General features: G+C 35.9%; 1 pseudogene; it reads left to right on the forward strand.

Annotated features, from left to right (window-relative positions):
* Nucleotides 1–56652: 56652 nt before the first annotated feature.
* LOC101678606 lies at nt 56653–121249 on the forward strand (annotated as a pseudogene).
* Nucleotides 121250–126401: the final 5152 nt, after the last annotated feature.

Genomic DNA, 126401 nt, shown 5'->3' on the forward strand with positions numbered 1-126401 from the left:
CAACATAGCTTCCTAACTAGTCTCCCCAATTCTATCCTTGCTTCCTTTAGGCCACACATATTCTCAAAATATAAATTACATCATTATCTTCCCTTGCTTAAAATTCTCCAGGGGCTTCCCATCTCACTCACAGGAAAAGCCTAATTCTATAAAAGCTCTATGTGATCTAATGCCCTTTACCACCATGAATTCATTGCCTACCTCTCTCTTTCTCAGCATTCTCTAGTCTCTGGTTCAGGTTATCATCATTCTTCCAACATCCTTGGACATGTTACCATGTCTGGGATTTTACACCCATTTTTTACTCCCATAATGCCTTTCCCAGGATAACTATGTCTTGGCCCTAATTTCCTGCAAATATCAATAAAGTTCCAACTGTCAGATACTTTTCCTGACCACTCTATAAAGATACTCCTTTAACATCTGTTTTTTCTTTGTCCTTCTTAAGGCTAGCAGGCTAGCTAGATATCACTATCTATCTATCTTATCTGTATATCTGTATCTATATTTATATCTATATCTATATCTATCTATATCTATGTGGTGACCAGAGAGCAAGCTAACAGGATCTTTGTGGTCTGAGGGCCAGGTCAGAGACCAACCCTACCCACCACAGTTCAGCCCTAAAGTGCTGCCATAACTGCAGCTGGCAGAGGCAAGTAAACCATACAGCATGAAGTAGGCATAGAAAAACAGATTTGCCCTTAAGCTAGTTGATCTGACACGATGTAGTATAACAGCACTAAATGAGAAAGCTGTTATTCACCAGTAGTTGTCCTGTTGATTGTTCTGTTGAATTATCTGTGCAATGATCAAGGTGACTCCCACGTGATTGTATTGTGCTTGAATCATATAAAGCTGCTGTAAACCAATAAACGTTCTCTGGACATTAGCTGCAACCCTCCGAACCCTTTTTCTTTGTGGTTTTTTTTTTCTTTCTCATTCCCACCCCAGAACTCGGGTTTCTCCTTTCAGTCAAGGCTGGTCCTTGGCAGGTGGCGCCCAAACAAGGACGTGCGTACTCGGGATCGGCATATGGCACAGCACGTGAGGAACTCCTTGGGGGTAGAGACGTCTCAGCATTCGGAATCCATAAATGGAGGAGCAATTGTGCGTCAGGAGTAATAAATTATGAAACAGCTACAGGCCAAGGATAGGTCGCTTTTCATACGAGGTCTTAAATCTATGTTAAAGTCTCAGGGAACAAAAGTTAGTGATGCTCAAATAGAGAGATTTCTAAAATTTGTCCAAGAAGTTTACCCCTGGTTTTCTAAGGAGGGCGCAGTTAATCTTCCTACCTGGGAAAAGATAGGAGAATGGCTTAAAGATTATTATTCTGTACATGGTCCCACCAAGGTTCCTGTTGATACTTTCTCTTTGTAGAACCTGGAACGATTGCCTTGATCTGGTCGATGAATTGGAAAAGGTTTTGGGCTCTTTACAACCACTTTCTGGAACTGCTATAGGGATAGAGGCTTAAAATAACTTAAAGAAGTTCCCCTAGGAGTTCAACTTATCATTGGCACAATGCATTCCTGTGGTCCACAGTGCACCCCCCCCATTATTCCACCTTTGCATTCTCTAATACTCTTCCTCATGAGTGTGATGAACTCTCTCCCTTGGACAAGGGGGAGTTTGAGGAGGCTGCTGCTGTATGTCATCGGGAGGAGGACGTTTTTCTTGATCAAAAACAGAAAGACCCTATACCCAGCTCCTCCCAAACCCAGCAGCCAGTAGTCAGCCCCCTTCTGACATGCTGGATGGTAGCTATGTAAATAAGCAAAGAAGCCTCCTCCTAGTAAACTCGGGCTGCTGGAGGATACACAGGCCACCCTTAGCAAAGGGGACTCAGACTTTCTCTCTCTGTGTTCCTCCTAATATGTGGGCCTTCTCCCTTACTCATTTCCCAGGTTGATGGCTGTAACTGGAGCCAGCTGTGGTTGGTCTTCCTTGGCATGGAGACCTTAAGGAATATATCCAAGCAGCTGCCCAAACTCCCTTTGTTTCAGGGAAATTGCCTGTCTTCTCTGGCCCAACATGGACTGAAGCCCTCTCCTCTTGTCGGTGGTAAAACATGACATCTGCTCCTCTATTAGAGTTGAAGAGCTTTAAAACTGGGAACCCTTTCTCTGCCTTCTGGCAGCATTTCGTCTCTTCTGTCCCCTCCTTTTCTTGTTTCTACACCAGCTTGGGTGTGGCCTGCATAACTGACCTCTATACCATTCTCAGTGCCTCCGGCACCATGGTTCCTCCTCTCTTCACTGTCAAGGAGCAAGAAGAGCAGCTCCTGGACCTAACAACTCCAACTCCACATTCCCCCACCCGGGTCTCAGGTAAAAATTGAAAGTGGGGTGGGCCCAGGTGCAACATAATTCAGTATTTAAACTAAGTTAAGTTTGTTGGTATAATTAAAATAGGCATGCCTTTAAAGTTATCAGCACTAAACATGAAACTTATTCTATCAAGATTAACTGAAGTTCAAATAAATTTGTTCATGTTATCTGTTGAAATTTGTTAGCAAAAAGGTAACTAAACTGATGGTTAATTGTCTCAAAGTTTTCATAGGTAATTGTTAAGATAGCTTTCAAAGTCTTCGGTAACCCAAAACTTTGACGTGCTTATTGGATGATAAATGGAATTAAATTTGTTGGACATCTAGGTCTTTTCCAAATGGGATAAAATGCTAAATCACTGTAAACTTGGACATAGGTTTGTGCTTTTGACTTCTTAAACCACTGAGCCACCCAGGCGCCCCTTAAACATTATTATTTTTTTTAAAGATTTTATTTATTTATTTCACAGAGAGAAATCACAAGTAGATGGAGAGACAGGCAGAGAGAGAGAGAGAGGGAAGCAGGCTCTCTGCCGAGCAGAGAGCCCGATGCGGGACCCAATCCCAGGACCCTGAGATCATGACCTGAGCCAAAGGCCGCGGCTGTGCTTTTGACTTCTTACTGCAAAGAAACTAAGGATATTTAAATCTGTTGGTAAACCTGCTTTTTGTGCTTAACTGACTTCCCAAATTTGCATTCTAAAACTTCTGGTGTAACAGTTCCCAACTGGTTATCCTTGGTCTTCTCTGGAGACTAAGGTTTCTAAGAGTGTAAAATTCTGCTAACTATAAGACTGGAAATAAAGGAAATAACTCTGTATGTGGAAAAGTAGGAGATATATAAGAAAGATACAAGGAATGGGAATGCATTTTTGAAGGTAAAAGAAGGTAATTTTGTCCTACATAAGGTGGTAGTTTGGAAAGAGAGCATGAGACAAAATCTGAATGCAAAGGAAAGTTGTAGAAGGTTTGCGAAGGGAAATCTTTGGAAAGGAACTTTAGGTGTGGTCAGGACTAAGATTGAAATGAATGAATTTTAAAGGTAAACTGGTATTAGACTGAAATTCTCTGTTCTAAAGACAAGTTTTCTTGAATTGTTAATCTGCTCTGGATAACAAAATGGTAAGCAAAATGGTAAAACATTTTTCTTTTTTTCCCTTTTTTCTGCCAAAAAAACCAGTTTCTATGTTTTGTCTTTTATCCCGTCTTTTCCGTTACTTGGTTAAAACTTCACAGTAAAGGCGCTACATTTTGCTAACAACTATAGAACCCTACATATTTGCCTTTCAAATCTCATATTGTCACTTTGGTTAAATAAAAATAATTTTTGTAATGATCTGTAATACTATACTATGCAGGCTTGTGCTTATAACTTCCTAAGGTTTTAACAAACTTCCCAGGATTTAAATTGTAAATGAATTCTCTTTAACTCTTCAGACTTTTTCTTTGGTATGCTAAGTTACTCTGCAGGTATATTTTGGCTGTTGAAGTGTTTTATGTCACAGAAATAATCTGATTTCCTTGCCACCTCTGTTATAAACTCTCATCACTGGAACCATGTCCATTCTGAGGTTTTGTCATTTCTAATTGTTCTAATTCTCCTGTAAAAAGAGATTCATCTTTAATGAAGTTCAGAAAAAGGACTTTTAGGACAACACGGGTATTCAATATCTTTAAGATCAGAACTGAAATGAGTAAGAATTTCCAGAACTAACTAAAGCTGCGTTCAAACTGAATAATAACTAGTAACATGAGACTAAATGAACTAAAAGATTATAGTGTTGTGACTCTTGTTTGAAACATTGCTGGTTCTCTAATGTTTGCTCTTCCAGACTAAGGAAACTTTTTCTTAATATATCAGTGACTTTACAGAAATATAAAAATATTCATTTGTAAACAAATCAAAGCATTCAACTTTCCTCTCTACCTGAACCCTCAAATTCAAATTGTCTCCACCCAGAAAACATCATGCCTAAGTGCAGTGGAAGGATCCTTTAACAAATCAATGGTCTGGCCCTGATCCTGTTTTAATTTGGGGACAAGGGCATGTGTGTATTTTTCCTAGAAACACTGATGGACCCATCTGGCTCTCTGAGCACCTCCTAGGTACTTGGAACAGATCACACTCCAGAACTTCTGGCTCCATCCCCATGCCTCATCCTGCCATTCCGGAGGCTGAGAATTACACCCCTGATGCCTGCTTCTCCACAGCAGCCACCTCATGCAAGAGCAACCCGTCAAGCAACGATCCCAACTTGGGGCAACTGAAGACCCTTACAGTGCAGGTGCAGGAATTGTTGGAAGGTCAGAAAGTTAAGAGTGAACCCGAAATACTTTTTCTAGCCCTGATAGTGCTTGTTGCCTGCTAGGTATCCATTGCATCTGCTGATACAACTTATTGGGCCATTGTTCAAGCCATCTGAATTTGCCAAATAAGTATTTGATAATACACAAAATTTATTGCACTCCAAGGGTCTTACTTCCTTTCTTTATTCGACTGCTGTCATGCCAACTTTTGTCTTCTTGTTTGCGTGTCTTTTGCCAGTCTGCATCCAAGCGGAGTTCTGATCCCTCCCGAAGCTCCAATCTGGCCTCCATGAGCTTCGTCTGAAAAATAAAAGGGAGCAACGCTGGTGACCAGATAGCAAGCGGACAGGGTCCTTGTGGTCTTAGGGCCAGGTTAGAGACCCTACCCACCACGGTTCAGCCCTAAAGTGCTGCCATAACCGCAGTGGGCGGAGGCATGTAAGCCACACAGCATGAAGTAAGCACAGAAAAATAGATTTGGGCTTAAGCTAGTTGATCTGACACAACACAGTATAACAGCACTGAATGAGAAATCTATTATTCACCAGTAGATTGTCCCTTGATTGCTCCATTGAATATTCTATGCAATGATCAAGGTGACTCCCATGTGATTGTATTGTGCTTGAATCATACATATCTGCTGTAAACCAATTAAAGTTGTCTCAGTATTAGCTGAGATCCCATTCTTTGTGTTTTTGTTTTTGTTTTTTTTTCTTTCTCATTCCAATCCCAGATCTCAGGTTTCTCCATTCTCCAGTCAAGGCTGGTCCTTGGCATCTATATATCACTGCCGCTTCCCTGATGTTTTTAAACAAATGGAGTTTATCATTTACAGAACATCTTACACAGCTGTGTACCCAAATATACTCTGTTCCACAACATTCTTGACACTCGGGTGCATGAGACTCGTTTTGCTGCTTCTGTACTTTTCTGGGAATTCCTTGAAGGCATCTAAAATCATGTCTCCCTAAGAATATCACAAAGTCATATATTCTTGGGGACTCTACTCTTAGTTCTTCCAGAAATCCTACATGATTTGCAAAGTTTTTTTTTTTTTAAAGATTTTATTTATTTATTTGACAGAGAGAAAGATCACAAGTAGGCAGAGTGGCAGGCAGAGAGAGAGGGGGAAGCAGGTTCCCTGCGGAGCAGAGAGCCTGATGCAGGGCTGGATCCCAGGATCCTGAGATCATGACCTGAGCCAAAGGCAGAGGCTTAACCCACTGAGCCACCCAGGCACCCCGACTTGCAGTTCTTATTTCCTCTCCAACTCTTTCCTGACTCCCAGACCAAAAACCTTTATAGATCTCAGAGACAAGAAATTTTGCTCTGAAATCAGTATTTTTACCATGTTTTTCCCAAAATACGCTGTCTTTGCTGAGAATTCAGTTTCCCACTCTTTCCATCCCACCCTTTTTCCAAAAAATCCATGCTTTCCTTCCTTGAGACAGTAAATCCTATCCTGAAATGGTCAGAGCGTGGACTGGGAAGATGGCAAAGGGTAAAAGAAAATACGAGAAACAAAAAGAAGGAATAGAAATGGTATTTTTAAAACAGGTTAGTCAGAATTACAGACAGAAAGTAGAATGGTGGTTGCTAGGAGCTGAGGGGGGAAGGGAGAACAAGGAGCTGTTAAATGGGTACAGAGTTTCAGTTTTACAAGAATGAAGAGTTACAGAGATGGATGGTGGTGAAGGTTGCACAAAATGATGAATGCATCTAGGATCAGTGAAACATGCACTTAAAAATAGTTAATGTTAATGTTTTTAAAAAGTCAGCAAAATATAGATCTGGGAAAGGCAAGGATGTTGAAAACTAATTAGCAAGAGCAAATTGACCTTTCAACAGTGTAATACACAATATTTTACTGTGATCCATCCCCTGCTTAACACTTTTTGCCTCTTCAAAGGTAACCCTGGAGCATTATTTTCTTACCCCCCCCAGGGTCCCTTCCCTCCATAAAGCCCTTTCTCTGAATTTTGTTGCACCTAGAGTATCAATGGTATAGAAACTTGAGTTATCCTTCCTTGAAGGTTGGCATAACTAGGGACAGGACAGTGTCCTAAGGTGAAGGCAGGAAGTTGTAACCACAGGCATACCCATGGATGAGAGAAGCTTGAGAACCGGAGGTGCCATCTTTCCCTATGTGTCAATTACTTTGCAGCTCTTAAGCCTGTTTATTAAATTAGACATGGGGAGACACTAAGATAGAAGTGCAAAAAAGAATAAAAGATAGTTAAAATGGTATGTTTAATGTGAGGTGTATCTTAACACAATAAAATGTTGGGAAGAAACATTATGTTGTCACATAGAGGAGTAAAGAACATATACTAGTGACCCCTGGCGTCCTGATACTCTAATATCTCCTCAAATCAGTGCTTTTCCTGCCATTTCATTCCTGGGGTGCGCACGTGGGTGCACACACACACACACGCACGCACGCACAGGAATCTCTATGGTAACTCAATGAATTCCTTTAAAAGTGCTACATTAATGTGAAAGCGGATATCAATAGCCTACATCTCCTCAAAAGAGATATAAACCATTTATATAGTAAGAGGATCATATGGCAAGGATTTAAAGATGGGATATTACAGAAAAGTGGTAGGTAGGCCAGTTGAGATATTTTGGCAAAGACAGGCTGTCCACTGCTGGAGATTACAGTATGCAGGCTTAAAAGATCAACTGAATTTAAGCATCAAATAGAAATCAGTTAAAAAATGAAAAATTCTTAAAAGTAGCCTAGTTTTAGATTGATTCTAAACATTTAAACTTGACCATATCTTCAATTACTAGTTCAATCTATTTTCATATGAGAGAGTCTCCCCTCTTTTATGAACAGTCCCAATTTGCCATATACCAGCCCCCACCACAACACCAGGTACCTAGAAACACACACACACACACACACGCATGCATACGTACACACACGCATGATGCATGCCAGCACAAAAAGACAATGAAAGAAAGAAGTTGAGTTTTGTGGGGAACAGAAAAAGCAGATGAAATTTTGGAAAGAAAGCAGAGGAAATAGGAGATCTGAGTGATCTCTAATATTAGTAAATGTCACAAAAATATTTAAGCAAAAGCAAATAGATACATGTGATTTTTCAAGAAATTCTTTGACATACAAATTGCTGTCTGACACATGAAAAAAATATTCATCATCATTAGCCTTCAGGGAAATTCATTGAGATAACATTGAGATTGAGATAACACTTTACACCAGTTAGAATGGCAAAGATTAACAAGACAATAAAACAACAAGTGTTGGAGAGGATGTGGAGAAAGGGGAACCCTCTTACACTATTGGTGGGAATGCAAGTTGGTGGAGCCACTTTGGAAAACAGTGTAGACATTCCTCAAAAAATTAAAAATAGAGCTACCCTATGATCCTACAATTGCACTTCTGGGTATTTACCCCAAAGATCCAAATGTAGTGAAAAGAAGGGTCATATGTACCCCAATGTTCATAGCAGCAAAGGCCACAATCACCAAACTGTGGAAAGAGCCAAGATGCCCTTCAAAAGATAAGTGGATAAAGAAGATGTGGTCCATCTATATAACGGAATATTACTTAGCCATCAGAAAGGATGAATACCCAACTTTTGTATCAACATGGATGGGAGTAGAGGAGAGTATGTTGAGTGAAATAAGTCAAGTCATAATTGAAAGAGTCAAGTATCATATGGTTTCACTTACTTGTGGAGCATAAGGAATAATATGGAGGACATTAGAAGAAAAGGAAAAGTGAATTGGGGAAAATCAGAGGGGAAAATAAACCATGAGAGATTGTGGACTTTGAGAAACAAACTGAAGGTTTTAGAGGGGAAGAGAGGGTGAAAGGATAGGTGAGCCTGGTGGTGGGTATTACGGAGGGCACATATTGCATGGAGCACTGGGTGTGGCACATAAACAATGAATCTTGGATCACTGAAAAAAAAAAAAAAAACCTCTTTGAAATGGAAAGAAAAACAGGAGTTAAAAAAAAAAAACCCAAATGGTGATTGTTCTGATTTTCATGCTAGGATTTAAATTTAGCTTGTAAAATTTTCCTGCTCTAACAGTTCTGACATTTAAAAAAATAAAGAACTTATACAAAGTTAGATATTTGCTGTTGCATTTAAGGCACTCTGTGTGTTCAGCAAATGTCATAATGCCATTAAGTTCCTTTCACAGACATGCAATTTGATCATCTTACTGCGGGCTCTTAATGCAGTGAGTGCTTTGGGGAGTACAAGGTAGAGCCTGAGGGCCTGGTAAGGAGTTTTCAAATCCTTATGGTTGGGCATGAATTTTAATATCGTGTCATTAAGAAAATGACTCTCAATTAGTGTGGCATTTACCCTCTCTTATTTTGTTTTTACAAGACCCATTTCTCAAAAGTTTCCACTGATAAAATATATTCTCTAAGTTAGAAAAGTGTTTAAAAATTAATACCTGAAAAATAGCATTTTATCATACTGCTTTCATTATATGACATAACCAACTGTGTTGCTAGGCAACTAGCTATGGCTTTTGGAAAACTGCATACTTTATAATAGATTACTTTAGAGGCACTTTTTCAAAACAAATAGAATTATCTAAAAACATCTTGTGAAAATTCTTATAAAATGTATTCTTAAAAAGTCAACATCTCCAAAAGTGAGGAGGAGATGCTCCTATCTGATAGGTACTATAGTTTTCATTTATCAAGAAGAGAAATTAAGAGAGAAAAAAAGAAAGAGAGAGAGAGAAGGAGGAAAAGAAAGAGTAAGAGAGAAAGAGATCTCAAATTTCTTTACAAGTATCCAAAGTGCTAATGAAAATGTTAAATGTAAATTATTCATTATATTCAATTTTCACTCAAATATTTCTTTGGTGAGAAAAAACATAACTTTTTTGTAAAGAATGAACCATATATATACACATACACATATACATAGAATAGACTTGAAATAAATAAAAAAAGTAAATTGCTAGAGCCATCGTTTTGTCTACTGGTTTCCTAACAGCTCTCTTATATACAGAAATTATCATCAGACTTAAAAGAAACCACTTTTGGTGACTAACACTAGTCAACAATGACTTAATTTAGTATGGAGAGGATTACTGCATTAGTAGAAGTTCAGAATATATAACACCTAAAGTCTATTTCAAACTCGTTTCTGTGACTCCATAAGATATTATATTTTATTCTTTAACAGGGTATTTTAAATAATAAAGTGATATATGTTAGCTGTAGAGATTCTGGGTAATATGGAAATGCATAAAAGAAAAGATTTATCACTCATAATATTAAAACCTAAAAAATAAAAGCTGTTATTAATATTTTAACATGTATCTTACTAGAAATTTTGCTTCTACATATATCATTTTAATTTAGAGTATTAATTTTTGCTTTTACTTTTCTATGAACCAAATTAATATGTCATATATATAATCTTATATTTTCTCTTTTTCAGTTAATGTTATACTGTGAACATTTTTCCATATATAACTTCTTGGAAATATATTATTAAATAAGTGAGTGACAGGCTACCATATGGTTGTAACATGATTCATTTAGTTATTCTACTGTAGCTGGAATTTTCCACCAAGATTTCATTATTATAAATAATGTTGCAATGAATGTCCTTATTTATAAATCATGGTTCACATCTCTGTTGAGTACCTTAGAGTAGGTGACTAGAAGTGAATTTACAGAGTCAAAGGGTATACATAATTCCATGACTGCAAGTAGGTATTTTTAGTTATTTCTCAGTAAGCAAAAAAAAAAAAAAAAAATCCACCAACAATGGATGAGAATGGATAATACAGCCTAATTGACATTGGATAATACTACATTGAATATTATGTCAGTCTGGGAAAGAAAATTCAATTGCATTTTGTGCTTTTAGTGAAATTGAATATATTCTTTTTTGTTTATTTCCATTTTTATTTCTTCTTTTGTAAATATGTGTCCTTTATTTTTCAGTTAGCATTCCGTCTTTCCTTTTTTCTTGCTTTCATAAATGTTTAGTCTACATGTATTGGAGTGACACCTTTCAGAGATCTAGGATCATTTTGGATTCTTTTTGGTGTAATAAGATAGTTACAGGATGTTGAAAAAGAGTATAGTCTAAGCTTTTTATATCCTACAGCAGAGACAGCTATCTATTGAAGGCTATCTAGCCAAGAATTATGTTTCAGGAAGTCTGTTTTAAGGAATTCTGCTTTCTTAGTTCTAACTGCTGCTTTAGTTTTCCCAGTGGAGAACTTCTCATTCCTCCATTGTGTGCCAGTTGTATGTTCAGGACAAGTGGCTCTGAGGGATGTCAGAGTTGTAGGATAGAATAAATTCTGGTGTTTGCACCTCCTAGAAGAGTTGCCCACTGATGAATAGAACCTTCCGTGAATTGTCATTTGTGTGAGAAATAAGCTTCTGGATCTTTGAGTCTTTACAGACTTTTGGCTCTACTTACAATAACAACTGTCTAGTTCAACAATGCACTGAGACTCTGTTCCCTGAGCAAGATTTATTTCCTGTCGTCAACACTCCACAAATGTGAACCCCAGTGTTCACCTGATCATAGGGCAAACCTAGAAATTTTTTTTTACCCAATACTCATAACTAATCCCTGAGGTCACAACTAGATAAGAGTTTCAAAAGGAGTTGTCCTTACCCTTTTATTCTTTCCCCTGGGACAGAAAAGATTGACTGTTGTAACCACAAATCACAAACATATTACTTCATTTTATTTGCTGACCTCCTTTAAGGCCTTAAAAAGCAGGCTTTTCTCTCAGTAAAATTTTAAACAGGAAACAGAAAACAACTGGAGAATTTTCATAGCATTTTCTGAAGACATTATATGTTCTCAACCCTATTTTAATGTGGTATCTTCTAGGAAATTTTTAATTATTATTTATTTATTTATTTTTATTTTAGACATATCGAGAGCATGAGCTAGAGGGGCAGAGAGAATCTCAAGCAGGCTCCACAGTTATTGTGGAGCCTGACGTGGGGCTCGATCCTAGGACCCTGAGATCACGACTTGAGCAAACCAAGAGAGGGACACTTAAGGGACTGAATCACCCAGGAGCCCCTTTTCTGGGGACTTTTAAATCCAATAGATAAACACAGTCTGGGTTATTTTCCCCTCACCCTTATCAACTCCCCAAAGAAAAGATAAAGATAAACATTGGTTACAGAGTAGGGATAAGATCTTTATTCCTCTGAAGGGAGATTTGATTATATCCCAGAACAACTGGAAGCTGTGCTAAACTGTATATATAAATTTTTACATTCCAGGTGCACAAAAAATTATTGTGGCAATCTTTTTAAATAGTTTTGATTACCAGGCACACCTAAATTCTGTTTCTGAAGTTCTGAGATTAATACTGAAGATACATATGCTCAACAATGTTCCCAGATGAGGCTAATTGCATTTAGTCTTGGAAACAAAGGATTTGTTATTTTGAAAAATAAGTATCAAGTAATTAATTTTAAATTACTGACTTTTATTATCAAATGAAATTTGCCGCCCTTTTATTGCTTCTTTCCTATTTTTATTGAAATGACTTTATTGTGTTACAAATAAATAATATTTTTCCTCTAAATTTATTCTTTTAGAGATCTCTTTATAAAATTCTCATTTTTTAAGTATTAACAATTATTATTTACATGTTACTATTTTCTGGTTTAATTGTTCATCACAATTTTTATACCTGTACTTCCCTTCTTGAGAAATTTAATTTGATGTATATTTCCATTAGCTGACTATATCTTAAGTAATTTTTTTCAGGATGACTACTTAGGTGGTATAATTTTTATGCCCTTGCATGTCAGAGAGTATCTTTCTCCTGCCCTTGCAAATAAATGATGGATTCTCTGGGTATAGAATTCATAGGCCTTAATCTTTTTTTCCTTCAAAGCTGCTGATGTTGCTTTATTGATTTCTGACCCCTAGTGATCAGAAGGAAAAAATTTAACATGAACCTCATTATATCCTTTGAAAGCAACTCATCTTTTCTGCTGGATATGCAGCATGTCTATTTTCACTAAACTTGCCTCGTACTCTCTGACCTCTTCTGATTTGAAGCTTTAAGTCTTTCCTCAGATTAGGAAACGTTTTAAAGTGTTTATTTGATGATTATCTCTCCATCACCTCTTACTGTTCTCTTTCATTCGAATTCCAAATAGCAGTATATTGGTTCTTCTGAATCCTTACAAATCTTATTCTCCAAATGGATAGTTTTTTTCCTGCAAAATCCAATCAAATGATAATTATCTCTGTTTTAAAGTTTTGTCATAATGCTTTTTATATGAATGAATTATTTTTTTTAACTTTTTTTTTTTAAGACTTTTAAAATATATTTGACAGAGAGAGAGCATAGGCAGGGTGAGGGGTAGAGGTTAGAAGCAAGCTCCCTGCTGAGTAAGAAGCCTGGTGCAGGACTCAGTCCCAGAACCTTGGGATCATGACCTGAGCTAAAGGCAGACATCTAACCGACTGAGACACCCAGATGCCCCTGAATGCACTCTTTTCTCATCTTAGATTTCCTCTTTTTAAATTTCAATATATAAGATATCGCTGTGATTAAAAATTAGATATTTTATTGGTTCCTCTTATTTCTTTTTTTAGTAAATCCATTCCATAGCTCCTTAGTTTCAATAGATCTGAATGCACTTTTTGTGCTACTCAATTTTTCTAAGACCATGTTATGTGTATATATTGTGTTCAAGTCTAACTTCTTTTTAAAAAATTTTTATTTATTTATTCAACAGAGACAGACATAGTGAGAGAGGGAATACAAGCAGGGGGAGTGAAAGAGGGAAAAACAGTCTTCCCGCGGAGCAAGGAGCCCAGTGTGGGGCTCGATCCCAGGACCCTGGGTCATGACCTAAGCAAAAGGCAAACTCAATGACTGAGCCACTCAGGTGCCTCTCAAGTTTAATTTTTATCCCTCATTTGTTTTCTAACAATATATTTAACAGATAGATGTGCTGCTGCTTTTATAATTTACAAAATTTTCCTTAATGAAAGCTAGATGCATACATGCCCTGCTTGTTGTCCATGTCAAATTTAAGAAAGAAATTCTGGAAACCACGACTCCATTTTTATTTTTAAAAAGCATGTTAAGTGCCCTATGATATGCTTATGGGGCAAATAAAGCCTGAAGGCCTGAAGGTAATCTGCTGAAAAACTGCCCCTTGTTCAGGGAAGTCAGTGTTTTCATGCTAGTTAGGCCTTCCTTCAACTGATTAGATAAGGCCCACCCCTCTCATGGAGAGCAATCTGCTTTACTCAAAGTTCACTGATGTCAATGTCAATCTCATCAAAAACACACTCACCTTAATACATAAAGCTAACCATCACAGTGTCATAATGGGAAAATCATTATAAATATCCCAAGGAACTTAATCAATTTATTTAACCAGTTTGAGCCTCTATATATTTCTCTGTAAAAGGAGAATAATAGCACACAATAAGTGGTTATGGGAATGAAATAACATGACACAACAAAGCACAGAAGGAGAGCCCAATCCAGCAAATAATGAGTCAGGAATTTATCCTGAAATTTAAAAAAAAAAAAAAAAAGAAGGAGAGAGAAAGAGAGAATATAACAGGTGGATCTCCAGAGGATATGGGGGAAGAGTTAGGAAGGGAAATATTAGCTGATGTTCTATAGGTTTCCAATATAATCTCTCATTTAATTAATTTTACATTACTGAACTAGGCAGTTTCTAAATGAGGCAGTTAGCATCCTGGTTAAGAACAGTGGCATTTACACAGACAGACATGGCTTCACATTCAAGCTCTGGAACTTACTGGTAGCCAACCTGTTTAAGCCACCTAACCCCTCTAAGCCCCAGTGATCTCATATATAAAATTAGAAATAATAAATGCTTGTCTTCTAGAGGGTTGTTGTGAGGATTCATAAGATAATGCATGTAAGCATTTGATAAATGCCTAGTATACAGAAAAAGTTTGATAAATGGAATTTTTTTCTTATTATAACAAATATTAATCACTAGACCCACCTTATTATGCTATCTTAAGAAATAACATAAACAATTGTTAATGAAAATATATTGAGGGTGTATATCTATTAAAATACTAAACATTGAAAAATTCTAAGCCAGTTTCTCTGGTATTTTTACTTTTTAAAAATTTATTTTCCAAAAGAGTTATTTTGTATCAACTCTAGAATTTGATAAAAACAAATATGGGATGACCACTCTTATTAGGTTTCAGTACCTCATGGGAAATTTCATTTAAATGTGCACAACCTCTCGACGATTAACCTCTATTGAATTTAAAGAAAACTTTTCACCTTTGTTTTTGAGGTTTACAAATAACTAGAGAAATAGAACCTAAATAAAAAAATAAGACATTTGCAGGAGCAAGATCCCAAAAAGTCATAAAATTAGGTTAACACTATATTTTGTTTCATTTCCCATCAACAATGAAATTTTATATTTAACTTATTTAAAATTATCAATATGTGGTATTAATACACATGTGTTTGTAGGAGAGAAAGATTAATTTTACATTAGGTTAATAAGTTCTTGGAAGTCAAATCTGATCATATTAAATTACCAAAGTAACAAAACAGACTGAGACTGAGATTTCAGCATGCAAAATTGAGTCTAAATCCACAATTAAAAGGGGAAAATGATTAACATATGTATCATAAGTAATGTTCATAAACCTTTTCAAAAAGTTTGGCTATGCAGAGAACAAACATAGTGAAAATAGGCCTCTTATCTCTAGAAAACACATTTGTTAGGCTTAGAAACAAGATATAAATTATGTATACCATTGCTGCAACGAAAAAATACAATTGTTGCTTGAAAAATTCATTAAATTGTAAATAAATTATAGTTAACCCGTGAGTTGATTATTTATTTCAGGAATTTTGGGTGGATTTGGATGCCTACAAGGTGAATAGAATGAAAGTAGACAGCATTTCGACATTTTATCCAATTTGAAGGTGGAAATCACATACCCAAAGAAGGAGAGAAAAATAAGAGAGAGAGAAGTTGAGGGAGAGACAGGGAGAGGCAGAGACAAAGAGGAAGAAAACAGAGTCTATTAAAAGGAGACCTCTCAGCCAGAACTGCACAAAAAGAATCAAGTAGAAATTAGAGTACTGATTTCCATGAGTTTTAATCTGATCAATCAAGCCACAAAGTGCCAAATAATCTGGTGTGTGGGCTTTAGAGAGTAAACCTAAAAAAATGGTCCATTTGAAAATTGATTTCAAGAAACCGAAAATTGCATCAAAAGATGAAAAGAAGAGGTTGCAGTTATCTGGAATCTTGGGTGTTGATTCTATTCATAGTAGGCTTCATTTGTGAGAAATAATTAAAAGAGATTATGTGTTTTTTTCTGGCTTCTCTTATTCTTTGTCGTGTAACAACTTGATTATCTTTTTTTCAATAACTAGAATCAATATACTGCATTGATGGTCTCCTTATACTCGAAAAAATAACCTTATGACACTCTATTAATGCCCTTCTACCTCTAAAATAGAAGGAGATCTGATGGCTTAAAGTGCCAGACTTCTTTGTGATGAAAGCACTACAAAGAAACTTGTATCTGCATCAGAGAGTCTAGACATTCCAAGGACAGATACAAATTAAGAATAAGAGGCTTAATTAATTTTCCCTTTTGAAAATAAGGGAAGAGATCTCCTTCCCTTTCCTTTCCTATATTCTTTGCCTTAGAAAACTGGTATGTAATTCTTCCTCTCTTTAAAATGTACATAAATCTTTCCAAAAACATCTAGATAGGCATTTTGTCAGCTTTCTGAACCTAGGTCTTTCTCAAGGGCCCTGAAGCTATCTCTTCAAAATCTAAAAGTTAAGGGAGATCTATCCCCTATATTCCACTGACTATGAAGAGAAGGATCCTAACTTCTCTGGGTCCTTGCTAAAAGTTGTAAAATTACCTCCTGCCATAAACATATGAGCTATTTCTTTTCTTTTTTTTTTTTTTTTTCCACTAGGTAAGGGTAATTTTAGCCAATACAGATGATTATCTTACTTACTAGGTAATGTTAAGATGCATCATGTGTGACAAATGGTGATGCGAAGTACTCTGACATGAGGACCAGTTACTGTTTATTTTGAAAACATGTATGGAATAGACTGTATCTGCTTGACTGTATAGAGAATAAGACTTCTCTCTGTCTCTTCAACCGCTTAGTGGATTACCTATTATATGCATTATATTCTGGTGGAGTGCTTGTCAATTATAAAGTTACTTTCTTTCTCTACCATGTTTGTAGAAGTTTTCTGAGTTGGGAGATTTTTTGTTTTTAATTTATTTCCACAACAAAACCACCTCATGATTTTTATTAAAAGATGGGGCAAGTATCTCACTGGCCTACACAGATATTTTTGGAAAAATAAACTATGTTTACCAATATACATTAATAGATATAAAAGACACTGCTGCTGACATGAATATCTAATCCAGGATAGAGTGTTGTCTATTTTTTTTCATCAAGATAAAATATCTACCATATCTTTTGATATTTCATTAAAATATTTTCTTATTGGTCACCTGCTTTAATTTGGAACAATTATTCTTAAGGAAAATTGAATTCCTGCTTCTTATATTCATTAAAAAATTTTTATTTACATAAAATATAAACATAGGATTTTGACCAGCTTCATGACGGTATCCATGATTTTAACAATAAATATTGCTGTAACAACAGTCACAAACCAACAATTTGTTATTAAACTGGAGTGAGGTGCTGATCCCTGGGAAGGATAGTGGCCAGAGTAAGGTAAGGAACCAGAAAACAAGACTCCTAGGACAGGGAGCAAGAGATAAAACTTAAAGAGAAGCAATAGTTATCTTCCCATAGTACTGAATTTTGAAACTTGGAGAATAATTAATATCACTCCCTTACTAATTTCCCAATGACTAAAGTTTAGAATTGAGATCATTAATCAGGATGTGACTATAGAGATCTACAAACCTTATTTTTTTTCCTGTAACTTTTTTATTATTATTTAAATTTCAGTTAGTGAACAGAGAGTGCAAGATTTGTTTCTGTAGCAGAATTTAGTTATTTTTCACTTATATACAATACCCAGTGGTCATCACAAGTGCCCTTTCTAATACAGATCACCTATCTAGCCCATCCCCCACACACCTTCCTCCATCAACTTTCAGTTTGTTCTCTATTATTAAGAGTCTCTTACGGTTTGTTTCCTTCTCTCCTTTTTTTTCTCTTTCCCCTTCCCATATGTTGATCTGTTTCCATTCTTATATTCCACATATAATTGAGGTCATATGGTATTTGTCTTTCTGACTGACATTTCACTCAGCATAATAACCTCTAGCTCCATCCACATTGTTGCAAATGGCAATATTTAATGTTTTGATGGCTGAGAAATATTCCATTGTATATGTATATACCACTTTTTTTCTTTATCCATTCATCAGTCAATGTGCATTTGGGCTCTCTCCATAGTTTGACTATTATTGATAATGCCATTATAAACATGAGGGTTAGTGTATCCCTCTGAATCTATATTTTTGTATCCTTTGGGTAACTTTAAGATCCACAAACTTTAGAGTAAGGAACAGAAGGGAAGAAAAAAGAATTATATTAATATTCTATTAAGAAATACTGTCTTTGAGAAATTATTTCTGTCAGGAAATACTAACTTAATTTTATCTTTAAACTGGTGTCATTTGGAAGTTGGCATTCAGAGTTTCTTGATAAAGGTGAACTGTGTTTCATTTTGACAGTTGTAGCATTAATTTTTCAAGGAATGTTTTTCAACTATTGATCAGACCTCGGCAGAAGTGAAGTCTGGCTTCCTGTATGTATGTATGTATGTGTATGTATATATATATTTTTCACATTTTCATAGGTATTATACTTTCTATTTTGTATTTGCAGTTGTTTGTAGCAATTTATTTTGAAATCTTTGAAGACCTAACAGATTTGGTCCCTTTAAAGTTTTTCTAGTTCTTATCTTGTCACATCAAACATGCTAGAGAATTTTAATAAAAGATGAGTATTTCATCTTAAGTCTTCTGTTTCACTCTAAAATGATAAAGCATACTTTAGAGCAAAGTATGCGGGGGGCGGGGTGTCCTGAAAAAAATATCAAGATTAAGGAATTCACTGTGGGGGGAAAAATCTGCAATAATCCAGCATCAGGAAATTATGGTTCTTCACCTGATGTATGATATTGGACAAGATCCTTGAGTTATTTTTTTACATTTATTCCCTCTTTTTTTAAAAAAGATTTTATTTAGTTATTTAACAGAGAGAGAGAGAGAGAACAAGTAAGGGGAGCTGCAGAGAGAGAAGCAGCTTCCCCACTAACCAGGGAGCCCAATGAGTGGGACCAGAGACAAAGGCAGACACTTAACTGACGGAGCCATCCAGACACCCCTATTTCCTCTTGGACGGAGACAAACATACCAATCCTGGTTGGCCTAATTACAGAGTTGTGATAAAATGCATAATGAGATAATATTAATAAATGTATTTTTTTTAAAAAACTAGCACGAAGTTATTGTGCACTCACCCTAACATTGAGTAATCCAAGAGAAGCTTCAGAGAAACCTAGATCTTAGCAAAATATATAGTTAGATTTATATTTCTTATTGACTCTAAAGGACCCATGGTCATGCTCCAATGTACCACCAAAGCCTCAGTACTGGAGCTGTGGTCTTTGCCTCTTTTCTACATATCTGAGTTTCCCTTGGAGTCTTCTTTACCTATGGAGAAAGACTGTCAATAAGAGCAAATTCCTCCTTTCGCACTCATGGAAGACATCAATAATTGACCCTAGAACTAATTCTTTCTGAGCTTAGTGTCATATTTCCTCAAATCAAAGCAGAGCATACAGCCACTACCAATTAACAGGAATTTATTCTTAAGATAAAGACAATTTACCTCATTTGAGTTAGCACTTCTGTTATTTCTGTCCTCCCTGTCATGATGTATGCTTTTTTTTCCTTTTTTCAAGATTTTATTTATTTATTTATTTATTTGTCAGAGAGAGAGAGAGAGGGAGAACACAAGCAGGCAGAGCAGCAGGCAGAGGTGGTGAAAGAAGCAGGCTTCCTGCCAAGCAAGGAACCCAATGCAGGACTCGACCCCAGGACCCCAGGAGCAGGACCTGAGCTGAAGGCAGTGGCTCAACCAACTGAGCCACCCAGGTGTCCCATGATGCATGCATTTTAAGAGTGGCTTTATGGAGTCAGTGCCTTGGCTCCGAAGGTCACTCTCTTAAATGAAAACTGGGATTTCAACTGGTTACATAGCTTGTTTATAGCTAGTTGTGGAGAATAATGAAAAAAGTAAGATTAAGAACAGTGAGTACCTGCAAATCCCATGGTCTCTTCTTCTGTTCATTTGTAGAGGGACCTTATGGGCATAATTTGTCAGTAAAAGAGAGCCACAGAATTGAACAATAAAAGTTAGGTTAAAAGAGAGCCACAGAATTGAACAATAAAAGTTAGGTTAGGTTTACAGATTCTGCTGTCTTTTACATTGAGAGCAGATGAGAGAGGGAGTAGGGAGAGATGCCCAGGGTACATAGGCTGATAAATGGCAGAGGAACCCATTTTATAGAAGTGAGATTTAAAGCTCCAAATCAATGACTGAATGAAGAAGGAAGATTACAATGTAGCATGAGAAATACTTGCCCATATTATGTTCATCTTTTGGGGAGAATTTTTTTCCCTTTTTAGATTTCATGAATACCCTATATAGAAATACCTGAGGGGCACCTGGGTGGTGTGGTCAGTTGAGGTTCTGACTCTGGGTTTCAGCTTGGGTCTTGATCTCAGGGTCGTGGAATTGAGGCCCCTGTCGGGATCCATGCTCAGCACAGAGTCTGCTTGAGATTAAGCTGTCAATAGAAAGAATTCCTAACTTAAAATCAACTTTAGGGATGCCTGGGTAGCTCAGATGGTTAAACATCTGCCTTCAGCTCAAGGCATGATCCCAGCATCCTGGAATTGAGTCCTGCATCACACTCCATGCTCAGCGGGGAGTTGCTTCTCCGTCTGCCTCTGTCTCTCTCTCTGTGTCTCTCATGAATAAATAATTTTTTTAATCTTTAAAAAATAAATAAAATCAACTTTAAATTGACAACTCTTCCCCTATTTCAATCTCTCTGCCCTTCCATATTATTATCCTGTAACTTCTCAAACCAAAGTGTTCTGTTCAGTGACCCAGGCTGTTTTTTGTTTTTGTTTTTTCAATAAAGATCCATTTTATAAGAAATGAGTTTTAAAAGAGTTCCCTGGACTAACAGCAGTAAAATATAGTTTCTAAGTTTAGCTATATTATAAGTTAGAATCAATCTTTTAACCTCTCTGATTTTTGTTTGGATAATAAGCCCTCTCTTATCTAAAACTTAGAATTGTGGCTAATTAAGAAGGTAATGTATATTAAAGTCTTTGACTTTTATGTATGAAGCAGTATCATGATTGGACTCATTAAAATTCCAATTTCAAACATTGTAAATTAACATATGCAACTTCAAAAGATATGTTAAAATGTCCAAGTAGAAAAATACATGAAAAAAAATGTTAACTATGATGTACTCTTGATGATTTTGTCTTATTGTTTCCAGTTCAGAAATATTTTTTATTCATGATGTTCCTTTAGATTATCTTATTCTTCTGGTTTCCCAGAATCTCACCTTTTCCAAGGTTATTTCAAGAGACGATTTTATTTTACTTATTCTCTTTCATATATACATATATAGCAATTTCATTTTTAGTTTAATAATTAAATCTTAATTATTTTCTTACATTGGAGATCACAATTAGTGATCTTTCAGTTCTCTTTATGTACATGAAAGAATTTTATTTAACAAGAACATTTTCTTTAATTAAATGTGACTGAGATGGAAAAGTCAGAAACTGATGGTCTGAGGCATCAATTGAATTGGTTTCAATTCACTGTAGACAGATCCAGTAAAAATTATCTGGAAAGTTTTCAAAAATATTCCTTAAATGTTAGAGAAGTAATTTTATATAATACAATTATTTTTCTTTTTAGATAGATTAGGATTTCTTTATGTTCTAAGTCAAGAATACAAAACTCAACACAGCCAAAATTCCTCAACTTAGTGCTTCAGGTCTCCAAAAGATTACAGATATATCTAATGTGATGCCTCATGGATACCTAAACCCAAGGTTAGAGAAGCATTATCATTATTGTTTAATTGGACATCATTGCTGGTTGGATATGTGGCAATGGAATATATCTAAAACACTCTGACCCAGATATCAAGATGGTTGTCCCCTTTACTCACTTTAAGTTTGACTCAACTGTCACTTAGTAAGACTACTCTTACCACTGTTTTCAAAATTGCAACTCACCATACAAATTCACACATTTCTGATCCCTTTTATTCTGTCCTATTTTTTTTCTCTTTTTCCACAGTACCTAGCAATTTATAATAGTCTAAATATTTTATTTGTTCAGTAGAATTTATTGTGTGTTGCCTGGCCTTTCTAAAATGAAGTGCCATGACCACAAAGATCTTATTTTGTTCCTTGCTATACCTTCAGGCACCTAGAAGAGTGCCTGGCACAGAGTAGATGCTCAATAAATATTACTGAATTATTGAAGAAATACTAACTATGCTTAACACTCATCCTAGATTATGGTTTGTAAATACATATATCTTCAGATTAATAAGAAAATGTCACAAAGACTGATATGAATCTGTCAAATAAATATTTGTTACATGGAACACAAGGTGCCAGCTGGTGAGCCACACTCAACAACACACCACAAAAGAAATTCAAGTAGAGAAGTTTATTACTCACCAGTCCTACAGGAAGAACATGGCACACCTTGAGGGACCACACCAGGAAGTTCAGGCAGAGTACAGAAAGAGAAATTCAGGACCTTGTGCAAAATACCTTTATTAGTGCATGGGTGGAAAGTCTTAGGTCTCCTGGGTTAAGGCCAGCTTGTTTTATTCAAATCAAGAGTGAGGCTTTCAGAAGCCCCACACGGGTCTTATCTTAGGAACACATAAAGCATACAGGTTCTGGGAGGCAAAGGAAACTGCTGATCGCAAGAGCTGTTGGAAAATCATACTAAGAGCTTACATATGTTTATGACACTGTGGGCTGCTAGCTAGAGCATGCACTTGTATGAGGGTCTACTATCCGTTTAAGGTCCCTGTAGGTCACTTGGCCAAAAGATACAGATACCAAGGTAGCAATACCACAGAGTATAGCTTAACTTTCAACAAAGATATCTTATTTTTTATCTGTTTGTTTTGCTTTTTAACAATTCTTTTTAGGGTTCCTTGAAAAACTTGCTCATTCTAAGTTTGACAAGGATAATGTACAAGATGAGCTTAGGATATCTTTTACCAGAAAGCATGGAATCGATAAAATAAAAATTAGATCATATCTAAATGATATACAATCCAATTTGTTGGCTCTCCATGATTCTAGAATGGAATAATTTGAGGGTTCAACAAGAATATTGAATTTGACTTCCAATTTCAGCTTTGACATTTAAAAAACTTGAAAGTCATCCCTTCCATTCTTATAAGAAGAAGTTATACAAGGTGAAAATTAATCACTTTTCTTAAACCTATCAGACAACTGAGGTTTTAAAGCAAACTATAGCCCTGAAATCTGTAAAAATAGGTGAATCCAGATCACAGCTAAGATCTTCTTACCTGTACAGAACTGGTAGGAAGACTTAAATGGTAATTTTGACAAATTGTTGGAAGCTGAGTGTGGACTAATATGAGAATGAAAAGTTCTTGAGTGCCACAGTCTTAGGAAGGATACTTTGTGGGCATGACTTTGGGAAACCCACAAGGTTCTTAAGATAAAGATCTGAGAAAAGTCCCCTCCTGGTTCTGGAAGGACAGGGGAAAAGTAAACATGTGAAAATGCAAGAGCCCTCTCCATAATAAAGATCTACTTTCTATGGAAAAAAGGTTGCACCAGGGCTTCATCCTTGCTGGGAAGGGCATTCCTCCCACTTAGTCCTTCCTGTCTCATATAAACAGGAATAAAACATAATAAATAGGGATCAAGTCTCCAAGAAAATTGGGAATGAGAGGTGAGCCAGAGAAGAGTGGGAAGAACAGGAGGGAAAGTAAGTTACCAGAGAAATATTTACTTAAGATCACAGCACAAAGACACATACCCAGGGAAAGACATGTGTCTATAATATTACAGAATACTTCCTCTATCTCATCAACACACACACACAGGGCTCCAGTATAATAACAACAGATTACATCTGGAAGACCTGAGGCTCTTCCAGGCACACAAACTCTCTCTCAGGAGGAATATATAGGGAAGTTCAAGGTTATGAGGAACAGCATATACTAAGACAGTAGAGGAATTTGAAATCTGATACCTTAGGAACAGGAAACATTAAACATAGCTCAGTTCCTAACTAGATTAACATTCATTCTCACACTAAAGACCTATATAGCTCAGTTCCTATTACCTGATACAAACATGTCCAAATTTTAACAAAAATTATAAAGCACAACAAAAGGCACATAAAAATACAATATGAATAGATAAAGTAAGCATCAGAACCAGACTCTAATATGACATAGATAATGGAATTATCAGATGGGGAATTTAATATAACTATGATCCATATATTACAGATTAATGGAAAAAGTAGACAATATGCAAGAATAGACAGGTAATCTAAATACAGAGACAATAAATCTAAAAAAAGAATTATAAAGAAATGTTATGAATTAAAATTCTTCCAACAAAAATGAAGAATGATTTTGATAGGTTCATCAGCATACTGTTCATGTCCAAAAAAGAATACTCCCAAACAGAAATGCCAAAAAAAAAAAAAAAAAGAAAGAAAGAAAAAGAAAAAATAAACCAAAAAACCTCAGAACATCCAAGAACTGTGGGCAATTTTATAGGGTAGAAAATACTCATAATTGGAGTCTTAGAGGAAAATAAATAAAGAAAAGAATATAAAAATATATTTGAAGTAATAATAATTAAGAATTTTCTAAAATTAATGACAGACACCAAATCACAGACCCAGGAAGGTCAGAAAACACTAAGCAGAATAAATACCAACTAAACTACACCTAAATATATAAGATTCAATCTGCAATAAAGAGATAGAGAATATCTTGCAATATTGTGTAGGGAAACATCTTATCTATAGAGGAAATTACACAAGCAAGAAGAAACCAGAGCAAAATACTTAAATTGTTAAACACATATACACACACATCCATTCCACCTAGAATTCTATAACCAACAAAATTATCTGTAAAAACTAAAGGAGAAATAAAGTTGTATGGGTTTGGGGGGGTTTTGTTTTGTTTTGTTTTGTTAGACAAAAACTAAGAGAATTCATTACTAGCACAACTTCCCTGCAGGAAATGTTGAGATAGCACTGAATTTTTTAAAAACAAAATGCATCAAACACAATATTTATGAATTCAAAATACTACTCTCCCCCAAATGCACAGAAACACACCACACATGGGTCTCCATTGAAAGTTACCAGGGCATGAGCTCATTATTTTGAAAATTCAATAATAAAGTGAACAAATCAATCATCTATGTCTATTCTGCATAAATCATATTTCAAGATTTAAAAAACAAAGAAACAAACAAACAACAACAACAAAAAAACTTGTGTGAAAAATTACTTTTAGGGCGCCTGGGTGGCTCAGTGGGTTAAGCTGCTGCCTTCGGCTCAGGTCATGATCTCAGGGTCCTGGGATCGAGTCCCACATCGGGCTCTCTGCTCAGCAGGGAGCCTGCTTCCCTCTCTCTCTCTCTGCCTGCCTCTCCATCTACTTGTGATTTCTGTCAAATAAATAAATAAAATCTTTAAAAAAAAATTACTTTTTAAAAAAACATTCTAGGGATACCTGGGTGGCTCAGTCAGGGAAGCATCCAACTCTTGATCTCAGGGTCATGCAGACCCCTGCAGGTCTGCAGGGTCATGAGTTCAAGCTCCATCTTGGGCTTCACACTGGGCAAAGAGCCTACTTAAAAATCAATCAATTAATCAATCAGCATTCTAGCTAATAAATGCAAAGGGGGTGATAGAATTATAAAATTATTATCTTACACCACCCGATAAAATAATAGAACTTGACAATGATCTGCTACAAACATTGAATAAACCTTGACAAGAAATTTTATGAAAAAAGGATCACACTGGCATTATCTCAACCTCCTCACAGCTTAAGCATCACCAAAAGTGAGACAACCACAGATCGTGTGGGTTTTGATCGGATGACCTAGTAAACATTCTTAACCTTTCCACCAATCGAATCTAAATCTCATTAAACTTCTAGATGTAATTACCAGTGTGCAGGATATGTGGGTGATAGTAAGGTAAGATAAATGACACCACTGGAAGTAATAATCCAAATTTAGAACACGCTACAGGGACAAACAACTTGATTTCCCTGACAAATCTATGACATAAAAAATAATTTAAAAAGCGATATCTGGACTTTTTTGGATCCTGATATTAACAAATGAACCCTAATAAAAGGTTATCTTTGAGACAATTAGGCCCATGTAAACATGGTTATTAAAAAATTTCCCCATGACTTAGTCATTCCATAACTGGAAACCTTTATCTCCTCCCCTTCACCCATTTTGTGGATCCTCCTAACTCCCTTCCCTCTGGCAACCATCAGTTTGTTCTAATTATAGTAAAAAATACTTACGGAAATTGAGGGGTCTGAACAGCTATACCCCCTCACCCATCAATACAAGTTTTGTTGAAACGTATATGTGAAACCAAAAGAAAAAAAACTTCATACTTCATTAGCATGTTTCTTGAAGAAAAGCTCTAACTTGAAGAGAGATTACTAATTGAAAGACAGGATACCTCCTGTGACCTTCACTCAAGGTATAAGGACCACCTAATTTATAATTGAGGAAAAATATCTTAGGCATCTCTAACACCCAGGGATGGACAAGAAAAGGTATACATTAGTTGATTCAAAGAGATAACTGTAATCATAAATTATAAAAGAAGATTCTTTTTTATTAAAAATTTCATTTTTAAAGTAACATATCACTTTCTATAGTATTTATCCCGAGAAACACATTTTAATGAGTCGGAGTTAAAAATAAAAAAAAAAATTTAAAAAGTTGTTTCTGAAGGCCACTACAGGCTTCTCCCCACCCCCAGACCCCCACCCCACCAGAAAATGAAGAAACCAAGACACACCCAGTGACTGGAATTCCAGGCCATCCCAAAGGCTCAGAAAATTCAGCTGGAAATTCCTGTGATGACTTCCAGCACATGGCCATGAAGACGTAGCCTGTAGGAAAGAGAAAGGAGGGAAGTTATGACAATGCCTTCTCTAATAAAATTCCTGGAACCCAATATTGTACCAGGCCAGGTGAAAGTGAAAGAAGTTGCCTTTTTATGTTTTCTTACTTATAGTGACTAAGGCAGAGACTCTAATAAAACTAGAATCTAAGATTATGAAGTAAAATGCTAGCTGCAGTTGTGGACATAGATATATAGATTGATGAATAGATGTAGCTAATGCTTTACATAAAAGAAAAAAATATGGCTTTCTAAAATGAATAACATAATTCCTGAAATATTAAATCCCAATTTAATATTTTATGTCGCTTTTTCCTATGGTATTAACTGTTAGATAACACAGCGCCAAATACAGACATTCCTCTTAGATTATTGTTGTGAAAAGTCTCAACTTGTTTATAGGTTTAAGAGCAGGTAGAAAAATCAATCCATTTCTCATTGTCTACTTACAGAGCTTAAAGTGCTCATTCAGCAAAAGTAAAAACAACTATTCTAATAAAATTTAAGTAACATTTTAATTGGGCCCATAAAGGAGAGGCAAAAACAAATAAACAAACAAAAAATAGGAAGAAATTATTAATGTTTCCTGTGGTGTTTCTCATACATTCACCTGATCCTCCCTTATTATGAGCTGATAATCATAAAGTTTTCATCCTCATGAAATCTCCTTGCATTGTTAGGGTCAGGAGGAGAATGAAATCACAGAAGAGAAAATTTCATCTCCAGGATTAGAAACAGAACAAAAAGCTTTTTTTCTTATACCTATAATATTTTTATTCTGGGCTATAAACATTAGATGTTATTTAGTTAATAATTCATATTTTGCTTCATTCCCAAAACTATTTGAGGCTGTGCATTAGATAGGTCCTCTTTGAAAAACTGCTGGGAAAAAAACAAAAAACAAAAAAACAACATTCTATTTTGAAAAGCAAAGAACTAAAAGACAGAAGGAACTTTCACAAGGTCAAAAACAAAATCAGAGTTGAGCAAAGTAATCGAGATTTTCAGTGTTTTTATTCCTTATTTCTAATTCTAAATTTTTCATTGGAATGGCCAAAAGTGATTCATTGTTTCTTTCATCCTCTTTGAAAATATTTTGTGAGCTAGAATTTGAGCCCTAAGTGATTTCTTATAAAGGTTGAGTATTTCATATTTTGAAGTGCCTGAAGCAATTAAATATATATTAATTGAATAAGTTATAAATCATGTTCTTCAAATGTCATTTTTAGATTAAAAAAAACTGAATGATAGTTGGAGAATTTATTAAATGAAAACTAAATCCCCAGCTGAAAAAAAAAGTCATTTACAGAGCGAAGTACTCAAAATGTACTTTATTTTTTTTTTTTTTTTTTTTTTTTTTTTTTTTTTTTTTTTTTTTTTTTTTTAAAGATTTTATTTATTAATCTGACAGAGAGAAATCACAAGTAGACAGAGAGGCAGCCAGAGAGAGAGAGAGGGAGAGGGAAGCAGGCTCTCTGCCGAGCAGAGAGCCCGATGCGGGACTCGATCCCAGGACCCTGAGATCATGACCTGAGCCGAAGGCAGCGGCTTAACCCACTGAGCCACCCAGGCGCCCCTCAAAATGTACTTTAAACATTACATTTTTCTTATATAGATAGATATATACAAATGTACCTTCATTTATTTCTCCCTTCATTTATTCTTTCTTTCATTTTCTTCCATCAGACATTTATCTTGGTCAACTTATATTTTAAAAGTATGTTACAGCATTGAACAGAAATAAAACTAATAAAAAAGAGCTGTATAGGCAAAATCAATACAAACAGGTCCAAATCAACCCCTGACTGGAGTCCCATTTGCTGTTCCCACCAGCCACCCAAACGCAAATCCCCTGCTACTAGCCTCCTCAAACTCTCACAAGGCAGCCCAAACTTTCATTCTTGTCTCTACTTTAAATTTCATTTTCTTCATTTTGGGGCTGTTTCTCCTCTGTTTCTTAGTAGCTCTGCTTCCCCTTTTGAATGGTTTTGTAACATTTTAACTAATATTTTGTGTTTGTTACATCTTGCATACCATGTCAATGAACTTTATAATTTGAAGTATGTATTTCTTGTTTCCTAGGTGGGCACTGTTTGTGGAAATCCTTAATGACACCCTGAAGAAAAGTTTAAATGTCTTTGTTACCCACATGAATGTCTTAACTACTGCATTGGCCTATAGACCAGAGACCTATAGTCTTGAAATGATAGTCTCTATACAGTTAAGTCTATCTAAAAATTCGAAGACTGACCTGAAAGACAGGTTGATTTTAATAGTCATCTGCAGAAATTGCTATTCATGCTGGCAAATTAAAAAGGGAGAACAAGCTTTAGGTAACTGTCTAAATGTTAGGCATTTTCTTTAGATTTGTGTCTCTTTCCTACCCTCTTGTAATACAGCTACAATGGCGGTCCTCTCTGCTACAGAGGCAATGGACAAGAGCAAGAAGTCAAGAGACACAGGCACCATCACTCTTTCTTAGAGTTCCATGGGCAAAAAGATGGGTCCAGTTATTTTGAGAGTGCAAACCTCTTTCTGGTAAATTTAATAGGTTTCTAATAATTTCAAGATTCCTTTTCTTCATATTATCTTGTGATATTTTAGTTAAACTTGTTTAGAAACACCAGCCTCTCTTGGCTTTGCTGGAAGTAATATAAATAAATAAATAAATAAATAAATAAATAAATGCTTTATTTATTTAGGTAGAACAATTCTGGAAATCTCCAAAAACAGGCTGATGTCCCCTGGTCCACTCTCCAGACCCATCTGGAATCCTTGTAAGTAGTTGCCAATGAGACTCTGAATTTAACATCACAAAGAGAAGAGGCATTTTCTTTCATCTCCCGATTCTACCTCCCACAGTTTAGTCCAACGTTTTCCTCATTCTTTAAAGGTTTTCCTCCCTCATTTAATCATCAACCCTACTGAAAAGAAGTTGGGAGTATTTGCTAAACACAACTACTTTTTTTTCTTTTTTTTAAAGATAGAACGTCTAAATTTCTCTGCATCCCTGTTCTCATTTCCTTTGTCCCAGATACTGAGGAAGAGAGCTAGCCACTCCTAGTTCTTTCTGCCACGCTCCCTACCACTGTTGTAGCAATTATGTCATGCTGCTTTCAAAGTTAAAATGAATAGTTTCTATCTCATTGAAGCAGGTACTCTCTATGACAGGTATTGGGTAGTGTGGAGATTAATAGGCAAGGCCTCATTCTCGTTAGCCCATTGATAATTATAAGGTTCTACTACTCATAGACTGGGAATATGAAAGCAGCATGGGACAGTCACATGGGATTAAACAGGCACAAAGAGGACTCCCATCCCATGACACTAGAACTTGAAATAAGCTAAAAAGTTTTTGAATTGGCAGCAGGTTGCATGTAACACATGAAACCCACGATAACCACAAACACCATCTTAAAACAAAACAAAACAACAACAACAACAAAAACCCCTACAAAACAAAAAACAGAATGTCTCTAAGACCCAATACAGGAAGCCAGGTTCTAGAAATCTAGTGAAGACCTCATGACACATCAAGTCAAACTTTAACATGACCTGGGGTATCCGATAAATAAATTATTAAGTTTAGAAAGGTGGTCTGTCCATCCAAAGTCCGAAGAAAAGAAAAGTTCAAAAAGGAGCCATAAAAAGATGATTTCCAGTGTATTTCCAATCTGCTCACGGGAGAGGTGCTCTCTTAATCATACTCATATTGTTGGTAAGAGTACCCCCAATGGAGCACATACATCATCCACCTCCAATCTGCTCCCATGCTCCAACTCAGGCTCACTTACCAGTCTCCAGAGATTTCTGGTGTAGACTTTCCAATAGGTGACTTTGGATTATATCCCAAAGAACTTGCATAAATACTAGGATTTCTTGCCAACTATTTATCGTAAAATACATGGTTTATACATCTGTCTTTTGTAAGTTTTGTTTTTTTGAGTCATCTTTAGTTTCTGACTTAGTCTGAGGGTAAGTGACTCTAAACCTCCATGCCAAAAATTGAGACATGGTAACTGCCAAGATACAGCTACATAAAAATGCCTGCTTGGAGGTGCCTGGGTGGCTCAGTCTGTCTTCAGCTCAGGTCATGATCTCAGGGTCCTGGAATTGAGTCCCAAATAGGGCTCTCTGCTTGGCAGGGAGCCTGCTTCCTCCTCTCTCTCTCTGCCTGCCTCTCTGCCTACTTGTGATGTCTCTCTGTCCAATAAATAAATAAAATCTTTAAAAAAAAAAAATGCTTGCCTGGGGGGCTCACCATCTTTGGTATCCTATTTCCCTTTAACTTTCACAAAGTCATAGTCACACTTACATACATGAATATTCATATTGTAACTATGATTCTTCATAATTAAGTATAGAGAAAATAATAAGTGGCATAAATTACTACCTACTACAAAAAAAAAGTCACAATTGCAACTCAAAGAATTGAATATACAACAGAAGTAGGAGGGAGAGGCAGAAAAAATCTTCAATGGAATGACATTTCTGAAGGAATAAGTGGAGGCATAGCCTGAACATGTGTCAACAATTTCAAATATAAAAAATATATATATGAGAAGTCAAATGTATTAGTGCTACTTGACAGTTCTATGCTGAAATGAAGTTTCTTGCTACATGGAAATATTATCACTTCTATTATGCTCACTCTTTCACAGAGCTCAGATAGGTGATTCAAGGGATAGGCAGTATTCATCAGCAGTGTTTTGACAGTAGGAGATAACAGATATTAGGTGAATATTTCCCTGAAATGAAATATAAGAATGTGTCTAGACATTATTTTCTCAGAGTAGCTCCTAATTTCATGTGCAATCAAGTTGCCCTTGGCAACTCAGGGAAAGTTAGCTTATCTCCCTGAGTTCAGCATAAAGAATCTAGTGGAATCTTCGAGTGAAATGTGTACTGTCTTGCTGAGGAGCAGATATCCACATCCTGTTCTAATGCATCAGATTCAGTTGCCAAAGCTAATACACAATGGTGACAGAAAAGGTATCTGAATATTCTTTTTAAAGTTCTAAGTGTTTTAAAGATGAGAATTCTTATGAGACTAATTCTATCTTTTGACATAACCATTTTACATTTCTTTCAAAGTAGGTGTGACAATGAATGGTGACAATAGAACAGGGCACCCCAGGAGTGGATGAGTATTATAATCAGCAAAGTGAATTTCATTCACAGTAATTTCACTGCCATTATGATTTTCACTGCCTGTAAAGCTGAAGACTCCTGATGTCAATGGTCCCACTAAGCTGTGAGGAAACCACTGTGCTCTGTGTCCTACTGTAAGATGAAAATTTGTGTTGGGCTCAAAAATCACATAGAGAATTTCCAGAAAAAGATAAATTATAAACTACTGAAACTCTAAAGAAGATAATCAACATTAACAAGAATTGACTTTTTTACAAGGGAAGTGGAAGAAATAAATGAGAAGTTTTATAAAGTCAACCACAAAATAGCCAGAATGTGAAGAAAATAATGGGTTGGGAGAATATGTCTAACAATATCTGGTCCATATTATAATTGTCTTCAAATAATATTTAAATCGATTTAAGCTGACAAAAGAAAAGCTTTCCTTGAGATTTGAAATTGGACTCAGAAACGTAAAATGTGATTCCCAAATAAGACCTTTGCATTGTCTTTGAACTTTTGTTTAAAGTTTAGCATTATTATTTGTAAATAAATGTATGCTACAAGAAGTATATATTTTTAAAGTATGCAAATTTTATGTAAATGAGGCTACCTTGAGTTCCAGTTCTATAAATGAGGTAATAAATTCTTAATCAAAGAATGTTGTTTCAAAGACAGAGTGTACATCACAATCCCTTGGATAAACTTTTAATAATACAGTTTCTTGGGTCTCATCCCTGACTTACTGCATAACAATAACCTACAGCGAGCAGTCTGGAATTTGTATTTTTCAAATATTCAAAGGCCAAGTTAATGTACTTAGTCTTTAGACTTGTGTTTAAGACCTAGTCTTTAAACCATACTGTGAAGAAAGAAGAGTAACTATTATTTCCCGAACATTTACTACTATGTGTAAACTAGTTGCTTCCAAATGTTATCATAATGAATCTTCTTAATGTAGGGACACTGTGTGGGGATTTAATAGTGTCTTCTCAATATTCATGTTCACCCAGAAACTCACAATGTACCATTTTTGGAGATAAAGTCTTTGCAGTTGCAGTTAAATCAAGATGAAGTCATACTGAATTGGGGTGTGCCCTGAATCTGATCACTGGGTTTGTAGAAGAGGTGAGGACATACGGATGAACAGAGAACACCACGTGAAAATGGAAGCAGAGATTGGAGTGAAGTAGTTACCAGCCCAAGAATATCAAGGATTTCCCAAAGCTACCAGGAGCTGGAAGATAAAAGGAAGGACTTTTCCAGGGAGTCCTCTGAGGAAACATGGCCCTGCTGACACTCTGATTTCACACTTGTAGCCTCAAGAATTATGAAAGAGTAACTTTCTGTTGCTCTAAATCATCTAATTTGCAATAATCTGTTATAGTGACCTGAGGAAGCTAATAGAGACACAGAGGCTCAAAGAAGTTCAGAGACTGTGTCTCTTAGTTAGAAAAGGACCAAGCAAGGTTCTAAATTCGACCCGCTGAGTCCAGACCTCATGGACCTTTGGAATAACACTAGCAGATTTCCATAGACCAAAACTTCAGCAATATGTGGTCAAAGGGAGGTTCTGGATGACATACATTAGAATCACCTGTGGGTATTCTTAAAAATACATTTTCCTTGACTCTGTCTGGATACTAAATTAAAAATCTTTGCAGGTTGTATTTAAGAACCTGTTTTTAACAAAGACCTCAGAAAATTGTTGTTCATCTTAAAGTTCAATATCACTGACCTAGAGTATTAGGGATCTGTAATGTGATATCCATTTGCATTTTTATTCAAATATTTTCTGAATGCATGAAACAAATGATGTGACTATGATAACATTGTAGAAAATAACTCGATGAAGTCAATATTTACCTTGTATTAAGCCTTTTTATCTATAAAGCTGAGATACTAAAGATGATGCATGTAACTAACATTCATCCTATTCTTCCTTGTGTGAAGCACTTTCACATTCATTATATCCATCCATTCTCACCAAAGTCTTGAGGAATAATAAGTAAGTATCACCATTTTTCAACTCTATAGGGAATGAGGTCGATATCAGAGACTTAGTGAAGTTCACAAGTCACTCTCTTGTGGTTCACTGGTAAAACATGAAATTTTCTTCTGTCAGGACATTGCCAAAAAATTAGTAGAGATTTATGGTAAAAAGAACATAGGTGGGTGAATTGGGACTTCTCTCTGCTTTCCTTTAAGAGCATGAAATCAAACAATAAAAGGATATATTATTTTTAAGAACCATGGCAAGAGCAATAGAAACCAACCATGAGAAAAAGCAAAGAAAAGATCTCCATGTTGAAGACAGCCTAGAAAATCCTGGACAGCACAGATACTCCACTCTTAGATATGAAAATGTTTCATTAGTGTATTGTCCAGGAGACTCATCAGTTTCTAAACCCTCACATTATTTTTGGACCTTGATTATCTTGGAGTTTCTAAATATCTATTCATAACATTACCTGGATTTTGAAGGATAATTGAATTAGAAAACACATATTCCCCAAATATGTGTTCTAGAAAAGGTGGGAGGGAGTACTTCTTTTCTCTGAAGTACCTGCCTATATTTAAAACTTTTCTCTTACAAAAGTACCACTTCATTTACTGACCATGCAGATTCAGTTCAAAATATTTCCAATTTGTTCAGAATGCTTCTTCAGTAGTGTGTATGTATGTGCTTGCTTTGGTTTGGTTTCCCCAATGCTTTCAGAAAGTGGAAACTAGAAAACATTCAATGAAAAAAATGTTACCAGAGAACACCTTTAAAAAAAAAAAAAAAAGGAAAAATGGAGGAGAGAGGAAATGCAGAGAAAGAAAAAAAAATGGCAGACGATGAAAGGTACTAAAGGATAAATAGCTTGGCAAGGATGTTTCAATTTAAATTGAAAATATATTTATGTTATTCTTTATGATCCAGTAACACTACATTTTATCTTTTATCTTTATTAAAGGGTTTTTTAAAAAAAGATTATATTTATTTATTTGACAAAGAGAGACACAGCAAGAGAGGGAACATAGGCAGGAGGAGTGGGAGAGGGAGAAGCAGACTTCCAGCTGAGCCAGGAGCCTGAAGCAGGGCTTGATCCCAGGACCTGGGATCATGATCTGAGCCAAAGGCAGATACTTAATGACTGAGCCATCCAAGCCTCCCATTAAGATTTTATTTGTTTATTTGACAGAGAGAGAGAGAGTGCGCACAAGCAGGAGGAGCAGCCAGCAGAGGAAAAGGGAAAAGCAGGCTTTCTGCCTAGCAGGGAACCTGATGTAGGGCTGGATCCCAGGACCCTGGGATCATGACCTGAGCTGAAGGCAGACGCTTAACCAACTAAGCCACCCAGGTACCCCATAACAGTACATTCTAAATCAAAGACAAATTAGAGATGAGGAATGACAAATGTGAGATCTTGTTCTTCACAAAATGGAAAATTGGAAAAGTTGTTGATTACAAAATACTTAGAAATCAGTACAGAAGGTAAGTTAAAACAAAAAACAATTACATATTATGGAACTCAATGTACTTGCTAATGTATTTCATTCAAAATTAAGATACTGAGTCACAAAGAACTTTATGTCATACATCAGGGTATCATATATTGGGTCTTAGATCAGGTTCTGTGGTTAATTCTTGTCCTCATTGTACATAAACCCTGAGCAGCATTTGGTTGGCTTGAGCATTCAGCTAGGCTTCTGGTATTAACCTTAGTTAATGGCCACATCCTCCATTGCTGGCTCTATCTTCTTGTCTTTCACTGGTTCTTCTTCTTGAATAATTCTAATACCAGTACTATGAGACTTGATCACATACTCTTTTCTTCTTCTCTAGTCATACTCTCTTCCTGGGGAAGTTCGTAAGTTTCAACTATTTCCAATATCATCAATATCCTATCAGCCCTGAAATGTATGTCCTCTGACCAGATGTCTCTTCTGAGCTCTCTACTGGTATATCCAGTGGTCAATATAACATTCCTACTTGGCTCTGTTCAAGATGGCTCTGTATTTCCCCCTTTGAAACCATCGCCAGAAGATTTCTCTGAAAAAACGGTACTGCATTCTTTGCAATTAGGCAGAACAAAAACCTATAGCTTTCTTGAGTCTTCCCTTTTTATTTCATCTCTTACCTTCCCATGTACATGGCTGATCAGCTTTTCCTCCATCATATAACCCTAATCTCCTCACTGTTCCCATTCCTAAAACCCCAGTCATCTTTTCCATTCACTTCCCAAACTCCATCCTTCCCGTAGAAATCAGAGTGAACCAAACCACATTACACCCAAATTTAAAAAACAAAACAAACAACACTTTACTTTAAAACATTTAAACTATTCTTCATTTGGTCTCCAAAGGGTCTAAATAATCTTTCTCCCCAACATCATCTGCCTCTGCTCTACCCTTATTTATAATCACTCAATTCATATTTAAAAGTTTTGTTTCCTTAAACACTGTATTATTTCTATTCCCTAGTATTTGTATCTGCTGTTCCTTTTTCTTAGAACACTCTTTTCTCTGAATTCCATAATTTTTCTCCCTTTTTATCATGTTTTAACTCAAATATCTCTTCCTTATAAAGACCTTCAGCTGCTGTAAATAAAGCAAATCTCCTTCAATTATTCTTTTCCATATTAAACTGTTTTATAATCCACATAGTATTGATCAATATCTGATATTAACTAATTTATTGCTTACTTGTTAGCTTTTGTCTTCCTCTACTAAACGTGAGTTCCTTGAGGAAGGATCCTGTTTTGTTTTTGTTTTTTAAGATTTATTTATTTATTTATTTGGCAGAGAGGGAGGCAGAGAGAGAGGGCAAAGCAGGCTCCCTGCCTAGCAGAGAGCCTGATGTGGGGCTCAATCCCAGGACCCTGAGATCATGACCTGAGCTGAAGGCAGAGGCTTAACCTACTGAGCCACCCAGGTGCCCAGGACCCTGCCTTCTTTGTAGCCACTTCCCGGTATCTAGTACAGTGCTTGGCAATAATAGGTTCTCAATATCTGTTGATAGAATGATTCCAGACAAAGTCACTGTACTTAACAATGTAGAACTAACACAAATATAGAAACAGAAGTACCATTGATTTATCTATTGGCATTGCACTAAATGTGTAAATTTGTGTAGGGCAAAAAATGCCATTTCGAGCATTTACTTCTATTCTTTCCATGCAACAATTAGAATTGTTTCAATATTTATTCAAATGTTCTTAGTTTTATTTTCTCTTTGTTGGGCTTCTATGTGTGAAAGGCTGGCACATTCCATTGTCTACCATTGTCTAGTGACTTTACCATTGTAAATGGATATTGGTTTATACTGTACTATTTATCTATCTGGCTAATAGGAATATCATTGTTTCTTAAGTAATTTCATTGAACTCTATTATTTCTCATAAAGGAGGAGAATAGAGCTTACCTTATAAAGGGTATTGATTAGTTCTTTCGCTTTGTTTGTTTTGAGAATCAAATGAGATATGTCGGTAAAGCTGTTTTATAAACTGTGAAGTGTTACACAAATGATAGTTTTCCATCTGTGAGCAGCAATATTTTTGGCTTTTCTTTTATTATGTCTTGACAATATGCATTCCCTATATTATGTTAATTAATAATGGCAGTAGAGAAGAAAAAGAGTTTCCTAACTCATATACATTTCCTATATTATGTTAACTAATAATAGCAGTAGAGAAGAGAAAGAGTTTCCGAACTCTCGAGCTGTGCTCAGTCAGGTCGCTGGGAATCTTTTTCCCTTCTATCAGCACTTCCAAAATGGTAGGTCTTCTGTGAAGCCTTACCCAGCTGGGTCTACTTGTTTTGGACAAGTACATACTATTTTTCACATTGTTTCTCCTACATGTAGACATCCATTTGATACCGTTTGCTTCCATGGCAACTTAGAATTATGTAATCAACACATACACAACCCCACCCTATGTCATGCACAAGTTTGCACATTTTACATGGTTTATACCAATGCCTTTAATCTTCACAAAACCTTATGAGGTAGACGTCCTCTATTTGCCATTTTCCAGATGAGGCAATTAAAGCAGGTGAACAATAATAACGTACCTAATGTCACACATCTAGTAAGTAGCTGAGACACGATGTGAGGTTTTTTTTTGTTTTGTTTTGTTTTTTTACCTTCCCATCCCCTTGATAGAACTTAAGAGAGTAATGATGTTCATAAAATACAAATGTCGGGCCACAAAACTAGAAACCAGAATGGTAGCAGTTATGATCGTCGATCTACACAGGTCATTTATTCATTAATTGCTTATGAGAACACATCGAGTGTTAAGTATTATGCTTGGCACCCATGATTCAAAGACGAATTAGAATGAGTCATCTACTTACGTAGTTTGGTCAGGAGGGGAAAAGAACAAGGAGAGATGCTTGGGGTGAAGAAGAGTCAGTTCTCACCTAGAATGTGTATTTTTGTCACTTTTGAGGACTTTATTTAAAAGAAAAATTGAAACAGAGGAAAAAATATAAAAATGGAGAATAACCACAATAAGAAGAGAATTCAGAACCAACACATGCCAGAAATAGTCAAAATAACAGGAACCAAATAGCCTGGACAAGAGAGACGATTATGTTCTCACACAGAAAATAACCACAAATATCTGAATTCACTTTCAAAGACAGAACTAGTTCTTTTGGGAGAAAGGCATCAGTAAAAGAATTAGACTCAGCAAAAGGAGTGGCTTTTTAACAGAGCTATTCCAAGTTGGAATAAGCTACTTCATGCAGACTGAATCTTTGCCATTGAAGGGTTAAACCTGCGAACAGCCAATTTACTACTCAGAGAAGTTGCAGAAAGTCTTCATATATTAGATTAGAAAGCTGGACTCCACCAGATGACTTGTTAGTCATATGTATCAGATTTAATTCCAATCTGAATCAGATTTGATTCTGAAGCAAAATCTATTGTGCTCTAAGGAGGATGGAGAACAAAGGATATACTGTCAGAAACGTGTAGGATCTGGGATTTACTGTTTCATGGGTGCTGGCAGGAAAAGAAACAACAAAAACAAACCAACAAAAAAAGAGAGAGAGAGACGGACCCCTGGATCAGGGACAAAAGATTTTAATACTCCTGGCAAGGTGCCAGCATACATAAATTCCGTATGTTCTCCAGACCCCCTAGGGGCAATGCCAAAAAGCTACTGTGGATACTTGCATTACAGAGGAGGAACACTGAGCTTGGGGGAATCATTACTTTTACAGTAAATGAAAGCAAACCTACTGTTTTCTAGAGGGAGACATTACCACATCCCCCAAGGTTGTTCCCTGCAAACACAACCCTGAGAGATGGCCCAGGTAAGTCAAGGCCTTGAGTTCTTGGACTACCCAGAAAAAAAAAAAAAAAAAAAAACGCACGGAGACATTCTGGGTCCATGGTAAATCGCCTCTCTCCAACATGGATTACAGAGCCATTGAATATCTGGATTGGGCATGCCAAAGTCTTTGGGCATACCAAAGAAAGCAGATGATAAGGAGAAAGATATTTCAATGACAAAAGTCCTATTTAAAACAATCCCTGAACAGTGAGAGATAGATGAGATAAAAACAGTTTGCTTCTAAACCTATTGAATCCAGATGGAAGTTACATATGTCATCAACCTTCTTGTTTGTATGCCAAAAGAACTAACTTATTTGGTAGAGGCTTATTTATAAGGTTTCTAATGGCAAGAAGCACCCATTTTTCAAGTACAGAATTGCCCAAATCAGCTCTTTCCTATGCAGGAATTTTCATTAGATTAAAAAAAGGGGGGAGGAAAATCTCACCTACTCTTACAGCTTTCAGGAAGATGAAAATGTGTTTTATACACAAGTAGATAAATCAACAGTGCCACCTAGTGGAATCATTTATTTATAAACTATAAAAATTTTCTACAACTCTATCCACTTTTTTCCTTGCGTTTTTCAAGCAAAGATGAGCTCATTGAAAGATTAGTTTGATCAATACATCTTGAATAATTACACTATTCTTTTCAACATCTTACCAATTTATTTTTATGCATAAATTGTGTAGTATACAATAAGAACAGTTTCTAAAATAGATCAATTATAAGCACTGCTGGTTATATAAGGATAAAATTAAGTGCACAGAACTTCTAGAAAATTTTGTGAGGGAAGCAAAAATGAGAGTAGAATCTAGAATTGAAATTATTTAAGTAATTTTTAAAAAAATCTAGATCATCTTTAAACTGACAAATCATAGTGCCTCTGCAAATTCTGTAATTATGAATCATAAATAAATTTTCAGGATCTTTCTGACTCCTAAAGTTATGCAAATTATAGTGTGCAAGAACAGAAGTTGGTCATAAGGAACACATTACAAAAATAACGCTTTCACAATCATTTACCCAAAAAAAAGAAAGAAAGAAAGGGAGGAAGAAATTGTTGATAATTTCAGCATTTTCCCATTAAAAAAAGGGGGGGATATTCTTTTCATATTCCAGTCAATAAGCATCTTGTGGAAAACCACTGCAGAGATCACAAGAATAGAGACCAATTTTAGGATCAGATTTTCCAGGAGTTTCTGACATCTTGTCAGCATCTAAGTCAAATTTCTCAAGAGAAAATGGGAGAGGAGACACACAGAAGAATCAGAAAAATTAAAATGAATTTGATGCTTTTTCTGGTGATTCTGAAATCCCATTCTCTTTTCCTTCAAATGAGGCCATTTAACACAGTGATTAATATCAGGAAATTTAAAGTCATATTTGTAAGGTGGAACTATATGAAACTTTTTTTTTCATTAAATCAAAGGAGGTCAAATATTGACAATTTCATATGGCTCAAACCCATCGATTAATATCCTAACCACATGTGTACCTAAGTGACTTTCACTGGACAAGTTGCTTCATCTCAATAAGCCTCAGTGTCTCCTCTCTTCAATGGGGATAATACATATCACAATGGGTCACTGTGACAAATCAAGGAGAAAGTATCAGATAATGTTCACAACTACCAACCCAGAGTCATCATATGAAGAATGATTTATGTAATTATAGACTATCTTGTGAATAATATAAATGGGATAATATAATATAAATGGGAAGAACTTAGTTAACTGTCAACTCTTAAAATATTTGAATGACTAATAAGAAAACCCCTCTCTGCTTGCCTCATTGTCACAGTTGCTTCTTTTTTTAGACTTTCCTCCTAACACCTCTTCATACACAAATCTTCCTCACTGAAATGCTACTCTTTTAAAATATATTTTTCCAGTCAATTAGATGAAACACAATCCATTTCTTTCACAAGAGCATCCAAAGGATGGGCTGCCATTTTGTGGTAGCTTCTGTTGATCTAGTTTCCTTTGACTTATACCTGGACAAGATAACGTTATGTTAAAACTCATTTCTTCTTCAACCCTTGGCATCATGATGCGCTTTTCCCCTGTCCCAGGACCTTAGGATTCATTGTGTGTTTGTGAGTCCCAGCTGAAGTGACAGGAATACGATTGCTACTGAATCCTACTGTGCTTGTATACCTGCCTCTGATACTACTTATTTTCATAGGATCTCACTAAAGACATTGGTACAGTTTAAGGATTACAGGTGTGGTCACTAAAGCCAGACTCCCAAGGATAAAAACTAACTTGGACAAGTCTTACCTATGTGTTCAAAGGCAAGTTGCTTAACATCTCTACTTTCTTTATCTATTAAGAAATGGAAGTAATGATAGCACTTGTCTGATTGGGTTGTGGTCAAGAATAAATGAAATAATGCACCTACCTGGCCCAGAGGGAGAATTCAAGAGATGTTAGCTACTATTAAGGAAGGTTGTTCTGAGTCTCAGGCATTCTGAAGTGCAGTGAGAAAGTAACTAAAAGCCTTCTTTCAGTCATTCTAAAAATAATGTTTGAGCTCTACTAGCCACCAGACTGGTAACATGAGAGCATCAAGGTAGGTACAGTTTCTCTCCTCATGGAATCTGCAACCAGGTCACACCTTGCCAGCAAAGCTGAAAATCAGAGCTATCTGTAACCCTCATTTGTGTCTCCACAAATAAATTACCACCAGGAAAGAGTAGGGATGGCCCCACAGGCCTGGAGAACATCTTCATGGTGAGGTGTGGAGGTTTTCATGCGCCCCCACCTCCCCGGAAGCCTTTTCGGTGCACAGACAAGGGGGCTGTCCTCCAGCACAGTCCCAGAAAGAGTATTCACTCTGTGCTAGCCTGTTTGTATTCTAATTTCAATTTTTGAGAGTAATTCCCAAGGTTGGTACATACATAAGGACGTGAAAGTTCAGAATGATGGAATAATGTAACCAAGATCACACAACCCATGTCTTAAATTTAGGATCTGGACTCGGGTCTGCCTGGCTCCTAAGCACCTGTGCCTGACTTCTTCTTTTTGGGAGAGTGGGGGACGCTGTTAGCTTGAGGATAATTATAAATAAATCTTACAGATGCTGAAATCTTGTAATCACTGGAGTAGAGAGCACAGATGGCCCTGTAGTAAACATGAAAAGAACCAAGGTACATAATAAAAAAGAAGTCTTCAGCATTGATAAGCATAAGGAAAGGTCTCCTGAAAACCCTTGGTCGTGTGAAGTCCAAAGGAATTGAGGTGCAGCGTGAAGTCTGCAAGGAATTGAGGTCAAGCTAGTTCTTCACTTCTCACATCTTGCCTGCCGTTTGCAAGGCTTTTTTGAGCCTTGGTGCCAGTTTGCCTTGCTTCCTGTGCTCTTCATCCTCTCCAACATAAGGTGCAGGTGGATGGGGTAGAAACAGGTTTGCAAGAGTCCTTAAAGGGCCAGAGGCAGATCCCCTTTCTCATTGCAGAAACTGCATTCAGACAGGGCAGCTTTGGATTTCAGTTCTGCCACAGAATACCCTCAGGAGGTAACTCAGCTTCATTTCTAAAAAGATGTGCTAATATTTACCTTACAAAATCCTGAAAAAATTAAGTGAGGTAGCATGTGTGAAATGCCTAGCCAAAGGGCAGATATATAACAGATGTTCAATACATGTTAGTTCAATATATCTCAGACTGCAAGTTGTGAAATCAATGTTATTGCTTACAGCCAGGTCATTGGAATGAAATGGAAGAGATCAGAGTGTATTGTATTTAATTAGGATAAAATTTGTAGGAAACTTCTTTCAGATATACATACAAATTTATGTGTTCTTGGATCACAATATAAAATGAACTCATCACCATGAGTCACAACTTAAACTTTCTTTTTGTTGTTTAAGATTTGATTTATTTACTTATTTGTGTGTGTGTGTGTGTGTGAGAGAGAGAGAGAGAGAGAGAGTGAGCCAAGGAGTGTGGGGTGCGGCAGAGGAAGACAGCCAGGCAGACTCCCTGCTGAGCACAGAGCCCAAGGCAGGGCAGGTTCTCACAGTCCTGAGATCACAGCCTGAGCAAAAATCAAGCGTTAGGTGCTTAACCAACAGAGCCACCCAAGCACCCCACAATTTAAACGTTTGAAGGCCCCTACAGTAGCTCCTTTCTCCTTAATGCATTTCCAACTCTATTTCAAGACATTGACCAAACCCAAATTCATTCTATTGGAGAACTTTACAGGATGGTTCTTACGTTTTCCTTTATTATTTCACGTATAACTTGTGTTCCTTTCAAAGTAGGTTGGAATTGCCTTTATTACATAGCATTTATCTCCAGCAATTATCATTACTTATTTATGTGCCTGCCTTGTCTCTGTTCAAGCGCAAAGACAGCATCTCATGATTTCTTTCTCTTTCTTCAAGGTTAACAAGAGGCCAATGAATTTTTTGTGTGTAAATAAAAAAAATATAAGTTGGAAGTCTATAATTTGCTTGAAGTAATAAGATTGTGTTTAGATGAGTTTAGTAGAACTCTGTTTAAACTATCTTTCATATTTGAAAACTACAAAACAATTTAGCAAACGGAAGGAAAAGATGGACTTGAACTTAGGAATGGATTTCATACTTGACTTTGTCACTTATGACTTTATAATAATCATTTCACCCCTCTTGATCCTGATTTGCTACCTTTTAATGAGGTGGGTAGTACATAGGATTTTTTTTTTAAGATTTTATTTATTTATTTGACAGACAGAGATCACAAGTAGGCAGAGAGGCGGGCAGAGAGAGAGGAGGAAGCAGGCTCCCTGCTGAGCAGAGAGCCCTATGCAGGGGTGGGGGGGCTCCATCCCAGGACCCTGGGATCATGACCTGAGCCAGAGACAGAGGCTTTAACCCACTGAGCCACCCAGGCACCCCTACATAGGATTTCTTAACTCTCTTTCAGATTTAATGTTTTTGACTTTGTTGATAATACTACATGTCAGAAGAGAATATTAAATATGAATGACAGTAAGCAAGAGAAAGATTCAGATTCACAACCCCAGATTATATCATCCATTTCTTAATTCTCCCAAGATATATGATAGAACAATATAAATTATAAATTTGGGAGAAAATAACAAAAAATCTTTCAAATAATTTTGTTTCAATGAATCAGGGAACAATTCGGAATGCCAATTTTAATAAACTAGAAAACCAGGGAGAAGGAATGACAACTAAATCTTGCTTGCTTTCTATATTTCATTTCCATTAAAGAGCTGAAGAAGATAATTCATGTAATAATAAATGGTTACTATTTATATAGTAATATGCTAGAATCACTGTCCTTTATTTGTGTAAACAATTTTGTACAAGTAAATGGGAAGCATATAGAGAGTTTTTCAGAAAATAAAATAATAATATATTTTTAACTTCAGTGCAGATATATTTTATCTTCAGTACCCAGAAAATGGTAACTGAATTTGGCAACAATGTATTAAATACCTGTTAATTGACAGACCCATTTTTTTTTCAGACCCATTTTTTGTACATTTTTCTGTTTTATCCTCAAACAACCCCATAGAGTATGAAAGACTGATTCACATAGTAAAGATGAGGACATTGAGGTTCATATATAAATAACATGGAACTGTAATCTTCTACAGAATTGGAAATACTATGAACTATATGTGCAACAAACAAAACATGACAAATCATGAATAAATGTCAGACAAGCTGAGTATGAGCTCCAAAGTCAGAAAAGGATTAGGGCTTAGTGTAAATCTAAGATTACACGACTGGAATTTTACAATTTACCACCAGCTCGGTTCAGTTTTTGTTTTGTTTTAGATTTGTGTATTTACATAGGTATAGAGTGTCCAGGGTATTAATGAGGAAAGGGTTGTCGTGTCTATATTTCAACCACAAGGGATTCTTAGAAAGTAGCTGACATATAAATGAAATATGAAATCATCAGGAACTAGAGAAAATCCTTGAGTTTCGTATTCACTCTAAGAGCATAAACAGTGGCACTCACTTTCTTTTAGTACATTTGTTGAAATCCTTATCCTTTCTAGATTTCTTAGATAAAAGCTGCTGCAGAAATGAAAAAGGGTATTAGGAATATTGGTCTCACGAGGGATCTGACAGAACGGGCATGCACCCAGGCTGTGTGTTCCACACTGAGGTGTTCATGGGCTCATTGGTTTGCTGCCAAGACAAGTCCGAATCACCACGGACTGGCTGCAGGCAGTATAGTTATTTGGAAAGCAAACAGAGCAGCCTCATTTCATTCAGAAGTATCCTGACATTGCTTTGACCATTTGAAATTATATAATTGGAAAACATTATTGACCACAATATCAAGACATTTTTTTGAAGAGTGAATTCTCATTTATTCCTTTGAGCACCTCAATAAATAAAGGGCGACTTCAGTTCATTGTCCTATCAATGGATTTTACATTTAACCTTCCAGTTTAGGATCTCTACAAACCATTACATTGCAAAGCATCAATAGTATATTGATTTCAAATTGAGAGTCATATAAATTACTGGTCCTTACAGTCAGATGAGGGTTGCAATTATTTCCGTGCTATTTCACACTAAATGAGTGATTGACAACAAGAATCCATTAAGAACTAATGGTCTACAAAATTTCTTGCTCTAAATCACAAGGTTAAAAGAAAAACCTATTTCAGACTTAAAATCCTTTAAAGTAAAGTATAAGTCTATTCACCATGATCAATGTGGTCATGGAATTACTTGTGTCAGAGGGAATATTTAGTCTTGATTTATAAATGTTTAGGGAAATGAGAATTATATAAAATAGGAACGAGTTCATATGCTTTTTAAAAATTGCCCAGACTTTTGAATATTTAGATGCTGGTTCTGCCAACAATATAGATTTTTCATTTACCCGCATGGTAATAAGACTCATGGAAGAGAGGCAAAGGATTAATAGACCAGGGACAAGGTGAGATGGTCTTTGAAATAGAAAAAGAGGAAATAGATATGTTTCAATAGCATAAACTATTTCAATTCAGTTTCACAAGTATACTATATATCAGCAACTGTACCAGATACTGGAGATTAGTAACAACAATAAGGCAAAACAGAAAATCTTAGAGAGCAAAAGTAAACAGTACGATCAGCAATGTGAGGTGTCACTGCATCTTGGAGAGGAGACACAGCAAAAGAGGTGGACAGAGTTGTCATCATTTTCTAATATGTAATTGTTGGGATTGGATTGTGTCCCACTCCCTGAAATTTGTATGTTCTAGTCCTAAACCCCAGTATCTCAAAACTTGACCTTATATGGAAATAGGATCATTGCACAGATGTAATCAGTTACATTAGGATGAGGTCATACTTGAGTCCAGAGGACCACTGATCTATATGATCTGTATCTATACTCACATAGATTTTCCTTATAGGAAAGCAAAGTTTGGACACAGACAGGCACACAGGGAGAAGGCCCCATGCTCTTTGTGGTAATTTTGTTACAACCACTCTAAGAAATTAATACAAAATTAAGACATACACTGATATTTTTAAGTATTAGGTTTCTTTTATAGATGAATCTTTATGCCAGGCTATCTCTGTTAATTTCAAGAAATTCAACTAAGATAAGGATAGAGAAACTGTGTTCAGAATGGGCAGCAACACCATGAAATAGGAGCCGAGAGTGAAGTTCTAATGTCAGTGATTCTGATTCAAAGTCACCCAGATTCATTTATTAATCATTTACGTTATTTTCACTTTCTTTTTTTTTTTTATGTGTCCTCCTTGTCCTTTCCAGCTGGGCCACATTTCTCACATCAGTAGCACTTGAGATTTCCATTATAGGACCAATCTGCAGATGATAAAGCAAGTCCACACTATGTATAATGTTTTTTTCCTGATTGAAACAGCCCAACATGAAAAATATGGCTTCGTAAGGAACCAGAATGAGCCTTTGATGCAATTTTTTGAAATGTGCCCAAGTTTTGTCACTATCACCACTGACTTGATGTGCATAATTACCTCCCCCAAATGGCAGGAAAGTGCTCAGAGCTGATATAAATATCACTTAATATTCTCAGGCAGTGAACCTTTTTAAACATATTAGCCTTGCAGAATATGATAGATGGAAAGAACAAATTTGCCTCAGAATTGTAGGATTAAATAGAAAGTGTCTTTGAGGAGTAATTGCTCCACTTTCAGTTTATAAGTTGTGATATTTGCAATTTTTATATTTTGTTTTTATTAGTAGTAGTATTCAGTAGTAGTAGTAATAGTAGTGTATGTATATGACAGAATTTCTGACAAAATGGCTGAATTCAAGAAATTAGGTGACTCAAATGATAATCCTTCAATGGGAAAATCACTCCTCCACTGTTACTCTATGCCCAATTTCTCAACAAGACAATCTGAGGAAGAGGACATGTGCAATTGCTTCTGCAAAGTGCTTCCTTGAATCTTATTATATCATAGCCTGTGTTCTTGGCCCAACTTCCTTAGGTTAGAGTTGAGGAAATTTTAAGACAGACTTTCAGTGCCTTTTATTTTTTTTAAGATTTATTTATTTGTTTGTTTGAGAGAAAGAGAGAGCATGAGGAAAGAGGGGCAGAGGGAGAGAGAATTTCAAGCAGACTCTGAGCTGAATGCAGAGCCTGACACAAGGCTTGATCTCACCACCCTGAGATTAGGACCTGAGCTGAAACCAAGAGTCAGATTCTTAACCCACTGTGCCACCCAGGCAACCTGACTTTTGGTGCTTTTAAATGCCTTCCTCAAGGTCACCCAAGTAGAGCAACAAAGTAACAACATCACTTATCTTATTCCAAGTGTACAGCCTGGACATTGTAGCAGTATATGCATCAATAATGGGTCTACTACCCCCTTAATGTCATTGTTCCCTCTAAAGCATTGGCATGAAATGTTGAAGACATTAAAAGCAAGGATGGGTATGGTAAGACTTTTTTCTTGTGAAATCCTAAAAGGACGCACACGGCCTCCCAAAGTCTGGCGTTATACAAAACTTTACCTATGGCCTGTGCCCTCAAATCTATATTACAACACTTATTTCAATAATAATATCCCAAAATTTAACCCAAATATCATAAATACTGCCCACTTTCCTTAGAGGCAGGTTTCAAGTTATCATAATCTTCCATTTCCTGTAAAGTCATATATACTTTTAATTACTCTGTCTAGATCTTAGTCTAAAGTCTCTTAGATTGTATGAGACTGAGTAAGATAAATATTACTAGTAATAAACAGTCTCAGCCATAATAAGCTTGACAACCTCATGGTAGAGAAATAGAATGTCACTTAACTATTTTGGTCTTGTATATGTTTAATAATTCTAATTTCTTTTCAGTTTACTTTAAGCATGCAAACCATAAAGAGGAGTTGTTGATGTTGCTGTTTTCATGTCATTCACATTTCGAGGCAACATGTAGCACAACTCAGTAGAAATTAGGACATTATTTGGTGATTTCTGTTTACCCTATTTTGCATATTATAAGCACTAGACAATTTATGTTATTTCAGATACCTATCTAACTTCAGCACATCCTTTATCTAGAGGTCTGGGGAAGATGACATAAAGGATTGGCACACTGCAGAACTATTTACCACAAACTATAGAAGTTGAGTAGCATGTTTTCTTTTTTTTTTTTTTTTAAAGATTTTCTTTATTTATTTGTCAGAGAGAGAGCGAGCGAGAGCGAGCACAGGCAGAGTCAGAGGAAGAAGCAGGCTCCCTGCGGAGCAAGGAGCCCGATGTGGGACTCGATCCCAGGACGCTGGGATCATGACCTGAGCCGAAGGCAGCTGCTTAACCAACTGAGCCACCCAGGCGTCCCGAGTAGCATGTTTTCTGATCGTGTATTTTCAATTACCACTTCATTAAGGAATTAATGAGGACCATTTTCCATGCATGGTGGGAGAAAGGTTTCTAGAGTGTGCTCCGTAGGAAGTGATAACATGGATGAGATTTAGCAAAGAAGGACTTGGGGCGTGAAGGAGGTAAGGTAGAGAAAGGAAACACTTCCCAGATCATGCAGAACTCAGTGGAGAAATAGCGGGAGATCAAGAATTAGGGACTCACTGGTACTTTTTCCATTAGAAGGAAAAGAAGGGGCAAGAATAAGAAGACATTCTAGTTAGAATTGAATTCGTGCTCGAGCCAGAGCTACAGCAAGAGCTGGCATTAAGGGGCAGTGTTGAACTGGACCCCTAGGTCAAATCTGCCCTGCTTTAGTTCATCTTCAGATGCCATAGGCTGGAAAATACCACAGGTCAGAAGCACCAGGCTGTCGTCAAGACAGTGCAGGTCAAATGGAAATGATACCCATAATTCTCTGTTCACTGTTCAGGTTTCAAACATCAGTAGATTTTTGCCTAGCAAAAATCTGTTTGTCTGTTATTACTTACCACTCTGGGAAGGTGCGGCTCTCTGCCAGCCCTATCCTGGACACTGCATGGACCTTTCCTCGTGATCTCTTTCTGCTCTGAGCACACTGGTCTGCTGTCTCAATGTCCAGCCTTTTGGCATCATTTGATAAATGCCGTTTCACTGCTAGGAGAAAGGCATGCTCCTGGGGTAGATAGGTACTTTGAATATTCTCTGTGGGGAAAGTGATACACCAATCAGAATCCAAGTGAAAATATCTTTTCCCCTGAGAGTACTTCCTAGGAGGTACCATTAAAAATCCAGTGCCAGCTGGCTCACCTCTGTGTTTACTTTTTTAAATTCCACTGGGTTTTGTGGAGAAAATTTATGTACCACAATAGAAAACAATAAAAATAAAACCAAGTATTAGACAGTATTCCCACCAGATCTGTTATCTGGGGAAGAGCTCATCACTTTTGTTATTCTTTAGTCAGGAATGCATAACCTGAATCAAATCATGAGGAAACATCAGACAAACCCAAAATGAGAAACATTCTCTAAAATAAGTGGCCTGGATTCTTCAAAACCGTCAATGGCACGGCAGGTAAATAGAGACGCAGGAACTCTTCCAGACTGAAGGAGTCTTGAGTGTCATGTCAACTAAATGCAATACTGGATCTTAAACCCCTTCCTCAAAGGGAAAACAAACAAAGAGTGCCATAAATAACAGTCCTGAGGCAAAATCAGAACATGATTCCTAGAATAAAGTATCAATGTTCAACTATTTGCATGGGATAACCAAACCAAACGGTAGTTACATGAGACAAAATCCTTGTTCCTAGGAAGTTCATATTACGATGTCGAGACAAAGGGCCGCACTTGTTCCAGCTGTTCTCAAATGTGTCTTCTTTAAAGAGGTAAGCTGTTTTGAAATTCCTCAGTTGGGGGTGATTGAATAAAAATATTGGGAATGAAGGCTTCTTTTTCTGCATGCATCTGAAATGCATTGCTTAAAATAAACAGTTAAAAATAGAACAATTTCATGAGGAGTTAGAGAGGAGAAGGGAGTTGGGGGAAATTGGAAGGGGAGGTGAACCATGAGAGACTATGGACTCTGAGGGGTTTGAAGGGGTGGGGGGTGGGAGGTGGGGGAACTAGGTGGTGGGTATTAGAGAGGGCACAGATTGCATGGAGCACTGGGTGTGGTGCAAAAATAATGAATACTGTTATGCTGAAAATAAATAAATAAATAAATAAATTTAAAAAAGAATATGAAAATGTAAAAAAGAAATAGAACAATTTCAAATTTTCAGAAAAGTTTCAAGGATACAGAAATCTTCTGTACTCCCTTTGCACAGATATAGTAGTTGCTAGCAATTTGCTGCATCTTCTGTTATCCTATCAGTTACACTTATAATGTGCATGTGTATGTCTCTGTGTATTTATATGTATATGCATATAAACCAACCTGGGAGAACATCTTTTTTTAAAGACAATGATCAACTCCCTGCTTTTGGGCCTGTTGGAAACATTTAATGAAAATAAAATAAATTATATGTGGTTTTTGGCCCACTGAAAAAACGAAAGATACACAATCCCAATAAATATGTTTGCTATATAACCCACATCAACCCTAAAATTAAAAGACAAAAGCAAAAAAATAAAAATAAAAGACAAAAGCTAGTGTACTGATAACGGCATTTGTGTGGTCAATTATACTTCCTTCACTAATGTAAGTATCACTAAATTGGTTAAGGAACACAAAACAGAAACAGAGCTATGACAAAGCTTTTCCTAACTCCTTCCAGATGGGTAAAATATCCACTGCTAGACAGATGCTTCAGGTGCCCTTTCTTTGGGAAATAAAGAAGAAACTGATCAAAGGATTGTTCATACTCAGCAGTGCCCAAATGTTCATGATCATGTCGTTTCTAACTAAATCTTCATTTTTTTTTTCTGTTTTTCATCTCCTGCTTTGAATCATTTCATTGGAACCCAGCTGAGCTCAGTCAGGCTTGCAAGGTTGAATGTGCCTGCCAGGCAGGCTTAACTATTTCTTGTATGTCTTAGTGGATAGTGAAAAGGTTACTGTATTAAAATTGTTGATGTATATAAATTAAGACCATCCTTCCTCAGGTGTAAGCCAGCGTGTGGTATTTCTGAAGATGAGACAATCTGGCAATAATATGAAATACTTGAAGCAGTCGTTCATCAAGTTGGTTGCCAAGTCCATTGCCAGAATGAGTTACTTAATGAATTTTACTGATCAGTTCCTCAAATAACATTTGAGACTTAAAGAGAGGTGTTTTTGAGTTAAGAAAAACCTAAAACAAAAACAAAGCCTTATTTTAGCTACTAAAATCCAAGATATTATTTTTTATTAACAATCAAATCATCCATCACAACCAAAATAGGAATGAAATCAAATCCACCTTCTCTATTTGTTAAAAACTCATTTTCCATTACTTTTCTCATGCCTCTTTCTGCAGTGGCCATGACCCTGCTAGTTGAAAATAACAGTTGTCATTCTGAGTGGTCAAACATTTGAAGAAGTCATTCTCCATATTTTGCAATGGAAATAAATCCAAAACAATATTTTTAAAAGATAAAAATTAATAGATTAAAGAGTGAGATATAAAATGTGTATAATTTTCAAAACTATATGTAATTGGCAAAGATGATGATGATGATGGTAATGATGACAGATCTTTATAGTTGATTCATTAGTTCCAAACAACAAAATTCAATTCTAGCAAATGTCAGCAGAATCTACAGGGTGTCTGCATGGCCCAGTTACTGAAGCTTCTGACCCGATTTTGGCTCAAGTCAGGTCATGATCTCAGGGTCTGGGGATTGAGCCCCAAGTTGGCTCCCCTCTCAGTGGGAAGTCTGCTCAAGATTCTCTATCTCTCTCCCTCCACCCATCCCTCCCATGTCCTTGCTCTCTCTCTCTCAAAATAAATAAATAAATATTAAAAGAAGAGAAATCTATAGAATAAGACATAGTAACTCACAGAACTGAGGGAAGAGAAGAAATGATGGAGAGAGAGGCCTAAATAGGCATAATGTTGGAGCATGAGAACTGGATTATTGGAAATAGGAGAGATTAATAGTCTTTTCAGTATTCTTTTATCTGAATGACTAAGCTAAGTTATTTAGGGCAGAAAAGAAAAGATCACGTGGACAGGTCAGCTATCCCCGAAAAAGACATAGGTCAATACGGAAGAAGACTTATTCTGTTAAGTTTGCAAAGAAGAACAGAACTTAGGAGTGGAATTTTCATTCATTGAAATTACTGGCAGGGGGGCACCAGGGTGGCTCAGTGAGTTAAGCCTCTGCCTTCAGCTCAGGTCATGATCTCAGGGTCCGGGAATCAAGCCCCACGTCCAGCTCTCTGCTCAGCAGGGAGTCGGCTTCCCTTTCCTCTTCTCTCTGCCTGCCTCTCTGCCTCTCTGTCTCTCAAATAAATAAATAAAATCATTTAAAAAAAAAAAGAAATTACTGGCAGGGAGGTTTCAGCTCAGTGACAACTAGTGCCACTCTACACGAGGTCAAAACACCCTTCGTAGACATGTCCAAAGAGCAACTGTTGCCTGCCATGTGGTCAGGCATTTAACATGGTAATTTCTAATTCAATTGAAGGTTTACCAGGTGACTTCCAAGATGCTTTCTAACTTACAATGGTAATATAATCTTGTGTCTAAAAAATATTTTGCCCAAGAAATTATGTCCAAAGACTTTTCAGAATGTAGTCTCTTTAGAAACAGTTGAGGAAATTTCTTTTTCTTATTTCAAAAGATATTAGCCTAACATTCAAAAAATTACTATTAACTTTGAAAATGCCTGAATAAATATAAAATGTATTCATTTAAACCCCAAAGTAGTGCATATTTCATTTGCATGTTTTTTTTTTCCATCTAACTCTTTTCTTTGTTAATATTAAATTCCAACTGCAGAATATCTGGGTATAAGGGTCTGAACCTGGATTATGTTAAAACCACACTTTAGTCATATATTATCACAATAAATCTCTGATAATATGGATATATTCAAATTAAATTAGCTTTGCATATAAGTGGGTAAGTTTTCAGATACAGTTTTAATTTGGATCTCTCCTCTTTCTGAAGAACCATTTATAATTCCACCCTTCAGAAAATCTTCCTCAGTATGAATTCTGCTAAAGAACGACAAAGGATATATATTTGAAAAAATGTTTTGCAGGTATTTTGATATACATTTCCAGTGAAAAAAGCATCTTGTCTCTGGTAAAATAAATGTAAGCATTTAATATTTGTAGCACATTGACTTGCAGTACTTACCAACAGAAATGCTCAATTATTTGTGCCTCACACACACACCACACAAACACACAGTAATTTCTGAGTGATTAAATTTGAGTTTTTACTAAATAGCAAATAGAAATAAAAAGTTAAATTATACTTCATAGTTACTGAACACTGACTCCAAAAAAAGTTTCTAGAGAATTGATAGGAAGAAAACAAAGAAGCTAATTGTCAACTAGAAGACAATGTTGACCTTAATGTTCTTATTTTAAAAAGAAAAATGTAGCCAGATTGGTAGAAATAATAAAAGGAGAAAAGGGTGTAAAATTCATTAGAAATTTTCTCAAAGGAGGTGGCAAGATTTCTTTGAAAAAATAAACTCTAACAGAGTATGGGAGATTTTCTTTATTTTTAGTTCAAAATCTGTTACGAAGAAAGAGTTCCAGGGAAAAGAAATATAAATGGCAGCACCAGACCTCCCAAACACTGTAGACTTCTAACACCTCCGGGGACTGCAGTTGTCTCTCCGCCTACAAATTTCAATCATCCCTGCAGCCCTAGTCTTCAACCGTCTGAGGACAACCCATCAATATAGCTGATAACAAACCCAATCTGTGGACGGGAGGGAAAGGATTCAAAATACCATTTATCCCAGAAGACACACTGACATGCTGGAATTAAGAAATACGCTTTCTCCTCACATTACATCCATTGTGCATAATGGTTGACTACTTTGGGGTTTAGCTTTGTGACTGCAGTTTGGGTGATGAATTAACAGAACTACAGGAGCCATCCCGAGATTGTGCAGGCGAACAAACCAGAGTACTGTGTTGCTCAAATGAAACCACCCCGTTACTAAGCAAACCTTTTTATCCCTCTCTGTTCTCTCTCCATAAATAATAGCATGTAATATTATGTATAACATGATATAGAATATTAATGTAGTATACATTCATTGAACTTTAGTTCACTATTTGTTGAATATTAGTATCGTCTGGATGTCCTATTCTAATATCATTTCATAGCTTTGAGAAACTGACAGTAAAAGAGACCATAGAAAAGTATTTTGAAAAGAAGACAAAACCTTCTTCTGTCATTTTATCTTAAAATCGCTACTTCACTATGGAAAACATTGACGGTGGGAAACATAAAATATTGTATTTGTGCTGTTACTGGTACAGATGATAATAAAATAATGCAGTGACCCCCCCCAGCATGGTGAGCCACATAGCAAAGAGGTCACGACATGGACTCTGGAGCCAGATTAACTAGATTAAAGTGCTGGATTTAACTTGAGTTGAATTGTTTATTTCTAGGAATCCTTCAGCAAGTTACTTACTTCAGGTGTCTAAACTATAAAAATGGAACGACAATACCAGTGATTTTGCTAGGGTTACTGGAAAAATAAGTAAATTCATGCAATGCACTGAAAAACCCACCAAGCATGTCATAATGGCTAGATAAATGTTTGCTTTTAAATTGTATGTTTACACAGACACTCAGACACAAACATGTTCTTTCTCAAACTTACTTACACATATATCACATAAAAATACCATGGGAGTTATTTAGAAACAAAATGTTGGTAGGAAGAGGAACTTGCATCTGGAAGCAAAAGACTGGGGTTCATTCCCTGACATCAGCAAGCATTGTGCTGAGATTTGTGTTTTGTGGTTTTCTTGGTACTCTCCTTTCTCAATTTCTTTTCAGCTCATTTCTTTATGTTCCAGAAAGAAATTATTTATAAGCTTCATAGATGAAAAATAAATCATTTTGATATACTCTGGATCCTATACTATACTCTTGACCAGAGCACTTCTTTAAAAGTATGTCTGTGGCTATCTTAAATGTTATAGAAGTAACATAAAGATTTAAGTATTTATTTATTATTCAATAGAACTGTGAAATTTTCATTTTAGAAGTACATACAGGAAATAAGGAGGAGAAAATATTGACATTTAGGCATTTTAATCTATATATCAAACTGAATTGGAGTTTGAATTCCCAGAATAGATCAGGGTTGCAGTCATTAGACGTATCTGTGTGCTGAAATAAGCCTAAAGAACATTCTAGAAGTCTTCCCTTGCACTTTTAAAATTTAGCTTAAAGATGTTTGTGTAATAGGAGGGGGGGAAAGTGACTATTAACTGTAAACATTTCCCAATGTTTTTCCCATTTTCGTTGCTTCTCCTCCCATCTACATGCATTTTCAAGTATGTATGCACACACACACACACACCCCACTGTTGGTGTTCATATTATATTTTAAAACTATCGAATCTGTCAAATTTAAAGATACAACTCAGGGGAAATTTAGGTTTTCTTCAGAAAGACGTTTCTCTTCTTGGCTTTCATTTTCTTAAAGATAGTTATGATGTTGAAGAGATATTTAAACATTAAATATATTGAAACCATAATGAAGAGTGTTTCTTAGAAGAAAATGGAGAGGAAAAATAAGAAAGAGTGGCTAGAAAAAGCAACATGGCTGAGATGCAAAAAGATGAAAAAAAATGAGAGGGAAGTTTGGATGTATTCTATGATCAATGATGTCTGGCACTTGAGACCCTGCTTCCCATGTTCCATCAATAGCTATACTTATGGGCGTGAGATAGGCATCTGAAAGCAATGGTTGGATCTCAGGGTACATGCACTACAGCCTTCTCAAGACTTCTGTACGCCACATTGAACAGAAACAGCAGAATAGAAGTCCTCCAAATTACTTGCAAAACAAGGTAATGGGCTCCTCCACAGGAAGACCCCAAACTGGGAATTTAAATTATAAACTAGTTGGTAATGTTTCCTACCACTCCACAAGTGTATGGGTTAGCAAATGAAACTACATGTACACTGAATTGAACAATTAAATAAATGGGTGGTCAAAGGTAGGACCCAGTTTTCTCAGCATTGAAATATAAGCTTACAGGTAAAGATAGGAGACTAGAATAATGACAATGGATTTTAACTGGAGATTTCAGTACAAACTAATGTTTAGCTTAATATACATATGGTTGGTTACATATAGAAATACTTATGGGTATGTGTAAGTCAGGCTAGTACACATACACATGTATTTCCTTTTTCTGTCCCCTGAAAGGGCTTAAAAAAAATACACCACAGTATCAATGAGGACATCTCATGCACAGATCTTGGTTTGTTTGTTTTGTTTTTGTTTATTCCAGATCTTAGTTTATTAGCATTCACTAATCAAAGGAATCTGTGTTTTTTGTTTTTGTTTTTGTTTTTGTTTTTTAATTATGTCCAGATGGCCACTATATAGTACATAATTAGTTTTTGATATAGTGTCCAATGATACATTAGTTAAGTATAATAACCAGTGCTCATCACAACATGTGCCCTCCTCAATACCCATCACCTTGTTACCCACCTCCCCCCAACCCTCCTACTCTCTGAGACCTTCAGATTGCTTCCCTGGGTCCATAGTTTCTCATGGTTCATCTCCCTCCCTGACTTCTCCCCCTTCGGATTTCCCTTCCTTCTCCTATGGTCCTCTGTGCTATTGCTTATGGTCCACATATAAATGGAACCATATGATAATTGTCTTTCTCTGCTTGACTTACTTCACTTAACATAATCCCCTCCAGCTCCATCCATGTTGATGCAAATATAGGTCTTCATCATTTCTGATGGCTGAATCATATTCCATTGTATATATGGACCATATGTTTCTTATCCATTCATCTATTGAAGGGCATCTTGGCTCCTTCCACAATTTGGCTATCGTGGACATTGCTGCTATGAACATTGGGGTGCATGTGTCCCTTCTTTTCACTACATTGTATCCTTGGGGTAAATATCTAGTAAAGCAATTGGGTCATAGGGTAGCTCTATTCTTTTTTTTTTAATATAATTTTTTATTTTTTATAAACATATATTTTTATCCCCAGGGGTACAGGTCTGTGAATCACCAGGTTTCTCACAAAACAAACTGAGGGTAGCTCTATTCTTAACATCTTGAGGAAACTCCATACTGTTTTTCAGAGTGGCTGTACCAACTTGCATTCCCAAAAACAGTGTAAGAGGGTTCCCCTTTGTCCACGTCCTTGCCAACATTTGTTGTTTCCTATTTTATTAATTTTTTTCATTTTAACTGGTATAAGGTGGTTTTGTGGTTTTGATTTGTATATCCCTGATGGTTAGTGATGTTGAGCATTTTCTCATGTGTCAGTTAGCCATTTGTATGTCTTCTTTGGACATGAGTCTTCTGCCCATTTTTTGACTGAGTTATTAGTTTTTTTTTATTTTGAGTTTGAGACATTCTTTGTAGATCTTGGATATCAGTCCTTTACCTGTAATGTCATATGCAAATACCTTCTCCCTTTCTGTGGGTTCAACAGTGTTGTTGACTGTTTCCTTTGCTGTGTAGAAGCTTTTTATTTTGATGAAATCCCAATAGTTCATTTTTGCTTCTGTTTCACTTGCCTTTGGAGATATGTCTTGAAAGAAATTACTGTGGCTTATATTGAAGGCAAGCTCTTTAAATAAATGGCTGATTCAAAGAATGAGGCAGAAAGTGTAGAAGATAAACCAAGGATATCTGTAGTACCAGAAAGAAGGTGGCCAAAAGTACACAAATAAAAACCACAAGGCTGAGGACATTCCAAAGGGACTCAGGGGAAAATTGAAAGAGCTCCAAATTGCCAAAAGTGGAATAATTTGGACAACAAGTACAACCATTTTAACCCACAGTTAAAGTAAATATAGGAATATTCATACTGACTAGAATAAATGCTTGTATAAATAAATGTCAGTAAATTGACAAGTGTCTCATGCAAAAGTATTCCAAATAATGAATGTAGGTACTCCTCCTTCCAAATAGCACAGTATGAGAAGGAAGAACAACAACAACAACAACAACAAAAAAAAAAAAAAAAAAAACAGTTTAAAGAGTAGCTTTATAGTGGAGAAACCAGACAAAAACTACATCAAGTCAGTTGAGCAAGATTAATGTCTACAGTGATAACTTATATTGGCGCTTAAGATTTTATTTATTTACTTGACAGAGAAAGAGAGATCACAAGTAAGCAGAGAGGCAGGCAGAGAGAGAGGGGGAAGCAGACTCCCCACTGAGCAGAGAACCTGATGCAGGGCTCTATCCCAGGATCATGACCTGGGCTGAACCCAGAGGCTTAACCAACTGAGCCACCCAGGTGCCCCAGAGATGTGTGTTCTTGAAGGGAAATAAGAAAGGCAATCTGCCTTGTTGGTATTTCTCCCCAAAACACATTGCCCCAATCTAATGAGAAAAACATTGCACAAATTCCAGTTGAGGTACATCCTACAAAATACCTCAGAATCCACAAAACTATCAAGGTTTTGAAAAAGAAGGAAAATCTGAAAACTCCCACAGCCAGAAGGCATGACATCTAAGTGTAATATTGGAACCTCGATGGAATCCTTGGAGAGAAAAGGACATTAGGTAGATATGAAGGAAACCGAATAAAATATGGATTTTAGTACATAATAATGTATCAGTACTGGTTTCTTAGTTACAACAAATATACAATGCTAACATAAGCTATAAATAGTAGGGGAAATCAAATGTGGGGTCTAGGGGAATTCTATCCTCTGTTTGCAATAATACTGTAAATATAAAACTGTCCTAAAATAAGCAGCTCATTTTTTAAATGATGTATTGACATATATGCCCATACATGTGTATGTATGTATGTGTGCATGTGTATGAAGATCCCATGTATCTTTCCAACCTCATGTCAGGCCAATTTCTCTAGGCACGTGTTATATTTCAAAAACACCAAACTTCTAACAGTTCCTCGGATACTGCATGTTTTCTTTTACCTCTGTGCTATCTCTGCTAAACCTTTCCTCCCACATTCTTCCCTTATGACTGGTTCATACTTATCTTTGGAAATATTACACATTTCCAAGAAATCTGCTCTACATCTAAATTAAGAGCCCCTCTTATATATTCTCATGGCACCCTACACATCTCCTGTCAAATAATTAATTTAACATTTCCATCCCTAGCAGAGTGGGCTCCAGATAAAGGGAAGAAAAAAAACAGATAGGACCTACAACTTTTTGCTAGAAACACACACTTCCAGCTCACCAACCACATCTCCTCACCACCATTTAATTTTTACAATTAGGAAAAACTAGAAAGTACAAAAACGTATACCCACCTTTCCACCTTGTTAACTTGTCCATTGTTTAACCCTCAGTCCAAAGTTCCACATATTCAAATTTCCTGTCAATTCAAGAAAGTCTTGAAGTGGTTCCTTAGAATCCTATGACCCTGAATAATGCCATTGAATGTGGCATTCATTTGTGTAGCACTATAATTAAAAATAAGATCTGACACGTAATATACTCTCAAGAAACACTAATTGAACTGACCTGAACTGAACTGGCCAGTGATTTTCCTCTGGAAGAAGCATACATAGATTGGACGTTTTTTCCCAAAGGGAAATGAATCCATTTGGAGACTGATAGAGTCAAAATAATTCAAAGTAACAACAGCAAGTGCCTCTGACAATCTTACTTTATTATTAAAAGGACTTACCAACTACAACTACTTGTTCTTAATATTGTTTTTTAATGGCCAAGTATTACTATTCTAAAACTAAAGATGAGAAAGAGAGAAAGTTTCCATATGGAATAATTTCAAGGTAACTCAGAAACAATTCTAATATTGTCCTCCCTTTCAAAACCTTAACATTTCTAAGGCAAAAATTATAATTATGTGAGAAAATAATATAAATGCCAATCCCTAAGACACTGAGTCAAATGACTATGGAAATGAACAGATATTATATATATTCTTGAATGATTATTTTACCATTGGCTCCAAATATTGTAGACTGTCCTGATCTTTTTGTCTTTAGTACACTTTTTTACCAAAGTCTTTGTTTCCAAAAAGAAAAAAAAAAATTACTCTGTTCCAATATGTTAAATAAAAGTTTAAGACCCTACTAACTTCAGGCTTATGTAATGTTAATGCATTTCTATTTTATTTTCCAATATACTTGGATTAAATATTAATTTTGAGGAAAAGTTACCAATGTAACATAAAATATAGCTTTTTAAAAATAAAAGCATCAACAATGACTAAAGAAAGCTGGATATTGCGCCAAAAAAGAGATTTTAATAAGTGTCATGGTCACAGAAGCCTACTGTTTAAAAATTAATTTTTAATTTGAAAACATTACTGGCAGCACCAAGAGTGCACAAAACATATTCTCTCATTACCAGAGCCACTCCTTGGAGCATAAATGCCAAATGCTCTAAGGTAGGGACAAAGAATACTTCAAGCCCTTGAAGAACTATGACAAATATCTGTAAGTATGCACAATTGCTTCCAACCAAAATTTTCCCAAAGAAAAATGTTCAAAACAAAAAAATGAATTAAGCATTTACTTATCCCATAAATAAGCATGATCTGTCTTGAGGTTTTTTGTTTGTTTGTTTGTTTTTTAAGTACTTGCATTTGAATAAGTATTTTTGAGAGAAAAAAAAAATAAATGATTTTTTTTATGTCAACGAAATGACCTTAGAATAATTATCTCAAACTACCGATACCTTAACTTCACATTAACCAAATACATGATGTGAACCCAGGATCAGTTGAGGTGATGCGTACAAAGAACAGGCGTTGGTCTCCAAGAGCCTGTACTTGACTGGAGGAGGGCCTAACTAAAAAACAACTAGATCTCAGTGATACAGACAAAGCAGCTATAGAACCAGTTCAGACTGGTTCAGTTCAGATCCTCTCCAGAGGTTGTGATTTGCTGTAAAGCTTTGACCAATAGTGCATATATGTAGGCTATAAAACATTTAGCATTCTCACCAAATATATGAAGAGGTGCTTAAAAGGATATATCTGAGATACACTCTCCTAAGGAAAAATGGTAAAAGACTTTGAAATTTAGTGGTTGCCCTGGGCTAGCTCATTCATCTGGGTTCTCTTCATCTTTGTCTATCTCTGACTGGGCTATTTTATTGCTCTATACAGACAGATATTAATTTCTAATGAAGCGATACCAATATAAATAGTTCCCAGCCATATAAATGCAAGCTATATCTGTTAGAATGCAATTGATTATAGCCCTATAGGTATTCAAAAGTTGGCCGTTATTTGTATATTGGTTTCGGTAGTTCTTATCTGACTGTAAATGTGGGACTTGGAGTTATCTTTTTTTTTTATTATAATTTTTTATTTTTTTATAAACATATATTTTTATCCCCAGGGGTACAGGTCTGTGAATCACCAGGTTTACACACTTCACAGCACTCACCAAAGCACATACCCTCCCCAATGTCCATAATCCCACCCCCTTCTCCCAAACCCCCTCCCCCCAGCAACCCTCAGTTTGTTTTGTGAGATTAAGAGTCACTTTTGGTTTGTCTCCCTCCCAATAATGAAACAAGATGGAGTTATCTTTTGAACCACCAGTTTTCCCCATTAATTGATGACTCCGATAAATTCTCTGACATGTGTTCATTTTAAATCTGTATGAGTCATGATTTTATCATTTAAAAAATTATCCTTCAGCAAGTGAATGAAGAAACTTTAAATCAGGTAGGGTGTTTCTGTCTACTGCTGTTACTCATATTTCAAGAAAGTGATTCAGAACCAGCACAGGCTTCATATGTGGTTATGGACGGTGTTCTTCAATGTTTGCTCCTTCAGAAACAGAGAATGATGAGCTGAAGCCATAGATTCTAAAGAGAAAAATGCCCCAGCAAGAAGAAAAATGTGAAAAAACCATCACATGGTAAATATTTAGAAAGACAGTCCATGATGTCTAGAAACATTTATTCTGACCCAAGTGATCAAGAAGTGTGTACACTCTGAAGGATGGGTTGCATCCTCTTATAACTGCTCTACAATGCTGTGCCACGTGTTTATAATTCATGGTGTCATCTAAGGTACTTCCATTTGTTTTCAGAGCAATAACACTTTCTCAAGTAAATTAAAAGTCTGGCTGTTTAAATTAGATCACTCTATCTTAAAAATACAAGCAATTCTAAAATGGAAGGAAATTCAGGCTTTACATATTTCTTGAGTTAAATGAAATGTACTAATTTACCAGCTTGTTCTGCAATATGGTTCAAAATAGTTATAGATCTGTGCAGATATAGATAGAGATATATGTACTAGAAACTCAAAAGGGAAGTTCCAGATTACACAATGACCAGCAATTTCTAAAGCGATGTAGAAGTAACAGAGTACATGGCCAAGAATGGAGTAGAGGGCTTTTAAGTGTCATGCTGCGACAAGAATGTAACAGTCAGGAGCCACCCGCGTGGCTCAGTTAAGCCTCTGCTCAGGTCATGATCTCAGGGTTCTGGGATCAAGCCCCACATCAACTCTCTGAGCTCTCTCTGCCTGCCTCTCTGCCTACTTGTGAACTCTCTCTCCCTCTGTTAAATAAACAGATAAAATCTTAAAAAAAAAAAAAGGAATATAATAGAGTCAGTTCAGAAAGCAAAAAGGAAACAATGTTAGGGAAGAATCTTTGCAGATAACTGTACTAGGAGATATATGCCCCAAGGAGAATGTGTCCTATTTCCTAATGGTTATGCCATGTTATAACTCCATCTAAAGAGAGACAGAGACGCCTTAAGGATCTGACTCAGAGGCTTCATACGCATTCCCTTTGGAAAATATATGGACCTGGGTCTGTCACCCAACTGGAAGATTATAGGCAAGATATATAGGACTAGTGGCTACTCTGAGGGCTAAGCAAAAAGGAGCTTTCTAAATTCGTGGCTATTCACACTTCCAAATTTCTCCTAAAGTTTTGTGGGAAAAAGGACGTTATCTCCCTTCAGTAGGAGGGAAGCAAATCAGCATGAACTCATTGTGGATCCTATCCAAAAGAGTCATCTGGAAGGTACAACAGGTTTCATGAGAAGAAAGCCAGAATATAGGCATTATCACATCATGATCCATGATCAGGAAAAACTGGCAAATGTAACCAGAATTGACAGGATTAAAATATTAGAGGCAGATCACTCAAAACCTAGGCAGCTTTATAACCTTATCATTAAAAAATGCTGAAAATCCATACATATGCACATACATACCAGATTCCAAAAGAGCTAGATAATTCTAACATGTCAGAAGACATTTTAAGGGGCGCTTGGGTGGCTCAGTTGTTAAGTGTCTGCCTTCGGCTTAGGTCATTATCCCAGGGTCCTGGGCTCCCTGTCCAGCAGGAGGCCTGCTTCTCCCTCTCCCATCCCCCTGCTTGTGTTCCCTCTCTCACTGTGTCTCTCTCTCTGTCAAATAAATAAAATCTTAAAAAAAAAATACGTTTTAAGTTCTGAATAAATAAAAACTATAGCAAATGGAGGAATTTTGTCTTAAAAATAAAAGTAGCCCAATGAAAGGGCACATAGGAATGACTAAGCCTGCTGATTATAAAGAAAAAGCAAAATAAACATAGAATAGAGATAATCATGCAACAAGTACCTTGAAGGCAGAGCATATGGCCAAGCTGGGCCAAGAGGGAAAATGTGGGATGATAGGGCACCATGTCCAGGGTTGCATATTTATGTAGCTTGTTGTGATTAACTTTATTAGTATATTTTACATTCAGCTGCAGATACTGGTCATCCAAAATGTTAACATACCAGTAAACAAAAAGTCACATAAGACCCCCTGAGACTTTTGCACTATAATGATATCATTCTGTTATATATCAATCACGTATTACCCAATATGAGTTACAGAAACACTCCGTTTTAGCAGAGCAGACCACCTCGGCAGATAACCAGGGGCTCTGGAAGGAATTAGCCACCAGTGGTGACAGAGGGTTGGCATTATCACTGCAACTACACAGCAGAAATACTCAGTGATGGCAGTGCCGCTGGTGTTGGTGAGGGTCCAAAGAATCCACAAGAGTTCACAAGAGAGGTTTAAATTCCCAGGCCTAGAGAGCTCTCCACAACTCAATAAGGAGCAATGACATAAGACCTCTCCTGATCTTTTTATTTCTTCTTCCTACTCCCACTTTATCCTGGAGGAGGCAGAGTGTGCTGTTTAGAATGCTTTGTTTATGAGAAAGGGGGATGGGGTGGAAGAAAGAGTTAAATATCAATGTGGAGAAAGAGAGAAGAAGCCATTCATGTGTGCCTCATTGAGTTTGACGCTTCCTTGTCTATACCAAGCAAGCAGATTAGGGGATGATGTTTTGACCATTACATAGGTCTGGACATTTTAATTACTGTCTAGATGGCTTTGTATGATGGCCAAGTAAGCATAAGAATCATGGGGTTACAAAATCCAGGGACAAAGAAGGTTAGATTAATTTAAAATTAATTTAAAAGAACAGATGACAACAATGGAGATATTTTGTGTTACAATCAACAGACCCTGACATATATATCTCTAAGATTATTTATTGATGTCAAATTCTCAAGTTTTCTGGACAGTATTTTGATAATATAGTCTAGAAAAACTGGACCCTTTATTTCTTAAATTTCTCTTTTAGGAAACTATCATATGTTAGCCCATCTCCTCCCTCTGCCTCTCCTCTGCTCACTCGCTCTCCTCTCTCTCAGATAATTAATTAATTAAAAATTAATTTACAAAATGATTATATTGTTCATTATAAATAGAAAAAGTGTTAAATTCCATATAATACATATATAAATGCATTAGTTAAAGCAAGATCATTTGTAAGACATTAAAACCAAACTCACATAAAGCAATAATGGGGGATTCCATTGACTTGCAGAAGCTGGAAGTTCAAACTCATACTGGCTTTAGGCATTAATTGAACCATAAAATCAGAGGATACATTAAAACTCTTCCTGACTTTATACTGTCTCTCAGCTCTGCTATTTCCTGTATGGACTTTATTCTCTGGCAATGGTGGCATTGGCAAATTGGCTTATATCAATCTGAGGGCACTAATTCCAATGAAATTATGGTAATTTTCTTCCAGTGTTTCCACCAAAAGCCCAGAGAAATCCTCATCCATGCCAGTTGTCTTGGTTCATTTTCTTTGTCCTACACTACTGTGGACAGAAATGTAATGTTTTGATTGGCCATGGTTTGGTCAGATGCTCAGACTTATGGTATGAACTATGGAATGGATAATAGAAAGTCTCTATTAGCAAAAGGAGGGAAAAAGAAGCTAAAAGACACTAACAGTTAGAAATTCTAACCATCCCAGTGCACTACGATGGTTATTAAAAGAATGCCTTCAAAGACATTTAACCAAGATAGAGAAATCGGAATATATTTAAATGAATAAATAGGACATTATATCAAACACGTCTATATATAATGTATTTTTTTGTATTGATAGAAAAATAGATGGATATTAGATATATACATAGATGTTTAAGTTATGATCTTGACTTTGGAAAGAACTATAGAAGCATATTATGAAGGTCAAATTCTCCCAAATATTATGCTTATGTCTGATGATAAAATTATGAATAATTCATTTTTCCTTTGTTTCTTTTTTCTCCATATTTAAGATAATATACATACATACATACATTTCTTTAGTAATCAGAGAATTTCTTAAAATAAGTAAAACAAAGCAACAAATAAATCAGTGAAAATAGTTTCCTGTGTCACAATGGTTGTCATCTCAGCAGAAATGGAGTTTGTTCCAGAGAATTCTAACAAGAGGCAAGATTTGTTTATCCAGAGTGCCAGAATGCTTATAGTAATAACCCCTCTTCCCCCCTGCACTTTCATTATTCTGGCTCTCCCTATCTCATAAATTCATAGGAAGTCAGGGCCAAAAATGTCCTTGGAGGGGATTGAGTCCCAGAACTTTATTTTATAAATGAGGGAAGTCTAGCCCAGAGAAATGCGGGGACTTGTCATCAGTCAACAGGCACAAGTGGCAGAGCAAGGACTGGGACTCCACTCTATCTACTCTGAACCACGTAACCCATTCAACAAATCTTCTGCTTTTTCTTTACTTAAACATATATTCATTGAGTACATTTAATGTTTACAAGAAACTGTGCTAACATGTGGGATATATAAGGACAAATGTCTTGTGGAAACATTGATACAGGTTCACAAAGAAATATAATATCGTGTTTGTTTAAAAAAAAAAAAAAAAAGCTAAGATTGGGACACCAGGGTAACTTCTGCACTTAAGCACCTGACTCTTGATTTCTGCGCAGGTCATGATCTTAAGATTGTGGGATCAAGCCCTGTGTGGGGCTCCATCTCAGCATGGAATCTGCTTGAGATTCTCTCTCTCTCCCTCTGCCTCTCCTCTGCTCACTCGCTCTCCTCTCTCTCAGATAATTAATTAATTAAAAAAAATAAATGCTGGGGAACCTGGGTGGATCTGCCAGTTATGCATCCAACTCTTGATTTCAGCTCAGATCATCATCTCAGGATTGTGGGACTGAGCCTCACATCAGACTCTGTGTTGGGCATGGACCCTGCTTAATATTCTCTCTCTCCCTCTCCTTTAACCCCTCCCCAAACCTCACCCCTGTTGGCTCCTCCCCCCCAAAGAAAGGGTCTTAAAAGGAAGTTTCTCTGAGAAGAGAAGAAATCAAAGAAGGATGAAGGCACAGAAAAGTAAACCCACTGGAAAACTGTTTGAGAGACTGTATAGAAACTGAAAATATAGTAGACTCCATAAAGTATACCTCTGAATGAAAAATAACAGACTATATTTCTCTATAAATGCAATATATAGTATGATTCTTAATGTGTATTTAGAATATATATTCTAAATATATATATTTATACATAAATATAAAATAAATATATATTATCCCTTTTTTTTTAAGCCGAATCAGGGTTTTTTGTTTTGTTTTGTTGTTTTGTTTTTTAAAGATTTCATTCATTCACTTGACAGAGAGAGAGATCACGAGTAGGCAGAGAGGCAGGCAGAGAGAGAGAGGGGAAGCAGGGAGCCGGGAGCCCGATGCAGAGCTCGATCCCAGGACCCTGAGATCATGACGTGAGCCGAAGGCAGAAGCTCTAACCCACAGAGCCACCCAGGCGCCCCTATATTATCCCTTTCTAAGGCACACCTCAACGAGGAATCCAAGAGTTAATTTCTCAGTCAAGGTTTCAGGGACACCAACCACACTTGACCGTGTGGCAGAAGGTTATTTTCTCTTCTGTGATTAGAAGATCTCTTTTACGTCACTCTATTCCATCTCCAAAGAAAGTAAACTAAGAAGGCTGTAATAGCACAAGGATGAATGGGGATCCTCTACAAACCCCCAAATGTGACATATCAGTGTCCACATTTTGGAAACTTGAAAATGAGATTTTGGTAACAAGTCTATATATGAAACCTAGTATAGATAAATAAGTAGAAATCTTCTTCCAGAATATAACCATCAAACAAACAAAAACAAAAAACAAAGATATACAAGTAGAGACAAATTATTTCTGAGTTGTAGTAAATAATTACATAATTTTACTTCATGGGATGAGGAATTCCTCATAAATGCAATTTCACTAAAAATATCTCATTGACGTAAGAATGGTTAATGAATAAATCAGCAGTGAAGAAATACTTTCCACAATGCTTAGATATGCAGGGAAAGTTCAGTAGTCCAGATTGAAGAGCAAGGTTCTTTGTTCCTGAAATTCTATGATGGGTTACATTTTAATTCTCAAATGCAGTGATTTTAAATCTAGGAATACATTAACTTCTTCATAACCTCTGTGTTTCAATAGTATTTATAATACTTAAATAGCTATTATTTTAATAAACTTTTTCACTTAATATTGCATTCACCCATATGTTAAAACATTTATTTCTAGGAATAGATACCATTTTAAGAGTGCTATCACACTCCCTCTCTTACCTTCAACCCTACAATTTTTACACTTATTTGGTTTATATTCACATTTGACTTTCTGGCATTTACAAAAACATCTCTCCTGCTGGTTCAGAAAATGTAATATTTTCAATGTGCAGTGTTTGTCTACAGTCTGCTAGTTTATCATTTTGTGCTTATGTGATTTTCTTGTAGCTAATGATGCATTTCCTTTCTACTTACTTTAGCAAAATAAAAGAAAAACCAATTCAGGCACATCATTCAATAAAACCACTGTGTACAGCAGTCCTTTTTGCAATCTGAATCGATGATGATTAATAGCTATCTAGCTCTTTCCTTGGTTTTATAATTAATTGTCGGATTTTAACCATTAAAATCTCAATGCTTCAAATTTAAAAAAAAAAAAAAGTTCTTTGGGGCCATTAAAAAACCAAAGCAAATAAGAGAGGCAGGAAGAGAAGGAGCAGAGGGAGAAGCTAATGAGGGAAAAATGATGAACAAGAAGAAAAGAAGGGGACGAAAACTGGTAATCATAGAACTGAAAAGCCTCTAGGAAATAAACACAGGGAATCAGCTGTAATAATTCATGTCCCATTGTGCTTTTGGGGGAAGCCAAAATGATACAACCTAGTTGTTCACAGTGCAGGTTAGCCTGATGTTTGGCAGCTCTCTGACATGCGAGTTGTTTTTATAATAAATGTTATAATAACATACATTGAGTAATCAGCATCATTTAAGCAAAAGATAATCCCAAGTGCCAACATTCAAGTCCCCCAGGTAATATCTTTAGCAAGCATTGTGATAGGAAACCAACCACATTTGGTCATGATATGGGAAAGATATTTTCTAAGACCAAAGAGCTAATTGACTTTTGGTTTGCAGTCTTAACACTGACCATTAATAGCTGTTACTTGAAGCATGTCCCTTAATCTTGTGGTGTGTCAGTGTTCTCATCTGTAAACTGGCAATATTGGCTAGTACCTACCTGGCACGATGGTAAAACTTAAATGATCTCGGCCTTGCACATTTTAAATGCTCATGAATGAATGTTATCTATTATCACCTATTATTACATATAGCCTTTTGTATGGCTTATTTTAAAACTCTGAGGAAGATGTCGTAGTTTACCTAGAGGTAAACCCCAGAATGAGAATCATAGCGCTAGTTTATTTGGAAAGTAATTCCAGGAAGCACAGATAGGTTGTGGAGAATTGGGACAGGAAGAAAGTGGGGTGGAAGCTGGACGGAGTTCTGGTGATGAGCAGGTGGTGAATACAGGCACCTGGAACTCCGTCCAGCCTGGGACCTCTCAGTAATGCTAGAGTTCCTCGGAGTTGTCTCACCTGTGGGGTATTTGTCCAATGACTCCCATCTGTCATGGCTCTGGAAGATTGAAGCCTCCGGAATTCTCAGGTTGCCTTGCACAGAGCCAGGTCTGTGGCAGGAGAGAGCCATGAGACAGACAACTGCAGAAATTTGTCATAGAAGACAAAGCTGTGCTCAGGATGGATAAGAGCCAAGAAGATGCTGGTGATCCCTGAAGAGGTTGATGACACATAAGCAACTTGTTCAGAATCCTTCAGAAAGTATTCTTTCCAAAATTATTTAATAAGCATACGCTTCTTAAATCCTTCAATAAGTAGGACTTAAAAGATGAATCAGGCATGGCTTTTCCATTCAATTAGCTAATAACCTACCTAGAAGTATAGCGTTGCTTTAACTCTCAGACTTCTTTTTTTCCTCCTTCCTCTCCATAATTCCAACTCTCCAAACAGCAGCAGGAATAAAAATTAAACATTAGCCCTACTCTTAAAGAGTACAGTAAAGTCTTAGTCCTTCTCTCCAGAGAAGCTAAAGATTTTCTAGTATTCCTTTGAGGGTATTCATGTAGCCTACGGCAAGTTATTTCACTTCGTTAAGCCCTGATTTTATTTATAAAATGGGGATAACATTTAAGTTAAAAGGTGTCTGTGAAGATTAATTATGCCTTTAATATGCTTGACACAATGTGCAGTATATGTAGGGGCTCAACAAATGGCCATTTCTTAGCAAGTTGATTTCAAACACTCTACACACTCCATTGCCATGAAGGGTTTGGACTTAGAAGGGGATAAAAAAGAGTCCGTGATCCAGCTACCTGATTCTCTAGAGTAAAGGAGAGATTACTGGCTATAGAGACAGACCCAGTATTTGTCTTCTCTACTCTTAGACCACTTATTTGAAGTTTCAACGTCTGATAGGCACTTAGCTCATTTGTAAAACCAGGATAGCAATATCTGCTTAACCAACCTAGGAAGAAAGTGTGAAACTAGCTTACGATTGAAATTGATGAGAACCATTTGAAAGGGCATAGTCTGTGTCAATAAGAAGGGGGAAAAAAACTGTCATTAAATTATTTACAGAGGAAAAAAATGTTCTTGCATTATCTGTCATATTTCAGTGGAAACAAATCTAGACACAGGCAATGTAAATTTTACCAATATCTTGTGAGGCTCATCAGAACAAGAGTAGATGCTGAGCTAAGTAAGCCACTAAATATATCATTGAGTTTATGTCAACATAAAAAATTTCAGCATTGAGTCTTTCCTCAGTTTATCCAAAGTTTTTTTATCTTAGAAATGACCTTAGATTCTGAACTGAATTTGATGAAGTGGAAGAAAATTTTTAGGGTCTCAACAAGTAGATCTGTTCTCTGAAGGCTATCACCTAATGCTCACAGTAATTATGGCCCTTGTGTTTGAGCCTTAATTACGGTAAACCCCCAAGCATGGCGTCCTGCTGCTGTCGCTTGCAGTTATATTCCTGTTTATTTCATCGAGGTTAGAACAATTGCTCCAATAGAAAGGATTGTTTAAAGGTAATATTTGTTGGCCATTCTGGAGTATAGGAAGTCTCTTTGTACTGGGAAACACATGCTGCCCACTTGTTTCTTCTTACAACTCTCCTCAACTCAATGTATACCACCAAAATAAACTCTTACTGATAGTTGCTCAGTTTCATGGGTCTAGCAGTTAAACACGTGGCTGACTACGTGCATACGAGTGATACTGCTCAACTAGGAGCCTCTTGGGAGGCAGTGTAATGTGAAGGGGAAAAAAAAAGCCTGTACTGGGAGTCAGGAGGACTAGATTCTAAACCTGCTCATCTGCTATTATTCTGTCAGTTTTTTACCTCTTCAATAGCACTACAAATGCCTCTGACTACCCTACTGCTAAGTCAGCAGAACCAAAGATGTCTATGGTCGAAAGAGATACCATTTCTTTTCTTTTCTTTTTTTTTTTTAATTCACTGTTTCTGTGATGCCTGGCATTTGGCAGGGTATATAGTTAGTGCCTCATTAGCATATGTTGACAATGCTTTTAATGCTGCACTACAATATACAAAGATAAGCTGTAACTAAGTCACATCCATCTGATCCTTTAACTGTCCCCCCACTTTCTTTATCCTGATCTATTCTCACTTATCCTCTTAATTCATCTCAATTGTTATTTCATGAAAAGACGTCAGTTAAGTTGTTTACTACCAGAGAACTTTCAAAAAGTACAAATTACAATGAAATATTCACCTGTTGGAGAATGAATAAACAAATCATTACATCTCCATATGCTTGCAATTTTTTAGCATGCACCTATCCTATGCCTGGGCACCAAGGTAGATGGTGGAGCCACCATGGTACTGAAAAGTTGCTTTCATGAAGCTTCAACCCTGCACTAAAACAGATATTTGTGATTAGATATAACTGACATATAACATATTAGTTTCAGGTATACAACACATGATTCAATATTCGTATAAATTGCTAAATGATCATGATAAGTGCTAGTTGACACATATCACCATGTAAGGATAGATTCTTTTTTCTTGTGATAAGAATTTTTAAGATCTCCTCTCTTACCAATCTCAAATATACAATACACTATTATTAACTATAGTCACTATGCTATACATTACATTATCAGGACTTATTTTATAACTGTAACATTGTACTGTTTGACCTCCTTTTATGGTCTTACCCACCATCTCTCCAACCCCTACCTCTGACAACCATCAATGAGTTCCTTTATCTTTTTTTTTCTTAGATTCCACATATAAATAAGATTGTATGGTTTTATCTTTCTCTGTCTGACTTACTTCACTTAGCATAATGCCCTCCAGGCCCATCCATGTTGTGATAGGTGGCAAGATTTCATTATTGTTTTATGGCCGAATAGTACCCCATTGTAGTTATACCAGTTCTTGATCCATTCATCAGTTGATGGACACTTAGTTTGTTTCCATGTCTTGGCTATTATAAATACTACTGCAATGAATATAGGGGTACAGATACCTTTCAAATTAATGTTTTCATTTCCTTTGGTTAAGTAGCCAGAAGTGGAACTACTAGATCATATGATAGTTCTATTTTAATTTTTTGAGGAACCTCCATACAATTTTCCACAGTGGCGGCACTAATTTATATTCCCACCAACAGTACATGAGTGTTCCTTTTTCTCCACATCCCCCAGATCCACCTCCACACTAACACTTCTAAAACAGACACTTTTAATTCAATAATTAAGTTAAAAACCATAAGTTTAATTGCTAGAAAAAGAAAGCATAAATTATCACATGAGAGTAAATAATTAAGGAATAAATCTTAATTCTATTTCACTTTCTTCAAGTTTCTGCTAAATTGTCACTTCCAAGGTTTGTACTTACAGTTCCCACTCTTTGTTTTTTTCCACTGGGCTTCATTACACTTCTTACTCATTACTTTTAGAAAATACCCTTGTTTCCTTCCAATACAATTATCTCTTTCATATAAACTAATCTGAGTTTTTGTTTGGGGAACAAAATGCTCCCTAAGTAAACGAGGAACATAAACTTTACAAATGCATATAAATATTGTATTTGATTCAAATAATAACCCTCATTTTTATGTACCATGTATTTCTTTATAAAACATCTGAATTTATTCTTATTTTAAAATGAGATTCTGGAATGCCATTTCAAGCTTGAACAATTCTAGTGAAAACAATCCAAAATGGCATTCCATCACATTTCTCCACAAAAATACAATTGTTTAGCAGATTGTGATTTCTGAAGCTCTTTCACATGCTCTAGAGCAAAATGGACAATTGCACCATATTAGAGAAAATAGAACTATCTTTCCCATGTATCTATGTTCAAGAGCGTAAACACAGTCACAATGCATACCTCTTCCAATTAATTGTTCTAGTGCTCACCTGGCCAATCATAAGAGCCTAAAATTTTCCAGCTGTATAATAAAGCCTAAAATTTTATGTTGCTACCCTGACATCTGTAAGCCTTACAGGGTCCCAGAGCCTAACCATGAGTGTTCCAGCTTCAGTCAGACATGTCCCCCTAACAGTGGGAAAGGCCAGTTCCTCTATCAGCTGTAACCCTACCTGGTCCTCAACTCAGCAGGTTTTGCTTTCCTGCCAGTGCAAGAATTATTCAAGCAAGGTAATCATATCCTCCAGCAGAAACCAGGGGGCACCTCATCTTCTTGTTACTACAAAGTCTGCCTCCAACAGCTGCTGTTTACTCTGTTCCCCAGTGCAAGCGCTACATAGCCCTGCATGGTGTGCAGTGTCCTCCTCCCGGGGGCAGAGAGTACACATGATTAATAAACTGGTCACGATCCTGTGTCAGGTGTTGTGTGTTTAGCCATCTTGTATTATTTAGGGTGTGGAATACTTCCCTCATCAACAGGGTAAACACCAGGGTATTGGAACACTGCTGAGGCTCCCTTGAAAAAATAACAGAAAGCCTCAGGGATGGAGTCCAAAAGTGGAACAGAGAGAACATTGAAATCTGATCAATTCACAGCTGTTTCCATTTCCTCCTGCCACAGGCTCAGTCTGCTCCCAAGGAGTAGGTGCAGAATGAGTGCTTGGTCTCTCCAGTGATGCCTTTCTCCTCCACCTCCCTGCCAATATGCAGGGAGGTGAGTTGTTCCCATTCTGATGAGGAACAAAAACCCAGTTCAGGGTTCCTCACATTTACTTTCTCATCTGTTGTCCCCCAGGGTGTCTCAAAACTGGGTACAGCTTAAAAGCACCTTTAGCCTCAGCAATAGCCTATGCTCAAAACAGCTACCTTACACAAGCTCTTAGTTCTTTTCATGAGTCAAGTCTTCCCAGTTCCTCAAGGTTACTCAATTTCAAGATCTTATTCCTCTTCCTACTTCAGGCCATAATTGTTACCATTTCCCCTTACCCCCAATGAATACACTCAGTTAGACTCCTAGATTGTGAAAGCTGAGATATTCGTTGCTTTCCTCCCCAAATGCCCTGAGTTCTTTATGCAAATTTATTAACTTTTTACGTAACAGCCAACACTTTATCTCAAGCAGCTTTTGCTAAACGGTTCCATTTGTTTTGAAGATTATATATTTATTTATTTGAGAGAGAGCGCAAGCAAGGGTGGGGGAAGCAGAGGGAAAGAGAATCCCAAGCAGACTCCCCCCTGAGTGGGGAGCCTGTTACAGGGCTCGATCTCACAACCCTGAGATCACAACATGAGCTAAGATCAAAAGCTGGACACAAAACTGACTGAGCCACCTCAGCAACCCAAAACCACTCCAGTTTTTAAACAAAGAACTAGCTCAAAGAACACCCAGTTGTCATACATTTGCATAGCTAAAAGTGTGAACCGATCTCACTTTAATCAGTGTTAACCAAAAGTTCATTCACTGAACTAAAGCAGCACAAAAAATATAAATCCATCTTGTTACATACAGATAAAAGGAAGGACTATTGCATATGATAAACACATCATTTTCTAGAACAGCACTGTCCAAAAGAAATAGAATGTTAGCCACAGAGATAATTTTAAACTTTTAAAGTAGTCACATTTTACAAAAAAAAAAAAAAAGTAAATGTTAATATACCTTATTTAACCCAATTTACACAAAGTAGGACTGTTTTAATATATACCCAACTGCTAAGCATTATTTTTTATATTAAGTCTTCAAAATTCAGTGTTTATAATCCACTTTTAATGCTCATTATAGTTCAGACTTGCTCCATTTCAAATGCTCAGCAAGTATATGGGGCCAGTATCTGTCATCCTATACAGTGCCGATCTACAGAGAAAATGCTGGATCTCTCATTCCAGTTCCATCACTGATGGGGCGTGTAACTGTGAGCAAGTTACCAGAAATCTCTGTGATTAGTTTCCTTCCATGCAAAATAACTTCAAATGGTTGATACTGGAGTTGAGTGAATTAGTATTTAAGAATACAGAAAAGTGTCAGGCATATCAAGACTTAGTAAGAATTAGTGAATGCTATTGATAAGTGCTAACCAAGGCCAGAATACTAGTATCTTTTTCCGCTTTCTAATCCAGTTTCCTTTCCTTCAAGGCAGATCTTCTGGAGTTGTAGTTACTAGTGGGAAAGTTGTAGACCCACTGGGCCACTTCCTTTTTGATGGATTTAACTTTTCCAACTAATCAGATGTTTAATTAAATACCTGATTAGGCCATGCTGCCTTATTTCTATTCCCTGTTACCTTCTATCCCCCATTACCTCTTTGACATTCAGATGATGCCTCTCCCACCCAACATTTTCTATTCACCTCTTCACTTGTTCTCTGAATTATGTGACCCTGGTCAACTTACTCAGTGAAACTCAGGGCCCTCACCTGTAAAGAGGGGATTGGAAAACTTTCCTCGTGGGGCTCCTGTGGTGTTCAGTGATGCAACAAAATGAAGCACGTATATAGTCCTTGGTTTAGGGAATTTACAGTAGATACACATCTCCAACTCCAATAGTATAGTCCTTTCCTTTCCTTCAAGTCTCTTATCATACAGTTTAAGAAATGCTTACAAAGAAATCAGGACAACAGGAACAATTTCGAGTAGGGTTGCTTTTTACTGTAATCAGTACAGTATGCTTTTTACTGTGTCTGCTTACACATATCAGTGTAGACACACAGCCATGTACACCATGATACACAGATAGGCATACACAGACAGACACACATGCTCACTCACAACCGAGTAGTTTATTGAGACACCTTTTATCTGAGATGAAAAGGGGCTATAAGGATTATCAAGTCAAGACTTCTCCCTTCTTTGGCAGAAAGGTTAAGAGAATTCTAAGTAGGCTGATCATTTCCAAGGTCACACTGCTGTTATGGATATAAATAAAAGCAGAAAATCACCTACGATAGTTCATTTCTCCTGCCATTAACCCCCTGTTACATGGCCCCAAGGAAGAGAACTGTCAGAGTCTTTCTCTCAGTTTTATACCAGTTATTTGACATTTATTAGGGAATTAGCTCTAATAAATACTTATTCTGAGAGTTTTTAAAAATTTCAGGTACTGATTAAAGAAGAAGTTTATTTGGTATATATTAAGTATGCCTTTGAAAAAAATTTAATTTCAGATATTTATATTTTCAGTATCTGAAAATGTCAATAAAACAATTAAATACATGATAGTTGTGATTTTTTACATTATACTATAAATTATCAATTAACATTTCCTTATGTATCATTTAAAGATTTTGTGTATTTCAATGGAATTCAGAAGATTATTAAATATTAGAATATAAACTACAACTTTAAAGAAATGGAAATTTTCTCTTTTTTTTTTTTTTTTTTTTCTGTGTTTATTTATTTTTTTTTTTAATTTTTTATTTTTTATAAACATATATTTTTATCCCCAGGGGTACAGGTCTGTGAATCACCAGGTTTACACACTTCACAGCACTCACCAAATCACATACCCTCCCCAATGTCCATAATCCCACCCCCTTCTCCCAAACCCCCTCCCCCCGGATTGGGAGGGAGACAAACCATAAGTGACTCTTAATCTCACAATTTTCTCTTTTTTAATCAATATTTTAGCCACAAGACACATGATCTATATGTAATATAGTTCTCCCTTGAGATTTCTGCACAGCAGATTTTGTAAGCACAGAAAGCAATGCATCAAAAATAGTATAAAATACCTATATGTTGTTATTGAGACTTAAACAAATAATTTATGATTATATAGGAAAATTTTGTAGTAATGGCTATAACTTATGATTGCTTATGTAATGTTGTTACCTGATCCAGATTCTATTTATGGTGACAGAAAGTTTTTCTTCGAATATTTTGCTTCAGAATTTTAATTAAAATGGAAGTATTTGTCCTTCATTAAAACAAAGTAACATTGCGGAAGACCTACAATTTTGCTGAAGAATATTAACAAATTAGAAAGAAATATGTATATGTCATGAATAATTTACAAAAATGTAAAAACATTTTAAAAGTCTATTGAAGTTAAATTATTCTTAATTACTCTATCAAATTTGGCAAATGTTATAGTCAACTGTTATTAGAACAGCTAGATATGTCTCTCTCTCTCTCTTTCACACACACACACACACACACACACACACACAGGAAAACAAATACAATGAAAGCAATGAATAGAAATACATCATTTCATTATTTCAAATATTTTTTTAAAATTTTAATTCCAGTGCAATTAACATATAATGTTACATTAGTTTCAGGTGTACAATGCAGGGATTCAACAATTCCATATATTACTCAGTGCTCATCAAGATCAATGTACTCTTTTTTATTTTAAGATTTTATTTATTTATTTGACAGACAGAGATCACAAGTAGGCAGAGAGAGAGGGGGAAGCAGGCTCCCGCTGAGCAGAGAGCCCGATGTGGGGCTCGATCCCAGGACCCTGGGATCAAAACTGGAGCTGAAGGCAGAGGCTTTAGTCAACTGAGCCACCCAGGTGCCCCAAGATCAATGTACTCTTAAGCCCCTTCATCTCTTTCACCCATCTCCTCACCAGCCCCCTACATTCCCTCTGGTAATCATCTTTTCTCTATAGTTGAGTCTTTTTTTGTTTGTCTCTTTTTTCCCTTTGTTCATTTGTCTTTTTCCTTAAATAACACATATGACCAAAGTCATACAGTATTTTTTGCTGACTTATTTCACTTAGTATTATATTTTCTAGATCCATCCATGTTGTTGCAAATGGCAAGATTTCATTTCCTTATCTGGCTGAATAATATTCCACTATATATATATATATATATATATATATACACATATATATATATATGAGTATGTGTTATATATGTATATACATATGTATGTGTGTGTATATATATATTTACCTACCATATCTTCTTCTATATTCATCTATCAATAGACATTTGGGTTGCTTCTATAATTTGACTATTGACCGAAAACATTTTCATTTTCTATATGTATGATCATATAAATTAAAGTGTCATTTCTGATAAGAATAAAATATTTGATAAAAAATAAATAATTTTCTAAATGGAAGTAAAATGTAATGTCAAGTTTCCATTTGGTTAACATCCACTTATGTAGAAAGTCTAGAGTGGAAAGTACAATAACCAAAATAAAATATTTATTAGAGGAAATCAGCAGTAGATTTGAATTTTCAAAAAAAGAATTAGTGGGGCACCTGGGTGGCTCAGTCATTAAGCATCTGCCTTCGGCTCAAGTCATGATCCCAGGGTCCTGGAATCGATCCCTGTATCAGGCTCACTGCTCCACAGGGAGCCTGCTTCTCCCTCTCCCACTCCCCCTGCTTGTGTTCCCTCTCTTGCTGTCTCTCTCTGTGTCAAATAAATTTTAAAAATCTTAAAAAAAAAAAGAATTAGAAAACATGAAAATTGATAAATAGAAATGATACAATTTAAGAGCAGCCTCAGAAAAATGTAGCATATGATTAAATATGACATCATTATGTAATAAGATTATCAGAAGGAAAGGAGAAAGGGGAAAAAGTATGTGAAGAAATAATGACTGAAAACTCCCCATACTTGATTAAAAACACTAATCTACATATCCAAGAAACACAAAGATCTATAAACATGATAAATATAAGGAGATCCACACCCAGACTTTATCATAGCCAAAATAATGAAAGCCAAAGATAAAGAGAAAATCTTAGAATCAGTAAAAGAAAATGTTTCATCACTCATAAGAGACCTCTCCCCTTCAATAAGGTTAACTGCTGATTTTTCTTTAAAAACAAAAAAAGGTAGAATCCAATGAGATGACATGTTCTAAGTGCTGAAATTAAAAACAAAACCAAAAATGATTAACCAAGAGTTTGACATATAGCCAAACTCTTTTGATAATGTAAGTGAAATAAAATAATTCCCATATAAACCAAAGCTGAAAGAATATGTTGTTAGCAAACCTGCCTTCCAAAAAATACTAATGGAAATTTTGGCTGAAAACAAATGATATCAGGCAGTAATTAAGATCCACATAGGGAAAAAAAAAGAGTGTCAGTAAAGATAATTATACAGGTAATTATAAAAGACAATGTAATTGCATATTTTTCTCTATTCTTCTCTTAACTGATTTTAATATAATTGCATAAAACCATATGAATATAATTGTATTGTTAGATTTAAAAAATGCAAATTGAAATACAGACAATAAATGTAGCAGGAAGTAAGGCGGAAACGAAGCTGTAATAGTATAAGGAAATAAGGCAGTAACTGGAATCCAAAAGAAGAAATAAAGAGAATGACAATGGTAAATTAAAATGTTAATATAATAAATTCTATAAATACACACTTATACTCCTTTCTTCTCTCAGCTTCTTTAGAAGACATAAACTTACATAATGTAAAAACAACCATTTATGGCTGGGTTTTGCTGTATGTAACACAATATGTATACCAAAAATAATACCAAAAAAAAGAGGGGAAGAAAATGTAGATATACTGGAGAAGGTTTCTTTCATTGGAATAGCATTTCAAATCTGAAGCAGACTCTGGTAAATTTTTATGTATGTTATAAGCCCTAGAACAATCACAAAGAAGACCATTAGAAAACATAAAATAATTAAAGCAATTAAAATTACATGCTAGAAAATATCTACTTAATAATAAAGGCAAAGATGCCTGGGTGGCTTAGTCGGTTAAGTGTCTGTCTTCAGCTCAGGTCCTGATCTCAGTGTCCTGGGATCGAGCCCCACATCAGGCTCCTTATTCAGCAGGGAGCCTGCTTCTCCCTCTGCCTGCCACTCCCCCTGTTTATGTTCTCTCTCCCTCTGACATAAAATGAGTAAAATCTTTTAAAAAATAATAAAGGATGGAACTAGAGCGTATCATGCTTAGCGAAATAAGTCAAGCAGAGAAAGACAACTATCATATGATCTCCCTGATATGAGGAAGTGGTGATGCAACATGGGGGCTTAAGTGGGTAGAAGAAGAATCAATGAAACAAGATGGAATTGGGAGGGAGACAAACCATAAGTGACTCTTAATCTCACAAAACAAACTGAGGGTTGCTGGGGGGAGGGGGTTTGGGAGAAGGGGATGGGATTATGGACATTGTGGGGGGGTGTGTGCTTTGGTGAGTGCTGTGAAGTGTGTAAACCTGGTGATTCACAGACCTGTACCCCTGGGGATAAAAATAGATGTTTATAAAAAATAAAAAATTTAAAAAATAATAATAATAATAAAGGAAGCAATAGAGAAATACCAAAACAAGAAAGATATGAGACATATAAAACACAAAAAAGCAGATATAAATCCAAACTATCAATAATAAAATTAAATGTGAATGAATTAAAAAATCTATCAAAAATCAGAGATTATCAGATTGAAAACAAACCTATTCCAACTATATGCTGTTAACAGAAGACCACTCTTGACTCAAAGAAATGAACAATTTGAAAGTAAAATGATAGGAAAGGACATATCATGGAAACAGCAACTGAATGAGAACAGAAAGAGCTATGCAGAAAAACAGACTTTAAAACAAAAAAAGATAGTGTGGCACTCCATAATGAATAGAGGGTCAATTCATCATGAATATATAATAATCATAAACGTATAAGAACCTAACAAAGAACACCAAAATACATGAAGCAAAAACTGACAGAATTGAAGGAAGAAATGAATAATTCAAAAAGAATATAGGCTTCAGTACCCCACTTTCAATCATAGATAAAGCAATTAGGTAGAATATGAAGAAGGAATAGAAGACCTGAGCAACAGTGTGAACTGCTTATATTCAGCAGCTCTCTTCACAATATGTACCATCTTTCTCAATGGCCCATCAAGCATTCTTGGGAAAAACAATATGCTATGACATAAAACAAACCTCAGTAAATTTAAGTGGATTGACATCGTTAATAACTGATGTTTTCAAACCACACTGGAATTAAATTATAAATAAATATCAAAAGAAGGTTTGGAAATTGACCAATATGTTGAATTTAAATAACACATTGCTCCTGAATAGCCAATGGGTCAAAGAAGAAATCACAAGTGAAATTCGAAGACACCTTGAGATAGATGCAAATGAAAACACAACATATAACAACTTATGGGATGTAGCTACCCAGAGAGATACTTATAGCTGTAAATGCCTATATTTTAAAAAGAAAAAAAGAAGAAGAAAAAAGACTTCAATTCAAAAATCTGAACTTCCACCTTCAAGAACTAGAAAAAGAAGAGAAAGGTAAACCCAAATCAAGTAAATTAAAAGAAATAAAAATTAGAGTGGAAACAAATGAAATAGAGAAGAGAAAATGAATAGAAAATAATCAAAACTAAAACTTGGTTCTTCAAAAAGATCAATAAATTGACAAATATTTAACTAGATTGACCATGAAAGAAAAGGAACAGAATTATTAAAATCAAGGATAAAATAGGGAATATCACAACCAACCTAGCAGAAATAGAGAGAATACCATAAAAATGTGTGCCAGCAAATTAGATACTCTAAATAAAATGGAAAAGAAAATACTAAAAACACAAACTACCATAACTGACTCAAGAATATATAGAAAAATCTGAAAGACTATAACAAATAAAGATTGAATTAGTATTGAAAAACTTCCTGTTGGGGTGCCTGGATGGCTCAATCGTTTAAGCATCTGCCTTCAGCTCAGGTCATGAGCCCAGGATCCTGGGTTTGAGTTCCACACTGGGCTCCGTGCTCTTTGGACAGCCTGCTTCTCCCTCTCTTTCTCTGTCTCTTTTGAATAAATAAATTTAAAAAAACATTTTTTTAAATAAAACAAGAAAAATGAAAACTTCCTGTGCATAGCTAAGATAACAATACTCTAGAAATAAACCCATGCGTTGATGAGCAATAAATTTTCCATGAGTGCCAAGTCAACTCAATGAGGAAAGAAGTGTTTCAACAAATGCTACTGAGACAAGTGAATATCCACATGCAATGAATTGAACTCTAATCTCACATTATAAGAAATACTGAAATATTAACTAAAAAATGGATCATAAACTTAATTATAGGGCCTAAGACTATAAAACTCTTAGATAAAGACATATGAGTGAATTTTAAGTTTTCATGGTGTTGGATTAAACAAAATTTTTTATTAAATATTTTATTTATTTATTTGAGAGAGGGAGAGAGAGAGAGCAGGAGCACAGAGGAGAGGAAGAAGAAGGCTCTCTGTGAGCTTAGAGCCAATGTAGAATTCTATTCCAGGACCCCAGGATCGTGACCGGAGCCAAGGCAGAAACTTAATCAAATGAGCCACTCAGGCACTCTAAACAATGGTGTCTTAAATATGCCACCAAAAGCACTGGAAACAAAAGAAAAAATAATTTTACTACATCAAAACTAAAAAATATTATGCTGCAAATGATACCATCAAAGTGGAAAGATAACCTTCAGAATGAGAAAAAAAATAATTTACAAATCACATATGCAGTAAGAGACTTTTTGCAGACCACATAAAGAACTATTACAAATCAATAACAAAAGACAAATAACCTAGTTAGAAAATGGGCAAAGAATCTGAATAGAAATTTCTTTAAAGAAAACATACAAATGACCAATAAGCACATTAGGGAAGTGCAAATCAAAATCACAATGAAATACCACTTCATAGCTCGTAGGATGGCCATGGTCAGGGAGGAATACAATGACTGGTGTTGGTGAGGATGTAGCTAGATTGGAAACTTTCTACGTGGCTTATGGGAATGAAAATGGTGCAGCCAAAACATTTTGGCAGTTCCTACAGAGCTTAAACAATTACTATATGATCCAATAGTTATACTTTTAAGTGCATATACAAGAGAAATAGAAAACGTTTCCTCACAAAAACTTGTACACAAATGTTCATAACAGCATTATTCGTGAATGTCAAAATGTAGAAACAACTCAAATGTTTATCAAGTCATAAATGGATAAATGAAATGTTATCTGCAATAAAAATGAATGAAATAATATACACTACAACATTAATGAAATTTGGAAGCACTATGCTAAAAAAGCCAGTTATGTTGTATGTTTACATCTATATTAAACGCCCATAACAGGAAAGTCTAGAGGAACAAATATAGATTAGTGGTTGTTTATGGCTGGGGGTAGGGAGGATGACTTATGGGTATGGGGTTTCTTTCTTGTGTGATGAAAACATTTCAAATTTAAATTGTGTTAATGACTGAACAACTGCTAATATACTAAAATCTATTGAATTGTATATTTTGGTGAATGTCATGGTATATAAATTGTACCTCAATACAGATGCTTTAAAAGTGGAAAAGATTTAAAAAATTAAATTAAAGGGGCACCTGGGTGGCTCAGTGGGTTAAAGCCTCTGCCTTCAGCTCAGGTCATGATCACAGCGTCCTGGGATCAAGCCCCGCATCCCGCTCTCTGCTTGGCAGGGGGCCTGCTTCCCTTCCTCTCTCTCTGCCTGCCTCTCTGTCTACTTGTAATCTGTCTGTCAAATAAATAAATAAAATCTTTAAAGAAAAAAAATTAAATTAAAAATAATTTTTTTTAAGTGGAATAAGAGATAATATCATCAGGAGAGGTAAAGACTTAGGGTAAACAAGAATTTTATTCTCATTAGTGAAGTCTGTTTATACAAATGACAAAAACAGACAAACAAACAAATGAGAAATAAGTTACATATTTTTGGCAAAAGAACAATTTATTGGCCTGACACCTTAAAAGAAATGTTACTGTGCTAGCAAAAGTGAATTCCATTTTTATAAAAATCCCTATAAATTCTTTAAGACAAAGGCCAACTTTAAGAGGTCAATCTCATGAGGGGTAAATATTCTGAGGAGATGAAATTTTAGAGAATAAAATTGAATCCAGAATATCCTAAGCTTTTTTAAAGCATTTGAATCTGTGGAGAGTTACCCCAAAGCATAGCAGTTATCATTATATTAAGTGCAGTTGTTAGAAATGATATATTTTAATATATCACAGACCTGTACCCCTGGGGATAAAAATATATGTTTATAAAAAATAAAAAATTAATTAATTAAAAATGTCTTGCAAGATTCAATGTGATTTTTTTATTCCTGTGGTGAGCAACCTTAATTGCAGATTAAAATTATTTCTATGATGCTTCAATGCCTAGTCATTTATATAGTGTATTATTTAGTACACACAGTCAGAAATAAGCCTTGTTAAAAATAGCATTCTTTAGGGATTCTCCAAATCTATATGTCTATCTACATATTTGCATAACTGTGAAAGAGTTGCAGCAGAAGTGACACATCACTTAAAAATTCTAGCCCATGTTTCCTCAGCAAAATAATTAAAAAAAAAAAAAACAGAGATTTTACTTATATTAAATTGAGAACTTTAACAGACTGTGTTCCTAACTTTTCTTTAATATATCTAGATAGCAAATCACAACTTTTTCATTTACTCTAGTTATACTTCATTGCCAATTTCCAACATCTCTGCATATCTCTTACAGTCCTGGATATCTTGGTGCCGTAACAGATCTCTGAGATCTTGTGTATGATATTTATGTGTCCCCTGAACACAAATGTACCTTGGGAAGGCATGTCCATGTGATTCTATAATGTCACTTGGCTTTCTTTGTCACTGGAAATCATGTAGTAAACGTATTCTTTTTCTAAATATGGTTTAGTTATCAATTGTTTATGATTTTCTACTACAAAAAGACAGACTTGGCTAACTCTTGTGTCTAATGTATAATAAGGATGGTTCTCTCCCATTTCAGATACATACCTTGCATTCCTCAACCTAACATTTGTGCCTAGGGTAAGTTAATGGTTCACCACTTGACAGCCACATTCTTGATGTATCTCAGTTCTCAGTCATATAATTGACATGGAATCAAAGCTTGAAATTTGAAATAATAGAGAAAAGAGTTAATGATATATTCACCTGGTAACTAGAAAAAGAAACGAACGATTCACTTCAAAACCTCCCTCTCACATCCTCTGTATTCGATCTTTCATACATTACTAAAGCTCCAGTTCACTTTCACTCCCTCCATTCAGGCCTTCAAACTTCTCAACCAGACCATTGATACCGTTTGCAGGCTGCTTACCTGTCGGTCATCTCATCTTTCATAAATAGTTATCTTTTCTGCCTGAGTAATTTTTTTAAAGATTTTATTTATTTATTTAAGAGAGAGAGAGAGAGAGAGAGAGAGTACAGATGGGGGAGGGGCAGAAGGAGAAACAGACTCCCCGCTGAGCAGGGAGCCCAATGTCAGGGGCTCCATCCCAGGACCCTGGGGTCATGACCTGAGCTGAAGGCAGATGTTTAACAAACTGAGCCACCCAGGTACCCCAAAGCCTGAGTAATTTTTTAAGAAATAGAGTTATAGGGGCACTTGCTTGGCTCACTCTGTAGAGCCTACAACTCTTCATCTCAGGAGTCATAAGTTTGAGCCCTGCATTGGGTGTGGATTTTACTTAAGTAAATAAAATATAAGAACTTTTTTAAAAAGAAATATAATTATAAATAATGAGATCACCAATTTCTATTGATATTCTATAGATTCTATACTCCATAAATTCTATAGAATTGTTTACAATCCAGAATAAAGCAAATGAATTGGAATAACAACATAAAAATGAACCTGGCAATAACTGTTGTTCAATAAAAAGACATTTTTAAAGTTTCTGTTTTGTGCTGCTAAGGGCATAGGCCCAATTTAAGAAATAAGTAGATTTTAGTTATAAAAGGTAAGGGAAGAACTAGTCTAATTGAGAAGAGATTGATGCTTAGCGTAATAAAAATTATACTTAGCATGATAGAGCAACTAGAATTTGGGGCTTAGTTCTGGCTACCCCTAATTTAGGGTTTAGTGTCATGGACATTAATGAAAGGAAGAGAAAGTTTTCCTAACACATGGCAGCAGATTTGGTTTTAAGGATAGGTCCACAGTAGGCAATAAACTTCCTATAGTGAAGACTGGCCCATATTCTTTGAAATTGTAACACTTGACATTTGTAATACTTGAAAAATATGAACTCAATACTTACTATAAGTCTGTTACACACACCAGCCTTAGATGTGTGCTGCTTTGATAAGGGAAAGTTTAAAGGTGTCTGTGTGTTAAGTAATGTGGGGCAAAGAGAGGTCAGCAGCCAAAGGGGCAGAAGCTGAGTGAGAATCAAATGGCATCAGTATCTGGAATTTAGAGCTAGAGGTAATAGTGAAATACTCTTAAACATTAGAAATTCCCAGAAAATATGGAAATGTTTGCTCAGCTTTCTATTATATGTGAGATAAAGAACTTTGGTTATTCTACTTGGATATTTAATGAATCACTCCAAGAGGCTGGAGAATTTGGAGACATTTGACAGATTTCATGTCAAATTATTAATGTTTTGTCTAAGAAGTGGGAAATACGAGGTGGGGTGGGGGTTGGGATGATGGACAAGAGGTATTTTTCTAAACTGATGCATTTCTGTATGTTGTAACTTTTTATAATCTTTATCAGTTTTGAATACATCGTCTCTATAAGTGTTCTTAGATATTTTATCATAGACAGAATCAGCTATTTCCTTTGTGATCGTCTCAAAAGTAGGGACCATGCCAGCATAATACTTGACAAATTTGCCACTTAATACAACTTTGCCACGTGGTCATTTAGTTTAACACCATTAGTTCATAGAAGAGACAGGTGAGGAACAAGATATCCAATGGTTGATACAAAGTAGAGTTTCTCCATCTGTGGCTTCTGGAGAAGTAACATCAGCCTCTCCTGAGAACTTCTTATAAATCCAGAGCTAAGGGTCTTATCCCAGACCTAGAGATTCAGAAATTCTGCAGGTGGATCTTTTTTTTTCTTTTTTCTTTTTCTTTTTTACATATAATGTATTATCTGTTTCATGGGTACAGGTCTGTGAATCATCAGTTTTACACAATTCACAGCACTCACCATAGCACATACCCTCCCCAGTGTCCATCCCCCAGCCACATCATGCCTCCCACACTCCTTCCACCCCAGCAGCCTTCCTTTGTTTCCTGAGATGAAGGCTCTCTTATGGTTTGTCTCCCTTTTTCCATCCCATTTCATTTTTTTCTCTCTTCCTGCATGATCCTCTGCCTTGTTGCTTAAATTCCACATATGAGCAAGGATCCCAAGATCCTTTCTATGATTGACTTATTTCACTTATCATAATACCCTCTAGTTCCATCAACGTTGTTCCTAATGGCAAATTTTCATTTTTGAGGTTGCATGATATTCCATTATATATCTATCTACACCTCATCTTCATCCATTCATCTACCAATAGACATATAGGTTCTTTTCATAGTTTGGCTATTGTGGACATTGCTGCTATAAACACTCAGGTGCATCTGTCCCTTCAGATCACTCTTCAGGTGAATTTTAAAGATCCATGTTTTACAAGATCTCCTGGTAATTCTGATTAATAGTTCTCAAGTTTGAGAACTATTGCTTCAATGTAACATGATTAATATCAAAATAGATAAAAATAGATCTTTGTAATATGAATAATATCTAAATAAATTTATATTGAATTATAATATATATTATGTAAAAATAGATCCAATGGTAGAAACAAATTTTCTAATTCTTCACGGTGTAACAAAACAAATCCATTTTCACATTTGTCTCATTTAATGTTACCTCTCTGGATACAAAAACTATGTCCTTATTGCGGTGCTAAAATATAAAATGAAATGACCAACCTAGATATACTCAGTTTACTCATTGACAAATAAGGCGCTTTATTTCCATAAGCAAATCACAATAAATTATAATCTTATTGAATCCAGTTATCTTTTAATTTTATTAGCACGCAAATAAATGTAATAACTCTATAGAAACAATTATTTCATTTTCTATGCTTTATGTGTTTTTGGGCTAGGATTGAAAATTTTGAGCTTTGAGAAAAGATATCTTATCTACAATGATGATGCCCACTGTAGAGAGAATAAGCCATAGTTTCGGTGGAGTCCTGTCGAACATATTACTTTAGTATTTACAAGCTGAAATGCTTGGTTTCAAACTTTTTTTCTTACACTCTAGGGAGAAGTCCCTCTATTAAGAGAAATCGAAACAACATCAGTAGTAAAGAAGCCACAGGTGACATTGGTGTGTGAGGAAAGATTAGGAGAAATCATACTGCCATGCTCTATGGCCATAAAGAGTTCTAAGAAAAGCATCTGAGTCTTTGGCAGCTACCTCCCTAAAACAAGGTAAAAATCATGCTCACAACTCCAGCTTTATGACACACAGTGTGTGACTAGGGCTCAGTCATGCTGCCACACTCTTTACCCTTTGACTCATAATGCATAAGGACATATTTATTTCTTGTATTACATTGAATTCAATTCTTTCTTATTAAATAAGTACATATGAAACAGTTACCAGGAGAAAGGAAGTAAAAGATTAGTATTAAAATATTCCTAATGCTAATGCTTTCCATATCTGAAACAAAACAGAGATTTGATTACAAATTCACTTGCTTTAGACCTTCCAAACTTCCCCAAACAAACGAGCAAATTGCACAGTTTCCAAGGTGTGAACTCTGGCTTTCCACTGAGAGACCACAGGCTTCAAGTGTGATATGTCACCTTGCTTCTCTGTACTTGTCATTCTAAGAATCCTACTTCTGCCTTATCAAAGCAAATTTCACATTACTTCAAACTTTCCCTGTAGCAGTACTAAAAGATTACTAAGAAATGGATGATCCTTATCTTACAAATGAAGAAACCAAGCTACGTTAATATAATCACACATCTAGCATCACAATACTGATTTTAAATCCAAAAATAAAAAATAATTTTCTTTTTTTTTCTTTGTTGTTTGGTTGGATTTTGTTTTTGTCTTGTTTTGGCTTTTTCCCTCATTCTAATTCTATTTCCAGTCAACAAGTTAACCATTATTGTCTTTTCAGAGAAAACTGGAGTTTCCTATTTAGCTAGATTCTAATATTTTATTTAATATTGTTCCACCACCCTGAATTTTAACTTTAGGAAGTGTGTACATTAGTATAGTTTTTAATTTATGTCAAGGATTTAAAAATGTTTGGAACACTATTCTTATACTTTTTGTCCTAGGTTATAAAGAAATATAAGATGTTTACTGTGCCTTAATTTTAAAGAAATAAATGAGATACTGTGGAAAGAGGCTTGACATTGAAACAGAAGACCTGCATTTGGTTTTCTTGGGCTGAGACTTCATTCCTTCATTTGTAAACTGGGAATGATATTAACTAATATGAAGAACTGAAACATATGGATTTTGTCTCAGCCAATAGCCACCATGTAGGAGAAACTAAAAAGAGTAATAGAACCTGAAATATGCCGAACATACTGCGTGTACTCAAGGTGTTAATCAGGAGACAGTAAAATGTAATTTTATTCTATCACTTAGCAGTAGATAATGTTTAGTCCAGCGTTATACAAAGACTTTTCATCTATATACCTGGGAAGATTAAAAAAATTTCATCGATAGGGACACGTGGGTATCTCAGTCAGTTCAGTGTCTGTCTGAAGCTCAGGTCATGATCCCAGCATCCCGAGATCGAGACCCACGTCGGGCTCCCTACTCAGCACAGAGTCTCCTTCTCCCTCTGCCTCAGCTACTACTCCTGTTGGTGCTCTCTCACTCTCTCTCTGTTGAGCAGATAAATAAAATCTTTAAAAATAAAAGTTCATCCATAAACTAAACTTATTAAAAAGTGGTCTAGTGAGGTTCCAGTAGGCTAATCATGTAATATCAAGATAGGTGACTATCATGAATAAAGAAAGTCCTCCAATTGTCAGGTAGTTCGTGAACATAATTCACTGGGCAATGAATGATATAGATAAGGCCTCTGCTGGTTATTACGAGGCAAAGTTTACTAATAGGAGATGAAAAATAACCAAAAATAAACATACCGGATAGTTCCTATGTTTTGAAAAACAAAAACACAGTAATGTAACAAAAAGCAATGGAAGGCCCACTTTGGATTGGCTAATCAAGGAAGGATTTGCTGAAGAGGTGAAATTTAAACGGAAAACTAAATCTGAAAAGGAGCAAGCCTGATAAAAAATCTTAAAAATAGGACTTGCCAGGAGGGAAGAACGGCCAGCAAAAAGCCCAAAGGTGAGAAGTTGACATATCAGAAAGAACCAGGGTACCTGGAACAGGAAATGTTAAGGGAGAGCGCTCTACAGCGAGGACAGAGTGGAAGACTAACAGAAAGCAGGTGGCAAGATAGAAAGCCTTGTAAGGAACAAGGATTCCTTGTCTTGAATTCACTGTTTCGAGTGCAGTAGGATGCCATTCTAGGACATTACAGAAGGAATGATAGGACCTAACCGCAATCAACTTGATCCATTTTGACAGCAAAATGTGCTGGAAGCATGCATCTCCTCTTTTGTCCCCCTGAGATACCACTATTGGATCAGCAATTGCAGTATCCAAAAGATACTCGACTCCAAATTTCCTCCGAGTGTTATTTCAGGACACTGAAGCACTGAATTAAGTAGCTCTTATCAGGAATGAGAAATATCCTAGCTGTTTGAAATGGGCACTTTCTTTTTCACGCTTGTTTACTCTAGAATACTTAAGTCTAGGCTACTTAAATATTTTTATTGGGATGAGTTTTCACACTAAGTTGATTTTTATTGCAACTGTTGTGCTTGGCAATACACTAGTGAAATCCCCATATAGCATTAGAATTAAACAGAATTAGTTTTAGTTTTGTGATTTTGTGCTACTATATATACGGAATATAAAGGCTATGGAAGAAAAAGAAATTAAGATTTTGATTGACAGAAGAGTAAGTACTTAAAAGATTGTAAGCAGGCAAAATAAAATGTGTATTCCCTGAATTTAGATTAGTTATATTTTGCTTGCCAGTATATATTTTAATCAGAAAAAAATAAAGCAAAGCAAATAATTTCAGTATATTGCATTTTATTGTTGTTACAAAAGATTTAATAACTAATTTTACATGGTGAAAACTTTCCAGAAGAAGGTTAGTGGACAAGCAAGATCAGGGGATACTTGTTACACACTCAAGACTAAGCTGGTAAATAAATAAAATGAAGGTGTAGAAATCTTGTTAGATTGGTAAAGTGCACAACCACTTTGCTTCTGGGAGAGGGAGAAAGCAATGTCATACATCTTGCATAATTTTCCCTCTCCAGTAAGATTAGTTGATAACACAAGAGAATGTTCTCTGGCTTTACCTGACAGAAACTTGATTCATCTTCCAGCAAGAGCAATTTTTCTACCATATTCAGCAATAGTAGCTTCTGAGGGGCTTTCTTATCTCATTTCTTATTCATCAATCTCCAAAAGACATGTTAGAAACAGCAAAATGTAAATCTCTTTATAACTAAATTAATCCAATTCTTTTCATTTGTCTTTCGCAAGAGACAGCCTCATTGTCAGCTGAACATATGTAACAAATGCTTGTCACTCCTGAGTGCTCAAAGAGCAAGATCTAAAAGAGAGATCATTTCTTTCAGCAAGTGTATGTTAACAAAAGAAACTAACTTTTTCTCTATTGATTTACTTGTCTTGTATTTTTTAATTAATATCTTCCCATAATTTATAGAGGAAGACTATGATGCCACTTTATATAAATATAGTTCTGATGAGATAAGCCCCTGAGTTTCTTAATTTAGCATTTTGTCAAAATGGATGTGAAAAAAACATAACTGTACATTTGATTATTTTCCATAAAACAGTCTTACTAAAATGCAAATGTTAACCTTTCACCTGGTATTAATCTAAATCCTGCACTACAAAATTCCATTGAAGGGACACACTTCATGAAAGAAAAGTAATTTTGGGGGGCACCTGGGTGGCTCAGTGGGTTAAAGCCTCTGCCTTCAGCCCAGGTCATGATCCCAGGGTCCTGGGATGGAGCCCCACATCCGGCTCTCTGCTCAGCGGGGAGCCTGCTTCCCTTCTTCTCTCTCTGCCTGCCTCTTTGCCTACTTGTGATCTCTGTCTGTCAAATAAATAAATAAAATCTTTAAAATAAAAAGAAAGAAAAGTAATTTCTCTTATAGATAATGATTGTTTTACCCTATATATCATTACCATTTGGCATGTAGAATTTTTTTCTCTAAACTTCTATAGAAAATTTTTAGATGCCTGGTAACCGTTTATATGCTATGAAGAAATAGTTTTATAAAGGAAAACCGAAACACAATATGTTTGTAGAATTTGTTCTTTCATTTCGAAGAAGTTTAAAATGTTTCGTGTGAACAATTTTTAACATCTAATAGATATTAATACTCACATTTGATAAGTAAAAAGTTTTCATCTTTCACTGTTTTTATTTTTTTATAAAAATTTTATTTATTTATTTGGGAGAGTGAGAAAGAACATGAGAGGGAAGGTTAGAGGAAGAAGCAGTCTCCCCACTGAGCTGGGAGCCTGATGCAGGACTCGATCCCAGGACCTTGGGACCATGACCTAAGCTGAAGGCAGTCACTTAACCAGCTGAGCCACCCAGGTTCTCCATCTTTCTCTGTTTTTATAACAGAGCCTATAGAGCTGCATCATTCCCCAATATGCCTTAAACTTCTACTGCTTGTCATTTAAGTATTTCTATTTTATCAGGTTTTTTATCACTGACATCCATTGTGTTCACAAGCTATAAAGTTATGAAGAGACTTTAAAATTTCTTCCATAAATGACATCATTATTACTAATCCAGTTTGTTGCAAAAACACTTTCCAGTGGTTTTAATAGACACATGTAGACATATATATTAAGTGAAATAAATGTAATAAAGTGAGAATAATTGAGACTAAATCAAGATTATATACTGTCAGATTCTATACATTTGCCATGGAATAACCATAATTTTATTTTAAGCTGTTTACCAGACAACTTAAGGAGGAAAATACAGTAAATTAGATATCTCAAACTCTCCTTAAGATAAACACATAAAACCAACTAAACAGGAAAATCACAATTTAACAATATAAGAATAGAATATAAGAAAAGAACAATAACAATATAAGAAAAGAATGTCTTTTAAGGTTCCCCAAATGAAAAGCCTATGGAATGGAGTGAAGAACATCTTCAGAGCTGCAAGCTCCCTTTTTATCCTCCATAGGTTCTCTCCATAGAGAGAACCTCCATAGGTTCTCTCAAAGTGGCCATGGCATTAAATCTAAGTGCAATTCCTATAAAAATTCCTTCAAAGGAACCATTTGATGCAGTAAGCTTCCAAGCAACACTTCCCTCCAATTGTTTTTTCTCTTTGATAATCTTTCAAGAAATAGAATATGGCAGGGAGTTTGATTCTGTATTCACTAGTGAGTTTTTAAATGTTTTGTTCTTCTAATGTTAGCAGTTCAGTACAAAGCCTTAACTGATGGATGAGAATAGAGAAGGGTTTGAGAAATGAGGAAGTATGGACGTGTTATAAATAGGAGATTATCCATTTCCTCCAAAAGGGAAGTCAGATGAGTACCTCGTGTAGGGCCAGGGGTCCCTTACAAATTAACTTTTAACCCACTCTAAGAGAAAACTGGACTATTAGGAAGGAATATTGTCCTCACTTGATTTTAGGAAAGTGTCTTTTATAATTATTACAATAATATAAATACAATGATTTTGTTTTTAATATTGCTTCATATATTATTATTACTATAATCATAATGACTGTTTAGTGAGTTCTTATTGAATGTTACCACTGTCCTAAACACACTTAAAGGTCACTAAAGCATAGATTGATAGAATTATGATGTAATTTTATAGATAAAAAATTAAGAAGTTAGCTCAAGGTCATGTGGTGGTTGTATAGTGGAGCCAACAACTGAAGCCAGGATTTCTGGCTCCAAAGTCTAGATTCCACAGCTCTTATGAATCATAGGGGTTTAGCATGGAGTGTTTTTTTTACAACAATTTGAACATTTTGTAGCATTTGCTTAAATTGAAAAAATATTTTAAAAATTGTTTTCCTTTGGAACAGAAAATATAATTTAGAGCAATTTGTATATATCTGAGAAAAGCTGTTCTGTGGAAGAGTACACTATTTTGAAAAATATATCAAATATTGTTGTAATCATGCTAAGCAAACAGAACACCTGTGCAAGCTCAGAGGAAAGTGACTTTGTTATATACTTATGAAATATACAAAAAATAATTGTTTACATACATGTATAAAATTTATCATTAAAATTAAAAAAAAAAGAATAGCAGATAGAATTTTTTGGAGGGGAAAATGCCATCCCAATGCTCCCACATCAGATTTAGGTGAGGTCCAGGGTTTTCTCCAAACCAAATGACATAATAGATATTCTTACCTTTCAAACTCAACTCCTTGCATAGACTTGTAGTTATGCCCCTCCACCTATGAGAATAATCATTAATTCTTCTCCTCAAAAATTTCCTGCATGGCATTTTCCAGCCCTGTTGCTTTGGGATGGAGCCATTTGACAGGTTCTACCATGTGAATTGAGTAAAAATGCCTGGATCAACACTTTCTAGGTGAGAATGGCCCAAAGAGAAGACTGCTCAGTGCAAAGTCCCTAGCAAATCTATGATGAACATATATTATGAATGAGAAATAAATATGTGTTCTTTTATGCCTGTGAAATTTTAAGCTTATGCTTTATTCATCCACCTATAGGCTCAGTTTCCATGAAAGATTAACCAAGGCTTATACAAATAAATAAATCAATAAATAAATAAATAAGAAATAAAATAAAAATTCTGCATTTGTCTGATCTTCAGTTCATCATGAATTATGCAAAAGTTTGGTAAATTACCTAGATCAATGTTTTGTAAAATATGTTCCATAGGTTTGCAGGAAATAGATTGCATAGAGATTCTAATTCATTCGTATATTAGGATTCTGAATTCCCACAGTAAATATACTCTGCCTTATAATTTGGCTTAAACATTAAGTTTTCTAGCACTATTTTACCACACAGCCCTTTAGCCACAGCCACCTAGAAACAGTTGCAGAGCACACTGATTGGCATATCAGTGCTATTATTAGTCTCTTCTAGGCAGGGAGGGAATGGAATGCTGCCATGGGGATCACATACAGAATCTTCAAAGGCACCAGCAGTCTGTTTCTTACATTGGAAATTACGTAAAGGTGCTCCCATTGTCATTCTTTATACTGTACATGTAATTACATACACCCTTTTGAGAGTGTGCTTGATTTCACAATTCAAAAAAAGTTTTAAGTAAACAAAGTAGTAGAATGAGGGAAATCTCAAACACACCCCAAAAATTCGAGAACTACATCCCTCTCTTCACAGGGAAAAACACACGATGGCAGGCTTAGCATATTTCCTTAAAAAATTAATTAATTAAAACTAATGGGAGTATAACTATTTTTAAAATTATAAATGATACTAATGCATTATTATTTTATAATTTAAAGCAAGAATGTGTCCGCTATGTCAATATTTCCAAATTATCTAAAGCGTGGTGGAGTGATCATAAATGAGGGGGTCTCTAAGTAAATTCTTCAAGTGATTTATCACTATTAAATAATTTTACAGAGGATGCTTAATTTGTAACTTTTAGAATGTGTGAGTTAATTTCCGTGATTCTTCAGAAAATGTCAATGTGATATACAACCTTTTTAGAAAAGGCTGTGGTTTTCACTTGGCAGCTATTTTTGTAGATGTAAAATTTTGCTGAGGCAAAAAGTGTTAGCTCCATGACCTCAGGACATTTCAATTTTGTCAGGTACAATTTGGGCTTTAGGTCACTAAAATACACTTAGTTTAATGGAAAACTTGCCATTTTTCCCATTCTTTAAACATGTTTAAAGTACTCCTTCTAGCCAGCTGCCATTAATGATATCTTTATAATAATAACTTTTTCACCTTTATTTGGTTTTGAGTGTGCCCTTGCTTTATCAATACATACATAAGTGGGCCTATTTTAATGTAAATGTGACAGACATTTCTGATTTGTCTTGCATATTTTCATCCCAACCTGTACAATTTCATTAAATTGACAGCAGAAGCATATATAATCTACATTGAATTTCTCACCCACCACATTTTCAAAATTGCGCAGCTCCCAAGAGATCAGGACTATCTCAAAGTGTTGTGTAGTCCTTAATGGTATACATCGACATTTTGCCAAACAGCACCCTTCTTCATGCTGTACACTCAATTCCCTTCCCTCTGCCCTCACCACGCATCCCCCACCCCAAGTAATAAGGAGATCCCAGGATTGTGGAACAGAGTGCAAGCCAGGTAACTCATGTTACTGCTGATCAGAACTCTCTTGGAAGTGTGTTTCTCAGTTCCAACCTTAGCCTTTTCCTGTGGAGGTCATGGAGTTTTCTCCAAAATGCATGACTACCTAGCTTAGTAAAAACATGAAACACTGGCATCGTTTTGTCTACTTTACCAAACTACACTAGTAATGTTCATTAAAATTAGTCAAAACAAAATAGAATTAGAGTCCAAACTTCTATGAATGTAATACCCTTCAAATTAACAAAATGTAAGTTTTTAACTTGTAAAAACTTTGAAAGAGTTAACAGGCATGTGGTATGTTACATAGTGGTGTATTTGTAGGCTAGTGAAGCACATTTTGTTTTCTTAATATACATCTAAAGCAATTTGGACCAACATTATTCTTAAAATCTGTCTGGCATGTACATTGATGCCTATTCTATTATCCTCTCTAGTTCTTGCCTACCTCAAATCTTTCAAAGTAAAGAAATATTTAAAGGAAATATAGTCAGATTGCATTTGCATAAAATATCTTCAGAAATTTATAAAACTAATTAGTACCAGAGGGTGTCTTTGAGGAAGCGAATCAGAGAGCTGAGGGGTATGTAAAGAAGACCCTGCCCTTTATATCTTTTGATGTTCTGAATTTTTATAGTATTATGTTACCTTTTAAAATACAGTATTTCTCCATAATGATTATGCCTTGCTTGAAAATGTGAGATAAATCACACAACCTCTTGCCCATTCTTCAGTTTGAATGACTTCGATGATCCTCATTATATATTCTTTGAGAGGCCTCTGTCTGTCACCCTTATTTGATGAAAACCTCTCAGTTGGTTCCCCATCCCATTTATGGAACACGTCTTTTGACATTCTCTGGGGCTACTGGAAATTTTCTATTCTCATAAGAGTTTGACAAGGCCATATTCATTCTGCCCTTTTGCTCTCATTGTCATTTAAAGGTCAGGTTGTGTCAAACCAATGCTCATTTGTTTTACTATATGCTATCTGAAATCACACAAGCCTGAAAAGCCTGAAGCCCAGGACATAAATCAACAGTTAAAGAAAAAATATTATAGATAATTTTCATGAAACTCATTTTCAAATACACTCTCAGTTCAGTGTCCAATTAAAAATGAAAAATTGGTATCCATTTCTTATAATTTAATTTTGTGCTTTTTAATGAGATAGGCTCTTTCATATATGCATTTAGCAAATATGATAGAAAGCCTTCTGTATTCCAGGTACTGTTTTTAGAACAAAATTAAGTCCTTTCCCTTTTGTATCTTATGTTACCTGGGAGAAACAGACAGCAGCTAAACCATTGAATATGTCAGAATGTGATAAGCAATATGGAGTAAAGTGAATGAGAATGAGGAGGGTAAGAGGAGTGGAAACATGCAAAATGTTGCTCTTTTGTAGAGAGTGGTTTTCAGAAAATATGTAATTTATAAACTGTTATTTAAATATGGACATTGGAAAGTGGTAGGAGTTTTGTGTGTAATGTTCTAGGCAGAAGGTACAGCACGTGCAAAGATCTTAAGGGGAAATATGCTTAGTGTGTCCAAGCAACAGCAAGTCACATGACTACTGTGGAGAGTAAAGAAATATGTAGGGAAAAGATCAGAGAGTATTAAGGGTTTACAATGGGACCTAGTAAGACATTTTTCAAAAGCCACTGTAACTGCTTTGGTTGTTATACTCAGAATTTCTAAGCAGAGGAATGGAGTGTGTAAGAATGGAGTGTGTAAGACAAGAAAGGATGAAAGCAGAAAGACTAGCAGGAGGCAAGAGACGACCATGGCTTGGCACATCAAGATATTTGGGGATGGAGGAAACAAATAACAAAAACCATCATGCGTAATTACTTTTATTTTCCTATTTCTCAATTTATTTTTGATAAAGTATATTGTAATCACAGTAAGTTAAGCTGAATATATTTACTGAAACTATAAACTCTTGAAAATTATACAATTTCATATTCATAATATAATGAATTAGCTTTTCAGTATATAATTTAAAGTGTACCTAGCTTAAAATTTTTTTTTAAGAATTTATTTATTTATTTGACAGGCAGAGATCACAAGCAGGCAGAGAGGCAGGCAGAGAGAGAGAGGAGGAAGCAGGCTCCCCACTGAGCAGAGAGCCCGATGCGGGACTCCATCCCAGGACACTGAGACCATGACCTGAGCCCTAAGCAGTCTTCACCCACTGAGCTACCCAGGTACCCCTAAAATGTTCTTAGTCTAAAATTATTATGGCCATGGAATATAACTGTGGAGTCATCTACTACTTATTTACCCCATGTTAGAGCAGAACAAAAAGTTATTGAAAAGTACCATGCTCAGGCCCTGTGTAAGGAGTTAGAATGGTCTAGGAATTGGAATGGTCTGTTCTGACTTGGGTGTTTGTTAGGGTCCTCAGTGTTGCATTAGAGGCTGCCAATCAAACCCAGCTCTGGCACCTGATAAAGCATCTGACTCTGCGCTGGGCCAACAGCAGCCTAGAATCACTGCAACCAGGATATTTGACAGAGTATGAGACAGAACTCACTCAACAGCTCTCAAAAGCCCAACTGAAAAGTAAAATATATTAGAATTTTCTAAATATTATGAAGCTAATGCATAACTTCAGACCTGTATTATAAATAGGACATGACAACACAATGATCTATGTAATTTACAATATTTAGCAAATAAACTATATTTCAGCAAATGTAAGTAAGATTGATTATTTTCTCCCAATATTGACTTTTCCTGTCTTTCAGCTAAATAAAACTTTAGTTTGGACAGAAGATAGCAGAAAAATTTTGGGTATAGGAGAAAAAAAATTGTCTTATAGGTAACTATTATTTTGCAATGTCTGATAATAGCCACTGAATTTATATCTTAACTAATATACAAAATTTTAAAATACTTCCACTTTGAAAACCATGATAAAAAAAAGTTACCTCTACAATAATAGAATTTTTTCATTACTTCATTACCTTCAATGGTAGAGTAGGTAGTAAAGTTATAATGAAGACTACATATAATGGCCCAATTGATGTTGCTCCTGATGAGAGGCATTTTAGTGCTGTATCATTTACTGTTATTGTTGGATGATTACACATTATTATTTAGATGAAAAAAAGAACTCTTTTAATTTATTAATGCTTATTTTGTCAAAATACTGGGAACTAAAGATTCCAAGGTGAACAAGAGAGACTTGGTTCAAATCTCAGAGATTTGGGCTTAATAGCAGAGACATTTACAGACAATTAAAAACAATTTGAAAAAAAAAATTGTGATATATGCTGTAATGGAAGACTGACAAGGAAGACATCAGATATATTAGCCCTTGTCTTTTATATGTCTTTTCATTTATATGTGTGCACACACCTAGGGCTGGAACAAAGGGAGCTCATCCTGTAGGAAGAGATTATTAAACTAAGAGAAGAATAATGTGAAGTTATTAGCCAGATGAAGAGAAGAATGATAATCAGTGTTAGATCAAATAGCAAATGTGAAAGGTCGAGGATGAGATAATATTTAAGCAACTGAGGCATAGAGTGTGAAAGTGAGAGTGGTGAGAAGTAAGCTAAGAGTGAGTTTCCAAAGGATGTCAAAAGCTATTGGAAGAAACTGTAAGTTGTCATTAATTCCAATGGCAAATCTATATGGGATATTAGACTGGAGACTAATGTGATGTAAGTTATGTTTCTGAAGATTCACTCTTGGTTACAATGTAGATATATGATTTTTGGAACAGCTATCTAAGACAGGGAATCAAATAAGTGGTTGTGAAGGTCAAGTTAGATATAATAGTGTCCTAGACCTTGGCAGAGCTAGTAAAGTTTGAGACAGTAGATGATTCAAGAATGATTTACAAGATAGAATCCACAGGACTTAATTACTAATTAGATGAATGATGTTTAAAAAAAAAAGAGAGAGAGAGAGAATGACGCTTTGGTGGCTCAGTCTGTTAAGCATCTGCTCTCAGCTCAGGTGGTTGTGATCCCAGGATCCTGGGATTTAGTCCCACATCCAGCTCCTTGCTCAACAAGGAGCCTGCTTCTCCCTCTGCTTGCCACTCGCTCTGCTTATAAATGTCCTCTCTCTCTCTCTTCCTTTTTCTCTAACAAATAAATAAGTAAAATCTTTAAAAAAGAGAGAAAGAGAATTCCAACTGTTTGAGAAACTGGGTGAAAGTTAGCATCATTCAATCAGATTAGGACAAAAATAGAAGGAATGGAGGAATAAGCAGGGAAGAAAGATGATGCATTCCATTAGAAATGTTGAGTTAGAGATGCCTATGACCCTTGCTTATAGAGCTATTCAGAAGAGAGTTCAATGTTCATTAATCCGTAGTGACACCAAAGTTTTCATCACTTTTTTCAGCTTCACTTAGCATCCAGGCTATCAGATAAAGTCAGCAATATTTTATATATTTTAGACAAGTGGAACAGATTGTTAATGGGGCAAGAGTATTTGGAGGTACTAAGAACATCAAGTAAAGATGAAAAATAGAATATATAATATTAAAAAGGAATCCAAGACTGTGACTGCAAGTAGATAGGGAGAGACAACAGGCTTGTGAGTAAACCGATCAATAAGGTTTATGGGTTGGTCTTGGAAATAGTTGAGGGAAAAGAGTAAGAAGGAGACTAAACTCTTGTCTGCAATTGGTTTACAATTCCAGCTAAACTCATGTTGAAGGATTACAGAGAAACATATGGATGGCTGTTGTAAAGTGGAAGGTAAGATCACTTGACATAAAAAGATGAAATAATGAGAGACCAGGGTATTGGCTAAATCTTATACAGGAAAATCACAGAAGGTGGCAGGAAAAGGGGGTCTGTAAGCCAGATAAGTGTGCCTTTGATGATTGTGGGACAAGCAGCCAATCAATAGAAGACAGCTGGGTGAGGAATTATGGTTAATATTAAAAAAAAAAAAAAAGCCAATACATGTACTTGAGAGTGAAGAAGTAATCCTTTAGATTCACAGTGGAGAGTTATAAGGACACCAATTATATCTCAAGATGGTTTCCAGAAGAATGGTCTTTTATCAAGAAAGTTGCAAGAAGCATTATCTTCAGGGGAGAGTCAACTTCCAGAGGGCATGATGGAAAAATACTGTTAAAAAGGGCGCTATAGAGGGGCGCTATGTGGCTCAGTCGGTTGTGTGTCAACTCTTGGATTTAGCTCAGGTCATAATCTCAGGGTTCTGAGATTGAACCCCACATCGGGCTATGCGCTCGTTGGGAGTCTGCTGCTCTCTCACTCTCTCTCCCTCTGCCTCTGTCCCTACTTATTCTCTCTCTCAACAAAATAAAAGAATTTTTAAAAAATTTAAAAAGAAGAAGAAGAATGGAAGTCTAAGAAAAAATGTTATTTTCAGACAAAAAGGGGCAGGTGGAAAAGTAGCGCAAGAGATCCCATTTTGATTGTTGAGCAAGGAAAACAAATTTGTCATGTTGTATTAAACTTATTTCAAGGTCCTACAAGAAAAAAAAACTGGAGTTTGGAAGTTTCTTGTAGCATCAGTGCTTTTAGGCAACATCCGTGAATAGATAAAGGAGAAAAACCAAGAAACTATAGAAAAGTCTGGGACAGGCCTCCTTTCTCAGTGACTTTTTTTTTTTTTTATGTGCAGAATACCTCTGGTCTTTCCTACTCTCCAATGCATTCAGGACACAGCGGCCAGAAAATCCTCCATTATTTTTTATACTTTGTTCCAAACCAACTTAAAAATCATCACTGCCATGCTTTGGAACAGTAAAACTTTTTACATATTCTGGCTAGGCTGGTCATGATTAGGCCATGAATTGGGAACAACCAAGGGCAGGAAAAGTAAAATGTCACTTGGGTATCTTTTGAGTGTGATGGAGTGGATGAGCTGGGTCATATAGCTGAGCAGTAGCAGTAATTATGACATTTGTAACAGTGTATAACAATGAAGTTTTCCATCATGTCATATCAACAGTTCGGTCTTGAAAAGAAAGCAAATTATGGTATGATCATCTGCATCTTGTTGATATGAAGCAGGGGGTTAATGCTCAGACTCCCCTTCACATGTTGAGAACATCTGTAGGAAAGACAGTGGGCGGTATGGCAGACCACAACGAAGCACAATAAAGTTTGAGTTTCAACCCACGCGAAATTAGAGATGTCAACCGAATGTTTGCTATTAATCTATATAGCCTGATTTGCATCTTACTGTACCACATGTTAGTGTTTCTCCCACTTGGCATTGTCTGAGCATGATAATTTGAAATTTACTGAACTTCAGCAGTGAACCCAGCAACATGCAGAACACAATCATGGAGAAATTGCATGGGCAGAGACTTTAGGCAGTGCTGAAAAGCAAGCAGAAAAAGGGACAGAAGTTGACGCAAAACATTTCATTAGGAATGATTGCTTTTATTATTCTGAAATGAACTTGGAGAAGTAATACTAAAATAAGAAAAGTGGTTTCAAGAAGATTTTAAAGGTTAAAGAACAAAAGTAAGCTTCTCATTCTGTCAGGAAAGAAGGCACGTTGTCCCAGCGCAGCCACTAAGGACCACACCGTTGGGTGTGACTATGTTTCTTTTCAATAAGTGCAGGCACTTTACGACAGGCATACATTTGAGAATTAGCTTGGATATGCATATGAGAACTCTTCTTCATGTGAGTTAGAAGTTTCAGAAGGATGGAGAGCTAATATTATATTAATATTTCCATTTAAATCAGTCTCATTCTCTGTAGCTACCCTGGGGTGAACAATGTAAAAGTCAAATGATCTTCAAGTTCCAAAAAGTGTGCAAGTCTCAAAGATTGATGAATGATATATTTATTCAAAATTATATTAGATACATAAATTTTTCCTCATTGATATCATGTCACTAGAGCATGAGGTGGACTTGATCATTGATTTTTCCAGATAACTGAAATGCATTACATGCATATTGAAATACGTATAAGAAAAGCATTTGAGATGCATCCCAGAAACAATGCTAAGTATTTCGTAGAGTTTAAAATAATCTGACAGGTTGGATTTTAATTTGCAGAACTAAAAATAGAGCCAAAGATGAGTTAGGACATATTAGGTTAGCAGAAGAAAAGTTAACACTTGAATCTAGTTCTACTAACACCAAAATTCACACACTCTCTGCTATACCATCAACTCCCAACTCAAATAATAAAAACTAAAAACAAACATTTTTATAAGTAATCAGTTTAAGCAACACAGCTTTATCTATATGGGAGGTAAGAATACTGCCCTATGTATATAATTAACTGTAGTGTTTCATGGCATGTTCAATGTTTACAAAGACTGGTTTATCTCCAAAATAACATTTTTATAAAACTTGATTTCTAAATATAATAGTAATATAATTATAGGGGTACCTGGGTGGCTCAGTCAGTTAAGAGTTTGCCTTCAGTTTAGATCATAATCTCAGGGTCCTTGGATTGAGCTCCACATCGGGCTCACTGCTCAGTGGAGAGTCTGACTCTTCCTCTACCCCTCCCACATGTTCATTCTCTCTCTTTCTCTCTCTCTCTCAAATAAATAAATGAAATCTTTTAAAAAAGAAATAAAATTACAAAAATTACGGCAAATTGGGGTTTCCTGTAATTTTCACCAGTGTCATTGCATTTATAAAAAATCAACTCAGTGTTTTACTAACCCCTTCAATAAGGGGTTAGTAATGGGGCTTTTTGAAGATTTACTTATCAATTAGACATCTAGTCCATGGGGTTGGGAGTATCCAAGATAATTTCTTGGTTAGAAAGAATTATTAGATGGCACATGGCATTTTTTTTGGCTATTCCATCCTAGGAGTTCTTGGGGATTTTACGTTTACATGAGTAACACTTTTAAAAAAAAGTGTCATATGAATATTTTTAAACTTATTAGTGATAAAGAAGGAAAACAGCTATTGACAAGTGAGGATAAGCACTCACCATATGGATTCTAACATTTTAATTATTTTGTTCTTTTTCTTTTTAAAGCAACTTTTAGTGGTAATAATTTTTCCACTAATTAAAGACCAGCTGCTACTTAGCAAGCTAGACACCCAATTAGGAATCTGAAACCTGCTGAACAACCTTTACTGCCAGCCAGCTAGCTGAATCACCTCCTGTCACTGGCATGGAATTGATTATTTTTTGTTTTGTTAAATGCATGTTGTTGTCACACAAAATGGATCTCCAGAATGTTTTTCTCATAGAAGAGTTGACCAATCTGACATCCCATTCAATCTCATTTTTTGAACAGGCTTGAGATCTTTAACAAGGTCCTTCATCTATCTTTGTAAATATAATTATGGAATAGCTGTGGGAACTATATTTTGCAGGATAAAAAAGGAAACTTGAAAAACAGAAGGTAACCACTCACCACCGTTCAATATTACTTTGCGATTGAAAGTGAAATAGTATTATGCAAAGGTTTTTATAAACTCAGAATACCAAAAAAAAGATAATTATATTTCTACATATAATAAGCTTTGTTTTGAATATCAGTGACTTTTTTTTGCCTAAGAATTCCTTAAATAATGGGATAAATGATGTTCAGTTATATTATCGACAAACTTTTAAAATACAGTTTTATTGTATGCACTATGTTTTTCGTGAGATCTCAAAACAGTTCATATTGCAAAACAAAGTCTTCCAAATCTGGAAGAAATATATACCCAGGAATGATATTACTGGAAGTTTTAAAATAAAATATAATAGGGGCTCATGAGAGACTATGGACTCTGAAAAACAATCTGAGGGGTTTGAAGTGGCGGAGGGGTGGGAGGTCGGGGTACCAGGTGGTGGGTATTATAGAGGGCACGGATTGCTTGGAGCACTGGGTATGGTGAAAAAATAATGATACTGTTATGCTGAAAATAAATAAATTTTTTTTTACTTTTAATTTTTTATTTTTTATAAACATATATTTTTATCCCCAAAATTTTTAAAAATTATATAAAAAAATATATATATATATATGATAGGGGCACCTGGTGTCTCAGTGGGTTAAGCCTCTGCCTTCAGCTCAGGTGATGATCTCAGGGTCCTGGGATGGAGCCTGGGGCTCTCTGCTCAGCGGGGAGTCTGCTTCTCTCTCTCTCTCTACCTGCCTTTCTGCCTACTTGTGATTCTCTCTCTGTCTCTCAAATAAATAAATGAAAAATAAAAATAAATTAAAAATAAAATATAGTACACAAAAAATTGTTTCTCACTATTTTAAATAGTTGCTGGTCAAAATTTTGAGTAAATAAACCAACTTGAAATTCAGAGATAATTGATCATGCATGCGAAATTAACATTCTTTAATTCATAAAGAGAATTCTGAACATTTTCTAAGAATTGTCCAATGCCTGGTGAATCCCCAGCTGTTAGATACCTTAGAAATTGGCACATTTTTTGTCATATTGAAAAATTCTTAATGGCCTGGAAGAGCTAATGCTATTGACAGGGGTGTCAGACACTACGCAAGAGGTGTTACCATCTCCCACTGCTTCTTTGCTGTGGCAGCTTTCTGTAGTCTTGTTCCTATGCTCTAAGCACAGTGGGTGCTCAATACACATTGTTTATGGGCTGCCATTACATCTGCTGTGAATGAAGCATCCAAGGATCCTCTGGCAGCAATAGCAAATGTTGAGGACGTCGATTGGCATCATGGGACTGGAAGTGTTAAAGCTCTCAGCAGGTTCTAGGTCTGACTCCGCAAGCCTGGAGTTGGTTTGGAAGAGATATCATAAGGGGCGGCAATCTAGAGCATATTCTGACTCTTTCTTGGGTGCAGGGTATAAGTGGTATTTAGGATATGAATTATGGTTGAGACTTCACCAGGGTGCCTCCTAGGACAGATGCTGTGGCCAGAAGGCACTTTCTTGAGCTGAGAATTTATCTGCTGAATCCTGACTATTGCTTAACTAGAAATTGAAATTGTCTTTGTCAGATGTGCCAGCAGGGAAAGCAGTGGTAACTGGAAGTCAACTTTTATTCCATAATTCTTTAAATCTCTATAATGCTGTCATAACAATTTTCTGGAAGACAGGTCAGATCATGTCACAATAGAGCTTAAATACTTTAATTACCTCCCATTACTTTCAACATCACATTTAGGGTCTTTAGCATGGCACACTAATCCTCTGAACTGGCCCTTACCCACTTCTTTTAAATTTCTTGTTTGACCCAGATTTCCATGAATAATATATTATCTATTAAGCATGTACAATTTGCTAGGTGTTCTGCTATGTACTTTGCATACATAAACTCACTTAATTCTCAAAAGGAGCCTCTAAGTACCATATTATCATTACAGGTTTTTAAAGATTAAGACACAAAGAGGTGAGGTGATTTGTCCAAGGTTATGCAGATAGCAGAGGTGAAATTTTTTTTTTTAAAGACTTTATTTGACAGACAGAGATCACAAGTAGGCAGAGAGGCAGCCAGAGAGAGAGGAGAAAGCAGGCTCCCTGCTGAGCAGAGAGTCCGATGTGGGGCTCGATCTCAGGACCCTGGGATTATGACCTGAGCCGAAGGCAGAGGCTTTAACCCACTGAGCCACCCAGGTGCTGCAGATTCAGGCTCCTGGCCACCATGAGACCTCCCACAGAAGCCCATATGATTGCAAACCTCCTTACCTTTCTATTTGCTCTCCACTCCATCTTGAATGCCCTTCTTCATGGCTGATGGGGCTCAGCCTTCAAGACTCAGCTAAATAATCCCTTTCCTTATAAAGTAATCTCTGATGCTTCAAACAGAGTTGCCTACTCCCTCCTTTTTACTAATACTAGACCTTGGCTGAAAAACAAAACAAAACAAAACAAAAACAAAACACCAACCTAGGTACAAACAATAGCTACCACTGCCACTGTAACAATAGCAATAGTAATTACCATGTATCTGTCAAATATAATGGCACTACTATGCATTTAGCATTACCCTATACCAACTTCCATCCATACCATAGCACTCCATAATAGCATGGTATAGCCAGGCTTAAGTGACTTGCCCAAGGACAGGTAAAAAATGGGTGACAGAGCCAGGATCCAGTTCCAGATCAGTCTATGCCAAATATGGGACCCCTTGTGAAAAAGTTAAGAATTTTACGATGGCCACAGCAGAGCATTAAACCAAGTGTGGGCTCTTTTAAGCATGAATACCTGTGTGAATGCATTGGACGCCTACCCATTAAGTCATCCCTGGCAGGAACCACTGGAAACACCTCTAAGTAGCTAAACATCAAATTGCTGTATATTACTAACTTTAGGACCGAGGTACACAATAGATATGCTAATATTGAGTTATTCTTGCATTCCCAGGATAAACTTCACTGGTTTATATTTATTATTTTTCAAGTGATATTGGATTTTACTTGTTCATGTTTCATTTATAGTTTTACATCAACATGCCTACATGCTATTATTATCCATATGCATATTAAATTTAATATGCTTTATTAAAAGAATTTTTAAAAAATTCCCTCTGGAAAACATAAATAACCTTATGACTATGATTATCTAGTCTCCACAGAGTAAGAATCTCTCACGAAAGCATCTAGATGTGGTGCTATTTTAAGTAGTGTTTCTTTAAAAAGTGTTCTTTCTTTCATAGGAATAGTTTGGTTTAACTATTTCTAAATAGATGAATTAGTAAATTTTCTAGTTAAAATTTAGTAAATTTTATTCTCATTGTATATTTTTCCCTTATCTAGGTTTTCATATATATTTGTAGGGGTCCATACAGTAATTTCTCATAGCTTTTATAGAATTGTTTCTGTTTCAGTGGCTATGACCGTTAATCATTTAATAAATTGTAAATTTGTACCTTCTCCTTTTCTCTTATTAGGTTACCTAGTGTTTTTATCTCTTTTATTTTTTTCTTTACAAAGTCTATTGACTTGTTTATTCAATTTTTTTTTCTGTTTTATCTGTCACTAACCCTGTTCTTATATATATTCTTATATATTTTTTCTTAAATCTTTGCATTACTTTACTTTTATTTTAATTTTATTTTTCTCACACTAGCTCTTAAGTTTGGATGTTTTCAATGCCTCATCCATTCTTATTTTTAAAAAATTTTACAATTTTGAATCCTATGAATTCTATTTTATAGTCCCCACAGTAGTTGCATAACAGAGATATTCCCCCCAAGATAGAAGGGCTATTTTTTTCTTATAATTAATTCTAGTTTCATTGTATTATAATCAAAGGATATTATTTGTATCACTTCTACATTACAATCAATTTTATAAAAAGTAAAGAGTGCTTTAATAAGATAAAATCATCTCATTATTATGATAAAATAAAATATTTTGTATTATAAACACATAAAGTTTCCCTTTTTTGGCTTCTTAAGTTTGTAATTTTAGTTAGTTAACATACAGTGTTATATAGTTTCAAGTGTAGAATAGAGTGATTGAACAATTCCGTACATCACCCGGTGCTCATCATAACAAGTTCACTCTTTAATGCCCATCACCTGTTTCACCCATCCCCCACCCACCCACCTCCCTTCTGATAACCATTAGTAGTTTTTCTCTATAATTAAGAGTCTGTTTCTTGATTTCTTTATCTCTCTCTTTCTCTCTCCCTCTTTTCTTTCTTATATTTCACATATGAGTGGACTCATATGACATTTGTCTTTCACTGACTGAGTTATTTCACTCAAATTATACTCTCTAACTCCATTATGCTCCATCCATAAAATTTCTATAGATATAGATATAGATATACATATCCATAAAATATAGATATATAGATATATAGATATACATATACATATACATAAAAATGAAATTTTATGGATATATCTAGAGATATACATATAGATATAGTCTTCTTTATCCATTCATCAATGGACACTTGGGCTGCTTCTATTTCTTGGCTATTGTAAATAACTTTACTATATACATAGAGGCACCCCATGTATCCTTTCAAATACTTGGTTTTGTATTCTTTGGATAAAACCCAGTAGTATGGTAGTAGAATCATAGAGTAGTTCAACTTTTAACTTTTTGAGGAATCTCCATACTGTTTTCCACAATGATTGCACGAATTTGTATTCCCACCAACAGTGCATGAGTGCTTCTTTTCTTTCCGTATCCTCTCCAACACCTTGTGTTTTTCATTATTTTGTTGATTTTAGTCATTCTGACAGGTGTGGGGTGATATTAAGCATGTAAAGTTTCACATCTAAATATATACCAACACATATCAATAAAATCTACCTTAATACAGCTATTTTGATCTACTATATCCTTGTTTTTATTTGCTTGGTCTTTTTTGGACTAAACATAGTGTTTTAAATGTTAAAGTCTTCTATGTGTTTCTGTTTATTTCTCCTTGCACCTCCTGCAAGGAGAAATACTACTTTACGTAATTGCTGTGTTATTTGTGCATATTCATACTTTCTATCATCCTACATTTTGTTCTGTAGCATTTTGAGATGTTCATCATCTAATGCTTTTTGGCCTGAATTCTACCTCATCTTGGATTAAACCTCTGGTTTCTCGTTAGCCTTCAAATTGTTGTACACATTTGTCCCATACACACTTTACCCATCCCTCTATTTTTAGTGTTATTGAACAACAGTAGTGTTGGCTTTTGGTTAGTAAGACGATTTAAAATGTTCTGTACTTTAATAAGTAAATGAAGCACATTTGATTGATATATTTATGTTCATTCTTAACTGGGTATAGCATTTTTTATATACTTCTGTTTTCTGAATGTCTTTTGTTTTCTCTTTTTCAGTTTCTTCCATGATTTATGAAAGTTTGAGGTCTTCTTCCTGAGATTGTCTTTTAAATAACATCTTTAATAATGTTCTTAGTCTACTATCCCTTACTTAGTTCTCTACTATTTGATTTACCAGCTTATAATGATATCTACTGACTCCACTATTATTTAAGTGACCGCTGCTGAGCTTATTCTAATTCATTACCTTCCCTTTCACCTTTTTATAACATTATTACTTTTTAATGTCAAGGCAAACAACAATTCTATTCTCTTACCCTTTACTTTCTTAGTCATACAATTAAATATATTCAATGGTCCCTCTAAATTTTTTGCCAAAAATTTCATAACCCCCTCCTATTTTTTGTATATTACTCAGAAAGAGCTTTGGATACCATATTCTCTGAGTTTTGGTGTATTTAAATCTGTATTTATATAACCATAATACTTGAAAAACAATTTAGCTAGAGATATAATCCTTGGATCACCTATTTCTTTCTTTGAAGGTTTTTTTTTTAAGTTATTGTAGTGATGTCTTCATTTGTATGTTACTGTCAAAAAATCTGAGGTCAAAATGATTTTTCTATGTAAGTGACTTTTGTATTTTATTGATGTTCTAGGGAAATTTGTTATCTTTAAAATCAAATACTTTTACTATAATATTCTTGGAGATGACAAATCTAAATCAATTTTTCCAGATTCACTGGGTATCCCTTTGTATGTCACTGAATGCCTTTTATTTACATGGAGTTTTTTGGAGAATCGCTTAAATATTAATTCTTCTGCATTGTTTTGTTTTTCTTCTGCATAGAATTCCAGTATGCATATGTTGGATCTTGTTTCCTTTCTTCATTAAAAATCACTATTCTCTCCTTTTTTAGCTATTTCTTTATTGTTTTGTTATCTTTTTTGTTGTTGTCATAAGTATATGCAAACCTAGCCTAAAATCCTTTTTTTATATTTTCAGTTGAACCTATACTACCGGGAGTTCTAATTTAGTCTTAATTGCTGAGATTACTTTGTCTTTTCTTTAAATGTTTTCTTGTGCCCAATATACTAGTATTTGTTCTTTCTCACTTGGTCATTTCCCAGATTGTTTTTACTATCTCTGCTCTCCAGCCACCCCCACCATGCTCTGGATGAGCACAACTGTACTGAGCCCTTCATGGGATCTCTGTGCCTGATATTCCTGCCTTTCTCTCTGCAGACCTCATTCCCAGTCGCAGTGACCCACACTTTCTGTCTCTGACCCAGATTCTACACTGGAAATTTCAACCTGGATCCCAGTTCCACTTGAAAAACAAGGCATTTCATGAGTCCTTCTCTTCCCAATATCAACAGAATGAATATCAAATGTGAAGTTAAACTGGAGGATCCCCAAATTCTGCTATTGGCCAGGGCTTGGATGGGACCAAATACACACAGAGAGGCCAACAGGAGGGGCTGGAGGTCAGCTTTACAGTGACTTGGGATCCTTCATCATTCCCCCAGCCCCATTGGGGGGGGGGGTCTGGACGATCATTAACCACAGGGAAAACTTGTAGATAAAGGAACCAGTAGGGTTAATTCATGCTATCAGTATTCTTGGCTGTGTGAAAAAGGTCCCATTATTTAATGTTCCTGGCCCCAATTCACTTCTTGAGAGCTGATGCTTCTTAGCCTCAGCACTCACCTTTTGGATGATGTGAATACATGGTAGAGAAGGTAAACTATTTTAGTTTACAGCTCCTTAGACCTGTTTCTCTACATTCCTGAGTCAGGTTTATCGACTTGGCTCAGGAAATGTTATTTTACTTTTGTGTTGTACAGATCCCAGCCTCACAAATCTTTCTTATGAACAAGTTTTATCATTTAATACACAGGTACAACCTTATTTGCACTCTTCTAACAATGACTAGAAGAACTCAAGGTCTTTGTACAGTATTGCTTAACCATGGAGAATATAAACTTTGTGAGAATTCAATTGACTAATGGGTCACCAAAGGGTCCCCATTATCTTTAGTTGGGGTGGAAATAAATATTTGCAGCTGGGAACAGGGTTGGTTAGGAAACACTACTTTTGTCCCAGATAGAGGCTCACAGCTAGGACTCACAGGCATGGGAGAACCAACCCAAACTTCACTGACAGACTTAGCTGTAGGCACATCAGGCCAGGACTGACACACCACCACAAGGGCTCAAAGGCCCTTCCTCCACCCCTGGAGCAATGTTCTCTTTCCACCAAACCCCTACAAGGATGTTTGATCTGAACACTATATATAAGTGGAAGTAATATAAGTGGAGTGCCCCTGAGAATGCTATTGCCATCGTCCATGGGAAAGATACTTAATGAAAAGACTATTTTGATACCAGAGTGAAGAAAACACAGCTAGTTCCACTGTTTTATAGAGGCTGGGGTTTCAGCCCTTCCTGCTTAACTAGAAGTTCTCAGTGAAATCAAAAGAAAAGTTCAAAAGTGAGGAATGTGCATTTGCAGAAAATAGACAATCTTTTATTTAGTTGGGGGTATGTGGCCCAGAATCCTGTGAACCCCTGTCCTAATAGAAATCAATCACATCTTTTCCCAGTAATCCAAACACTAGTTTAGATACAGCTGAAGGGATTTGACAGATGGAATCCCAACCGTTGAATTAATTGAAAGGGCTGCTATCCAAAATTAGCCTGACTCAATCACATGTAAGATTTGTCAACTATCCTCCTTTGCGTCAGATGATACCAGGACTCAAAGAGAAGGTAAGACGTGTGTCTAGAATCACAAGTCAGGTGGGGATGCTAAGAAACAGTACCCATATTAAAAACCAGGGCCTTGATGCCCAATGCCAATGGTGGGTGGTGGCCAATTCCTACGCATCAGAGCCAGTTTTTGCCTCAATGGCCTCCAACTCCCTCTACACCAATATATTCACTGCCAGGAAACGTGTCAATCACTCCTCTGTTGTCTACTCTCCTATCTTAGCATCAGTCTTCCCTCTCAGTTTGGCTAAGGGTGTCAAAACCTGTCCCGAGATGCCATTCTCTCTCTACTCTAGACTCATGTTTCCTGAAGCCTTGATTTTCTACCTAAAATATTTATTTTGCTACTAAAGAGCCTGTGGACTCCCTTTTATCTCCTTGTACAACTCCACTAGTTCCAGGACTCAGCAAAAACTCCCCTTGGATCCCACTCATACCCATAATTTCTGACTTCTCTTCCTCAAACCTCTTTTCTGTTGACAACTATTTCTATGCAGGCACACTGGTGTCATTACACAATGACATTCCTTTCCATTCCTTCCAGATTCCCTTTCATTCCAAAATGTTGTCTGTATACATTTTCCTAGGTCATATTTTATGTTGGTAATGAAAAAATCTTTTAAACTGGTGATTTTCTATCAGCTCACCTGTTTCCTCTCATATCCTTGAAAATAGAAGCAGTTCTAAATCATAGTGAAATGCACATCCTTTTATGAGGCTAATATTGACCCATGAGGAGAAAAATCAGACACTGGGGTAGAAAGCTTTGCTCCTTCTCTATGGAAAAGTCCCTCTCGGAGTCTGGTCGATTAAATGCTCTCTCGTTCCCTCTCTTTCTCTCCCTGATTGTCTTCAAACTGGGAAGGTGGCTTCTCTTATAGTGAGAATCCCTGTGTGAGTTTGTCTCCAAGGCCATGTCTTCTTTGTCATCTCAACTTTACATGACACATTCTAGGTAGAAACTGCCATAGTTTCTTGGGGCGCCTGGGTGGCTCAGTCTGTTAAGCTTCCAACTGTTGGTTTTAGCTCAGGTTACAATCTCAGGTGAGATTGAGCCCCACATCAGGCTCCAGTTCAGCAGGGACTGCTTGGGATTCTCTCCTGTCCCTCTGCCCACCCGTGTGTGTGCACGTGTGCACACACAACAGTCTCTCTCAAATAAATATCTGTTTTTAAAAATAAAATGCCACAGTTTCTCTCTAACATTTCTCTTTTCTTGGTCTCCCTTATTTCATAGTACTTAATTGTCTTTATTTTTCCTTTTGGCACTCAAAGAGCTGAAAAGACTCCATTTTTCCTCAGAAAATAAAACACTTCCTGGGGCACCTGGCTAGTTCAATTGGTTAAGTATCAGCCTTCCGCTCAGGTCATGATCTCAAGGTCCTGGAATCGAAGGCTGTGTTGGACTCCCTGCTCAGTGGGTAGTCTGCTTGTCCCTCTGCCTGTCCCTACCACTTGTGTGCTCTCTCTCTCTCTTACTCTCTCTCAAATGAATAAATTTTTTTAAAAAAATTATTAAAAAATAAAAATATAATACTTCTTAGTCACTTCCTTGGCACATCAGAAATTATTACCAGCCCTCACAGTTATCCATACTTATAGCCTGTGATCTTCCTTCACAAAGGACACCAGGATCACTTTATACTTTCATTAACTTCAAATACTTTTCCTCCCAAGATTCTACACTGTTTCCCTTCTCATTTCAAAATTTATCCAAGAAACTTCACAGATGAATGTTTTACAAAGACACAATTAAAGTTTCTCCTAAGGGCACCTGGCTGACTCAGTGGGAAGAGCATGTGACTCTTAATCTTGGAGTCCAGAGTTTGATCCCCACATTGGAGAATAGATATCAGAAATACATACATACATACATACATACATACATGCATACATAGTTTTTAAAAAAGAGAAAAGAAAGTTTCTCCAAAATCTGAGGATTTTTCCCTAAGGTTTGAAGCTTAATACCCAATTTCCTCATTTTCAGAAAGATAAACAGCACTGAAATTGTGTGAAATTAATTCCTTTAAATCCACATCCTCGTATGTATAAGTGTCAGACCTTAGGAAGTCTTTCCTAGATTACACCTTGGTCACCTGTCTTGGGCCCCAGAGATTCCCTGAGAACTACCAACATTTTGCCAGGAAGAAAAACAAAAAAAACAAAAAAAACAAAAAAACCTCTACTGACCATCAGATCCTTTTTAAGAGGAATTTCTCTACTTTGATGATACCTTAGAACCACCAGAAATCTTCAGAACTAGTGATAATTCAATCCCAAACTTCATCAAGTGAGAATCTCTGAGAAACTATACTCATTAGTATAGTCATCTTTAGGCAGTTCCAAGCTGCAGCCTGGGTGGGACTCACAGTGACTGAAGTCTCCACCTGCCTGGAGCATTATGAAGTGGATATGGACTGAAGTGTCCCCTGCACTCAGGTGCAACCTCATGGCAAAGCCCAAACTGTCCTCTGAGACAGCAGATCTCAACCCAGCCTACATGTTAGAATCACCAAGGTAGTTTTTCAAAACACAAATGCCAGGACCCAGCCCAAAATAATTAAATCTGAATCACAGGGGTTGGCCTTTGAAATGCCTTCAGCTGATGCCATTGTAGAATCAGCACTGGGAAGCTGTTTCATAGCTAAATTCACTTGTAGGCAGGATCCATGATTTTGCTGAGTTGATAAACTAGTGGGAGAGATACACTTTGCTAGAAGTATGTTGACCTGTAGAAAGCGTCAGTCAAGGTTGGGGACAGAAGGACAGGGAAACGTCTCTGAGGGATGTCGCTGTCTGGGCAGACCTCTATGAACGGGGTGACTCCCAGAGACCCAAGGGAGCAATATGAGCCAACTTGATGAGAGCACTAATGGAGGATGGAAGAGGAGGGGTCACCTCCATTACCTGAAATAGTGGCAAGACCGCCCAGCCGCTTCAAACACTGCCAGAAGCAGAGGAGGGCAAGCACATTTCAGCATTCTGGGACCTCCTGACACTCCTGAACTCCAGCAGGGCAGATAAAGCACTAGCTCTCTGCAGGCCCTTTGGCTATGGAGAAGACCCAAGAATAAACCTGGAGGTGAGTTGAGAGGCAGCCTGCTTCCTGGTCGTTTGTAGGAGGATTGCTGGGTTGTGTTCATTCTATTTCATAAACATTTTTATAGCTGTTAAAATTTGTGTCCTGCAAACTTCTCTGTTCCTTACAAATATGAACTGTTCTCACCCCTCCTAGCAAGCCTGATAAAAGATATTATTACTATACTTATTTTACAGAGAGAAAAACTGAGGCATGGCACGGTAATTACCTTGAACAGGGATCCACAGGTGTCACTGCAGAGATGGGAATAGAAACCCAGCACTATGGTACCTTAAGAGCAGTCCTATGCTACTTCTCAACTGTTTGGTGGTATGTCCTTCACAAATTCCTGATTTTAAGGGAATTATGTGTCTTATTTGATATTTTATCTTCGTTATTGTAATTTTCAACTCTGGAAGATCCACTTAGATTTTGTCTTACTATCTTGTTATGCTCCTATTTCCTTTTATGTTTAGCCATAGAAAGTCCATTACTCATGCCTGTTTTTAAGTCCTTCTATACCAATTCTATCTCTTTGGGGTGGTGGTGGTGGTGGTATTAGGTGTCTATTGGTTGACTTCTCTGTTAGTGGTGAATTCTATTTGTTTCACTGCACACCTGGTAAATCTAGGTAAGAGACCAGCACTGCACATTTTAAATAGTTGAGTGCTGAGTATTTTCTGTTCCTTTAAATAAAGTTGGGCTTTGTTCTTTGATGGCATTATTTGGAATATTAATGCTTTGGAGAATTGTTTCGAATATGTGTCAACTGGGACTGGAACAGGCTTCAGTCTCTGTATAATTTGGCCTCACTGCTGAGGCAGTTCCCTCAGAGAGCTCGGTTTCAATCCCCTTGCACTCAGGGTCTTTGCCCTTGGCTGCCTGGGACAGAGGTTCTTCCTGGGCTTGAATGACACCAGGGAGCTATTTATATTCTGAGTATTTGAATACCTGCTTCAAGGTGTTTTTGTCTGCATGAAGGTTGACTTTGAAGACAGAGTTTCACCTGAAATTCTCATCTTAAGAATTTTTATGTTTCCTTTGTATGATGTTATCTGCCACTTTCTGTTCATTTTAAAATACCCTATTTTCTTTGTGTACAACCCCTCCTCCAATAAATAAATTATCACAGGTGAATAAAACTGCACTTTATACCAATAGTAGGCCTTCTTGTACTAAAAACCCCAGTAATAAACCCAAATCCCCCACTCCTATAAATTGGAGAATTGGGGCAGAAGATCTCTTTTTTTCCCGCCCAAGGAAAATACTCAGTTTCAAAAATGTGCCCAATATCCATACTTATACCAGGGTTTCTTAAACAATATGCTAAATGAGCTCTCACATTGGGTAACCAGAAAAGAATGTGACCTACACTAAAGATAACCATAACCAATTCTTAGCCGGTCTTCATAGAATTGTAAGAACAAGATTTTGTATGACTAATTAGTATTTTTTCTTTAAAACTTAAAGAAAAACTATTCTGACACTTGTTAAAACAGTATAGAAGATTTTATTCAAGACTATAGTTAAGAGCTCTCTATTCAAGTCTCGTTAAAACAGGGGTACATGGGTGGCTCAGTTGGTTAAACATCTGCCTTCAGCTCAGATCATGATCTCAGGGTCCTGGAATTGAGCCCCCACATTGGGCTCCCTGATCAGGAGGGAGCCTGCTTCTCCTGCTTCCAATGTTTGTGTTTCCTCTCTCACTGTCTCTCTTTCTGTGTCAAATAAACTAAACTCCTTAAAAAGAAAGAAAAAAAAAAACAGGCTTGTTAAAACAGTAAAGGAGACTTTATTCAAGACATCAGGAGTAAAGAGATAAAACTCCAAATAAAACAAGTAAAAGTCGGGGCACATGGGTTAAGCCTCTTCCTTCAGTTCAGGTCATGATCCCAGGGTCCTGGGATCTAGCCCTGCATCAGGCTCTCTACTCAGCAGGGAGTCTGCTTCCTCCTCTCTCTCTCTCTCTGCCTGCCTCTCTGCCTACTTGTGATCTCTCTCTGTCAAATAAATAAAATCTTTAAAAAATAAATAAATAAAAACAAGTAAAAGTAGAGGGTGAGGATACCCAGGGAGAGTATAAGGAACTTAACTCTGTATTAAGGGTGGATAATTTCTCACTAAACTGACTCAGCAGGATTTGTGATAAAGGTAAGCTAAAGTCAAGTCTCCCTCGAAAAAAAGAGCTCAAAGAACCTAACTAAAGTTTGGTTAAAAAGGCCTACAAGTAGAAAAATATGAATTGTAAGAATTAATATTGTTAAAATGTCCTTATTACCCAAAGCCATTTATGGATTCAGTGCAATTTCTATAAAAATGCCAGTGACATTTTTCACAGGAGTGGAAAAACAATCCTAAAATTTATGTGGAACCACAAGAGACCCCAAATAACCAAAACAGTCTTGAGAAAGAAGATGAAAGCTGGAGGTGTAACACCTCCTAATTTCAAACTATAGAACAAAGCTGTGGTAATCAAAACAGTATGGTACTGGTATGTGAAAAAACACATAGACCAATGGAACAGAACTGAGAGCCCAGAAATAAACCCTTGCATATATGGTCAACTAATCTTTGGCAAGGGAGCCAAGACTACTTAATGAGGAAAGTATCGTCCTCAATAAAAAATAAATTATGTTAGGAAAACTGGATAAATAAATGATGTTAGGAAAACTGAATAACCACATGCAAAAGAATAAAATGGACCCCTATTTTACATCACTCACAAAAATTCACTCAAAATGGATTGAAGACCTAAAGATGAAAATGACCATAAATCTTCTAGAAACCTGTTGAAAAAGCTTTTTGACTTGGTCTTGGTAATGATTATTTATTATGATCCCTACAACAAAAATAAATAAGTGGGATTGCATCAAACTAAAAAGCTTCTGCACAGCAAAGGAAATCATCTATCAAATGAAAAGGCAACCTACAAAGTTCCAAATCACATATCTGATAAGGGGCTAATATCCAAAATATTTAAAGAAGTCATACAATTCAACAGAAAAAAAAATTAAATGGGATTGGGAGGGAGACAAACCATAAATGACTCTTAATCTCACAAAACAAACTGAGGGTTGCTGGGGGGAGGGGGTTTGGGAGAAGGGGATGGGATTATGGACATTGGGGAGGGTATGCGCTTTGGTGAGTGCTGTGAAGTGTGTAAACCTGGTGATTCACAGACCTGTACCCCTGGGGATAAAAATATATGTTTATAAAAAATTAAAAATTTAAAAAAAAATGGCAGAGATTCAATAGACATTTTTCAATAGACCTGCAAAGAAGGAACAGGTACATGAAAAGGTGCAACTTTACCAATTGTCAGAGAAAAACCACAAATGAAAACCATGTGGAGATATAACCTCATCTCTGTTAGAATTGTATTATCAAAAAGACAAGAAAGAAAAAGTGTTGGCAAGAATGTGGAGATAAGAAAACTCTCGTGCACTATTTGTGGGAATGTAAATTGGTTCAGCCATTAGAGAAAACAGTATGGGGCTTCCTCGAAAAATTAGAAAATAGAAATACCACAATTTAGCAATCTTTCTCAATACATATCCAAAGGAAGTGAAAACAGAATCCTGAAGAGATATCTGCCCTCCCACATTCATTACAGTATTATTCACAGCAGCCAAGATATGGAAATAACCTGAGTGTCCATCAACAGATAAATGGATAAATATGTGGGGAACAAATGTATATATACATATATGTGTACATGTAACATTCCATTGTATATACACCCATATATATACAACGGAGCGTTATTCAGCCATGACAAAGGAAATCCTGTCATCTGTAACAACATGATGAAACTTAGGGCATGATGCTAAGTGAAATGTTAGAGAAAGACAAATACAGTATGATGTCACTTACAAATGGAATATAAAAACACCCAAACTCCTCTTGCCCAACGCTGCCACAACAGTGTTCAGGAGCTTTGTGGCGGTTGGCCAGGTGGTCTAATCTCCTTTGGACTTCATGAGGGTAAGGTGGTTGAGATTATAGATGTTATTGATCAGAAAAGGCCTTTGGTTGATGGACCCTGCACTCAGGTAAGGAGTCAGGCTTTGCCTCTCAAGAGCATACAGCTCACGGACTTCAAGGGTCCACACGATGCCAGTCATAAGTGTGTCTGACAAGCCTGGCAGAAGACAGATATCAGTACAAAATGCGCAGCCACAGGATGGGCCAAGAAGATGAAAGCCAGAGAAAGGAGAGCCAAGATGACAGCTTTTGATTGTTAAAAATCAGGAAGGCCAAGAAAATGAGGAACAGAATAATCAAGTTTAAAGTTAGGAAGCTACAAAAAAGCAGCTCTCCTGGAATTTTCTTCCAAAAAAAGCACCCTCTGCTAAGTGTGCAGCTGCCACAGCTGCTGTAAAGGTTCCAGCAAAAAAGGTGGTCACTGCAGACAAGAAGGCTCCAGCCCAGAAGGTTCCTGTCCAATAAGCTGCAGGCCAGAGGCAGCCTCTCCAAAGACTCAGAAAGGTCAGAAAGCGCCAGCCCAGAAAGCACCTGCTCCAGGCATCTGACAATGTCTTACCCATAAAAGTGTAAGAAGTTATTTTTCTTTCTCTCCCCCTCTCTCTCCCTCTCTCACAAACACGTGTGTGTGTGCATCAAACTCATAATAAGAATAGTGGTTACCAGGAGCTGGTGGGTAGGAAAAAATGGGAGATGTTAGTTGAATGGTATGAACTTCTAGTTATAAAATGAGTAAGGTCTGGGTAATGAAGGTACAGCATGATGATTATAATTAAAAGTACTATATTATGTACTTGAAAGTTGCTAAGGGAGTAGATCATAAATGCCGGACAACAAAAGAAATAGTAATTACTTGACATGATGGAGATGTTAGCCAACATTAGGATGGTAATCATTTCATTTTATATGTGTATGAAGTCAACATATTGTATACTTTAAACTTACACAATATTATATGTCAAATATATCCCAAAGCTTAAAAAAATAATCTTTGATGGAGGTAGTCTGTCAAAACCATCAGAAAATTTATTCTCTAACTTTTAAAGACAATGTCACTTTTCATTCACAGTAGATGATAAATTGAGTCCAAAAACAAAATGCTATAGGTAAATGAGATCTTAATGAATACATATTAAAAGCAAAAATAGTTATAATTATCAAGATGGAAAATTGAACTTGTCTAAAGTGTTTAGATATACAAGAATCAATTATTAAAAGGGTTTAATTTCTCTTAAAATTATCATGAAATTATAACATTAGCATTGCTATTTGTTGACATTTTCTTATGTTAGATTTTCATTTTTCTATGAAAAGCTAATTTCATTAGAGCTATAATTGGCATCTTTAATAAACTCAAATCTAGGTCTTTAGACCTTTTTTTTTTAAACAAATCTGTAGAAAAAATTATTTAGTTCCACCAAAAACTTGTCTATTTATAGGTTAACAACAGAAGTAAGACTATTTCAAATATTATACGTTATAGTTATATATTTACTCAGAAGGAGAATACAGGTGAAAAGTGTTTAAGTGATTAAAAAAAAGCTTTATATTCTACCTTACCCCATGAATTCATCTATTTCACTGAAGTTGACTGAAATATTATCAAATAGTTTTTAACTGTATCTTTTTTAAGTTTGAAATTTTTTTATCTTTTATTATGTCTAGTTTATACCTAGTTGTGACTAGTTTAAAAATTATTTTATATCTTTCATTTTTCCCAGCATGAAAAATGTGCCTTTTTGATATATTTTCATAAAACAGGCTTTTTAGATTAGTTATTCATCCATATGGTATATTTATTTTGTTATTTATTACATTCTTATATTTAGTATGTATTTTTTAAATCTCTTCAGATTTAGTTTTTCAAGCTTCAGATGGATATTACATATAAGTTTGCAGCCTTGTCTGTATTTCTACATATATATATATGTAAAATAATTTCCTCTAAATATAACTTTTTCTGAAAATATTTTGGTATATAAATTTCCATTGAAACACCACTTTGGTTGAAACCTATGTATTAATACTTTTTTAAAAATTACTCCTTTGTTCTAAGTGTTTTCAAATTTCTATTATGATTTTTTTCTTTAAATTATGAATTATTTAGCAATGTATTTTGAATTTTTAACATTTATAGGGGTTTTCTTAGCTATTTTTAAAAACAAGCATCTTTCTTTCTTTCTTTCTTTCTTTCTTTCTTCTTCTTCTTCTATTTTAGGGGTGGAGTTGGGGGGCAGGGGGGAAGAGAGCGAATCCTAAGCAGGCTCCATGTTCAGCACAACACAGAGCCCAATGTGGGGCTCTAATCTCACAACCCTAAGATCACGACCTGAGTTGAAATAGAGTCAACGCTTAACCGACTACACCACCCAGGTGACTCAGAAAATAAGCATATTTCTTAATTGCACTAACAAAAATATGATGTGTGATTCCTTCACTTTCTGATATGTTCAGGCTGACTTTCAGCCTAATGTATGATCCACTTTTAAATGATTTATGTGTGCGTAAGAAGAATATGTACTTGTTAACTTTGATATGTGGGTTTCAACATGTTTGTACTAAGTAGGACCTCTTCAGATCATACATATTCTTATACAGAGGTGGAAGTCAAGTGCATACGATACCCCAACAAACAAAATTAGTTAGCGTAATTTAAAACATAATATTTTAAAAAGTGTTAGAAAACAGCAAGTACCTAAGAACTTTTTTGAATTTTTTAAAATAATTTTAAACTATTATAAGAAACATAGAAATGTGCACCATCCTAAGTGAACAGTTCAGATGTTGAACATTCCTTAACACTCAGATTGAGAAACAATATCAATCACCTGTTACTTTTTTTTTCTTTTTTCTTTTCTCTTTTTTTTTTTTTTTTTTGAACAGAGAGAGAGAGAGAGAGATCACAAGTAGGCAGAGAGGCAGGCAAAGAGAGAGGGGGAAACAGGCTCCCTGCTGAGCAGAGAGCCCAAAGCAGTACTCGATCCCAGGACCCTGAGATCATGACCTGAGCTAAAGGCAGAGGCTTTAACCCACTGAGCCACCTAAGTGCCCCAATCACCTGTTACTCTTCCAGTCATCAACCCCCATCAAGTATAATTAGTCTCCTGAATTTTAATAGCATATATAAGCATGAACTATATTTTTATTATTTGAATAATATCTTACATATATATATTTTGTCAAGTATTATCCTACAGTACATATTTTGTCAAGCTATAATCACTCAACATTATTTGTAAGACTTGTGCATATTATTACTTATAATTGTGGAATGTTCTATCTTACTAATGTATGTTATGTCATTGTTTGAATACATTTATCTATTCTATTCATGGATAATAGTATACTTCCAATTTTTGCTATTACAGTGAAGCTATAAATGTTCTAGACCATAACTTTGCATTTTTGATGAATACATGCCTAGAAGTATGTTGGGTCCATTTTTCAAAGTATTTGTGGCTATTTATACTCCTACCATAATCTATGTGAGTTCTTATTTCTCCATATCCTTATCAATAGTTGGGATCATTTATTCCAGGATGCTAATGATGATCTGACTTGTTCTATTGTTTTGCTTTTTGTGTTTGTATTGGAGTCCACTGATTTTTTTGTGGGGGTGATGAGGCAGGTGTCAAGATGTTTTTCCATATGGCTCTCCAATTGAAACATCTATTGAAGAAAAACATCCTATTATGCAATATCACCTTTGTCACAAACAGAGTGACAAGTCTGTGTGAGTCTATTTCTAGAATGTATATTTTTATTTATGGAAGGTTATTCTTATTACAAAACCACACTGTCTTAATTACTATAGTTTTGGAATAGGTTTCATTATCTTATAAAGTAGATTTTTCATCTTTAACTTATCTCTAAAATTAGTTATATTTTTTCTTTTTATTTCCATTAAAAATTGTAGAATCAGTTTGTCAACACACACACAGACACACACACTCACACACAAAATACACCTTAAGGATACCTATATTAATATTGGCATTAGAATTATTCTATCAATTATTTTGAGGAGAACTGACATGTTTAATACTTTGAATACTCTAATCCATGAACATGGTTTGCTCATCCATTTATTTGGAGAGTCATTAACTTGTTTCAGTAGCATAGTTATCAGTATAGAGGTTTTTCATAATATTCCATAGATTTATTCCTACATATTTGTTGGTTTTTGATGTTGCAATGGTGGCTTACTTGGACTGATTTAATTATTCAAAATAAAAAGAAATATTTTGAGTTACTATGTCATGAAGGAAAGCTAATGATTAATATAATTCTGTGAAAATAGGTTTAAAATGTCACCTTATAAATAAAAGTAATTCTTCCATATACTGGAAGTGTATTTATTTTTAATAAAAAATACATTTTTTCATATAAAGGAAATATTTATACATAAATATTTCAATGCTTTAGAATTCAGGCATTCAATTATATCTTTAAATGCAGAAATTTTTAGAGAATGAGGTTTTTAAAGTAGCCAGAAACAGTATCTTCTCCAGGAGTCTAATCATCAATCTTCCTCTCAAATTGCTGCTGTACAGTTTTCACTAGAATAGCTACAAAATCAAAAAATTCATTTCTCTTGAGAACTCTACTTCAAATATTAGAGACTCCTTATAATGATCCAAAAATATATCTCCATATAGTTTGCACACTTTGGTTCTTATTTTAATCCAATATCCATACAGATCCACTCTCTTCTTCCCTGTGATAACTCTTGAGATCATAAGGGCAGTGTCTGTGTTCTTAGTCTCCTCCCCTTTTTTCCTCTGGTCTAAGAGTCTTCTCCCATTCATAAAACATGGTATCCAGCCTTTTCACCACCTTGGTGATGACCCTTCTCCCAATGCACCCCAGGACTTTCATGCATTCTTCACACTTCTCAGTGTGTTGCCCATTATTTTAGGTGTGGTCTCAGAAACAAAAGTAGACGAGGGATATCTTTTCACTCTGAGTTAGGTTCCCTACTACTACCAGTGCACCAAAGTTGCAGTGGCATCAGAGAAGCTGCCTGGCAAGGCATTCAGAGGCCTTGCAAATGGAAATTTACATTGTTTCTTCATTGTCACACCTTTGCTTTGCCTGCCAGAGGACTTTGGTAAAGTTAGGGACTTGGGCTCTGGGAAGGTAATCACAGTACACTTGAAAGGATGATTATCCGTTCATGTGTTCTGGCAGTCTTCTCTCCCTGAAGGAAAACCACTCCAGCAAAATATAATTATAATCATAAAATTGGTTTGTGAGCATAGAATTAGCGCAACGGGTATTAGTTCATCAATGTAATATTTATGTCATTGTGCTTATGGTCAGATACGTCCCTCATCAGAATACTGAGATACTTCCCGCTAAAACCACAGAGGGTGAAACTTTTATTGATGTGTTTTCTCCCTTCCACAGGGCTGAGCGGAGGGACTATGGTCATTGATAGCTGAGTGGTCTTGCTTTTCTATATTTTGAGCTAATCAGTCCCTGTTTCTAATAAATCTTGTTAGATTACTTAACATCTTTTGTCTTGCTCTATTCAGGAGGCCAACATATCTTTCCAAGGTGACTTTGAATCTTTCTTATCATTTGAGGTGGATTCTATATCCTGATTCTTAGAGACCATTCTTAACCTGTTTTCCAAATTCCAAGAAAGCTTGTCACTATCACCCACATGAATTTATCCAACCAAGTAACCAGTCAAAA

This window comes from Mustela putorius, unplaced genomic scaffold (assembly GCF_011764305.1).
Source record: "Mustela putorius furo isolate JIRA1106 unplaced genomic scaffold, ASM1176430v1.1 tig00000083_pilon_pilon_pilon, whole genome shotgun sequence".
NCBI lineage: Eukaryota > Metazoa > Chordata > Mammalia > Carnivora > Mustelidae > Mustela > Mustela putorius.